The following is a 128,618-nucleotide window of genomic DNA, read 5'->3' on the forward strand; positions in this document are numbered from 1 at the left end:
TTGTATTCGTACTGTATATAACCATTACTAAGCTTCTGTGTTAAGTCCTTCTTACATTCTTAATAACTACTAGGTAGTTTCAAACTAGTGATTAAATGACATGATACATCAGGTTGCAACATTCATATTAAAGAAATGTATCCGTTAGTAATGACTTAAGTAATGTGTAAATACAATGCTAAGAAACATCTGTAGCTCATGTCAATGAGATGATGATCTGAATGTAAAATGTTCCACATTTTCCTGCTTTTTGCCATCCATGCAAATTGAAAAACATGAGATCTGGTATTTAAATTTGATTTCAGACTCGATCAGCTGCAGTGTGAAATCTCAATACTGTGGAAGTAGATCATTTTCAGCAGCATGAAATGTTATTAGGAGATACTTATAAAGGTGGACAGAAAACCTTTACCTTTAATTCCATGTTCCGTTCAAACTGCAAGCTCAAATGATACTAAACTGATGCCTGAACCATACTTCACGTGGCTGCATCACATCCGCTTAGGCTCAAAAGAAAAGTTTCCCTCAACTCGTCAGGAAACATGCTCATCCCTTGTGCACTCTTCCAACTTCCAACTGTATGGATATTTATTTTTCGGAAGGGGGGGGTGGTGTGAAGGGAAGCGGGAAGGGGCGGTGGTGGTGGAGGGATGAAGGAGTCTTGTCACATTACATGTACCTGCCTGTGCGCGTCTTCACTTGAGGCTGTCATCTCACCTGACAGGTCTATCAGTGTCCACGGCTGATCAGAACGCGTCCCTCAGCCTGACAGGCTGAACCAACAGCGCGCCAATCCAGACTGACAGCTCCTCAGGTAGCTGGTGGAGGGAAGGAGGAAGGGAGGGAGGAATCTGGGGATGAGAGGCAAGACAAAGGCCGCAGAGGAGTAAAAGAACACACACACACACACACACACACACACACACAACAAGAGGAGTACATTAAAGTCAGTAAACACCCCGAGATAATCCACCCAGCATGACTGATCTTAATGCTACTTTCCTGAATTTCATAAAGTCATAAGTGATTCTGAGATAACGCTTTGTAACTGAGCGATTGTTGTCAAACATTACCTTTAAAACCTCCATTAAAGCCCAGAATCCCCTTCCTGCCAAGGAAACACAGGGTGCCAGTTTGAGTATTTTTAAGCAAATTGAGTCTCATCTTTTACAACAATCAAGCTCATTGAACCAAGGCCAAACTGCTCGCTTAACGCATCGGAACCAAGAGCTGTATTCCAGAGAAAAAACACCTGCGGGATGTGCTTTGCTTAACCCATGAAAGGTTTAAATCAAGTGTCTATGATCACACCCAGGGGAAAATGGAGGAGGAAGCCCCCCCCCCTCACTCCCTTCGACAAAAAAACTGTCTTTATCTTGTCAAAAGCCATCGAAAACAAGCCCATCCAGAACGCCTCAACAACATGAAGACGAGACAAAACTGGAAAACCTACAAGCTCCAGAGCAAAGACTCATTTGATCAGCTTAGCTACGCTCTCCTGGCTTCCCATGTACGAGTAGTAATTAGCAATTAACAATCAGGGTTTAACTAGATCCAGTTATTATCTGTAAGCAAGAGGGGGGAGAAAAATATCTGCCGCTTTGACTTGGGAGTGCATTAGAATCCCCCTGCTACTCGAGTTTGATAAAAAAAAAAGAAGAGTGAGGGACCCAAGCAGTAATTCTCTCATTTTCACGACATCTCTGGGCCATTTTTTTTTTCAAATTCCCAGATCAAACAGGCTGTAACAAAAGGCCCCAAATCCCCCCTCCGCTCTCCTCCCTCTGCTCTCTCTTTCCAAAATTAGTTAAGCCTCTCAGCTCCATCATCCTCAACATGGCTCGCATCAACAACCCTACGCTGCATCGCAAATGCTGCATAGCCTCTGAAATCCACCCCTCCTCACACACACACTCCTCTTCTCCCTCCCTCCCTCCAAACATGCTGAAGATGAGGGGGGGGGGGGTTCCCATATGTCACTCTGAATTTGTACTTACAGACAAAACACAAAGTACCCCACAGTCACTAGAGTTTGTGATTTCACCCCCCCCCCCCATCCCTCCTCCTCCTCTTTCACTTGGCTAACTGTTGTCTTTTGTCTTTTCTGGGGGGAAAATGTTAAGTCAAAAGGCTGCTGTATAAAAAATGAAGATGAAAAAAAAAAGAATCAGGTGAGGCACATTGGGTGATTCGGACACGGTGACAGAAGAGGAAGAGTAAACAATCTTGAATAAGGCGGCTGTCTGCCTTTACCCCTCTCTGACATATTCAGGTCTTTTGGATGCTCCTTGTTTCCTTCTGATTACCTCATCCTTGCTACTGCCACAGCTGTTTACTGTCTTGGTTCACGATGATTCAGGATTTTCAATCATTTCTACACACTTTCTCCCTTTCTGTTATCATCTTTTTATACACACTCCCCACGTCCGTGCTGCACTCCTGCAACTTTGTCGGCCTTCCACATACTTTTCCATGATTCTAAAGTTTCCGGCGACTAGCCTGACTCTTGAGGTGAAGTGGGGTGAGTGATGCCAAGAGCTAACTCTGGGTTATTGCCCTGGAAGGTGCTCGTTGCTGAGCTTTAAGTGATCCTGTTTCACACACTTGTCAGTTCTCTGGGCTGGCAGGTCCTTGCTGCCTCCGAGCTAGCTGCTTATAGGGTTGTCACCAGAGCAGTTAATGTTAATCTAATGCTAATATTCATGTTTGCCAGCTGCCTTGAGCTAAGGACACCTGCCTCTGGAGCGGAGAGGCCTCTCTTAGCATCCATTGTTTACTCAATACCTTGTTAGCTTGGGTCAAGTGAGCTGTCCCACCACCAGCAAGGCTAGGGTGGAGATGAAATTCTTCTCACCTCAAGCCATACAGTGGAGTACAAAAATGGTTCAAACAAAGCTGAAACACCACTCAATCGCCCCATTCATCCTCCGAGGGAAAAGGACAATTGCATCTTCAATTATTCCTCAAATCGAGTCCCAGTCCAGTAAAGCGTGAACTCAGCTGGACCACAAAAAAACCCCCCACTCTCATCAATTTAATCATCCCCCGTCCACAGATTCCAAGCTAATTATTCCAGCCTTCAATTATTCCATCCGACTGCCGTTGAGATCTCTTAAAGACGGCTGGATTAGTGGATTTGGAGTATTAGCTTGGAGGGTTGGCAGACCTCTGCACTGTGATTCAGGGGGCTGAGAAGCACATCTTCAAAAGGTACCTTAAGCAGCACCTTCACAGGATCATTACACTGGATAAATCCATGTTAAGTTGCTTAAAAGCGTGTAAAGGTGAGCCATGTTTAGGCGCAGACACTTTTGAGGGAGGCAGCTTACTAAATGTGACTTAAGCATTGCAACAGTGACACAGTTTAAGCCACTTTGGAAGGAATTGTTTACAAGTTATTTAAAGGGCTTATGTCACCTTGGGTCAACATCAAGGACTGAGGAAAACTTCAGGAGTGTATACTTTTTTTTTTCCAGATTGACAATCTAAGATGGCAGACTTTACACATCACAATGTCATGGTCTGTATTCAAAGGACTGATTCAAGCTGCACCTTTTAAATATAATGATTCAATCACTGTTTTATTATTTCAACTAATGTAAACCCTCAATTCAAATGTGGTAGGCTTAGGTTCACACACAGGGCTGAAAATTCACCACTACTGAAAATCAATGGCTACCTTTTGAGTGCAAAGTCGTGATGCCTTGAGTTGACTGTCAAGTTAAACTATTCTTTGCTCATGCTCATAAAAGATGCTACCCCTCCTTTGAACTCCCTCCCTCTTAAACACCCCCCCAGATCTCCAAAATGAGAGCAGCTCGTCCCGCGGCTGACAACAGAGATGTTTTGAAAGCAGGTCGGAAAAGGTTAGAGCAAGAAACATGGAACGGGGCAGTGAAAAAGACAAAAAGAATCTTGCTTTTTTAATTATTTTATTAAGAGCCTTGATGCTATTAAATGCCCCAGATACATTCACCCTATAGTTCTCAATTAGACTTGACAGTTGCTGCATTACCAACAATAAATATAGCAAAGGGCTGTGCCTTAGGCCAGGAAGGACCCCTAACTATGACCCTCATATTTAATGATGAAAACAAGCAAGCACACACTGTCTCGCTCAAACACATGCATGTGCACATCCATGCATGGGCATGTGCGCACGCACACACACACACACACACACACACACACACACACACACACACACACACACACACACACATCCTCTCTGTGCTGTGGCTCCTTGTTACACAAGCACATTGGGGGCCTGTAACAAACAACAGCATCTCTAGGGTTTATAAATACATTACAGATATTAAAGGTGTACACATAAAAGTACACCGTTACACATTTGGAGGGCAGAGAGTCATTTTCAAATTTATGAGAAAAACAGCACAAAAATAATGATTGTGTGTTCTGCCAAAAATTGTTTCCCTTAAAAATGCAATTTATTTCACTCAGCTGCATTTTATTAAAAAAATATTGGTTGGTTGGTGGTAATATGTTGGTTGGTCAGTACACCACTTTGATTGCACTGAATGGATTGGCACAAATATTCAATGTCAATGAATTTGGTGGTCCCCTGACATTTGCTCTAGCACCACCAGCAGGTCGAATTTTTAATTTATCCACTGAAATATAAAATAACACCCTCTAGATACATTAACAAAAAACTTGGTACAGACATTCGTGGTCTCCAGACGATTGGTCCTAATGACTCTGGTGATCGCCTAACATCTAGATGAAATTAAAAAAAAAAAAACTTTATCTTTTAATCGGCAGACATTTTTAGCTTTGTGCGAAATGTAACGATGAGTATTGGGTGGATAACCATTTGGACATCTGGAACAAAAATTGATGTGAATAATGACGAATAATAATTAAATAAAAAAAAACTGCCAACAACAGTTGTTTACTACTCTTCCCCAATAAGTATAATAAGCAGCAGCCTCATAGAGCCACAAGCAAGGCTGTAGACTTATTGGAATTATCATAATTATGAGTTTCTAACTTGTAAAGTCGTAATTACGACTGGGAAACTCTTTTTTCTTAAAGCTCCAATATTTCCAATTTGGCACTTAATAATACAGAAGTGCCTGAAAACCATGCAAATATGGACGCCTCACACCAGCCAAAGACCGCCATTCAATGAAATCCAAATGTAATGGATATGGTATTATCTTGTCAATGCACACAGCATTTTAATTCTCACATAACCAACTCTGTAATCACACAAACGTCTTGATGTCGTGAATGCTTACAAGTTAAAATGGAAATCTTTCAAATCTTTGCCATCCATCTGATGATATCAATGATAATTTCCAAAACAACAAAACAGTGCATACCAAAGACAAAACAATGACTCACTGTCAGGGGAAACAGACTTCTTTACTGGATAGAAATTTTGACAAAACATATTCTTCAGTAACTTACGGTGCTGTCAACATGTCAGTAAAAGACTTCACAGGGCTTTAAACAGTCAAATGGAACATACAGACAATTAAAATCCAAAACTAGTTGTAGATCAAGAACATTGACAGTGGAGCCAAACATCACAATCATGTGAGCGACAAACGAACAGTAAACAAAGGTGTTTTGCATCGTCCCTACAGCTCTTTGTGATTTACAAGTAGTTAATAGTTTACATATTGTTTACATATCAAAAGATATCTGTTCATAGCACGGCAGCTCTGGATGGAGTGTTGTGAGCCCAACCCTCTGTGGTTTGACAGTTTGAAGCCAGGCATCATTGGCACAACACAATTAAACAATACTAGTTATTGTTAGGTGAGACAGACAGATTGTGCAGGTTGTTTCATGTCAAAATGTGGAGTTTCTCTTCAAAATAAAGGCCCTTTACTGTGAGCTGGCAACAAGCAAGAAACAATCATTTCAGCCTGATCCCACAAACTAAAATAAAAAGTCAATATACTAAGAGGCAACCATTTCAAGGTCAAACTATGCGGAATTCAGAGTCTGTGTGCAATAAGCACACTGTCATTCTCATTGTACTGTTATGGTACAGTGCATTTCATAAATGTACGTCTGTGCATACTCATATACAGGTATACAATGGCATGCACAAACATACACTCGCATACACACTCCTACAGGCAACTCTCCAGGCATGTCATTAAGCTAGAGAGTACTAGAGTTTCCCATTGGCAAAGGCTCCCTCTTGGAACTGAGGGATGAAGCTCTTGAAGTACGCCCTGGGTGAGAGACAGAGAGACGGTGGGGGGGGGGGGGGGGGCAGAGGGAGAAAGTGCAGATGAAAGGCAGAATGTGTTTACTTGTTACAATTACAACTGTACATGAGATATCTACTCTCCATGTGTTTACACTCTTGAGAGAAACACAAGAGAAATAACTCAACTGCAAGTAAAAAAAAAAACAGGATAAACCCCCCCCCCCCAAGCAGTCCACCAGATATTTAGCCACATCTTCAGGTGGTGCGTTCGGGTTTGTGTGTGTTTGTGCCAGGTTACACTTAAAGCAAATAGATTATAGAACATTTTTGGAAATATGCTTATTTGCTTCTCTTGAGTTAGATGAGAAGATTGATACCACTCTCATGTATGTTGCTTCAATATGTTGGTTAGCGTAGCTTAGCATTAGGACAGGAAGTACCAGCACTCCTAAAGCTCACTAATTTACACTTCAAATCTGTTGAATCCATACAAAAACTTGTGGTTTTATGGGGAATTGTGTGACTATTTCTTGGCCATGCCAGTGACTTCCTTAAATAGTGCGAGCCTCATGAAGCACCCAAATCAAACTTTTAAAATAGAAATACAAAAACGTATAAAATTTCCATTTATATGGAAATTCTTTGACATATTTAAATTTCTATATTTCAATTTAAATGTGAACATGATCCCAGCTGTGCAACTATGACAAATGTACTGCTCCAATCAACAATATCATGCTGGAGACAGTGTTTCACCTCCCAAAAAATAAATTGGAAGAAAAGACCGGCTGGACAAAATGATCACCTCTCCACACGGTAGGCAACAGCAATAACAACTCCTAAAAAGCAATCAAAGCCTTTCAGCTGTGTATATTATCTTACCTCTGTTGAAGTAGAATCATGCTATACATGAAACGATAAGTAATACATGTTTTTTGTTATTACTGCACATGAATAGATAGTTTGCTTGTTGGCTAGCCGTCTGATTGTCCTGTAAGTTGATCTCTATACAGTTAGCAAAAATAGGTAACCCAGGGGGCTAATTTCTCTGTTCGGACTCGGAGACAAGTGTTTTGAAAGGGTTGGTTTAGTTTCTTTGGAAAGCTTTAGGAGGTTCTTGCTGCTTTCCCAGCATCAGCACCGGCCCTGCCTGCCTGCCAGGGCCCAGACACAGACGACATGTCCAAGGAAGAGGACACGCCTGTACTCGAGGCCATTCGAGGCCTGTGCTCTGAGATAGTTTCCATCAAAGCGGACTTATGTACTACAATTGATGCCAGAATCGTCTTAGATGTTTTGGATGGAAATAGATTCACTCAGAGATTAGTTTTGCCCTGCAATCACCATGCTCAAACAAACGAGTGAAAGCAACAGTGGCCACTAATGTCTCTGATTTGATTACTACAATGGAGATGGCATATCTCACGCCTGAGAGACTGAACCGCTTTGAGACCGATTCATCCCCTCTCCCTTTATCTCCTGCGATTACAATGTTGGGGCACTTGACCGACTGAATCTTCTCTCCCAAAGGATAAAGGGTTTTGTTAGCCTAGCTATACGGCTGCCAAAAGATGCATGAGGATCCCTCTATTATTACTGGATTAATGAGGTAAATTCATGTACTCCTTTGGAGAAAATAACCTCTGCCATGAGAGGTAGCCCTCGGCTGTTCCATAGGACTTGGGATCCATGGATGACCTACATGGAATTTATTTAATTTATTAACTATTCTATATATTTATATAGGCCGTAGCCAGCACCTATAGATTTACTCTCATGAGTTCATACCAGTTTATGTTTACTGAAGGTGGAAAAAGATCTGTGAATATAAGGCCTGTGTGTAGTGAAGTCCAGACAGTATGGTCTGATTATATCATATATCTAAAGCAGATCATACATGACATCATGATAAATTACTTTGTTGGACTTGTCAGAAACAGTTTATTGGAGGTTACAGTCTTGAGAATAGTCCTTAAATGCAAACTTCCAAAACATTCTGAGGCTTTTACTTTTTGGGTAGATGTCCATTGTATTTCATTCCAACTTTCTTTGTACAAAATATTTTAAGTGGCTTTTAAGGTTTAAAGATCGATACAAATAAAACACTATCATTTTCAAAATGCATGGGGTCTAAGGAGGCAGGATCTACTCACTTGGCCCTCTTTGCCATCTCATTGCCATCCCACCGTGGGCTGTAGGGATACGACTTTTGCACCTGAGAATAGAGCTGACCGCTGTTGGTGAAGTGGTACACAGATTGGAAGGTGAGGGTGGGCTGGTCCCTGGGGAAGTACAGTGGGAGATCCACTACGAGGAGCAGAGGGACAGAGAGAGAGAAATGCATAGAGTAAGAAAGAGGAAAAAAAGGATCATTAGGTAACTGCATCAGATGTGATCCAGGCAAATCAGAAACAGTGTTTGTGTGTTTTTTGATTTTCCTACCGTGTACTAGGAAGCAAAAGTCCTTCCACATAAGTAGAAGAGTGAGTTTTGTGAATCCCACAGCATCATATTCCACCACACCCCTGCAATACACAAAATATTCATTTCTGCAAATTCTCACTAGGTCTTATTTTACACCTTCCGCACTTCCTTGTTAAAGGTCAAGGACAGGGACAAATGAGTGACCGCTGAACACATGTTGTGATCACTTCAGCGGGGGATATGGTCCTCTCTAGTTGACTCACATTCCAAAGTGGCTGAGGAAGGCAGCGATATACTCTCTCCTCTTGTGATAGCCTTGGATGACATACTGCACCTAGAGAGAACAAAGTGAAAGGTTAAGTACACACAGCGGAATCTGCAAAATCAAAACAGCATTTGAACCCAAGCAGTGACTTATGAAGAGAAATGTTTAATGTTTAACCCCCCCCCCTCCCCCCCACACACACACACTATAAATTAGTTGTATAACGTAAAGCTAAGTAGTTGCTTAAGGTAGTGATGTCCAAATCTAGATTATGGCACACCCAGAACTGAATTTGCAACATATATGAACATGTGCCAAAGGGTCACCAAGTTGACTGCTGTGGGGTCTGAATACAAGCAGCAAATGTTTATGCTGGCTACAGGACACATTATGCATTGCAGCATGTAAGTAGGTTACAGATTGCATTTTTGTATTACAAGCTATATCAAACAACACCTGAGGAAAAGCATATCATATGAGCATGTTTGACACTCACACCATACCAAACGAAAGATGTGAAATACAGCCACAAAAGGGTGAAAGTTGTGAGTGACGACAGTGGCTTTCTGATGAGATCTTACCACGGATGTGATTGGACCATTTATATTTTCTATAATAAATTATTGACAGAGTGAACTTATGACGAAAAATCAGGCTGGTTCCACATCAGCTCAATACCATTTCACTGTTATGGAAAAAAACTGAAACTATGACATGACAAAAATTATCACAAATTTAGGGGCTTTTAGAAAAAAGAATTGATTGTACATCGTACAAAGGGATAAATTATCATAGAAATGTGATAATTATTGAACACCTGGGTCACCCCCTTAAAAGAAAAGTAGCTAGTGCATGCCTAAAAAGTCAATGGATTCTTTTCAGTAACAAAAATTAAATCTCTAGAGGGATGTTAAAAGCCACCAAATACACAATCGCTAACTTGCCAACACTTTGTACTTCAATGGGTTACCCTAATTGCTGTGGATTTATACAATCACTTCATAAGGGACATGTAGTATATTGTTCTGGACTACACTGCCTTGTCTGTCTTGTATTAAGGTAATACTCTGCACTATAACAAAAGGTCTATTTTGCTACTCTCTATTGGCACTTGATGTTAAACCACAGAGATTCATAATGTAGTTCATAAAATCTTACATATTTGCGATCTGGTAGCAGCGACAGATTTTAAAAGAATTTTGACGTTACTTGATAAGTGACAGTAGAAAGTGACAGAAAACATGGGTACAGAAGGGAAGATGACATGTAAACATAATGATTACATGATTATAGGTCTTTGACCCCTGGCCTGGAAGAATACCCTTGCAGCAGCATGTAGTCATATTCTGTTTAATGAACACGAATATTGTGTTTATTGTTTTCAATCTCATTAACTGTGTTCCCATTTTTATCCCCCTCAGCAACTGCCCTGTCCACATGGTTTCAGGGTTTTTCTTGCCCTGAATTAGGTCCTTATAGGCAGAGCTATACTTCTATTTCCTCTCAGCCAGAGGAAATGCTGCCAGTGCTATACAAGCTGCTAGAGAGGCTTTTTGAGCAAACCTACCCAGAATGTAAACAATTAAGAGAGGTGAACTTTTTAATGGTTGCTTTCGCTTTAAAACCAGACAGCTCAGAGTACAAAAGAGGTATTACATGCAATCTTTGTACAGGCAAATTTAAATGTCACAGAAGTACAAAGTCTTTAGCTCACCACTTGACAGCCAAATAAGCTGGTGTTAAAAGCTCTACCATAGAGTCTGTCAAATGTAACTAGAAAGGACTGTTCAAGGTGCTGTTTTAATTTTAATATAATTTCTCCATTTCAGTCCAAACGTTTTTTACATGGCACCTTTACATGATGTTTTTTCTTGCTAAAATCCTGATAAAACATGGTAACATTTCAGTTCTGAGCTACATGCATGTTTAGCAACCTTGTGCATCATTGAGAATGTATAATAAAACAAAACAAAACAATGAATTACTCCACATTAATTTTCCAACACATGCACACAAGAACAGGTTCTCCTCTTGTGACCTGAGGAGTGTGACATGTCTTTAGCGTGTGTTGATAGGTGTAATTAAGGGTTATCTTTTAAGTTCAAAGAAAAGAAGCTCAGGGCTCGCTTCACTGTTGAGTATCCCGGGCAGGTGAGAAAGCCTGCAGTCAGCCAGCCAGCCATGAAGGTGACCTGTTCCATTCACCTAGCTGGTTATATATCACTGCACCTGGGCCAGATTACTGAACATCACAGGAAAAACCTGCAGCAGAATTCCCTCAGTCTTAAAATTAAACATTCACACTGTTTAATCAAAGGGACATGAACAAAATGCAGTGTGTGTGTGTGTGTGTGTGGGGCGGGGGGGGGCATCACTCTATCACAACATCGGGATTGGACAAAAAAAACATCAGAGTGGCCACTTTTCTTCAGAGAGGTAAGTGTAACTGTCAGGAAAAATTAGCAGAGGTGCTTTATCACACAGCAGTGCACATATTTAAAAAGTGAGGCGATTATTAAGATTGTCATCTACTAACTAAATAGATCAAAAGACAAGATGCGTCAGGATCTGTCTGACTCAACTCAGGAGATGACAGTGATCAATCAGGATGTACGTTTGCCTTGCAGTAATTAATCAGAGCAGCATGTCACAACCTTTTTTAAAAGTTTAAAACCGTAGAGAAAATGGCTCCATCAGTCACAATCAGGTAGCGATGTGTGCCGTTAAACCAGCAGGCTTATGTTAGTTTGAAGAATAATGAAGGACATGTTTTACCCAATAGACTACTGCATCAGGTTGAGTACGTTTAAGGTTATTTACCAGATATACTCGTTTTTTAATGTCAGGTAGGAAGGTTTGGAGTGCTTTCCGCGTCTGATAGCCAGTTTCCCGCGAGGAGGACCTTGTAATATAAAATCTATCTGGGTAAAAGTAGAGAATAATCTTTAAAATGTTACAAATATTTTTCAAAATGCAGTCAAACTGCCATAATCTGGACTAAGAACTAAGGACTTGGAGTAACTTTTGGAAAGAAGAACAGTTTCAGAGTTCACATATCTGCAAGAAAGGATAAACTGAGCCTCTGTTCCAGCAAGGCAAGAACAATGTGCTAATGTAATGTGATAAATGTGCTGTTATTGATTATTTTTCCCAGCCCTAAGCAGTCAAAAAAGCTAGAGACAGCATTGCCTTACCCACTGCTACTGCATGGTTGTGATTACTCATCAACCGTGTATGAATGACAGCATTTCGTGAAAGAGGAAAGTAGTAATCTATGATACACAGTCCTGTGTGACGGGTCTCATCTCTGCAAGCGCTCTTAAACACAGACACATAATGTGACTCAGCCTCCTGTTGAATTATGTTTACATGGGACAGTGGAGGCGGCAATTTAGCTTTTTCAAAAGCTGCAAGGCCACATACTCAATAAGCTGTTTATCTAGTTACACTGTGTGTGTGTGCCTGTTTCAAGGGAACTGTGGATCACTGAACTTTCCCACCCTTACTGAGAAAGGATTTCCCGCCCCCACTGTCACTGTGACTCGCAGCCAAGTCGTTTTTTATTGGCTGCCTGGAGGTTTGAGTGATGCAAGACAGGTGATCTTGCTCTGCAGGTATTCAAACCTGCCAGCACCCATGACTCCCTCACCCTTACATCCATTTCATTGTGTTTGTGCATGTCTCAGTGGGGAGGGTGATGCAATAATGCCGGAAGTGCTTCCTGCTGTGTGATTAAGAAATCTCTTCTCACTCTCTCTCTCTGTCACATACGCATTCACACCACCCCCCTGCTTTCACATTATAAAGACTGTCTGATCTGATATCTGACTACAAATTCATCACCTCATAAGATCCACAAAATCCAAATACTATAGGAAAATTGTATGGGTAAAAAAGAATAATTAGTAGAAGCTAATCACTTGGAAGAATTGGGATACAGAACACAGACCTTAGACCTTGCTGACTTATTGACGTTTATAAATAAAATGCAGTCTTCATTATATGTTATGTTATGTTACTTCATGTTAATGAAAGGAGTAAGCACACACAGTATACTTTCATTTAACCTCAGCCACACGCGTCACATGAATTGCAATTTGCACAGTATCTTCATATTCGTAAGAAACTACCGTCCACAGGTTAGAAATATCATGACTCATTGTTAACTTTGCTGTTCAGTGAAAAAGTCACAGTATAGATTAATCTGCCTGATAATCAATGTGTTGTGCTCTCTAATGATGTCGCCATTACTTTGGTTGTAGAGTTGAACTAAATGCTGGTCATGAAAGCGCACGTTAATACGTTTAATGTTAACAATGATCAGATATTACCCCCTTCGACAGATAGGTACCCTATGTGAAGTTATTCGGTCTCAAAAAACAAGTGTAAAGTTGGTTATGACACAGTTTTAGGAAAAAAAATCAATAATTTATTTCATTTTTGTACGATTTGCAAAGTTTGGATGTGAAACTCTATTTAGCATCACTTGCTACTTTATGATTATAAATCAACAAACTTGCTCAGTGATTTCTTGCATTGTAATCAGATGAAATACGTCATTTAAGAAAAATCTAAAATGTGACATTGTAAAAGTGGAATTTCAGCCAAGAAAACATTATGCAGAAAGTACCCAGCCCAGCTAGCGAGAAATCAGCAGCACATCGCAGGCATTCAATGATATCTAGCACTACCTGGATGGTCTGTTGACAGCAAGCTGCTCAGAATGCAAACAGGATTTTTTTCCAAAGTTGAAGTTTATTGTTGGAGCAGTGTCATTTAGTGATTTGCAGATGAAAAGATGTTAGGCTGTCTATTCAAACAGGACACAATTCTGTTGAAAAGTGTTTTAGAATATAACCTTTATTTCCAACTATGAAAAGGTTCTACAAGATCTTGTGGACAGATTTGTTGGCAAAAGCAGTTAAAACGTAAGATCCTTTACATACATTTACCACAACCTCAAATATGACAGATTTGCTGCTGTATAGTAATGTGTCCAACTGCCAGGCGATCACTACGATTGTTTTTGTTGACCGTATTTCTCCTCCTACTGTCTACTTAGCATAGCATGTGTGAAAATGAAATGAGAGTGCCAGCAATGACAACGAATATTGTTTGTTTTAGCTATAAATGTAATTGCTGTGATTGGATTGATCATTACATATCTGGATACAGACTGCTTTTTGACACCAGTTTTGAACTGGCCCCTTGTAAAAACACTAGTGCTCTAGTAGGAGAATATCAATGACCTAGAATACACACCTGAAAAATGGTAAAATCAGTTGAAGCAGACACTTGACACATTTAATTATACTGCATTCATAATTAATTACTCTCAGCGTCTCTCTCATAGGCTAATTTCCTACCTGACTATCACTATCATGTCAAAAAAGACTAACAACTAAGGATGATTTCATTGAAATTGATTGAAAGCAACTAACTCATTGTCTTGTGTGAGTTGATCACATACTGTATGTACATGAGGAAGTGGATTCTAATTTTTGGTTTAATTAATTTGGTCTAATTTTTTATGATGCAGATGCCAGGTGCTGCCATCACCCAGCACAATCATAGTCGCAATCACAGCTGAGGTATGTGGCAGTATACTTGTGTCGATACAATCCTAGCATCTGGAATAAGTGGGCGGAAATAATTCATGGTGTTAGAAGAACAAAATGACTGCACAGCCGGCCTGTTTTTCTTTACCATTCCTTGGCCACAGTCAATAAATTTCACAAACAATAACAGAAGTCAAATATCGCTTTGTGTCTTTTGCTTACACTTTCAGCTTCTGTCTTTCTCTTCTGATGAATCCACTTATTATTTCTATCTAGCTAACTCTGGCAAAGCTCAGGTTCTGCCACAAAAAGCAAGAGACAATGCTAACTGCTACTTCATGCTGTCCAAGTGCCAATTTTTCTTTTAGTCCCTTTATGCTTGACAAAAACAAATGACAAGTAGCATTTCGAGGTCCAAGAAAAAGGTACAAATATGACAGTTTTTTGAAGACGTTGATTAAGTTAACGGCCTAAACTATATGCACCAAGACGACTGCCACACTGTCACACAGGGGCGTAAAAGTCTGTTATAATAGTAGCAATCTTTTAAATTCACTCTAAATCACTGTCTAGTAGATATGTAGATACTGTTGAAACCCAGTCAAAACAGCTTGAGCTGATTGGATAACCAGCTGTCAAACTAGCTTAACTAACATTAGCCAGTGCACTCTTCAATAGCTGCTTTAATAGCTCAAATATCATAGAGACCATCACTTTCCAAAAAAATCCAGTTTGAACAAACACATATATCGTTTGTACACAATCCATGTACATGTACAGTAGCCTAATCAGAAACTATGTTGTGGAATTGATGTTGTTTTGCTCATTTGCAGTGCCTCACACGAGCAAGAAGAACCGGTTAGCGTGGTTCCAGACCTCTGAGTCACTGCCTGCCCACATCTACGATTTGTTCAGCAATTTTAAGTGAAACAAAGTGTCAATTCAGTTGAGTTATCAGGGCACGAACAGGTGACTTGAGATTTGTTGTGGTGGCAATGCTACTGTGAAACGCTTCCACACATTACGTCTCACTCTCAGATGGTTTCATGTCATGATAATCCATTCACAGCACGCATGTGAATGGGCATGAAATAAATCAGGCTGACAGAATTTTACGAATGTCTCTCACTGGAGAACAAGGCCTGTTGCAATTATACACTGAAAATATTTAATTTGACAAGCTCACTACAGACTATGTCATTTTCTTCCCATGTTCAAAGGATAGTGTGAATTTCAAATGAAGCTGCAACAACATACCATGATATAAAGCTAACAAACCAATGCTGTTTTACATGGTCCATGGCTCTGTTGTGTTGGCTGCAATGCTCTTTACACTGCTGTCAAGATTTTTGTTGCAGTACCATGTCACATGTGTCCTCTGACACAAAAACAGAATAATTCCTCAAGCTAAATTTTCAGTTATGTATTGTGAATGTTAAAATACTTGAAGTTAACAACAAAAACTGGCCAGCATGCAGCACTTAGTGCTGGTTACACTTTGCATATTGCAAGAAACCAACAGCCCTGAGAGAAATCAATGGGAGTGATGTGTGTCATAGGCAGCATATGTCTCGCACTGTACACTTAGAAATCTGTACTTGCTCTTTAAAATAGTGATGGTGACATTATGAGCAAGACTCCTCCTTCCTTGTGTCACATTGCCTTTATCTGCTATTGACTCTGCTTTTCAACATGCCTTTCCAAACACAGGCCTCCATGACTCTTTAAGGGAGGTGGAGGGAGCGGCCCTGACACTGTTAGACTTACAAGAAACATGGAGGTCAGTCAGGGACACAAGAGTTCCAGACACCCTGAGTATACTGGTCAGAGTCCAGGTGAAGAGGAAGAGATAGAGGGTGTCCATGTGCATTATGTGTATGTGTGTGTGGAGGGTTTGGGGGGGAAGGGCATTTCCCTTCAGGCAAATGGCATTACGTTGTGTCTACACTGCATATCTACCTGTCAACCTGCAGAGGCCAAGGAGCGCTCAGACAGCCTATGGAGGTTGGCCAGTACGCCCACGTTGGCCGATTCCAGACACACGTGCATGAATGCACATACACACATTAACACACACAGCTTGACAAAAGACATCCCTCAGTGGATGCATGCTTTGCTGCACCAAAGCTTACAAATATGCAATAAATGATTCACATACCTGTCACACACACACACACACACACACACACACACACACACACACACACACACAAAGAGTAAAGAATCTTGCTCTTATTTAAAATAGCAAGACATTTAGGGTTACAAATAATGTAAAATAATGCAGACTACAATACCAATAGAGACATTATTTGTTGTATGAGACATCCACATATACACAACACTAACCACATTGTGTAAAAGTAAAATGAATTGCACCAAACACTTTTACCTTGTTGGTGAGTAACTGGCACACTTGAGGGACATAGTCAATTAGGCATCCTCCACTGGGGAATGCTGGGATATGAAGTGCTGAGGAGCCTCCCAGAGCACTGATTGAAAAAAAGACAATAGTTAGCCTGTAAGTACACATATTTAGATTACACATAACAAAATGTTACTAACATGTTCTCTTTGCCACCACGACAATCTTCAGGACAATTCAAGACTTTGTGTGCCCACCTGCTTTTATGGAAATGTGTGTAAACTACTGAGCAAAAACAAATCCAACACTGAGCACATTAGTTGACTGCTATCTACTGAAGCTGAGGAATTAAAGAAATAAAGGAGTGACTCATGCTTGTGGCAACCTCCTCATTCTCCTTCACTCGTTCATTTATTCTTTTGACATCCTCCTGATTCAATCCTGCAGTACAGCTCCATTAGTTATTAATGCATGCTTGTTTAATCAGGAAATCTGCTACTGCAGCTCCCCAGTGACTAACCAACCGAAGTAGTCATTCCCTCATTCTCGATCTGGGGCAAAAAAAGAGGGAATACCCTGAGGACGGGTTAAAGGTCTTAGGGAACCACTTATTGGCTTTTAATGCTCATTTAAAGACACATAGAGGAGGATGTCTTCCGCTGCTTTCTATTTTTATTTCATTCTTCATTATAGCAGGACAGTCACAGGGCATTTAGAAATGCTGTTATGCCATTTTAAAAGTAATGCCGAAGTGGATGACTGCCGTTTACCAGGTTAAGCATGCATGATGCATATTAATAGCTTACATCACGTAACATTATGTCAAATGTCAAAGGTCACATATGTTGAGATGCAGCCCCCTGGGCTTGTTCTTTAGCTTATCAGAAAGTCTATGATGTGAAAATAGTACAAATATATCTAAAAGGTGAAACACAACAACAGTGAGTCACCAATCACATTCCATCAAATCATCTCACAGCTTTTTTGGACCAAGTCCAAGTCAAGTCTCAAATATTTAGAGGGCAAGTCCAAGTCAAGCCTCAAGTCTTTAGAAGGCAAGTCCAAGTCAGGTCTCAAGTCTTGAGAGGGCTAGTCCAAGTCAGGTCTCAAGTCAGAATCATTTTCACAACTGCAGGGAGGAAAACATGCTGGATATATGATGGTCTTCAGGAAACTATCAATTTAAACTACTAATTTATGTGTATAGACCTAATTTTAAAGGCTAAAAGGTATGCATTAGGTTATGGAGCTGTTGCCGCATCCTGGTTATGTTATTAATTATTCATGACAGTCTGGCAGAGCTCCAAAAGACACAACTACATGCAGTAGAGCATTTTTTTTAAATAATTATGGGTCACCAAGTCAAGTCTCCTCAGCTTGCCTTCAATTCTCAAGTCAAGTTGAGTATTCAGACATTCAAGTCTAAATTCAAGTTGTGTCTTACAGCAGACGAGTCCAAGTTGAGTTGCAAGTCCTAATTTTTGCGACTTGAATCCAACTTTTAAGTCTACGGCTCTGCATCATCCATTGAATTGCCCAATGTTGAAAATTCCAGAGAAAGGTTGTGGGAGTAATGAGGAGGAAGGTGGAGCACAGCACCATGTGCTCCACCTTACTGTCATAACCGAAAACCACAAATGATTATGGGAAAATTATGTCTTAACTGAGGTCAGGTAAAGGGCAACAGTGACTGGACTCATAGTCTTGACTGTATACACACTTGGCCTAGGAGGTGTATTCAGAAGAACTATGTAATGAAAGTGAGCAGCTGGTTTCTCATCAGCTGCTCATCTGTCACATACAGGAGATTTTTACTGAAAGTCTGAATTTACTCACATTAAATTGAAGATATGAATCACATCCTTCCACAAAGATTAAAATACTTTAACAGTTTTTACTCTGCATCACTGGTCTAGTCTTTTTAGTAAGTTTAGTCTTTTGATGCTCAACAGAATATTAATAAGATCTTATTCACAGAGAAGCCATGCAAACTGTCATGAAGCCATTTTCATTGTCAAAATCCTTTTTTCCAAAACTCCAAAGCCATCATTTACAGTAGGTTTTGTGCACATAATTAGCATTAGCCTGTGCATTTTGCTGTGCACCAACAAATGGTCGATTGAAAATGGCTTGCAGCAACGAGGAGAGAAGCCTTTGAAAATGAAAATCTAAATGATGCCCATCTATCCTCCCACAGATCTAAGAATAGCTCCATATCATTCAGATGGAAATGCGGACAGAGGCACAAAATAGATGTTGGTGTGTTCGTCACTCATTTGTGTCAACGGCAGGCGTGTGAACAAATGTGATGCATTTTGGATTTCAATGGTTTTGCCTCTGGAACACTCAATTGAATGGAGGCTGATTAGACACCGACCTCTTGCGCTAGTATCAAATAAAAGATCTTCCAACATCCGAAACTTGATTGTTTGAGAAGTTCTAAAACAGGGGTTCCCAATTGGTCTAGTCTTGGAGTCCAAATTCTCCCTTAGACATCAGGTCACAGTCCACAATAGACCAACTACTCTGCCTGTTAGTGGATTCAAACCCGGGACGTTATTGCTGTGAGGAGATCATGCTTTTATATCACAAAATGAAAACTAAAATACTTAAGTAGCCAACAACTGGTGCTTAAAGAAACATTGCAGCAAGAGAGTGCAATTAGGGCTTAATAAAAAAAACATTGAAGGCATTGCAATGGCAGTTACAACTATTTCCGACTAATTCAGGCTACTAAAACCATTGTTATCGCAGAACATGTGAACAGGCCTGATAAAAAACAATAGGGCAATAAAACAGCTACAGAGATGAAAAGCTAGGTTTCAACCCAGGCCAGTACTTCACTAATTCCAACTTTTTTTTCTTTTTTGTGTTCAGTTTAAGTAAAACAAGGTTAAATAAAATCTGTTTCACAGCTGTTAGCCTGTTGTGCAAGCAGCAAAGACTGAACAACAAGAGTCAAGGCAAGGCGAGCGTTACATGATCAACACAGCTGGCATCGATAGGCTACATGTATGGTGAAGTTGCATGTTGAAGCACCTCTACTCACTAGGAAACAGGAAATGCTACTTGAACATACATTTCCTAGTCTGGAAATGTTATTATATAATATACATATATATATATATATATATATATATATATATATATATATATATATATATATATTCTTTTTACAAACTTGACCCACCAGTTGGGAATCACTGTTCTAAAACATGAGTGAAAGTAGTTTTCAGCCTCCAACCTCCACCAGACCCAACAACCTCAATTGAAAAATGCTGACTGGGGAGTTTATTTCTTGAACATGAGCCATGTTTTACTGCGGGAGGCTGTATAAATTGCATTTGGGTGCAAAAACATCAAACATTCAAGAAGCAACACCTTATTTCAAGGTGAAGCTGAGGGGAAGAATTAGGCCGCAAGTTAACAAGTGCAAACCTGCACTGATTTTGACAACTAATGAACATACATGTGTGTATATATTAGATCGATACCCCAGTGATTAGGTAGTGCACTTCCATAAAGTTGGGGGAAAGAATGATCAAAATGAATGCAGCTGAGGACAAGATATCCTGACGTTTTTTTTGTCTCCCAGCCCAAGCAGAGATAACCCTGAACACACCATCTGGGTTATTTTGTAAGACTTGAAAAAGAAGACATTATATGAATGTTTCACAGGCTGAGCAGTACTGTGTAGTGACCTCTATGTGTAAAACCAGTGGAGTTCCCCTTTAACCAGACAGTGGGCTGAGAGAACACTGACCAAAGTGATATGCTGTCGGTGCTGATGTTAAAAAAGGTTGGAAAGTGACTCATGGACCTGTATGCACATATATATATATAAAAACAAATACATTTCCATATCTTATTTTTATATATCCGAGCTTCAAAGTAGTTGTTTCAAAAGGTAAAATGTTCCTGAAATGGTATCTTTATTAACATGTCAGTGTTATCAGGCTTCCAGTATGAGCTTTAAATGGAGCTTCCTGTGGGTGGGCTCAGAATCTAGACATAATGGTGTTTTACTTTCCAAGTGGCACCCTGAAGAGTCCCCGCTTCTGTCTCCACTGGTGACACCACTCTCAACACTACCCACACATACTGGAGTCATCATGCAGACATGCTGCCTAACACAACCCCTCTGAGCAATGCAACCTACTGTATGACATATTTACAGTAGACAGTGGAACATGCACGCATGTAAACAAACGCACGCGTGCACACACACACACACACACAAGCACGCACACACGTGCGCTGTACAGTGACAGGGGCTGCCTCTGACTTCATCAACCAGAGAGATTATCCTGTGTGACTCAGGTGGATGGTGACGAAGCTTAGTTTGTTTATTTGTGAGTGTGTGTGTGTGTGTGAGAGAGAGAGAGAGAGAGAGAGAGAGAGAGAGAGAGAGAGAGTGTATGACAGTGCAGTGACAGCGTGAGAGCAGATAAAGGCTCAATTGGAAAGGGGCAGACATGATTCATTACCAAAGTGAAAGATAAGGCCAAGAAGAACTGTTTGGAGATTCAAATGTAGTTTCAAAGCAGCAACATTTCCATTTTGATTGCCTTCTTCATTTCCTAAAGCCTGGAGGGTCCTCAAAGGCCCACATATGACTCTGCTTGTTGACTGTTTGGACTAAATAACATCCTATTCTTCCTCTGTGACTGGACAAGGCGTGCTTGGCCTATGGCAATAAATCAGTAACCTTTCTGTTATGAGGTGACTATTCTGGCATTAACAGTGCTGAATTATACTCAGATTCACAATTCATTATCCATTTGGATAAAACCAGATTAATAAGAGCCTCAGGCTGCAACCATTACACACTCTGACTAGTATATAAGGTTGGGCAAAGTTTTCTTATTGCCCACTGTCACCCCTTCGACTGGCGGTAGTTGATGTATTTGGTGGTGGGGGTGGGTGCTAATGGCCATGTATGCTCTACATAACCCTCTGCAGGTCGTGAATATACTACTACTATCACTGGATTACTAACCCTTTAACCAAATATACTTATTGATTTGGGTATTTGAAAAGCCACAATGGAGTGCTGCAGGTGAAGGGGTTTATGCAGTTTGAGACCCCGTGGAGCCACAGGACAGGCCATCAGTGTATTAAGCCTATTTTGCCACTTCTGCTACAACTACTGATGACTTAAAAATTGTGCTTTTAGAGGTTAATTCTTTTGCAGGACAGTTGACGTCTTGACTTCTGGTGAAGTAGAAATGTGGATGAAAACTGTGGAAGCCTGTAGTCCCTTGATAATTCCTTGTTCCAAAGCTGGAAGTATTAATGATGAGGGGCCGAACCTGAACTCGGTTGTGGGATAATAAATGGCGTCACATAACCATAGTCATGGATATTTACTTGTTATTGAGAAAAAGGTATGATGTCAAGCCACGTTTTTGGTGGTTTTCAGGGGGCTTACGGTGGCCTGTTTGACTGATGACTCCACCACGATTTTTTTCACGTCTGTCTGTCTGTCTTTGTCTCTCATACACTCTCAACACACAATCAAACACAGACACACAAATCTAATGATACTAATAAAACTGAGAGCAGAAAATGTGCGTTATGAAGTCTGTATGATCTAGTTTCTCTCCCGATGTATTTAATATTTGCAATGTGGCATTATGGTTTTAGGTAATGCTACATAAATATCATATATCATTATAAATATGTGTGTCTGCATTTAGACGTTTATGCATAAACACATTTATTATTAACACCCACTAAATTGCCAAATCCATTAGTAAAGGATCAATCATGTCATGTTTTGGTCTCTTTACAGCAGCTTTTTAATGAACAAAGCTGGTCAGATCTGATGTTTAGACTTCAGTGAAGATGTTTAGCATAAACGCATACTGTACACTTACCACTGGGGATTTAAGATGGCCTACATATTGCGGACAACCTACTTCCAATAACAAAACAACACAAAACAAAACTCACCTCAAGCAGACACATAATGCAGAAGTGTTCAAGGAGACAAGGAGGAGGAAAAAGTGGCTGAGTGCTCTGAGCTGCTGAGAGTGAGAGAAGTGTCTGCACTGACATCTAAGACTGTTGAGTGGGTTTGCCGGTTTAGTGGTGAATTTATTTTATCAGACTGACAATTTCTGACTGTGACAAGGCATTCACGAAACCTTGAGAAATATCTGATCGAAATGCAAAGATTTTCAAAGGCTATAAAACACCTCTACAGACCCTGGAGAAGGGACACACACAAACTGTACACCCACACAGGCACATGCACACACACACACACACACACACACACACACACACACACACACACATAGGCAGGCAGGCATGCACACACACACACACACACACACACACACACACACACACACACACACACACACACACACACACACACACACACAGGCACCTAAAGGCAAATGCAGATACACAAACATAAGTGTGCTGCAGCCTAAAACTGTCTCTCTGTGTTGATTTTTCTGGGCTCCTAAATCTGGTTTGGGGGCAGAGACGGTGCCCACTCGATTCTTTTATGCAATGCAGCAGGTTTTCTGGGGGAAGGAGAGATGTATCCAACTCATCTCATGGGCACAGTACAATCAGGTAAACGAGAAGTAAAAGCGAAAATGAAATGAGCGATGAGTGTGGTTACAAAATAGTCGGAGGAGACACAAAAGCAATCAGGTAAAAAAAAAGATTCTGCAGATGTGTGGTTGTTGTTGAAGATGGTTACCGAGCCAAATTAAAAGCTGAAATTCTCTGGAACTGATACAAGCTGCAATGAAACAATCTCATTACTCATTCAAATCGTTCACTATTACAGATAAAAACAGTATTGCCAATGACCATTTTATTGCTGCAGCACTACAACAACTAAATAATTAAAAAAAAAAAAAAAATGTAGAGATGTCCCAAGCTGACCCTCAGGATTGGAGCAGTTTGGGTTTCACTGCATATGAGAGTGTGTGAATGTGAAAAATGATTTGATTGCACCAGTGTTAATAAATGTTCATTCCTTAGAGCAACTTGATGGCAGGCCAAAATTAAACTTGGCTGTTGTGGATGAGGTAAAAGAAGAGTGTTTCTGTAGTCCCAACAACTCCAACAGAGTAAGACGTCTTCTCTCTACAAGATTGTTTCACGCCAATTTCAGGAGTCTTAAACTTTCCTTAACATCACACCAATAATTTAAGCTTATCAGCTTAATAGTTCTGAAACAGGGACTTCAGCATTTGGCTCAAGTCGCTTGTGAAAAACAAGGTATGTGGAGATACTCAATATTATAAGGACTCTGATCGGGATCAGGGCAGGAAACTTGATCGGCACATCCCTAAAAAAACCTAATGGTAGCACAATGGTAAAGCATTAATCAGTTATGATATAAATAGTCCAAAAGAAAATCAGAGCTGACAAAATTAGTCCACTGTCAGGAAAAAGCTATCTGCATCTATTTTGATAGTCGATTATTATGTCATTTTTAAAAGCAAAAATTCCAAATGTTCTATGGCTCCAGCCCCCAAATGTAAATACGTTCTTTGTGTTCTTTAAAGCATTTATAATCAATATTTTTATCTTAAAAATAGATCACATGACTACTTGTATGTGAGAGGGGTCACTAATAGTAACGAACCTGCAGAGAGTGATAACCTCACTGTGCAGTTCCTCTCTGCTTTATTAAGCTTTTTGGTGTCTTTCAGCTCATTGTTTTGGTTTCGTGAATGTTGGGCTTAACATTCAGGTGGATGCATACACAACTGCAAATGAATGCTAATGTTGCTCCATATCTGCTGCATGTGTAAATAAGCAACTGTTTCCCAATATGTTCGCCATATCAACCTAAAAGGTGATAATATGTCATTGTTGTGTTCACAGTTTGTTTCTGCTGCCACCCAGTTGGCCCCAAAAAATCAGTTATTACAGGTTTAAAGCCACCAATTATTATACAGCTTCCATGCACTGTAACATACAGCTCAGTGAAATTATGAAAAATTAAGTAAAAAACACACACACCCACTGAGTCACCCTACAACTGGCCTGTCCCATAAGCATTCTGTTTCCTGGGACACTAGAACCCCACATCTTTTGGTCTGATCATAGCACCACCTCTACTGCAACACTAGTTGTTACAAAAAAAAATAAAGAATTGGCTTGGCCCAGAGATGCCTCCAAAGCCAACATTTTTTTACATTCTCTAAATGTCTACATCTATTTAACACTTCACAGTTAGTTTAAATGAGCAGGGAGGGAAAATAACACGAGCTACACAGTGTAACACCATGCCTTTCACAGTATATTTTATTCTAGGCGGCCGTAAAACATTATATAACAAATGAACACTGAATCTGAAAAGCAGGTGAATCTGTAAGCCTACGGAATAACAGTGATTTGACTTCTCATAATCAATAATTTCCACAGAAAAAGAAGCAAATACGGTTGTACAGTCACATCAAAGAGAGGAGCCAATGCAAAAGTCTACGTACCCTGTACATTATTGGTAAAAATGTGGGTGTCTGTCAGGGTATTTCAACATCTTTTTTTTCCCATTGCTGCTCTGTAAGGCAGAAAACATTACAGTGATGGTCTGTTTGAAGACAGGGGAAGAAAAAGTAACAGAGAGAGTAAGAAAGAGAGAGGAAGAGGGAATAGAAATAGAGGTATAACACTGTAGCTCAGGGGGCTTACGAGTCTGCGTTCAGAGCTCTTAGATCCGAGCCCCTGCTGAAGGAGAGTAAAAGTGAGATATCAAACAACTCAGGAGTGATAAAAGAGAAGAGTAGAGAGGTGGAGGAAAGAGAAAAGCAGAGAGAGGGAAAAGCTCTCTTCTCCCGTGTGTTGCTTTTTTTCTTTTTCCTCGCTGCGTTTCAGTCGAGCGAGGGACGACCTTGCTGGGTAGAGCACAGCTCTTCTCTCTCTTTTAAGTCCCACTCACTCTCTCGGTTCCCTTTGAGGATCAGCCAGAGGGATCAGCAGAGGAGAGAGAGTGATAGAAAAATGGAGGAAGACGGAGAGAAAAGAGACAGGCGGCAGACATGTGGAAAACAGGAGAGAATAGAGGTGGGGGGGGGGGGGGGGGGGTTAAAAAGAGTTAAAAACTGGAAAAAGTGAATTTTAAAAAAGTGAGATATGGAAGGATTAGGGAGCAAGGCATGGAAGGAAGGAGGACAAACAACAGAATGATGGACAATTGATAAAATTACCTCATGACAGAAACACAGGTATTGAGAAATTGAAGACAGAAAGAACCCCGGGACATTTGAAAGTGATATGACAGCCTGCACCAACACTGAAATGCAGTGCTGCCAAAACCAAAGCTGAAATGATCTCTGTAGTTGTCCACAGATGCTACACTCACTGTTTCATAAAAACTGAACTGATTTAAACAATTTCCAAAGCTGTTTTGATGTAAAATTTACCATGCTATTATAAAACATTTGTGGTTTTGTGCAAATTAAAGTTTAGTTTAAAGTTTTAATATTTTCATGAAATTAAATCCAATTTTTGGTACTATTTATGGTCAGGATTTTTTCAGCAATAGTCAATCAATGTACTTACATTCAGCAATGTTTCTGTTATATACGTTTTGCAGCTGAAGCCATGAGACAATTGGGATAAAATAAGCAAGGTTTGGGTTTGGTTGACAATTTAGCTATACGATTCAGCATGTAATCTCCCTGTTATTAGCCTCACCATATACTGTTAGTATACTGTTATACTGTACACTCTCTTTACACTGTGTCAGAGCTATAATAAGCATTTTTTTAATCAGCAGATGATTTTTAACACAATGTCTACACAAGAGGCATAGCAAACAGCACTTTAGCAAAGCAGCAGCGGCAGCTTCCATCTGTGTCTACATAGGATGCGTTCAGGCACGGTATTAAGCGTACGTCACCTGCATTTTGGCAGTGCACAGACTACACAATCACAGTAGTTATGAGCAAAAAAACGAAGATAATAGACTTAAAGCCTAAAAATATGCTTCCAGTAGTGTTTACACACATATAGCGAGCGTGAAACGTAAGCCGTTGCGTGGCCTGTGTAGACAGCTGCACTGATTAAAATAGAAACTTTTTGTTTGGCTGCACTGTAAACAGATACACCAGCTACTCTTCTGTTGTATTCCTGTAGCTGCTCAACGAGCGTTTGCTGTAGTATAACTCTGCACTCGCTGTTACCATGGTAACCATGGGTGTCACCAAATCAACCAGAACACACACCAATCTTAAGGGTTACAATTTTAAGGAGGGAAGGGAAGGAGGGTTGGTTAAAAACTGGCAAAAGTGAATTAAAACAAACTACACACTGACAAGACAGCAGTATAGGGGATAAGGGAGTGAGGGAAGGAAGACCAGATGTATGGACAGATGGAGGATGAATGCACAGACAACAGAAAAATGGGAAAAAAATTATAGGATGATTGATTAAAAGCTGGCTTGACAGACAGATTGCAGACATAAAGAACCCCAGAACATTTTGACACTGAATAGATGTAGTTGATATGACAGCCTGCACCAACACTGAAATCCAGTGGTGCCAAAACCCAAAGCTGAGCCAATTTCAGAAGCTGTCCACAGCTGCTACATTCACTATTCCATTAAATTAGAGCTGATTTAAACAATTTCCAAAGCTGTTTTGATGTGAATTTCATTTTGGCATTATGTGATATATGTGAACATTTGTGGTCATTCGGGTTAACACAGAAGCTCCTGAATGTTGCTGTCTATCAAATGCTGGCTAGAAAAACAGAGAAATGTGCAGGAACGCTGCAACAAATGAGTTTTCCTCTTCACTGGAGCCAATGCAGAGACCATGGGCAGCTACACAAAACCAAAGACTAACAAGGGTCAGTAAGGACATGGGGGAAAGCTAACAGGGTAACAGATCTGCATGAACACACGTACAGCAAAAGGCTGGCGCGCACACATCTGCATGCTAAATTAAGTAGCATCCACAGTGAATACAATACAAATGTGCCCATGCACAAACTCGCACACACATGCAATTGTTTGTCTTCAAACAACAGTGGAGAAGACATACATTTTCGCCCTGGGTCATGAATTAACACACTCCCACACAGCTGACAAAAAGGTGCACAAAAGCATGTAGTGGAGCATATTCATACGCAGCCTTGATATGCATATGTGCAAATATCTCAAGACAAAGAGGCCAACATTAAGCAGGAGAAGAGGGGTGGTAAATGAGAGCTTGGCTCAATGTGGCACTGTTAAGCCTCTGCATTTTGAGATGTTTCTTGGAGGGTTTAGATGGGTTTGTTTTGCAGCCTCTCCTCCTTTATCTAACCCCCCGCCACTCTGCCAGCAACTACTCCTCTCCATCCCCTGCGCCGTTGCTTCCCCACTTCCTGCTCTCCACTCTACTGCCTTTAGCCTCCTTCTGTCTGTTCTCCTCACGCAACTGGCAGAGGAGGAAAGCCCCTAACACCACTGCAACAGCTTCAGTCTGGTCTGGAAACCATGGTAAGGTCAGTCTCCCTCACAAACACACACAGCTCCCATCACAAAACAAGCAGACATATGCAATGACCCCTGAGGCATTCTGCAAGTTCAACACCACAATGGCGCTCTTGACGAAAGCGTCTTCAACCAAGCAGGTTTTCCGTGCCGAAAGGTGTCTATCAACAGCACATTCCTTGCTAAAACACGGCCAATTAATATGATCAAGAATGCAGCAAAAACATTAATATCAAATTTAAACCTGAAGCTTTAATCTTTGTATTGAGTGCTTAATACTACAGTAAAACATGAATGAAGCATCAGGTTGGCAGAATTGTGTCTTGTAAAGCAGTTATAGCAGTCACTCTCACATTATTGCTTAGATATGCCCTTACACATGGATAGCAAGGAAAAAATGAGGATTACGCAGGACAAGCAGTAGGTAGGTGACCTTTGTTTTGTGAGGTGTAATTAGGGTATTTTGTTGCAGTTGCTGCATGCGGATAAGGTCCCATCACGGCTCATTTTTACATATTGGAGAGGAGGAGCGTCTCTGTGTGTGCACGTATCTGTTTTAGCGATTGTGCTGGAGAGAGTGAGAGATAACTGGATATACACAGTAAATAAGAGACAGAGATAATGTGCAAAAATGGGATGTAAATGGCAGGAGGAAAAAAAAGAAGGGAGGAAGGATTTGATTATTTGTAAAAAAGAAAAAACAACCAGAGAGAAGGACAAAACAGACGAGCTACAGATGAGAATGAAAAAGGAACACGGTGAGACAGAGTGAGAGAGGAGAAAAGAGAGAGAGTGAGAAAGAGTGGTGGTGGTGGTGGGGGGGAGCAGAGGTCTCTTAACCTGGTGCGACGGGGCGTGTGCTTGTAAATAAACATCAGCCTGAGATTATTCCGAGCACGAAAGCCCAGACCGTGGGGCCCTGAGGTCAGAGTGGGCCCATACCTGGCTTATCCACACACACACACACACACACACACACACACACACACACACACACACACACACACACACACACACACACACACACACACACTCTCTCTCTCTCTCTCTCTTATCTACATCCACACCTACAAAGACTTTGTGTGCACGCACCAGTATTTGAATAGGCTTTGCTCTCAACACAAACACATGAAAACAGACACACACAATTGGGATATGAATCCAAACACACACCAATCTGCACGCACAGACACACGCACAACCAAATGTAAACTGACAAATGCACACAAACACATACATACACACTAAATCTAGCAAGACAAAAAAAATGGATTTGAACAAAGAGAATACGCACAGTGCTGAAGTACCCACTCACACAGTGCCCACAGACTCACAGAAAACATTCCACACAAGCCTGCCTGTACACACAGTCACAAGCACACACACACCGTCTCTGTACTGTTAACACCCCAGATGTCTGCAGACATCCAGTCATCCCGAGCTCAGACGCTGTGTGTCATCCATCTCATTTTTTGTTCTTTCCTCATTGTTTTTGAGGAACCGACTGATGAGTCCAGACACTGGGATGTGGGATTATTCACAATGACATAATATGTCGCTAGATTCATAGCACACTCACACTAATCCGTCAACTACATCTTGCATCCTCAAAATCACAAGCGGAGCGAGTGGGCCCACATCACCTTTGGCTGACCGTCCCTGTGATTCGAGAGGGATCTTGTCTTTACCTGCAGACTTCATTCTCCCATAATACTGTAGGAATGTGTTTGATTTAAGGACAATTAATCCTGGATGGTTAATGCAACTTTTATACTAAATACATGCAGTGGCAAGACTCTGGTCTGTGACTTTTTCTGGTTGTATTTCACTACTACCAGTGCTACTGTAACTTCTTGTAGCATCATCACAAAGTAAAGGTTGTTTAGATGGAAATGGTGACACAACCTAAGGGTCCATAACATCAACCTCCCATTTATTGTTAATGGAGAGAAAAAGTTGATAATCTCAGTTTGCATGAGGATAAATCCAGTTGATTTACATTCATTATCTAACTTTGAGGTTCTTTGGGCCCAAATTGTTCTCTAATTTGCTGTCTTGCTATTTCATGGTGGTGGTGGTGTCACAGACTGCACACACAAATCACTCCATCAAAACATACATTTAACTGAATTAACTGATAAAGAAACAATACAAAAATGATATATTGATGTGCTTACTGTTCAATGCTGGGGGAAAGGTAGAGTTTTGGGAAGACTTGGGCAGCCTCTGCATCCTCAAAGCTCACTGAGAGAAGGGCCACGTCCTCTCCAGGGTCCAGCGCTGTGTCCTAAGGAAGACAAAGCCAGGTTGGTAATGTCATTCAGTAAAAACACTGTCCACAGGAAAAAAAACATTGAGATTAAGATGTGGGGGGCGGGCTTGAGGCTCTAGATTTGGTTCCAAATTTTCAGATAGTCACTTAACCATTAAAAAAATCTATATTGCAGAATTTTTTTATTTAGCTGTAGCAGTTGGAGAGTCTATCTAAGTTCTTGAAGATTAAGTTATTTATAACTTTTGTAATAATACATCCCAGGGATCACACACTTCTATGTGTGCACAACAAGTGTGCAAGGCCCAAAATATTGAAGGCGATGGAGAGGAGAAGAGGAAAGACACCAGAGGAAACATCTGTTTTGTTTCATGCCACATTAGCTTCTACAGCTGCACTATGAGGCTGAGCTGATGACTGGGAGCACCAATCAAATCATGTGTGAGATGGATGCAGAGGCCACCCGGAGCTGCTCGCTACGAACCTCGTCTGTCTCTCCGAGGTTCTAATTTCTCATTCTGTGATGTTTTTCCTAGAGCATGGCTACATCTCAGGCACTGTCATTAGTGCAATTCCACATCAAGTACAATTCTGGGCTCCCTCTCTCCCGACAGAGGCTCTGCAGTGTTAATCAAATGTCTTACAGATGGTTTGAGCTCATCCATTTGTTATAATCGCTGCCCGCCGTGGTGAGAGGAAATCTAACCACCACACATGATGGACAGAGGCACAGCGCAACCAGTTTGCAGCGAGGCAGCCTCAAATGTGATCAGGCTTATTAACTAATTACGCACGCTTCGGTCTGCTAATCGCAAAAACCAAACTGACCATTGGTTTGAGAAAAAAACATGGCTGAGTGGGTGGAAAAAGAAATTCCTTCACTGAACATTTTCTCAGTGGAAGTGGAGTGTAAGTCATTTTTCTGCATGTAATCTAATGATTTTGACCATTGCAGGAAACACCTCTTAAGGGTTTGGTCTTAAGTATGTAACATGCAATGCAAACATAAGGGTCATTAATGAGCAGCTCTTGAATCTACACTACATTTATATTGTATCACACGCAGATAACAGTCACCACAATGGCTGCAGCTCTGCCGACTATCATATAGTCTGCCTTGTCGTGGCAGATACATTAGGGGGTTAAGACATAAGGAGTAGAAGGGAGGCAATGAAAGACAGCGGGGTGTGTGGCATCCAAAAGTGTTGCCTGATGGAATCAGCTCACATCAATATAGTGTGCATCAGTAAACAAGAACTGCTCTCTGACTTACAGCAGAGCTTGCGGCTTCTGCCGCTGACGATATGGGACAGATAGGAACAGGCATGGAGATGCGGGGCTGGGGTGGGCGTGGGGTTTGAGAAAAGATTGTTTTGCTCCAGTTTGTAGCTGTCAAGTCCCGTTCTCATCTTTAAAAGGTGATTTAATGGATGCTTCCTTTGGACTGGGACAGAGTAAACAGACAGATGAGAACCAACAGGAAGGTGAGAGGGCCAGAAGAGGAACATGGGGCAGCTCTGTGCGGGCTGCAGCGGACCATCCCTCGATTTGCTCATACCACGGGCGCTGTTGAAGGGAGAGCCTTTTTGTGGAATGATTCAGACTCATCTCGTCGAAGCAGACAGCGAAGAGCTGTCACAAGTCATATTGCATCAGTGAAACAAACAAACAAAACTAAAGGCAGACCCTTTAACTTTTAGCTATTGCCATTCTAAATTAATGTACTGTGCAAGGGAGCTGAAGCTATGCAGATAAAAATAGTTTTTGGACTTGTTTAGTTAAGTATAACTACAACATCAAACTTTACAGGATTATTTGACAACCTCACGTTTATGTTAAACTGAGAAATAACACACATACATCGTCAGCCAAGTTTGATCACCAGTAATCTCTTCCAGTGTTTGAGCCTAAAATTAAATAATACTTCAAAAAGTTAGTTTGTGTTAGCATGCTAACATTTGCTAATTAGCACTAAACATAAAGCATAGCTGAGGCTGATGGAAATGTCGATTGTTTTTAAGTTATTTCATCATAAACCAAAATATTAATAATACAAAATGTGAGGAATTACAAAATATAATATCACAAATAATATTACAATTCATCCTGAGGGGGCAAAACATCCAATAGTTGTTTAGACATTTAATTCAAAGCCATAAATGTCAACCTTATTCTGTGGTCACCTTACCGTATAACCAAAACTCTTCCTCTGTGGACCATAAATGTCTGCAAAAAGTTTCACAGCAATGACATGTAATTACAATGGCAGAAATTTAAACAATGTCAGTCAGTAAGACGACTTCAACCAAACTGTGGGTGATAAAATAGTTCAGCATTTCTTGAAAATATTTTGTGGTCATCAGCATTACACTACTGTGTAGCCAATGCAAGGGATTAATACGCTTTTGTACATTGTTTGAGTGGATGCCAACTGGATTTAAGTCATTTGTGACCCTTAGGACTGTCTAATTGCTGCGATCAGACAAGGGAATGCAGCTGTCTGATTTTACTGAAGGAAAGATTAAAAAAGGTTTGTAGTTGTAAATAGTCAGTGTAAGGACCCAGATGAAATACATTTCTTTTAACCTTTTTTTAAAACCTTTTTAACAATCTTCATGAGCTCTAAAGCCCCATGACCTGTAGCTTAGTACTCAAACCAATGATCCCTGAGGAATAGAGAGAGAGTATAACTTGCTTTTGAAATACATTTTTAAATATTGTAGCTTTTTCATCGACTACAGAGAGTGATGGAACGTGGATCACATTTCATGCTGTCATTTTCTGGAGAACAAATGTTTCTTAAGTGGGATGTTTAAAGTAAATTAAAGTGTAGAGGGGCAATACAAATGATTTACTTGACAGCTGGTTTTGATTATGGAATACACACAGTGTGCCCCTGTGTGAGGGGGTGTCCTTACAGTGTGATCACAAAACTCTTGTGATTTTGTTCTCCCAGACTGCGAAACAAAGTTGCGAAAAGATAGCTTAATGAGAAGAAAAGTTGACCTTTTAACCTTCCCGCCTTGAAACCATTACTTAAATTGAAACAGAAGCGCTCTTCCCTCTGTAATGAAATAAAGGCCCCCAAATGGCCATTAATGTTTCTGTGCACACATACACACAGCTTAAGCCCTTTTAACTAAATACACTTGAGGGCAACTGCTGCTTGCTTATGTAAAGAGTTATTAGAAAAGAAATATATAAAAAAAAAAGCCTTTGCTCCACAGGCCACAGGCAGGGCCTTAATGAAGAGACTTCTTCATTGGTAAGTAATGAGCACTGAAATGGCCTGGGTCAGAGGACTGCAAGACAAGGAGGGCGTCCTGCAGGGGTGGTGGCTGGACGTTAAAACAGTATTTACTACATGGCCCTGGGGGATGTGACTCAACTGCTCAAGGACTGGATTTAAGAAAGCGAGTGAAAAGTGTGCACGCCTGTGTGTGCGTGGACATCAAGGTTAGAGGGTGCCTCCGAGTCAAACCCTTTCACGTGGCCACCACCCCGCGTCTTCCATCCGCCTTACTCTTTCAGACACATGGGTGCATGAACACAGACATACACACAAATGCACAGACACTCTTCCTTGTGTCCGTCCTTGTGTCTCCTGATGCCCCGGCCTCTGGCATCTCCTCTGTGTCGCATGTGACAGGTTGGAGATGTGACAGCTGTCCTTATGCCAGACCAAGTCTGGCCAAAGTCACAACACACACAAACACACTCATCTGCAAACGCTACACAGGGGCTCGACTGCAGGGCTAGTACGGAGGAGGTAAGGGCACTTGGTCCGCCTTCTTCGCCCAACTTTAAATGTCATGCCCAACGTAATGGGGGGGCTTGACTGACAGCAGGGTTGTTGTGCAAGGACATGTCCAGCTTCTAGGCGAGCAGCTTTGAGTGCCCCTGTACATATGCTGGACACAGTGCTGTTTGGCATCCTGAAAACTACAATAAGACAGGGGCTGCAATTCAGGTAGGACATTTTGAGGAACCAGGTTCTTCAGCTGGTGATCTAGGCTAACTTTGGGTGCTTTCACACCTACAATGTTTGGTTTTGCAAAAACAAATCCAGTTAATATGGTTCATTTAGACTGGTGTGAAATCTGTCCAAACAACAGTAATGAAAAGGAGGGTCTCGGTCAGCTTCCAAGTGGTGCGGTTTGTTTGTGGTGTGAAAGCAAATGGACCAACCACAAGAATTTTGACAGTACTGTAGATATTTGATTTCAGCAAGAATTCAAAAGCTAACCAACCAATGAATCCATGTGCTGATCGTGAACTGATCTGAAGCGATGCATATATTTGTGTAAATAATTTGGTAACTTTTTTTTCGTCCTATCTCTACCTATTTGACATTATTCAATACGTGTGGTTGATTTACAGTCTTAATACTATACCAATATTGCTTATAATTAGCTATTTCTTCGTGAGTTCTTTGTAACACCACAGAACATAAATATGCATGCGAGTGCGGTATGACATGCTACACCGTAATTTGAAATTGGTGCAAATGTAACTAACAATTAGCTTGATTAAGTTGGAGAAATTCTACCAACGAAGGAATATGTAGAACAGTGGAACATATCACGTTACATATTTCACCTAGGATTAGGTCTAGAATTAGCAAAAGACAGCATGCTGCTCTAAAAAAGACAAGGACACACAGCAACAAAACACCTAAAATATGGCCCAGCCAATATAGTCACATCATCTGCAGTACCAATCAAACTTGTGGCATAGTTTACAAGTGCTAGAATATGTGCCATCTACTGGTAAGAAAAGTAAGAGCCCCTGTAGTTTTGACACCTGTGCCATCTGCTGGCAATGTGTTACTACTGCAGTTCTTTTAAAACATTATTCATAGATGTGTGTGTGTTTGAGGTTCAATGAAAATTTTAAACTTGCAAACTGCAAGAGTTTTGTTCATTGGAGTATATGGGGAAAAAAACTGGGAAAAACTGGGAAGAGTAAAGAGTTTACGCTGATCTGACTGCAAGTCCTTTGTCCTGTAGGACTGTCTTCCTGGTTTCTACCTACGTAGCTTGACTATGTTCTGGCTTTGATGCTGAATGTTTAAACAGATATTGTAGACGTAGACATTTGCTGTCATAGTTGGTAAAATAGCTCGATCTGGAGAAGCGTATTTCTACAAACAAAACGGACAAGGACAGCGGAAGATGGTCAAGTACCTGAAAAAGCTCGATGTTATGCCCAGTTCATACATTTTTACAATGGGGAATACAAAATCACGAACACTTACTGCCACAAGCTGAATTGTATTTTTCATGTGAGTATTGGCCAAATGATGATGGCATTTTCAAATTATCCCTGGATGTCTGTTCTAGAAAATCTGATTTTACCTGGTTAAAACACTGATAATCATTATTTCAAAGAAAGAATATCTTACACTATAAGTACAATCATTTTTTCATGTGTTATATTGCAGAACTAAAGCGTTATAAATAAATCTGCACAATTTACACTGCATCTTTACTCAGAATTTTATTTAATTCACTTTCTGGAAATTGCAGTGCAGAAATGTATCTTCGATGTTCAATGTCAATAGCCTTAAGCAGAGTGGAAACAAAAAGCATTGACCAGTACATGTTCAAATAATACTTTGAGTCCTTCAACTGAATATAGTGAATGAATGTCTGACATACTGAGTTATGTGTTTGTGTCAGCCTTTTCATAGGTTTGACAGAGACTTACGCCATCACACCCTGAGGGTGAGAAGCACAGGGTCAAGGTGGCAGCTGCCAAAAATGTCTCATTGCATGACATGAAATGTTCTGATTGAGAAAGAGAGTTGAGGATATTGTTCCTAATGATGTGGTGCTGCTGCTGCTGCTGCTTGTGGGGAGGGGATGAGCAGAGATGTGGTGTACTCCAGGGGCCATGATGATCCCGCTCCCTCCACCTCAAAATACAGAACATGCAAGTGCAAGCACAAGTCACTGCAACCCAATTGGCACGCATGTCCAAGAGGACCCAACGTCCTCTTCTGAAATATCTGCCTTATCCCATTGTCTGTCCCGCTCTCCCATTCTCCAATTCTCCTTCCCAACAAGCTCTCAGCTCGTGCTGTAACTCAGGCTGATGTAAGACAGGCATGGTAGATGATTAACCAGGCAACTTTGTGTCACCACATAGTTGTACCCCATGGCAGGGCTTAATTTTGACATGAGGACAATAGGCAAGAGATTACAGAGCACACATGCTCCACCTGGAACCACGTTGGTAGAACAGGGCCCAAACACACCTAAACACTGCCCTGTTGCCACAGTCACAGAGGCTTTGTGTGTGGGGTGTGTTTGCAAACTGAAGAATAAGAATATACTCGTGCGAGTGCCGCTCTCTGTGGAGCATACAGGTCTTTTCGTACAACGGGTGTGGCATCAAATGGTAATCTATCCAGAATCAGCCAGAACGTTCCCAAGTTAATTGGTTAGTGAATGCAGCCGTACGGTCTGCAGGGTGAGTAAAATTTAAAACTATAATGTAATCTTCTTATTTCAGATTTTGGCTTTGGGCAATTTTGAGGCAGTTTTGAGTGGTGTCCAATAATAGTTTTCATTTAAATACAGTATTCATATGGAGTATATACAAAACAAAAAAATGTTGTTCACATTCCATTGCAGTGATTCTGTCTTAAGTACACGTACAGAATAATTTTGATTGGAAACAGGAATGTTCACAAGAGCATTCAAAGAAAACGTTAGCCACTGGGTTTCCAATCTTAAGCAGGCCTTTAAAATTTTACCGCAGTGAAAATAATGCTCCAAATCAACTGTTAGTAAAAGTAACAAGCAATGGTAAAGTTTTTCCAGTTTTGGTGTGATCTTTACCATCACCTTTTAATAAGTCACTCTAATCCAGTATAATTGAAATAAAAGAAGCTGTAACAACTGAAAACAAGTGCAGTGTGTTGTAAAAGACTTAACCAATGGTGTCTCCACCCTGAAAACCCCACGCACTTCCCATTCACTGCTTGAAAATTATATTAAATGAGACACCTATTACTGAGTCATAACCATTGGTAAAATATAGGTTAATACAACCAGCTGGGTCAACAGCACAGCCAATATGAATCATCTGAGGTGAGACAGAAAATGCATAAAATGTATGTAGACGCCTTACTGCAATGACGCTAATTACTCTATATGATTGAAAACAGTAAGGGGATCTAACACATTACTTTTTTTCCATTTCAGTGTTCTACTTCTCTTTTCAAATATTGTTCTTTCTCAGGAGCTGGGCTGCTAGCCAAAATGACCACTTTGTGACAATAGCTGGCAGATGACCAATAGAAGTGCCACTGAGACACTTCACCAAGCTGATCATTATTTCACTGAAACACGAGTCATATGTGTGACTGTGGCCAAGTGTTGCTGATAGTGTGTCACTGATAGCATGTCACAGCAATGATCTGGCCTTCCCTGCACTGTGTGTGATGCTAGGGCTTGAAGCCACAAGGGTGACTCAAGTATGTGTGCTTGCATGTGGATAACTGCATGCCTATGTGCTTAAAGAAATGAATGAATCCATGTAGTTTGTTCAAACTGATGACACAATACAGACTGGCCTGTAAGTCAAGTGCCATTCGACTACTAGACTAGACTTGTATAGTCTTTAGATCTCAAATTTCTAATTTACAAGAGCCTTAATTGCACAATGAACCCAGTAGAGTCTTTTCCCTTCTTATCTTATCTGACTTTGGAGACTCTATATAAAAATGTTAGCACTCACTGCAAACTTTAAGCCAAGGCTAGACTTTGAGCAGAGGGCTTTAACACACTGGTTTGGGTATTGTGGCATTTTCTGGGGGTGGTAATTGCAATTGCATTAATATTGCTTCAATGACATGTTGCAGGGTGTTTTTGTCCTACTGCACCGTTAATGAGACTATTCCGGTCGTTTGAACCACTGTAGCCCCTTACCCCTATTTGCGTCCAATGGGACGTTAGGCCTAAATAACCGTGAAATAATCATTTGGCTTGTGACAGAAATGACATTTTTCTCGAGGATTTGGCTCAGCTCTAAGGACAAGCCATCAAACATATAGGGCTACTACTGTATATTCTACATGCATTTCAACATGCACAGTCTGCCTATTGGTCAATGCAATGCGAGAAGAGAAGGACATTGCTCCTTTAGCTTGAGGCTTTGGAATTAGGGTTAGGGTTTGGTTAGCATTTTATCCAATCTGAATCAAGACCCCAGGAAGTGTGCCGGGCTTTGAAGCCAATTTGACAAAGTGGCCAAATCATGTAACTTCCGGATCCATCACATGGTGCACACTGGCCCAAAAAGACTTTTTCCCATAGACTTACATTGCGAAAGAGATGTCTGTAAATCAGCGGATATTGCTTTTTGAGGTACATCAACTTCCGAGTACAAACACTTAAATAACCCTTATTTAAATCATGAGTTGTAAAATTCACTAATAGCCAAATCCAGAGTTATTTTTCTAGGTAGGTAGGTAGGTAGTAGGGCTGCACGATGTTGAAGCTGTGCGGAAGGTCTAGGTAATTTTACACTCTGAAGTTGAACTTTTTCGGCTTCATGCGCCACTGTGCAATTTTCGTAGGAATGAACGGGGCCCTGCCTCCAACGCTGTATCCAGTTCTCTTTATACATCCATGATCTGAATCCTGTATTGAATCCGCTTATCGAATCTGAATCATTCGAAATCCCTTATTGAATCTATTTATGTTTAGGGTTCCGATTTTGAAAGTAACTAACTAAAACTCAAAAGACTCAGTTGAAGTCTGTTGGCTGAGAAGACAAAAACAGTTTTGAGACAGTCTTATTCATGTCTACAACATGCAGCTACAATCTGAAAATGAAATAGAACTTATTTAGCAATAGAAATAGAAATTTATCCTGAAACACAACATGTGGGTGAGCATTCCTTCGAGTCCTGATTGACTCTTTCTATGACTCCTTAAGTATCACTTTGTTGGTGCTGTGAGATCTCTAAAACTAGTACAGACAGAGAACACACAAACCTGACAGCAGCAATATTTTGCTTTGGCTAAAAATGCTGCTATCTGAACATTTTACAAATTGATCTTTGTGAATAAGAAAGAGCAAAGATAAAAGTTTCAACAACAGATTTGTTAGCATCAGAGCTTTGCGAATCCGTGTATTTTGCTAACCTGTCAGAACTCACCAGAATCTCTCGCACCGTTATAACCAAGTAATTTTTCACATTCACACATACAAATTTTCAATCGCATATGCAGAAAAAATATTGGACTGGGATGGATGGAAAATTGGATGTTTGATGTTGCACTTGATCTAACCCTAACCCTAACCCTTGAGAATACACTTGATCTGGTTGACTTGTTTTAAGATTCTGCTACTTTGAGACTATTAGCTAGGATGCCTTCATTAAAGCATTTGTACATTGCTTTGGAGAAATGAAAAGGAAGAAAGACAAAGGAACACTTGAGCAGAAAAGGTCTGATTCTTCTTTATTGTGGGGCTTTTTGAAGTCATTGGTAAGCCAAGGGTAAGCAAAGGCCAAGACTCACAAATGAGCACCGACAGGCAACATATAGGGACACAATTTCACCCTGAAGCCACCAATGTGTTAATAAAAAGCCTACAGAAGGCAGAATATGGCGCGCAGAAGGACAAGGAATTGAGAGTTTAATGAAAGCTGAATAACATCAGGGTTGAAGTGAAGAAAACAAACAAAGGATTAGGAGGAAGAACATTTGGAGGTGTTGCAGAAAAACAACATATAGACATGTGTATAAGTTGATATAGAGCGAGGGCGCGGAAAGTAGGCCAGATAGAAGTAATTCCATGGAGGCGTGGAGAATGTGGGGGGACGGAGGAAGAAGAGGAGGAGGGGGGGGGGTGTTCTCCTGAGACTGTAATGCTGGAAACCTCTGATGCTCAGCTGGGGGTACAAGCAGGTGGGTGGGAATCTTCGTTTGGAGACGCAGTGTGGGTGGTTATGGGGGGGGGGGGGGGGGGGGGGGGGGGAGTGATTGTGGATCACAGATTAGCTGAGGGAGACAGGAGGTGGGCATGACCTTTGGTATCAGGGAGTCATATTGGGGTCACTGGAGCATTAGGGAGTGGATTTGAGGTCCGTGCTCTCTAACCACTCCTCCTAAGGCTGTGATTTCTCTATAATTCCCCTACTCCACAGAGGATGCTGAGGTGCATCTCCTTAAATAATCTTTTGCCATTTACTTCCACACTTCAAAAGGAGGTGACGGAAGCTTCTAGTGTTACATGTCTTCTGAAGGGCAGGTGACATTTCATCATTTCCTGATATAAAAGATGAGTGCTTTATTTATATGTACTCATGGGGATGTAAAGATCAGTAACAGGGGATGGGCTTTTTTCAACAGGCAAGCAGAAATGAAATCACTTCTTAAATAAAGAGTATATAAAAACCTGTGTTGGTTTGAATTAAAGGGCAAAAATACTACACTGACTGCATATACAGTATGTTTCCAGCATATGTACATAAGACACTACAATAATTTATAAAGATAATCAAATAAAAACAAATGGCCTTAAGTGTCATCACCATTGAGATGAAACATACTGAGTAAATATGTTCCCTGATTGCATGTCTGCCATGACATCATGAGGCAAGAGATGACTCAGTGACAGTGAGGAATATGTTGTTTATCATGTGCAAACAATTATCAATTCACCAGCGTCAGAGGCATTCTGTGGCATTAGTCACTGCATATGGTCCCACACCTAGTTATGATATGATACAGCAAGACTTAATAGGCCAAATGTGTGTCATCATCGATGGGATGCGAGTGCGCTAAGGTGTCTCTGATGAATTCGCACCTCTGATGACTATTACTAGCTTAGTATGGCAGCGCTGTATAAAAGAACATTTAAATGGGGAATGGAAAAACATGGAGGTGAAAAGAAAAAGCAGGCGAACTGTCACAAAGCAGAGAGAACGTGAAAGAAATTAAAAGGTCAAGGAGCTCACGTTTTCTGTTGTTGCTAACCACCTCATCATGCGTCGAGGCTCTGGTGCCACTGTCATGTGTCACAACAAGGAATGATAGAGAATGCCTGATTCCTCCACCTCGGGGCATGACCTTTCTGACAGCCCGCCTGTCAATGTAGCACCAAGGTTGTTGCCGCAAGTGATGGGTCAGTGGATGGAAGTGCACTGACGGAGGTGAGGATGCAATTGGAAGCAATTGCCACCTGTATCCAAACAAATCACCGAACCCTCTGACCTTGTCACATTTACACTTGTGGTTTTACTACACGTCCTGAATGCAAAAACTTGTAGCGCATCAATGAAATTATAAAAATCAACATGACACAATGATTTATCTGAATAACAACTCAATTCAGAGGCCCTGCACATCTGCACAGGTGTCAGATATTCGTCATCTTAATTACACCTCTGCTCAGGCTGAAATTGAGAGGACAATATGTTCACCAATCACCAATCATCACCAATCATTCACTTCTATTGAAGCATACAGCACTGACAAATTCAATAATGTGTTTTTGGTGTGAGCTCTGGCCTGCTCAAGCACATTTGAAGGTCAAAGGTCACCTTTGATGGACCAATAACCCTTTGTCATGATGGACATTCTGACTTCATAGCAGAAAAAGCAGAGGCGTTTGAATGTGCATCCTTGTATGAGTGTGTGAGAACAAACAAAATGAAGACCCACTCATAAAAACATTGCTCAATAGTGCTAACAGTGGTCAACAATGCCACAGGGTACCTTTAAAGCTGGGGTCGGCAACTCTGGAGAAACTTGCAAGAGGAAGCTAGACTTTGAAAGTATCCAACTGAAAAAATCCCAGCCCCTCCCTTCAGGCCTCCCTACAGACACAGTAATACAACTGCCTGATTACTGCTGGAGGTCAAGCCCATGAGTGAGCGCTGGGGAGAGGAGCACACCGCGTCATTGTCATCGCTAACCATTTCCAACTACCTCATGTCTCGCTAGCTTTAGCAATACGTCTGCCTAGCCTCATGGAAGACTCTGGTCATGCGCAATGAGTGCGCACCGGTAGACAGGTAGGTAGTCAGGCAGGTAGGCCATACAGGCTGATTACAGGCCTGCGATGGCCACAGTTCTTTTCTCTTTTTTTGTATGAGCAGTTGATGTATTGATTGCTGTTAGGATGTAAAGAGAATTTCAGCAAATGCAACAAAAAATGCTTCTGAAAGAAATTGCCTACCCTAGCTTTAAGCAAGCATGCACAATACCTGGGCCCTGAATAATGGCACACCTAAATGGAATGCAGCCATTGTTAATGTAGTTATTAACACCTGTGTTTGAGAAGTCAAAATGCCTGAGGTGACCTGTACTTCAGGAAGTACTGCATATCTTTATTTCCATAACTGCATGGTGAACGAAAATAAGCAGCAGAGCAGTCACTCCAAAAACAGTGGCAACGGGAAACAATAAAGTTGCATGTAGAATTAAGTTTTATGAAAAGGTGTATAATTGGAATGTGGAATGCTATTGTTAGCCTGCTAGCCAAGCTAGGTACAACATCTCATGCTTGTAACCCTGCTGCATTATCTCTATGCCCTGAACAACACAGGAGAGTGAGGGAGATGCGTATCAAGCACAGCCTGCACATGCCAACACATCTTGTTTATATGGCATAAGTGATATGCTGTATTTTATTATTATGTGTCCTGTCCTGTTAGTTTAGTGTTCTAATTCATTGTGTATATGTTTTAAATGTGACCTACCAAGGGGGTGCAAATGTAAAATAGCTTTAAGTTAACTCCGCTTTAATACATGAAATGGCAACATTTATGTTTAATACTACACAAGGTCCTTCACAAATTCAAATAAATAGGTAAAAACAAATACATAACTCTTGGTTGGTTTGCCTTTAGATATTGCCACACCCCCTTCTCAGAAACTAAAAACAAGGTGAGCCAGCAGCAGGGTGCTACTGTAGTTTAACAGTAATAGTTATGTCATAACCCAAAGATCAAGTTCAAATATTTACATTTGGTTCTCTGGGTGTTTCAGGGTGTGGGCATCGCTAACCACAAATTGATATTTACAAGAACCTGGATAAAGTACTTTCTGGTTTGCATGTGCTTTCTACTTTTAGGATTTAGACGACGGTTACAGTATATTCAGCTGTCTACATGCTCAGTCATTTCTATTCCAGGCGATTTGCTTGAGTAATACTGTGCAGTAATCTATAATGACATCACACTATTTTTGTACACAATGCCAATCAGTTTGATTAATTAGTACAGTGAGGTTTACTGCATGCTATTACAGTAGCACAAGGTCAGGACTGCAAATCTCCTGCTCACTCCCATTCCCCATGGTTAAATAACTAATTTTTTTTAATCTTAATCAATTAATTAACATGATTAGTACACAAAATAAACACTTTCCAACAGAAAGGAGAGTTTGGGGAAGGAGGGGACAAAAAACACCATTTGAGGGCATTTCATTTTGTCTAATAATTGCAGTTTTGAAGGTCACAGATCGCTCTGGTACATCATAAATGTCAGTTGCAACTGGGATCTGCGTTTGGGTGGTGCAATTAAGTGGGGGTCCCGGTAACTTAACACACACACACACACACAACACACAACACACACAACACACACACACACACACACACACACACACACACACACACACACCTCACAGGGACAATAAAGCCAAGAATCCTGCAAGTCTTTGAGCATCACTCATTAATATATATCTTACTTTCCTAACTAATACATACTTTTTCAGTCATGTCTGCTGTTGCAGAGGAAGCAATTTCAATCAAATGCTTTCACTACAACTTTTCAGAGAGGCCTCAGAGTTCAGTCACATGCACTAATGATTAAAACATTACACTGTGTGCATCTGTGACATTTACCCCAAAACATTATTTGTTTACACGCTAGCACACAGGTGTTCTTTGATTCACTACTATGTCCTCTGTATGACTGTGCACTTTCTTCGTGACAGTCTGAAACGAGTGAGATGAAAGCACGTTACTATTAACAGGAGCAACTTCATCCAGACTCGCTTTGACTTTCTCATTGTGTTACATTTTCTCAGGAGGCTGAAAGCTGTGGAGCACCAGATGTTAAACCACCTGGCAGTAATCACAGCAGGGCTCTCAAATCCATAGAGCTTTGGAACAGGACAAATCCGATACAAAGTTCTGGACCTCCAACAAGGAGGCTCAATTACCTACAATTACAGACTTCAATCAATAAACCACTGGTACATTCAGTCTCAATGCTCTGCTTTCTAATTATGGCTAACACACACTTTAGATTGTGGGTACATCAAGGTGCAAACTTTTAGAAAATGCAGCAAATCAGCCAAGACCTACTTTGTAAGGACAAATTTTGTACTTGTATAAATCAATCAATGAGAAAATGTTACAAAAAGGAACGCTGGAATACATGTATGCATCATTTCCTGTGAATCCCTTGAGCGTGTGAAGGTAACAGAATCCTGTGCGGGAATGGCAGACTCCGTCACTGACAATAAGAGAATGAAAGAATGTAATTATACTGAATGGCCGAAAAAAATGGGGACAACAAAGTCGTAATCAAAAACAGGGTTTTATTCATCTTTAACAATGAATTCCCAGTGGATGGATAATGTATTTATCATTTTAGTTAATCTAAATATTAATATAAACAAACAGTACAGCCAATAATAGTAACAATGAGCATTTGATGGTGTGTTTTATTAACCTAAATCAGAGAGGCCCTTGGTCTTCTCACCCTGAAATCAAAGCAAGGACTGATCTAACGCTTCTGTTAACGACAATAACCCACAACCCACTGACCACTGTATCGTTCTCTTTTGCAACTGTATCCAACCTCTTGCAACACAGGCGTTTCAGTTTACTGTGTCAGCAAACTCAGGAATGGGGTGTGCATTTCCTGCCATCAGTTTGGACTCAATGAACAGATATTATCCATATTTGGTATCATTTGATAATATTGCTGACTGGAAACACGCCATTGAAGATAATCAATTAATGACACAATCAGCAATCACAATTTTGTTATAGTTCTAACATAAAGATACAAAAAGATTTTTTTTTAAACACAGTCTTCTCTCTCACTTCTTATTTCAGTTTTAGAGCTGTTACGCCTGACATTTAAATTCATCTTCAAGAGCATACCAAGCTATAATACATCCACCATTTAAAAGCCACATAATTGTTTATCTGCGTGGAAGCATTGGCTGGCCTTTTCAGATTTCAGTGGTACACTGCATTAGTGAAGCCCAAACTGGCAATTACTTGACGATGTCTTTTGGGCAACTTGCTTTCCTACTAAATGCCATGTCTCGGTGCTATAGAGATAGGCCATCACTCAGCAACAGGAGTTTCAAAATGAACACAAAATGAACGCATCTTGATATGCTTTGGTTGGCCCTGAATTTATTCAAAACACAGCTGAAGTTTGGCTTTGCATTTTCAGTGCTGGAAGTAACAAATGTAAATTTCAAATGAGATATTAAAACATACAGTATGCTCATGTCAAAGGGAGTCCTATGACATTGCAGATAGCATACTGTCTCTGGCAAATGTGGTCTTGGCTTCACACCCCATCTCGAGTATTTGCAATAAGAGGACAGCAACCCATGTTTAAATCTTCTCAAGCAATACTGACAGCTTTTATGGTAACATAACATAACATAACTTGTAAAAAGGGATTCATGTGGACATTTTCATATTACAATGAAAAATGTTCTACCCATTTCTATAAATCCTCAATTACTGCAATTAACATGTAAAAAATATCATATAAATATAAAAAAGGGGACAATTTTTTTTAGTAGCATCCCAAACAGCTATAGCAGAACACTAAACATTTGCAAAACCTTTGTGACACCTCTGGGAGTAAACTATTTTCTTTGTGTCAGTAGATAACTACCATAATGAGAAGAATCTGAGTCAGGTTTACACAAACAAGGATTTTGCTTTGGTATATTGGTGCATAACAATAAACATAGTAAGTAGAAAATAAAAAGAAAGATAAAACTAGTACTTTAAGTCACAAAGCATAAATACTATATATATATATATATATATATATATATATATATTATAAACAAATATTACCAAAAATTATAAAAACAATATGTACAATATGAGGTGTACAGTTTTGTGCAGGGATGTGGAAAATATTTACCAGGGAATGAGCAAAGGTATGAAGTTTAAAGAATATTTGCAATGTGCTAACAGGAGAACAGATTCAGCAGGAAAAAAACTACGTTTTTGCATAGCACCAGCAGAGACTGCAAAAAAAAAAAAAGGGATGAGACAGAGGAGGCAGAGCTGAGGCAAGGAGCAGAACACTCTGGGCATTATGGGAGTAACCTGCAATTATTTTATAGCTCTTAAGATTCCTGAGCTCTTAGTCAGTGTTTACCGTGCAAGGGCACGGCAAGGCCACAAATTACAACCACTTGCCTTGGCACCAAATGCTCAACAGTCACGCACAGGCCCAAGCTTTCTCTCAAAGCAGCAGACAGGCCGAGAATAGAAAGACAAAAAGGTAACGGATGGAAGGTGGCCATTAGGTCATTTTCTTTGTTTTTCCTTATGTCATGTCATCACCAGAATTGGTAACACTATAGTCTTTTTAGACTGCATAATCCAGTAACAGCTAATTCTATTCAATTCACCCAAGTGAGTGACAACAACTCTTTTAACCTGACATGAAGCCATGTGGTAAAAACCACAACCAGCAGGTCAAACCAGCAGAAGAATAAGGCAGTCAAAGTGCACAGTAGACACAAGTGCCACTGAATTCCCTGCTGTGGTCATGACACAGTAAATCACACAATGGACAGTATAGACAGCACGGCCAGCTGTAATGGCCGATTAGGACCATTTTAATCATAGCCTTAAAGGATCTTCAATGATGGATGCTGTTGTGTGTTCATGAATGTATGTGTGTGTGTATGTAGAGGCCACAGTGTTGTTTTCCAGGTCTGTGCAGAGAATTGTGAAATACTCATCATGTGACGCAGTGGGCTATCTTCAGCCACGACTTCTCCAAAAGCTCAACTGCCACGCAGAGGGGGACGTAAGCTGGACAGAAAAACCGCAACAACGAAAGCCTCATGAGCGGTTGAGAAAGGAGCAACAATTATGTGGCAACCGGAAAGGTAAGGTAACCACAGCTGCTGCAAACTGATGAGGTTTTTTTTGGCTTATCTCTTGGAAAGCTGTGGTAGCCAACAGAACATTTGGACAAACACACAAACAAGCACAGATACCGGCCTGGAATACCCAATAGGTGCTGCGTCGCCAGTGGTGATTCAGTGGTGTAGGCCGTCATATAAGTGGCTTTGTGTCACTCTTCAGCTCTCTTAATCTGGGTTTTGTTAGGAGGAGGTGTTGAGTTAAAGTGTTTTTAAAAGAGTAGTCAGGTGCTCAGATTGATAAGACTGGGAATCATGGTACTACATACGCTACTCTGAAGGATTTTACTTTACCTTTTTTTCTTGTGGTGGTGGTTTTTGATATGGGCACAATCTGTAGATGTCATATGCAAGTTCTGGTAACAAGTTATAGCAACTTCAGGTTAATGCAAAGGACTGTCAAAGTCAGAGAAGCATAATCGTTGAAAGTCTTGTATTGGGCCAACATATCACCTATCGGGGATTTTCTGTCTTTGCCTGGAGATTTGATTGAAAGCATTGATATTTGTTGTGAAAGAACAAACGTGAAAAACAGTGGCATTACCTGACATATCCCAATTTACCCTTAAATCAAATGAGTCAATGCCTCAAATGTACAAATATCCAAAAGATTTGTTTCCATCCATAGATGTATTAAAAGAACTGGATACTGTGTTCCAAGATGGGCTCATACTAGAGCTGAAACAATCAATCGATGCACCTATTAGATGATCAATAACACAAAAATGGATCAGCGAAAATGTTGATAAAAGATTAATTCTTTAAGTCATTTATTAAGCAAAGATGCAAAACATTCTCTTTTGGCGGTTGGACAAAAAAAACTATCTGAAGGCATCATCTTGGCCTTTGGGAAAAATGTACAGGCATCTTTAACAATTTTTAACATTTTTAAAACTAAATTAATTAATAATAATGGCTCAAATTGTGATCATACAAAAAAATCCTTTTTGTGTGTGTGATGCCGGTGATGTTTACTTTGTAATGGCTCTTTTTTGGACCCAATTCTGTGCCTGGGAGCTTGGTCAACTGCCTGGTACCTTAATGCTTGTCACCATAATTACCTTTATTCCTTTGGTACAGACATGTATTAACCAACGGAACCTATTGACAATACCTGTATATGTATTGGCTGTGTCTATGTCGCAATAGGCAAATGAAATTACTTCTATTCCTTAGTTTTTTTTAGCAAAACATTAACGCGTATGACTGAAGGCCATGTGCACACTGTCCTTCACAAAAACTGTAACCTAACTAATACAATAAATGAATTATTTTCAGTGCATATATTCAAATTTGGGTGCAATGTTATGAGATTCATAAATCTTAGAAGAAGAATATATTATTTTCAGTTTAATGACAAAAATCATTAGTCAGGTTTGCTGTAAACTGAATTAGAACTGGATGACAAATATTCATCAACATCATTGTTCAGCCACACACACTGCAGATTACTGCTCAAATAACGGCTCCATCATTTGCTGTGGATGAGTTCATTACTTGGCCCTGACTGACGGCTGTTAACGTTCTTGATGTATTTTAAGACCTCACTTTGAGACGCACAATATCAGCCAATGAAAATATACATAAGGGTGAAGAGTGGGATGATAAAATCAATTGATTTGAATAAACAACACCTACTTAATCAGCCCCATGAATTAATCAAAAGCTGACCTCATGCCATCAGTGATGCTTCAGATTTGATCCCGTTGTAACCCATTTAACAGTAAAACGGTAAGGAAACTCGTAAACAGGCTATAGGTCATGGGGATGTTTTTCTTTCTTTTAGTGGTGGTGTCAAAACTGGAATTATGCAGAGAGAAATTATTGTGTAAAGAGGAAGCAGCTTTGAGGTTAATCATTCAAATTACATTTTAAACTCAGTATTGTTGCAATTTAGCAATGTAGACAACATTGTTTCCATATCATTCATTGTTTCTATATCAAATTTAGGATTTCAGCACAGTTTTGGGATCTCAAGAGCCTGTCAGTCTGTGAGGCTAACGTTAGCTCCAGCAGCTACAGTGCAGAGCTATCTACAGTATCAGTCTGATATGAAACATTGTCAGACAAGGCCAGCAGTCATTATTACCACAAGTCACCAACTATGCAGCTGTTATTATTAAATACAATGATAATATTTGAATATTATTGATTGATGTCAACCAATCTATATAAATTAGGCAAGTTGACATTTCTCTGATTTATTGGTTTTAAAAAAGAATCCTCAACAATAAGCTACTGTATTAGTTTATCTGATTCTTATAAAAACTTGTTTTGATTAGCACACAAACACTGTTAAATTTGAACAAAATTATCCCAATTTAAATTGAAATCATAATATTGATCAGCAAAATTGCATGTTTTACTAAAATATTTTTTTGTGGTGATACTGTCACCACAACATTTTCCTCACATCCACTTGTTTGTACTGTTTAAGCATTTTAAAATGAAGCACTCCAATAAAAGTCCCAGGTGTAACCACGGTTGAATTATTATGCACAAGAAAAACAGTCAGCTTGTCGTCATGTGCCACGACACAATGGTGAGGACTCTTATGCTCTTATGAGATTGCGACGTGCTTGCCAACCCCAGCAATACCCTCAATCTGTCCTCAGCTGCTCCACTGTGCCCCTGGAGCAGAACAACGCTGCGCTCTCACCACTGAGATGGAAGGCAGTGCCATTGTTAAACACAGCCCCAAGGAGCGCCAGGAACATGTTTTAAGAGGATCATTAGGAGGAAATTTTCATGTTTTGTCCCCCCTCTGTGAAGTGTTTGCTGGAGCAGATCTGTAGCTCTATAAATAGTAGGAGCAGGAATTATTGTTAAAATGAGAGTAGTCAAGACCTACATGGCCTCCATTACTTTAAATGATATCTAATTATAATCAAAAGCTTACCTTGCAAAGACGACCCAAAATGGAAGTGACAGTATGTGGATGTTATATGTTCTTTTCCAATTTAACAATGATTTGTGTATTCAGTTTTTATTTTCAATTTCTCAAAAATCTAGCATTGTTTGGGAATGCAACATTTGCTCAAGGCTAATCCAAGAGTTGATATTTGGACGAAAGAATAAAAAACAAGACAGGAAATGAAAAGGAAGTACAGAAATAATCGAGTCAGTGACGCTGGCACCACGAATGAAAAGACAGAACGAGAGCCCAAGGCTCTGCTTCACCCTGACCCTCCCCTGTCAGTTGCTGCCTGTGGAGCTCCGAAGGTTAAAGTGTGTGTGTGTGTGTGTGTGTGTGTGTGTGTGGGGGGGGGGTGAGGATGCAGGACCAAAAATAATTAGAGTAAAAATAATTAGATGTAAGTGCTCTTGTTGAAGCATACACAGCTTGTACAGACAAAACAAGGATACAGAATGCCCAGGGCTCAATGCAACCCTCCCTCAGGTCAGTTTTGCATGAAGCAACATTGACCTGGGGGAGTGGGATACCCGTTGCTGGGCATTGCAGGTTCAAACATGGACAAATACAAATCTGGCCTTTAAGCAATAGTTGCACATTTTGGAAAATTTTGGGAAATATGCTTGTTTGCTTCCTGGCAGAGAGATGGATGAGAAGATCAATGTCCCTCTCATATATATTAAATATAAAGCTACAGCCAGCAGCCGGTTATCTTAGCATAGCACAAAGACTGGAAACAGGGAGAAACAGCTGGCCTAGCTCTGAAGGTGACGTTCAAAATCTGCCAACCATCATCTCTTAAGTTCATTCAAGTAACACGTTATATCTCGTATGTTTTATCTGTACAAAAACTGAAGCATAAAAAGAGGACTATTTCTTGGCTGGGAGCAGTACTGTAACTTCCTGTCTCCGCCGGATGCCTGGCAACTGCTCAGAGCTTTTTTATTTGTGCCACAGCATTATATTTAACAGACAGATATGAGACTGGTGCCAATCTTTCCATTTAGCTCCCTGACAGAAAGCAAATGAGTGCCGTTTCCCAAAATGTTGAACTATTCCTTTAACTGTGCTGAAAATGTGTGCAAACAAAGACGGGAAATGCTACAAACTAACCTGGAGCATCAGTGGCTGTAAACATATCGTACGTGGGATTTAAAAAGGATTTACACTGACAAGATCAATATTTTTTGTTTATTGTGATATCATTTATTTAGTTTGAATAGATGTTCTGTTTGCAGTTCAATTCTTGTTAATTTTTCTGGTTTTTAATATATTACATATATACATCTTTAATCTTTAAGCTTAACGGAAATGTTAGATCCTTATCAGAGTTTTATAAGAGTTGGGTCACCTGAAACATCCTATTGGATCAATGACAGCTGCTTGAGGCCCCCAACTACATACCAACCGCACACACACACACACACACACACACACACACACACACGCGCTGCAAACGCTTTGGAGCTGGTGACATGGGTCAGTGCTTGTGGGGAAAACAAAGCTCAAGTGAAGCGAGAGCAGAGGGCTCAGTCACGAACGTGGCGTCACTCCACGCTGATCAGTGTGGACATTTAGAGGCAAGCCGCCGCTGCACATATACGCACTCTACACAGGGAGGATGGACGGACAGACAGGCAGCCTAGTTGGATGCAAAAAGGAACATCTTTTAACGAAAAGGTCACAGCCATAATTGGAAACATAATGAGCTGTTCTCTGCGTTTGGGAGAACCCTGGAGTAGCATGAAACAAGATAAGAAACGTATGGTAGAATTAGCAGTGAAGTTTCATACCATAAAAGACATCTAGGCCTGAATATCAAATATGTTTCCCTGATCTCTAACAATCTTCCAGGATGTGTAACTAGACCATAAAAATGAGACACACCGCGCTGCAACCACCAGCCACATTAAATCACCTAACCGGTATGAACAAATATGCTATGCAGTGGGAGGTCAAAGGTCAATGCTAAATGAGAGGGTATATGAGTAAAAGCAACTTCAAACGGGTGACAACCCAGAGGTCAAGGTACGATCAAAGGATGAGACACTATAACAGTGCCCAAGAGGACCAAACGCCCTTTAAAGGGGAAGAAAGCTGCCAACATCCATCTGTGTGCATTTCACTATCTTCCCTTCATCTCGGCTCTCAGTGTCCTTCCCACTCTTTCATTTTGACTATGACGGGCTGCCCCCTTTAAAAAAAAAAAAAAAAATCAAATAATAAAAAAAAAACTTGCATTTCTCCCCCTCCCTGAGGCTGGGCAGTCCATGCAGGAAGGTAAACATGTCCACTATGGTGAGCTCAGACCGTGCGGATGCTTCGCTCCAGGTAACAGTCGTCCTCCACAGCTCTGCGCCCACCAGCAACATCTCGGCATTCACTAGCAGTGCAGAGTAGCCTATGTCTGAACAGATTTCCGCTTCAGTGCCAAACCCTCCCTCCTCAAGCAAGGACATCCACAGATTTGATGAGGAGGTTGATTCAAATCAGGGTCAACAGTCTGACCTCTACCTACAGTACCTGGCTGATGGCTTATATTCTGTCTGAAAATCATCAACCTTTTTGATTTTTGAAGACCTATCGAATAAGTTGTAACTCATTTTGAAGGCTTAGTGGGCATTCAGACAATAGAGCCCTGGGTTAAAATAATGCAAGGGGCTGCAATGGTGGGGGTGTGTTACTTCAACTACCACTGAGATGATGAAATATGGTCGAGGAAGTTCAGCTTAAGTAATAGGAGAGTCTGAAAGTTTATCAGACACCGATACCCTGGTGTGTTTTTCCTGAGTGGTTATAATACTATGAGACAGGACACGGTGACAATCCCTTTATCTTTTGTTATGTGACGAAAACGGTAGAAATAAACATTCATGTAATCTATCAAGAGCGTGCACTTTCATATATTTGATAGGCCAACACAGCACCTTGCCGGATTACATTACATTGCATTGTGGCAAAGGTTCAACTTTCTTGCTGGAAGTGTGTTTTTTTTTTTGCTCTGCGTCGGCACCTGCGCTGCATCAACCTTTAAAATGAATGATCATGATGCTATTGTCAGTCTGTATTGGTGTTCTTTTGCACAGCAGATGCAAATAAACAACAAAGTGAATCCGCTAATCAAAACTATACTAAAAATGGGCAGATTTAGTAAATCTGTAGAAAAAAATGGTGTCGTGCAAATGTGCGCTGCCGTTTTCATTGAATTTGCCGCCGCAATCTGCGTGTATTCAGTGCCGGATTTACTAAGGCAGCAGTTCATTACACAGTCGTGTCCTCGTATTTTTCACACAATCTTTTTGCATCTTGCACTCGCAATACTGAAGTGCAAACTGCGACTCATGGGCGATAAATACAGCCCATGTGTTTCAATGCATCAAATCTGCGCCTTTTTTCAGGCGCAAAAGCCAGTGAATCTGGCCCTGTGTGTCAGATATTTTCTTTTTTAAACTGTTCCATTATTGTCAGTGGCGTTCTTGGTTGGTTCCAATATTGACCCACAAGCCGAGGATAACCAGCCACATGCATCTAATCTATTAATGGAGCAACCATGTTCATGAATTCTTCAATTTAACAAATTTAGATCTTCAATTTAACAAACTTGTGGCTGCAACTTTACTTTACAGTGAATATATAGGGTATATATGTCTGCTCAGTCAGGAAGGCAGTGGGAGTGGATTAATTGCACTTCAACTGCTGTAGAACAGTATGGAATTACTTGCAGTGCAGAAATGTGCAATGTACAGAAAGACTTGACTCCAGACAGCATTTACACTGACAGAACTAATTGCATGACAACTGTCAAACTGAAAATTCAGGTCATCGGTTTGGCGTACACTACATTCGTGTTCTTAGAGTCCAGCCTATATGCTGCATAATCCCGTTCCTCTGTAAAGCGTAGGTGGACAAGGTGTGGGCTGATGTTCATTACTTTCCTCTCTGCGAGTCGATACTCTTCCTTAGTCTTCAAATGCTCCCGTGATGATACTATGTATACCCTAGCTGCCAAATACAGCATAATACCGTGAGAGTGTGTGTGTGTGTGTGTGTGTGTGTGAAGCAAAGAACATGATATGATTAGGGTGACAGGGATGTACATCCATATCCAAGATTTCGTCTCTAATAAAATCACTAAATATTACAGAGTTCTTCTTTGACAACATTGTGTCAATGCTGCTACCACCACCCACTGGTTAATGGGGTGTCAGTGTGTCTGCCTCGTTTTTGAAAGCCTTTGCACAGAAACCTCCAGCAAGTGACAGCATGCTTGTTTGAAAAAAAAATGTCACCAATAGAGCTCCCCTCAGGGCTGAGTCTAGAAACTTTCCTGCCTCAAGGAGGATAAAAAAAATGATATATATATATATATATATATATATACATTTTATCATGACCAGCAGTGTGGCTGTGAAATATGACTTCGACTTTGGATGAGTCCACTCCAAGCCTGCAGAGAGCGACGAGTCTCAATGCTCCAGGTCTGAGAGACACGGGGACAAAGGCTGATGGTGGTTGCTGTTTCCCTTATGTTTACCATCATTTCCCTTCACAAACAGAGGCCAGGCTGGAAAAGGCCAGAGAGCCAGGGCCTCCAGCGCGCAGGCAGTTGAAGACGGGGGGAGAAAAGAGAGCTAGAGATCAGGGAGAGAGTGAGAGTGGGGTAATGGCAATTGCTGATGAGAGAGCGAGAGAGAGAGAGAGAGTGTAGAGAGAGAGTGTTCGGGCTAAGCTGCCTCCAGACACCACGCGGCTCAGAGCAGATCGAGAGTGACGGCTTGCTGATTAGTCAACTCACAGCCCCCAAGACCGGAGTCTGCATACATGCACACACATGCACACACAAGCAGTTGCATTGCAGCTAATTTAAATAAACCCTGCTGTTATCATTGCACATATAAATCATATGGACACACATACATGTAAACAAAAGAACACATCATTATATCTAAAGGAAGCTCATGTCATGACAAAAATCTACTTTGAGACTAACAAGTCTGCAGTGCTGTCTTCAATGTGTGTGTACAATGTGAAGAAGGTGTGTACCTTGATAATGAGTCAAAATGTGTATGGGGTTTGGTGGTTAATTACCTTAAGGAGATAGACAGGGATGTTGCTAAAGTCCACAGGGAGTTTGAGAAGAAAACGCGCTGAAAACTCTCCCGTCTGGAGAAGAAACAGAGGTAAAGAACTTTTCAGTGTAACATACAGGTCGTATGGTAACAAAAACATGACTTTTGGTGTAACAAATGATCCATGTAAAACATATGAAACATACAAAACATACAGTCTGCAGACAATAGGGCTGGGTATCGTTTGAATAATTTCAATACCTGAGCCAATACAATACAGCAGCATACAAAACTGTATAATTATATATAAGAATTTGATTCTATTAAGTATTTTTTGATAATGGCATAGGAGTATAAGGGAAAGACAAACCATATCATATCATTCCATCTCATTTCAACCTCAAAAGTATTATGTTCTCAAGACTGACCAAGGTATAGGAAAAGCATGTGAACAGTGTTTCCAGTGTAACATTTTCCTATAGGGATTTTGTAATACCATCACATTGTAAATTGTAAGACATCACAAAAACAAAGTCATTAAACAGTTGCCCACCCAGCTGTTCTTGCGTCCAGCATAAATCTCCATGTTACGGCCATAGTTGGGATCCTCCAGCAGGCTATCATACTCAAAGAGCAGCCTGGAGCTTTCGCGCAGACGCTGGCACTGGTAGTGGTGGTACTGCTGGATGAGCTCCTTCACCAGCTGGAGCAAACATTCTGGGTTCCCAGCATCCCACTGGACCAAGTGCTGAGGTAGACACCAGAAAAGAAGCATAAGGATAGACATAAGACATGCCATCCATCTTTTCTTTTTTCAAAAGCAGCATGTTCGTATGAAAAATCAATACACCATTATTATAATTACAAAAAGCAAATGAACTGAGAGGATTAGCAGCCTTATTTGACATCTACTCCATTTTCTATTGGGGCAGATTTGGCAAGAAATCCTCTAAACTGAATTTAGGTGCAAAAAGAGATTTCAATATTGAATTTTTGTTTGGAACAAGATGTTAAATGTCATCTAATGGTGACATCCTGGTAAGATACACTAGTTTAGATACACATTCTTAATGTTGTGGATGACAACCAATTATCTTGACCATGCACTCATTTGTTTCCAGTGTTTTAGAAAAGATACACAGCACTCAAACATCCAGTCTGAATTCACTGGCATACATGTGGTTGGACGACAACCCGGCTGATCAATTTGAACAACCATTAAGATTCTGAATGACATTTTAGACGATATTAGGAAAACTTGAGATGTAATAAATAGTAGACCAATAGTGGCTAGAAAAGGTGCTATTATAGCTGCAGGGAAGACCATGGTAGAGGAAAGATTGGGCCTGGAAGAAATAAAGTGTCACAGTAATTGCCTAACCCTGACAAACAGTGCTTCTCATCACCAGATCAGAAGGAAAGGGTTGTGCTAAAGGATGTCCTGTTGCCACAGGGTGATTTAGATTGATTTGGAAAAGTACTGAGCCTGACCTCTTCTATCTGCAACTTTTCTGACCTCTGTTGCCATACTGATTGATAGGTATAGATGAGGTTTTGATAAGGGTGCCGTTTGTATCTTGGGCATATATATCACACTCACACAAATATTTCAGCCTATTATTTAGTGCATCTTGCATGTCTAAATGGTCCATTATACACACAGGCTTTCCCACCCTCCAATCTCAATTTCACCCATCACAAACAGCACTGACCCACTGATTGAGGCCAGAAACCAATATGCAAAATACAGGACAAAACTGCAATCATATGCAAGTACCTGTCACAAGTGAGTAAGCAGAACCCACCAAACATGACCCTCTACCAGGCTAATTCTACCAAACAGATGTTTTTCCTCTCTTAAGGGGAACCTGTCCATCGATGCGTGAGAACTAAAATGCTTATAATTAATTCAAACAACACAGTGCAAAAATAAATTGCCTCAAACATGTCAGGTCTAATAAAGACAAATGGCTGGCTGACCTCTTGAGAACGACTGCTGTGAGAGATTTATAATAGAGAAGTACAGCATGCAAGTCAAGACCAAAGCAAAAAATAAAAAAACAAACCAAACATATCTGGCTTTATGAGGTTACTGCAGTCTTTGGACTTTGAAATAACTGTGCTTGTTAATTTAGAGAGACTCATGCTGCCTCAAGAAAATGGCACTTCTAGTTTTCACACAATCACTACCTTTTCACACTGACAAGATTAGAGACACGTCATTTTGGAGAAAAGTAAGATTGAATGTACAAATGGGGAAACTTTTCCCCCCTTGATAGACTTAATATGAACAGGATGGAGATCATGACGACAATATTTGAGATGAAAAGTGGCTTACAGTAGTTTTGGGGCATTTGAGTCCTAAAAAGTGAAAGTGATTCCTTTCCCTACTCATTCTGAAAGTGAGATACTGCTGGCAGACTCAAACTGTGAGTAGACGAACAACAAACCTGATGACATAACTGCAATGCCAAAGTAAATATGTAACTACAGTTCATCACCATTTCTCCCTGCCTTGCTGTAGTACCAACTAAACCAATTAAATACAGGTCAACCTAAACGATGAGCAAATCGAGCCATTTTGGTGTGTACTGAGTGGGAGGGAGGATTAATAGGTGCTGGAAATACTGTAACCATTAATACCCTTACATTAAGGTGTCAAAAGCAGGATGTCTTTGACTTGCATTAGCTTGTCTTCCCTGACTGTCTGTCTTTTGGTCCGTCTGCGTGCCTGTCTGTCTGGCAGCCAATATCAGCTCAATGGAGAAAGCTTCCATTGTTTTATTGTGACCCACCCCCTTGCCATGGGAGAAGGGGGGGGGGTGGCAAGGCCAGGCTAAACAGAGACGGTGACCTCATCGTCCTGATCCACCAGTGGTTACCAGCAATGCCGGGATTCCCGAAACGAGGGGGCGATGCAAACAAGGATGGGCATTGTCCAAAAGAGGCAGTCAGCGCTCCGGGCAGGAGCAAGCTGAAACTGAGGAGAGACTGAGGAAGTGCTGTGTCAGGATTGTGACACAGAATATCAGTGATACTCAACTGAGGAGGAGGAGAGGCAGGGAGGAGAGTTCAGTGGTGGGAGAGGGGAAAGAAAAAAAAAGTAGGCCAAGGCCAATGAAAACACTTGAGACTTAGTTTTGGTTTCAGTAGTAGGTGATAATGACACTGTCAAGAAAACTCAACTTCTATAATAAAATGAGTGAAGTGAGTAGAGCTGCGGTACAAGTTTATTATTGTTTGAGTGATGAGATGTGTTTCCCCAAATAATGTTGTTCAGAAAAAGCACAAGCACAAGAAAGGTTCCCATATGTCAGGACAGGAGTGCAGGAGAAACACTCCCTCAGTAATTACAGTTAAGGTCTCCTCATGCTCAGTAGTTAACCTCAACTCCTCCTGTGGAGCTATTCACTGGCCAATGAAAAAGGATCTGAGCTTGTGCTGGGCGGCTCCCAGGTGAAGCAGGGCCTTCCTGGAAGAGAGCTAGGTTGACTTCTCCCAGAATAAGCAAAGGCTATCATGTACATTTCAAGAAGACTACAAGACTACAGCCATGCCAGCTGCTCTGTGAAAATGTAGCTAAATGCAACATTGGCATGCTCAAAATGACAATGTTAACAGGCTGATGTTTAGCAGGTATAATGTTTACCATGTTCACAACCTTCGTTTAGCGTGTTAGCATGATAACATTTGCTTACTTAGCACTAAGTACAGCTGAAGCTGATGGGAATGTCAATAGTTGGTCATAATCCAAAATATTAAATATAACTTAAAATTTTGATCTGATGAAGGGACAAAATGAAAAGTTGGGGGGATACCAAAGTCACTAGGATTGATCCTCTGGGGACTTAGAATAGGTGTACCAAATTCCATGGCAATCCATCAAATAGGTCTCAAGACATTTCACTAAAAAAATGCCAACCTCTTGGTGGCACTACAGGAAAAGTCAGAATCAGTAGGATTCAACCTTTGAGAACCATGAAATGATTTAAATTTCATGGAAATCCGTCCAATAGTTAAGATATTTCAGCCTAGACCACAGTGGTGGACCGACCGACAGACCCAGATCAACACTGCCATCCCTACAGTCATGCTGCTATTGTGGCTAAAAACTCAATTCCGGCCAATAACAGGACACTGCACTGGTTTGTCTTGTATTGTACTGAATGTTCTGACTTTGAGTTAACAAGGTAGTGCTTGAATGCTGCAGCAAAGCATTGGTCGAACATAGTGGGAGAGACAGTGAAAAGCACTGAGCCAAAAAGCAATGTCCATGTGTTGCAATGTGTGTGCGTTTGTGTGTAGACATGTGAGTCTGTACAGACTCTTCACTGAATTGATTTTATACGCTCTGCTGAAGGCTGTGTGTGCCAAAACAAATCTATGTGATTTTTCATGAATAGGATAAGCCCTGCGGAAAATGTACAGATTTGATACATAAAAAAACAAAAGATGCAATAGTTGCAATCAAGGCCGTTTGAGAGCGGAGATTCAACATTTGATGAAATGAACTGAAAAAAAAAAATCCATCTACATGCCCTCTAGATCATTCTGTATGAAAGGCACATCTTTCTTAGGGCTTTATCCACAGGGGGTAGATATCATAGCCCTCAACAATACTCCCTGGTTCAATCTAGACCTTATAATCCAATTATTGTGCAACAACACACTGGCTAAACCTGTGTCAAATGATTAAGCCTAAACTTGGCTTATGATAAAACCTGTCACCTCTAATAAATATACCACTGATACCTTCCTTTTTCGAAAAGAGCTCATATCTGTAAGGGAGGCAATTTATAATCGTATTACCTTAAGATATTAGGATTTGATTCAATATCAATGTTAAAAACTGCATATTAAAAATATATTGGATTAGCAATAGAATTTAGAATTTGGGGTATTCATGGAGCACTGTGTCCAAGCCAATGTTAAAAACACAGTCTCAATAACAAGGTGGGTAGACATAAATATTATAGAACACTATGCCTTTGAAAGGAAAATACTTGTTCTTTCTGCTTATTGATTCATTTACTCAAATTACACCTTTTCAGATTAGACAAACAGACTGGCAGAATGTGGTATATTTACTTATTAAAATATAAAATATTTAAAACATGAAAACAATAGTTTCTTCTTGAGGGAAAAATTGAGAAAATGAAGGAGAGTAGTTTGCAAAGAAACATGCAATGTGTAGTCAAATGAACGCACAATGGCAGGTACAATGTTTATCATGTTTTCCATGTTGGTTTAGCATGTTAGCATGCTAACATTTGCTAATTAGCACTAAACACAGAGTACAGCTGAGGCTGATGGGAATGTCAATAGTTTTACTGGTATGTGGTCATAAACCAAAATATTGGACAACTTCTTTTATCTGATGATGGTGCTAGATGAAAAGTCACTATGATTCATCCTGTGGGGACTTTATATCTACACACACACACACACACACACATTTCATCTCATAACAAAGTACTGGACAAATTAAAAGTTTGACCTGCTGGTGGCGCTAGAGGAAAAGACCACCACAGTCATTAGAATATATCCTTTTGGGGTCTTGAATATCTGGCAAAATTTCACTGCCATCCATCCAATAGTTGTCAAAATTTGATGCGAGAGGAAAAATCATCAATTCAGCAATTCTTCACCTGAGGACCTTGAATGTCTGTGCAACATTTCAGGGCAATACATATGTGTACAGATATTTCAGTTTGAACCAGTGTTCAGATGTTTTTCAAACAAACAGACTCACTGCCATCCCTAGAGTCACACCACTAGCATGGCTAAAAACAACCTGCCATGTAGTTTGAATGCACAGAAACTACTCTGTTTAAATGTGTGACTTAATGCATCAAACTAATTCATTTCAACATATGTCACTGAGCAGTGATTCTTCTAAGCTATAATTTTAGTGAGTATTGTAAATATGTTGAGGATAAGGGAAGAACTCAACAGAAACAGTGTTTTCCTTTAAGAACAAAATGTACACCTAAATTGGGCATCTTCACGCTGAATAGACCCAAGTTGACAGAATTATGTCTTCCTGTGCCATCCGTCTGTACCATCTTCGATCCAATATTTATCTTAGGCCAGTGAGAGAGGACTGGCATCTGAAAATGCAAGATAATTATATAGGCCAAGAGAAGATATTTGTTTTTACGTCTTAAATGTGATTTTTATAGATGCTGGCAACCTGATCCAATAAATCGCTGTAGACTTGAAAGTGTGAGGCATTAAAAAACTCCCAAGTATTAAATTAATCTCTGTTAGTCTCTAATTCAAGTGTGGGCTCACACCCTGTTTCGCCCCCGGAGAGTGCCAAGTCTAAGATCATGCTAAATTGCTCTTGTCATGTGTTTAAGACACTTGGCATTCTCAGCCCAGTGTTTTTTTCACTGTGATCTGTGCAGTTTGTGTCCAACACAGTCCAACTTGTTGACAGAAATAGCACTTTTCAGTCTACTTTTAATGTGGTTCAGTAACTGCTTTCGCCCAGTACCAATCCACTGTGAGGGCTGATACTATTGTCCCATCTTCGTCTTGGCACTTGCGTCTCTTGTTTTCTCCCATCCATCAGCTGGTGTTTAGGAATTGCCAAACCCCTTTGCACCAGCCATCTCTGGTAGCAATATAAACAATAGTCTGCCTACTAAAAGCATTCCCAGACCTATCAGTGAGCCCTGCCAATAATAAACTCTAATAAAAGCTGGAACGCATTATTCCCTAAAGCGGGAAGGAAGTGGGAGCAACAGTTGGTACACTATGCCCAGGTTGACATAATCTTGCTTCATGGGCCATCTGAGGTCCATTGTTGGAACAGCAACAGGGGACGAGCTGGAGCAGCAAATAGGAAGTGCTCACCAGTGCATGGCATTCAGGATTACCAGGGGGTAACGTGAGGTCCGGAATGTTTCCTTTTCCTTGACGGGAGAATGCTTAGATTGGCTTTACACTCCATTGTCTTTGTGGGAGTTGTCCTGATATCTAAATTACAAACAATGTCTCATTGTATGACACCATAACCTCTCGGAGAAATCTTAATTTTCTAAAAAGAGGAAAAATAAACAATTCTTACTGTTAATACATACAACATTTCATCTAAGAGAGCAGGACAAATTACTGGCCAATAAGCCTGACTGACATGAAAGCATTGAAGGATAAGGCTGGTGTTATTCTATATTTTTCTTATTATCAAGAGATGAAAAGACCAAAACCAACAATGCCTTCTCTCTATAATTACAACTCCCCTATCCTAATGGCACTCCTGGTTCCTACTACATAACATTCCTAATCCCTGATGTGTTTTTAATAGTTTTAGTACTTGGGATCAATTCATTGTTGATTTAGGTATTTTCATGGTATTTGCCATGGTGCTGTCTCATAGCAAGGGAGTAGCCAGCCGATTGGCAGTAGAGGAACGTAGTGAACAGGCTGGGCTGTACGTTTTGTGTGGACAATCACCACACTTGTGCTTTAAGACTTCTACATCCCAGGTTCTACATGACATCCAGTCAATACTCTTGAAATGCTGTGTGTTGCCCTTACTCTAAAAAGAAAACCTGCACTAAATTAAAGGGGGGAACACATCAGTAGTACACTGGTGAGTTGAAAACATTCAAAATTACCTATTTTACGAACCGAGACTAACATAAATTAGTTTAAGTATGGGCTTTTCAGACAATATGTCTGTACTTGGTGTTTCTTCTGCCCTGTAGAAGTATAACATGGGGTTTATCAAAAATTTAAAATCTAAGCTAATATTTAGTAAATAGTAGGGGTGTAACAGTACAGAAAATTGGTTTGGTATGTGCCTCGGTATTGGGGTCACAGTTTGGTATATTTTCGGTACAGTAGAAAATGTAGAAAATTATTTTTAGTGATTTATTCTGAGAAAATGTTCAGTTCCACTGTCAACAGTGGCTCATTGGCCATAATTCTTAGTGTAGCAGTTAAGTCAAAATGTCAGTAATGCTCCATCCTAAGACTCTGACCTGTTGATAATGGATAATGGATGAACTGCAGATTGTGCTCGTTTATACAGGACAGGCACAACAGACTGACTAACATGCTCACATAAAGACACATTGTAGCGGGGCTCAAGCACTGTGATCATATGCTTAAATTTTGTATGCAAATTTGGATATGCAACTGTACGCGGTCTCTATTTGGTATGATGTTGTTGTAAATACCCGACTTCAGTTGAACAATGTCAGCATAAAGTTTGACACTTATTGTTGCCCATTTTCGCTCTAACTAACCAGGAAAACCGTAATGCTTTCATATAGTGTATCTACATATCACAGGAGGATCCTCCCGCTCTGGTCTCTCATTTGTGTTTGCCATTTAGAGGCAGCAACACCACATGAGCTTGAATAACCTGGCTAACCAGGCTAAGCCGATTAGCAGGCTGCTAGATAGCTGATAGACAACAACTGGTGCGCTGCCATAATCTTCTGGGTAAAACTTGCGCTCTAGGATTTCTGTTCCGCGTGTGCAAGTAGTAGACATAAGTAGATTATTTTGACAGAAATTGTTTGGGTCACACGGCGCACCGAAATGAGGAAATCACATACCGGACAGAACATCCTGAACTGAATGGTTTGGGACAAATAAACATACCGTTACCCCCCCCCCCATGTAAATATGCATGCATATGCTAGAATGGCATAATTCTCAAAGTGAATCTAGGTTAAGAAAATAGAGGGGCAACTGGATTGTCATTAAAGGGCAACATGTATCCTTCCTATTCAAGCCTAGGTTAAGTTGAAAGATAAGTAGGTATATCAACATGCTGAACCAACCAGCAGAAGCTATTGCTTACCATTATTGAAAATTTGGTACTTTTTTTCTGTTCATACTAAACTTACAAGTGCTTAGTTACTTGACCCAAAGCAGCAAAATGTGGCTGCCCAGGTGGGGGTAACAGAGCCAAACAACAACAAATCCACACAGTACAACAGAGACCATTTCTGGAATTTCCAGTGTAACTAGACAGAGCCTGCCTCTGTGCCACACAACAAAGTACTGCAGGAAGGATAAGTGAAAACATGTTGCTGTTGTATCTAGAGAGGCCATCGAGGCTAACCCCAGGTCTTGGGCACATAGACACACAGAATGAGAAAGATGCAAAACACTGGGGAACTCCCAAAATGTTTAGTGCCTGCATGCATCACCCGACAAGTCTAGACCAGACAAATGATACATTACGCGCAAAGAAGGGGACAGAGGGGCAGACAAATAGTAGTATTAGGGAAGTAAAAAGAGAGGTGCAATTAGAGATAACTGTTCTCATGTGCTGCATACTTACTCCTATCTTACGGTAGAAGATTGAGTGTAATTCATGTTTTTTGGCCTATATGTTGACTACATATAACTCTATTGCAATGAAGTATCACAAGTAATAATGTACTGTAAAAGGATACGTAGTTCAGTTTGAGAACATGTCTATTAAATGACACCTTCAGTTTCTCTTTAAATATCTTGTATGTATTAAAATACAACAGGGCAGCTGATAACTAAGGGATAATGTAGCTGAAACATTCAAAAGACCATTCTGAGACTCATGGGTCTTGCATTCAGTCTGTCTCTAATTTCAGCGCGGTTTAACTGGAACTCTGGTGCCGTTCATCCAAACGTGTACCAGTCAGTGATCTAAGGTATGCATGATTTGTATTTACTGCACCAAAACAATTAAAACCACCTGTATAGTCATTTCATGGCTTCTCATATTGTTTGATTTGTACTATTGCAATACCTTTAACTCAATGCACATATGTAGATATATGTGTACACTAAGTCTCAAGAAATCATGGAAGGGAGCGGATGGCAGATGATTTACAGTTACAGAACACTGCGTCACAATCACAAAATGACCAACACCACCAATACAAAAACAAGAAAAATACACCATCATAGCAGGACATGCCAGACACTGAATTTAGAATGTTTTATGTCAAACACAAAAATCATTAAAACAGATTTATATTTTTTGGAAATGTCATGCAAATATTTGTTTAAAATGTTGAAGTCATCATTTACTGAATTAGGGAAGAAAAGAAAGAACCATGTTATGCAATAGTACATCTTCTACGTAGGGGATTTAGGTAGTATTGCTTGCAACTTTCCCTCCCTCCTTTGCTGCCTCTGTCTTTGTCATTTCCTCCTCTCTGGTCATTTTTCTGTTGTATTCCTGTCACTTTGGTGGACACGTCTTTCTAAACTCCTCTCCACTGGCGTCATGTCCCTCCACCCAGGAAAAGTTGAACGCAGCCTTGATCACTGTTAGCCTGTTGTACTGACTAGAATAGGGTGTGATAAACCACAGTGGAAACAGTCTGGAAATAGATCTTCTAAACAGCGAAACTTTATCAGATTTGATAAGAAATTGGTGATAAAAGTGGTTAACTTGTTTTATTTATTCCCCCAGATAGTTTGGTTAAGTAAAGCAATGTTTGATTATTTAAACAATGAGATGGAAACACCATATAAGAATCAAAGAATGAGAATACAACAAAATGTTTCACCCACATTAGCTGAAGGGAAAAATATCTGACAGCAATCAAAATAAATCAAGTTTTCTGTTTGTTTTATAAATAGCACTTGGGCAAAGACATCTGCCATTAGGACAGTAACGGCCGCTAAGGCATTTCATAGTTTCCCCTCACGGATAGACTTAGTGGATAAAATATTAGAAACACCTCTCTATATAACGCAACACAATTCAACAGCATTTCCAGCACCTCCAAAATGAACATACTGTACATTTGAAACACCTTTGTAAAACAACAACAAAAACCAAACATTTCAACCTTCATAAAAGGTATGATTTAAATCAACAGGATTAAGAGCTAGACCGACAAACCTGCCTGGCCGATATTAGCCGATATTAGCTTATTGCATATGTATTGGTATTGGTGTATATAGTATGTCGGCCGATAAGTAACAAGAAACCGCAGTACAGAAATGCCAAACTAGGTTTGAGGTCATTTTGAAATAGAAACACTGATTGGGTGTTTTTAGATGGAGAAGTTAATGATTCCAACATGTTTAGTTAGACCATTAACATAACATTAGACCAAATATCACACCACCAGACACCAAACTGCAGCATCTCTCAACCAAAGTGCGGGGAAATATCATTGAAAAGAAGGGTAATGACACCTTTTTGCTTCATGCAGCAAATGGGCAGGTGTATGGAGGTGAAAGTGCACGCACTCTCAAGCTCTCCGTTTTTATTCTTCACACTACTTTGTCGTTTTTTTGTGTGTAAAAATGACTGCAACGCCATGAATATCTTTTCTGAGAGACCCTTCAAAAGTGTGCACCATTACCCCATTTGAACGATTCATTGCACCCCCCCCCACGATCACAGGCTTTTTGCCGCACTTTCAAGTGTGGCCATTCGGAACAGGTATAAACACTTTTGCTTTTAGATAAGGTCGGACATCATTTTGTAAGAACTACTTCATTTAAGTTATGTCTCAGCCTTAATTGAAGGACTGTTGTCAACTGAGTTGTACATGTACACGTACTGTATACACACTACCCTGTACTAAGGTTAGACTAGGCCAGCCCAACAAGCCCTTTCAGTCACCCGCCACATTGATTTGGGTTTACATGAATTCCCATTGTAAATTCCCATGGTAAAATCAACATTGCACGTTCTGCAGGCCTACTATTTAAAACTTTAACTGCAGTCTCTACACGTTCACCACTATTAAGTAATCTCTGATAAGCCGCCTTTTAAGTACAGACTGGAGTCAATTAAACCTTTAGGTTAGAGAGCGATAAATGTGTCAGAGTGGTCAAGTGATGATTACGGCTAAGGGGTCAATTTAAGATTTATTTCCATGTTAAAAGGAACAATGGCTCGCCCCCTGCCCAAAATAAACCCATTAGACCCGCAGATGACTTTCCACAGCACTAACAAAATTAGATTCATGAGGCTAGTGCAAGACTTAACATGAGTGACCATTTAAAAAACAAGCCTTACAGTATGTGCATCAAAGCACTCTGAGGTGGGGAACAGCCCTGGTGGCCAATTAGCCACGATCTGGATGCCATTTAGCCTACATTTGCATTTGACAATGAACCCTTACACCCTAGCAACAATGCAACAGTGAACCTCAATAAATTTGTGGCAGACCTTGCTCATATTCCATGGCTCATGGAACTGTTCTGCTATAAAAGGTTTATTTGTGGGACATGTGGCCTCTCATCATCCAGCTGGAGAAATTTAAGTCTCTTTCATCCCTCATGCATTGTGGTTTAAATGTTGAAAGGACTTTTCTTAATAATCACTAAGGTTTGAGGATTTCTTCATTATTGTTGCTGTAGTAATTCATGTTGGCAGCATGCAGGCAGTTCAGCAGCGTTTGAGCCAGGATTTTTGGGAGGAGGTCAAATAGGCCCATTAGTACTTTTAGTAATATTGTTATTTATTTTTTGATGATAACATCATACTGATGAAAAACGGGGAGAAATTGATTATGTTGAGAGCTCTCAGTCTCAACTTTGGGTGCTGAGCTAATGCGAACATTGTAATCCCACAAGCTGACAAAATAAGCTGCTGCTCAGCCCTGAATCTCTGGAGTTGTTGATTAGGGTGATTAAAAAATGAAGATACTTAGTATAACTGGGGGACGCCACTATTGTTTATTATCTGCTAGCTGTTGGTGAGTATTCCATTGTTATCTAGCTACAATGTACATGGCTGGAAAATGACATGCTAATGCAGCTAACGCAAGATTGTTTACTAACAGATTCATCACTCCGTTAGTCTTTGTGAACGGCAAAAACAAGCCATCCTTGCTAACTTTTTATGCGTTGAATTGGCATTTCACACCCTAGAAAAGTCTTTAGCAGAGCGAGCAGACTGATATTGGCTTGAATTTCACCTTTACCATATAACAGACAACAGTTTCATTTTGTAGTTTGGCTAACTCACAAAATAAGTGTTGATACGGCTTATAAAACCTGAATATCCAAACCTGCTAAGAGCTGTGATTATACCGTTGATTTTATGCTGGACAACTGGGCTCAGGAAGGTCATGGTGACAGGATATTTTATGATTTAAGGGGAACAATGTCGCAGATGCATGCTCTGGCTCAAACTCTGCTTTAGTGGGAGTCTAATTTGCTGAAAGTGAAACTTTTTTTGAAGATCAAGATTTCCTACATGGATCAACTGCACCATGCAGGTTTACAGTGGATGTATCATGCATGTGCATGTTTTAGTTCTGGCCATGTTCTTTCTTTTGCAACAGCAATACATTTCTCTGTCTAAACAGAAACATGGATAACTAACATACTCAAGGCCTGGTGAGAGCAGGGAAAAACACAAGGCCAAACAGAGAAGCTAATGATACCCTTGGCTGGCTGTAAACAAGAGCAATGTGTTGCTGAGACATCAAGAATTCAACCAGCCACTGACAGAGGACCTAAAATTAGCCTAATGTTTACCCCCACTGGATATGAAAGGCTAGAAACATATTGCTTTTGGGGGCCATAAGTGAATTGCACTTCTCATGGATTTTATGTATTAAGAAGTCATTTCATTAGCAGTAGCACACAATAATATTTTTGTCGTTAATCAGCAGAATCATTTTGTTTAAATAAAAAGGGTTCTTTAACTATATGTTGTAAAAGTCACCAAATATTTCCTGCAGACACATGGTCCATTTGTTTTAAGATAATTCTTTCTAAATTAACAATGCCAGTGTTGATGGTAAAAAAAAAATTCCCAGGGTGTATGGGGAGGTGGGGGGTTAAGGAATTGCTGGGAATTCAGCATTTTAAAGAGTTAGAGGGGGTTGTACTTACTGAAAGTGCACAGGAAAAAGGAGTGAGTAGGAGAGGGGGATGTCAGGCAGAGAGACAGACGAAGGAGGATTATGAAAGCTTGAACAGCAAAACACAGCAAGAATATAAGTGAGAAAATAAACAAGCAATGGGCTGCCAAGTACTGGCTCAGCAGAGGTACTTCCCCTTATGTGCACAGCTGGATTTGTGAGACGGTGAGCAATACTCCCCTCTCTTCTCCCAGACTCTGACACAAGCAGGGGAATTTAGCTTCTCCATGCTAGGCGGCTTCAAAAATAGCACTGGATAACTGCATGGTAGCACCTTAACAACAACAACAACAACAACAACAACAACAACAACAACAACAACAACAAGGAAGTACTCAATAGAGTGCAGATTTCCTTCAAGGCCTAATAATCCCCCTAGTCAACACTGTACTGAGTCAATGACAGCCAAGAGACATTCATTTCCTAGTCAGCATTGTACAAGGTAATTTATTTGATTAATTTAGAACTAACCGGACAGAACATTTTTGTTAGAACAAACTGAACACTTGGCACTACACGAAAGGTCCACCCCAGTACACCCAGGAATTGTGTACATATTGAACGATTCTGCCCCCAATGGTTTATGTTCAATGTCAACACTCAGTACCAACACAGGAAGTAGGGAGCCCTATATGTGATGAGGCGGTGTGGAGGTCGGGGTGGTGGATAGGCATGTACCACATCCGACTTTCATGCAGGAGAGAGTTCAAGTTCATCACAGACTTACAATTAACCTGTTTATTAACCCTAACTACAATCTTTCCTAAACTTAACCAATTGCCTTAGTTATTTAAGCCTAATCATATTTATCTATAACCAAGATCTTTCCCTAACCATAACCATACTGTAGTTGCCATTTGCAGATGTTGCAGAAAGTGTGAATTTTAAAAACATTGGCATTGGCAATGGGGTTTTGCGGAATTGTCCCAATACTGAAGCTCTTGCCTAGGTCTGAAAGGTCAGGCAGCAGCAAAAGTTAACATTTTTAAAACACTGAACCAAGCAGCTGGCCATTGGCTGAAGGCTACCGCTTGTGCTACGATTTAAGATGGCAGAATTAAATGTGACCATACAATAATAAATCATGATTATATAGACACCAAGCAGAAAACCCTTGCTGAGCTGAATACTATCCTTCAGTTTCAGTTACAAGGTTTGTTACAAAAACAAAGTTTGAGCCTGTGTAGTGATCTAACTGCTGTAAACAACTGTAACCTGTAGGTCTTTGAAAAAGTCATTTCACCTAGCCTAATCAGAACAGATCAGTGAGAAGCCAATAAGTTAGCTTAGCTCTCATAGACTCCGCCAAGAATCCTGTGTGAGCAAAGTCCCAAAAGCCTTGTTTTTCTGCAATAAAGTGAATACGGATTTACGATAAAAAAACAAGAGTTTAAAAAAAGAAAAAAACATTGAGTATGTGTCTCTTTCTTTTAATCTTTCAAGCAGACATACAAAAGAGTTTTCTCACTAGCATTTCAGCTTCAGAGACAGATTTCCATGTCTGGGAGAAAGAAAGGTACATTTTGTCTTAAAATGGAGAGTAAAGTCTTGAGAGGAACCTGAGTGACTGACCAGGAAGGGCATAAAAAATGAAATGTGAGGTTTCGCACGTATTTTATTCCTTTGACATTACTTTTTGGCCTAAAAAGCGTTAAGTGTAATAGAACCTATTTCTGGAAGGTTACCAGAAATATTTACTGAGTATACCTCTGAAAAACACTGCAGGATGAGACCATTAAAATAATTGTTTAAGACCAAAAATGAGGTGTGAATAAAACATGCATGTTGCAGATTATCTGGATCTTAAGGTCATGTTGTTACCACTTTTTCTAGTGCAACAGCTTGTATTAATATAGAAACATTAAAACCACACCCCATCTCTCAATACTTTTATTTTACCATTTCCCAACAAGTTTTAGATGTTAAGGTTCAAAAGTTATAATTATACAAACTAAGATGCAACGAATTCCATGAATTTCCCATCCAGGTAAATATCCTGGAAGCTTAGCATTACCATGAACCTCATAATCTGTTTAATCAACTGGTGTTAAAGCCAATCATCTGAGTACTGGGCAATCTATACTGTCTTTATTTCAGAGTAGGTTAACATACATGTACAGCCCCTTTATTCTGTTTAGACTAACTTGCTAGTGAATCATGGCTTCACAGAGAAGATCAGATTTGCAGATAACCAGTGAGTCAAAACATAGCGGCATAATGAAATCCATCTGCCAGTTATTGCAACATTTCCAGCTATCTAACACAGCACACCCATGGTGGCTGCAGAGCGTTAGTTTGCTTTTACAAAGGGTGTATGTGGCACTGCTTCAACTCAATCTGGCTACTGGGATCAGTGAAGCTGTGATCGGCAATTTGATGCATCTGTCTGATATTTGGGACCACATAGTAGAGCAATGCAGTATGGCAAATGATTTTCTTTAACAAGTGGGGACAGAACAAAAAATCATGTGGTAAGTGTGTTTTCTTGTGCAACAGGGTAATAAAATAAAGCATATATTCACTGTCAAATAAACATTTTACATGCCATAAATTAGCACTTTACAGTCTCCCAGAAAAACTTTGCAATTAATGATTCTCACATGACTGCAGATACTCACTGGTAGTTCTGAGGGTTCAGGGAGAAACTCTGCATCTTCTCCAAAAATAAAATCTGGTGGCAATTCTGGATACTGTGCATTGAATATGATGTCCCCTGGAAAGAAAGAAGGACAACTGATGACTCAGCACGCTAATCTGGACAACATGAATTCCAAAAGTTGACTTGCTTGCGTGACATTGTGAGCTGTAAAATGACCACAACTTATCAAGGGATCAACCGAACTTTCATCTCATAAAAGCACTCAACAAAAAAAAAAACTCAATCATAACAAGTCATTTTGTGCATAACTGAGCCCTAAAAAATAAAAGAAAATAATTTTCTGTGAGGGGAACTTAACATTAGTGCGGCAATCTGCCTTATTCTGTCTAGTTTGAAGATATCATTTTTAAACATTGCTGAAACAAGGGAAACTGCAGTGGGAACAATTTGACATTATCTTAACCTAGTCCGTCTTGAATCTGAATCTGACATGCAATGGTTTGTTATGGCAGCCGTTTGTGTTTTTTAAACAACCGCATGATATGCAGCTGTTGAGCTCTGGGGTCTTTTAATTTAAGTACCTACAGTAATGAGCAAACTTGACATTTACCACTCGAATCCTGCCAAGCAGGTCTGTCTTGTAAAGTATTTTTAATACATCACTTATAAACCAATGCTAAAATAAAGTTTGTTTGTTCAAAACTTGAAAGGAGTGAAACAAAAATATCATAATGCATTTGGACAAAATAAAACTACAGACTGGAAATGGCCCTCGCTGAGGCAAGGACAAGACATCATGACATGATCACATAACACATTGCTTGGGCTGGTTCACAATGTTCCGATATTATGTTACACAATTCAATTTGTGTGCTGCAAGACTGTTCTGTTCTGCTTTTCTGTCATTCCAGCGTCGGCAAGAACAGACAAACTTACACATGTGGAAGTATTTTTCCAGCAGAGTCAAACAAGGAGAGAGGATGTGCTATAAATCTGTTACAAACCCCTGGAAGTCTGTCAGAGATGTACTGGCGTGAGTCCAGGGGGAAATGGAGGTATTGGAAGTGCAATCTTTACAGGTTGTAACATAGGCTTTAATGTGTTGCTTTGTTCATACAGCCTGTGACAGCAAGGAAGAAGCCTCACTCAAAAGTGTAGTGTAGTTACTGCAACACATGTCTTCTCAGAGTCAGAGGTCATAAGGGCGTAATATGAACAACAACAAAGGCCACAAATTGGTTGTTTCGCAGTACCAGCCAAGGTGGTGAAGTGGAAGGGGGCTGGGCTTGCATTAATATTGCTTAGTTCTGTGCCATGCTTTTGCACGCTATCAGTAGGCGGGTCCACAGACAGGCAGACACCAACCTGCGGCCCTGCATCCTTGATTAAACAACCATTCTTCCTCAGGCCACAGCACAGGAAGGTACAGCAACTAGTGCAACAGCTGCAGAGATGTCGCGTGCCATGCCAGAGTGCAAATGGCCTGTTTTTTTGTGGGTGGGGGGGTAGTGGGGTGACTCTTTAATTCAAGACCTCTTCCTAAACTATGACAGTTATATAGTACACTGTACTTTATTTCAACATTAGGGTAAAGATAACGTAGATTACATGGCGCTATCATAATATAAAAAACCCACAGACAGGTCTTAAGTCTAATCCTGCTATTGTCCAGATGGTAACAACCACTTTTACATGTTACCATGGAACTGCACAACTGTGTTGCATATTCTTATCTTCAACCTTATGTCTACTTATTCCTCGAGTCTAGCCACAACATCCTGACACAGTTCACAACCATATCTGCCTGGGCAGATTTTTTTGCATTTTTGCTAAATAAGCAACTTCCCCTAACTAGACATAGGTTTTTTCCCCAAGCAGGGCCACATTTGCACCAAACTTTATAGACAGCCGACTGAAACTTCACACACATACTCTTGATGAATTTAGTATGTCATAATGTTCCCAAACTTGCACCCCATCAACTGCAGCTTATAGGCATATTTTTATTTACATTTATTATTTAGACCTGCACATTAAGAGGCTACTACTTTTTTTTCTTTTTGAAATCCTCTGAAGTGAGTAGGCATCCGTTCAAAGAACTTCTCAGTAACTCATCAGCCATAAAAACGTGTTTCACCAATCTAACTGACAGATTGCATCACCTACTGTATCTTTGAAGCGGGTAGAAATATGGGTCGCAGACCCTGTCTGGAGCTTTTGACAAATGAGAATATGTGAAATTATGGGTGGATTTACGTAGGTAATTGTGTATTTTTACAAGCTTTGATAGAAAACATTATTTTGGACTCTTCTGCTGAATCAGTTCAACACATTTATTTCATGAAGCTTCCTTTAAGTTTCGAGGTTTTAGAACCCGAGCACAGTCAACTCAATCAACTCACAAATACACTTCCTTTGCAATGCCCTCAACATATAACTTGATTCAAACCAATGCCCACACAAAGTTGAGAGATGATAGCATCTTTTCAGGACGTGTGTAAAGACCCAGGCCTGACATGGGTCCCGTGAGTCACCATAATTCCAGTAACAGTAGAAATCATTCTAAACCATGATTATAATAACTTAAAAACACTTAGTGATGTTGCCCATTGGGCACTTTAGACGGCATGCTTATAATGGAGAGGTCTCTGATGTGGGGACTTGATTCAGAAGTGAGAGACCCTTCCAGTAAGAAAGTGGCACAAACTACAGCATGTTTACTGGTATCATTTCACTGATTAAGCATCACCATAACCAGAAAAATATTCATCTTGTTTTTTGTACTCCAGGAATTCCTGTGGGTGCTTTTAGTCTTACTGGGTGCTTAGTGACTGCTATTACAAAACACTGCTATGGTACCGTTTGCTCAAGTGATACATATATATTTACATGGTATTTTCAATGACAACCCTCTTCTTGTCAGAATATTTCCACTGTCGTCATTTAGCCTCTGTGCATAGTGCTGGTTGCTGATTCCACACATCCACTGGTGTTTGACTTCTGACTTCAGCTGGTGTTGACCTGAAACCACCTCTTACCTTCAAACCGGCCTACTGCGAGACAGAAGTGGATCTCTCGAAACTAAAATAAAAATTAATTCAGCACTGACGTTTCTTTTTTTCAAAGCGCAGGCTTATTGCTCTCAACAGTGAATCAATTAATCTGAGCACAGTGGGTACCCTGCAAATTGAAATGTTGTCAACACTTACATTTCAGAGAACAAAGAACAAATAAATGGAATCAAAATGGATAAAATTGTACAATCAGTATGATTAAACTTTTGACTGTTCCTCAGTTTGTGTTCGCTGTTAATTCATCTAAGCATTTATTGATACATACAAATAGTCAAGCCTGATTTTAAGACTGAAGGATTTTAGCTGACCCCTAGTTCTATCCCTACTACTACTTAGTGACTTAATAAGGCAAAGCAATGTCTGCCAACAGTTTCTCTCCCAGAATTATTTTGTCAAAAGCCAACGATAACAACAGCTCACCAAAGCTTTTGCAAAAAATATCAGTGGCTATTTATTTAACCAACCTCAGAAACTGGTCTGATTTGAAAATGGCAAAGAGGAAAGTGACTCATTTACTTACATTTCAGGGTTTCTCCAGCATAGGGGATGTGAAGTTTGAAGCGATCGCAGCAGGGACCAGGGGTCAGAGACGTGCATCTGAACATGGGGGGTTAAGGAGTATTTTAAAAATGTTAGGTCTAAAGTGTAATATAAATTATAATTCAGTTATGTATGGACTGTTGGAGGAGACGATGCCTCCTAAACATAAAGAACTGCATCAACTCATCATCAGCATCGTATGCAATAAACTATGGACTTCCAGGTGTATCATGATTAAAAATCTGTTTTCGACAGTAACTCAGTCATCAAACAAACTCTTACTGACCTCCAGAGGAGGAGAACCCTGGACAAAAAACACAATCCTGCCATGGAACATCCTGGACATTGACAGAAAGAACTGGAACACCTCTTCATAATTTGTATTGTATGTCTTGGCAATATTTTACTGTATGTTATATGTGTTTTATGTCTGTGGCTGTTTTACTGTGTATTTGCTTTGTTAAAAATTTAATAAAGATTTCTTAAAAAGGAAAACAAAAGACATCATTAATCTAATAGTCTGAGAACACGTAACAGTATGCAACAGCAAGGTTTACGATTAATACACACTACTGCTGTTGAGTCCCACCTCTAATGCTGCATTCACTTGATACCTAAATCAACCCAAACTTGATTATATGTTCAACTTCTCCAAATCCGTCAACTGTCATGACTGACGTTATAAAATGTATTTTTTCTCATTCACTTAACCTGCATGCATCTGGTGAGGATTACATTAGTGTTTAAACATGAAATCATCAATTAATAAATAAAGATGTATTGCTGAGGCATTTGGTAGTTACAGTGAGATATGTCAGAAATTTTAAATGTCAGAATTCAGGAAATTCGAGAAATGCTCCTGTACAAAAAAAAACAATGAATGGCAAATGAAGGATGGTGTTTACAAGTAGGAAGCTTCCCTCAAGACATGTAATGTGACCTGATTCACATTACATATTAAAATGATAATTTAAGATACCTGGTATCTCTATTTTCAGTTGAATAAGACTGAAGTTAGTTTTGCCATTAGAGCCATCATGTGAGTGAATTCTCCACCTTTAGCACCCAGCAGTGTTAAAAAAATGTAAGCAACGCATGGAGTGCCTCATTTTTCACTGGGATTGTCTAAATTCCCCACAAACAACAACATATGACCTCAGAATAATTTGACAGATGCTACTATCGCATACAATTTTTAAACATCTGTAAAAATATGACAGGCAAATTCTGAATATTGATAAGTTAAAGATATCTAAATAATCATTAACTGACTAGTGGAAATGTGTTGAGATGAAGCGCTACTACAAGATCATCCAAACTGTTGTTTAATTTGCAGTAGTTAATAGTCAGTCCAACAAATCTCCCCTCTCCTTAACAACTATTTTCTTCAGCTTTATGCAGTTTCCTTACATATCAGTTTACCATTAATAGCAGCAACCATTATCAAAACCAAACTTGATCACCTGCAATCAATTTATATAGCATATTTCATCACAAAGACCAATATCTGTTGGAAAGTCTCATTATGTCTTCCACAACAGCTGTAACAGGAACAAATAGTAACAAAGCTGTCATTACAGATATCTTTTATGCGTGATGGGTCAAATGACAATATATGTAATGTTGTATATATTAGAAAATATCTATTTCTTGAATTAAAACGTCAAAGGTACAACATAATGTGTATAAAAAACTATGAGGAGCATTTTGGTGAGATGATTTAAGGTAAAATCCCATCACTGATCTTAAAATGATGTTGCATGCAGTGCTACAGGGAAGCTTGAGCTAAAACATTCTGAATTTGGTACAACCATACCAAACTGAGGGGGAAACATTTTGAAAATTGGAAAATATAACCAATGGCCATGACATCTAATCTAAAGTATTATCCAGGAGACTCCCATGCTGGTCAGGTTACCATTGACACAAAGCGTTCAAATGCTAATTTGGGTGGTTGTGGCTCAGGAGGTAGAGCAGGTTGTCTGCTGATCACAGGGATGGGGTTTCGATCCCCACCTCATCCTGTCCACATGTCTTACTGAAACCCAAATTGCTCTGACTGGTGAAATTCTAATTATGACTCATTTTGAATGTGAAGATAAATATATAACTATTTAGCTCATGCGAAAATAATTTCAGGTTTACGAGGTTTGCCCTATGACTTGAATGCAGCCTTACTGCAGCGCAAGAGAGACTGGGTGTACTCTGTGTTTCCCATATGGAACTCACGGTCCAAAACTACTCCTCACCCAGTTTTGAGGTCTGTGACACGGAGACAGTTTGTGGAGTCCAGTCCCACACGGCCGTTCCGTACTACGCTGCACAGCAAGGGTCGCAACTCAGGTGAGATCCGATGCAGTGCAACCTCAGGGGACATGTTGTTCATTTTATCCACTCTGAGGAGTCTGTGGAGGCACAACAACACTTTACCGAAATGCTTTACCTTAATTTGATCAAAGCAGTATTTAGAACAAAGTAAAAGCACGTATTGGCACAGACGATTCACGGACGGACGTGAGCAACATCACGTAGGTGACACGGTCATTTTTAGCTGTCATTTCCTGGTGTCATGGAAAATTTTGTATGCAAGTCAGAATCAGTTTACCAATTTATGATTTTAGCTTTCTGGCGCAAGTTCTTGAGAAAATATATTTTAACGAGCAGAATACGCAGGCTGACTAACTATGTTTATCCACCTCAATATTCCTGGAAGTTGCATGATTTAACAGCCATGGAAGGGCGAAGAGGTGTCAAAGGGATACAAATGTAGCTTTGACAAAGCTTGCCCCCTCTCCCTCGCTATAAACTGCCATGTTAACTGGTCATATTGCATGGGAAACATAATATAGTACTAAGTTGATGTCCAACACCTTGGTTAGCGATAACTGCTACAGTCAGTGGTACGCCACATTTTCTGTCAGGATGTACTGTAAATACTCTCGGTAAGCTTGGTATCACTAGCCATTGTTAGCTTACCACAGAATGGAGGGTCAAATTGCCACAATTTGAACGATTAGCTTACTCGAAAAATAACCTGTTCATTATTGTCCATTTAAATACAACATGCGGTGTGAGTTAGAGTACCTGAAAGAGGCGGAGGTCAGATAATTTAAGCGTTAACGCCAATGTTTACTTCATGCTCTTAAAATTTCCGGTACATGTTGTTTGGGTCCTTTTGATAGCACCACACTTAGCAGCCTCTAATAGTGCCTGTTGACACAATGACTGTTTTCACTGCCAGAGCCAAATTACTCAGTTATATATTACTTATAAAGCACGTTTCGTTTGACATTATTGTACCTAAACAATTTTAAGCGACACTGAATGCTTGTGCACTTATTTTTTTGACAATAATGGGTCTGGCAATAACTATAATGTTAGGCAGCTGTCATTATGCACTTTGACCGTCGCTTGTCTGAAGTGGGTGTTGATATTGTTACTCTGCAAGAACAAACTTGAATGCAAGGTAATTATTGTGTCGCATTTCTCAACATCAGTTTGTCTCAACACACTTTACTGCACTTTAGCGTTCGTCTAATCAATCTGGGTCATGTGTCCTTTGAGTTTTTGGCGATTTATTCCACAATGCCCCTATATTTCCACAGTTGGAAAGATTGTTTGGCTGCCCACGTAGTTGCTTTAAAAAGTTAGCTTAATATTTCCATTTTATGACATTGTGGCGTTTATCTGACAGCTATAGATACTTAACTTATTTGCACAATAAGGATTTATATACAAAGTACTGTACAGTAAGCCAATACTACATGGTGTATTTTTTAAACTCCACATCATTACTTTATGCAGTATAAAGACTAGTTATTAACATAGCATTGTATGTGTATAATTATGCTTATATACACATATGCAAATAGAAAAGTCTATATAACATGTAAATTCAATGCATGACTTTTCCCCTTAAACTTGTATTAGTATTGTTACATTTCCCTTCCATGTATTTATACAGAAATGTTTATTTATTTAATGAGAAGAAATCTTATTGCACTCACATCACATTGAATTTTAAGTATATATGACTCCCTGACTCCTTCAAAATGACCATGAATACATGGCCAACCATCTTACAGACTTGAGTAGTGGATGGCTGTTTGCCATTTATTTTCCTGTATTTATTGTAGCCCATCAAAAAACAACATGTCACAGACTGAAAAACATTCAAGGTGTCATGTGAAGTGACACCTGCAAGTGTCTTTGTACAAATAGAACAAATCTAACTTGGAAAATTGAAATGAAAGATGAGTACAAAGGCATAGAAATGTGCAGCAAGACCAGTGGTGTTTCTACATGAGAGCAATGAGGCTGATTCACAACTGGGAAATTCCACCATCATGAATATTCAGAGTAACTAAGAATAATTAAGTACCCATTAGAAACATCAACAGGAAAATATGTTTAGTGGGTTATCATTCAACCATTACTGGTGTAATGCATTCAATGACACAAGGTGTTGTCTTATTAGTTCAAGATTCAAGATTTTAAGTGTTCTTAAATGGTCAGAGAAATATGACACTGCAAATATAAAAAAGAGCCTTTTACAAACTTAGTGTGTGTGTTTCGGGGGTGAGGGTGGAATGAGAGTAAAATAAGTATTTTTTTGTGATTATAGTCATCATCTAAACTTCTGCAAAGCATTTTTTAAACTTAAATGGTCATATCATTGTAATAATAATCATTATCCAGTTAAGTCTCGACTGCCCTACCAGACATAGGCAAAATATGTAATCTTACAAGTTTTTCAAAATGGGTCCAACAATGTTTTCTTTTGGGTTTCGCTCATGGCTCTAAATCGTTAAATCCACTTTTTTTTTGGCCTTTGCACTAAATTGTTTCAACGTATGACTGCAGTCTTTCACGAGCATGCTTTGTTCAAGTCCCAAAAATGTGTGTGTCAACTCTCAAATAATCTCTTAATTCATTCTTTATGCACATATACTGTTTTGCCTGAGGCTGAGTGGAACCTTTTGTTAAGCTATAGTTTACGAGTAATGGTTAAGCACCTTTTACATGAAGCTTTTCTACAAACACTTCATTCAGGTAGATCAGCATCTGTATGATAATTCAGCATCAAATTCAACAAGAGAGGGAGAATTTTAAGAGGGTTCCTTGCTGTTTCAAGTGGTCGGACAATGCGGATCTCGTAATATTCTCCTGCAGTGGAGATGCGGAGGGTTCGAGGCTACCTTTTCAAGCCTGCCGAGGGAAGACAATATACTGCAAGATGTGGGAGAGAGAATTGAGCCATACTGCAGCCAGCGGCCAGGCTTTCCAAGTCTTCCACTGCCTAGGCAGAGATTTGAAGAGATTAACACACTAGCATTAGCTCTGATACAAGCCGAGGATTGAATTAATTATAGACTTTGCTGGGTTGCGGCGCATTCACGTGGTATAGCATTGAAACCCCCCTCCCTTCCCCTACACCCCCAATAATATTGGAACCTGTCCAACTCAGCCAGCAATGAATGCTCTATTTTTACCTTCTTCCTTGTTTCAGTCAAGCTCATGCTAATGTGGGAGATAAATAATATCAAGTGATTTTTGTTTGGAGGCCGATGGGAAACTAGTTTACATATTTTGCCTGACATGCCCCCAAGGAGTCGCTATGCTTTAGATTTTGTCCTTGTTTGTGAATAGGTTTTACTGGAAAGGCTGGACGAATGTTGAGATATTCAAGAATCTCCTCAACACATAATTCAAATGAAGAATCTTCAGGACAATTCATGTCCACAAGTGAGTGTTGTTATTATGGAAATAACGCAAATGTGTGTCTTAATCAGATCATGACTGAAGAGGCTTTTGATGTGATGGTGGTTGGCTCCTGTATGACTGACTTGGTGAGGTGAGTACATTTATTTCACTTTGTCTACTAAATCTCTACTAGCTAGTGAAACAAGTTGTACTCTGTGTGCTTCCTGAAATTACCATAAATCAACCTTTTATTTTATGAGAAGGCTAAGTACAAAACCTCTAGCTAAATCTGGGCACAGGAAACTCCACTGCTTCCTCAGGTGGCCCAACAGGAAGCTGCACATTGGGCAAATTTTCATGACCATATTAGGACATGTATTTAAAAAATGTAAAGCAGTTTCTCAACTTTTGGGTCCAGACCCACTTGGCTTTGCTTAATACGTACATATATATTTTAGAAAATATATACGTTTTTAATGTTTTAGAAATACATTAAATAGGTTTGAAATGTGTATACAAAAATCTCTAAAAAACTATTCATCTGCCTTTTAACCCAGTTATTCCCAACCAGGGGTACCAAGATAAATATGGGGCCACAAAAAGAATAAAATGTTTTACAAAACTTCCTGACTGTAATTTATGCTTTTCTTGTGAAATACTGGACATGTTCACCTCTTTGGGCCTAACTAGGCACAGCCGGCCTGTCAAGCTGTGGATTTTTCCACATGCTGGAGCGGCGTGCATGTAGCTGTAGTAACAGTGTTAGTTACTTACTCACACACCGTCATTACAATTACAGCTGCATTAGTTTGTGTGGTTCACAACTAGCATACAGAATACACTGTAGTATTTCCCTATTGTGTGGAAGTTGGTCCTGCCGCTATCAGAGTTTAGGGTAACATTAGCATCTCCGTCTCTTTTTATTGTATAAAACAACGCTGCAACGTTACCAGAGACAGAGTTACGTTTGCCAAACAATATCATACATTCAGCCAAGTGCATATTTAAGACCCCCTTTTACAAGATTCTTGTAGTCAGCGGGAAAGTTGTCTGGAGACAGCGATTTCAGCCAACCCATGAAGCTAATGTTATATTAATTAACTAGCTAGCTACAGTTGTCATTTCAGACATCAAAATTGACAGTTGTGGCTAGACATGAGAATCCTCTTTTTGCAATCAAATCAAATCAAATCAAGAAAATTACTACGAATTCTGAGTGGTAAATCTACCACCGTTATCATTGTAAACTGCATTATCTTGCACAAGAACGGAAAGCTTGACAGGCGTAGCAACAGCAGCTTAGGGGCTGAAGCTTAGGAAATGGTCAATTGTCTCCGCGTAGAACATGTTTCCCTTTATTATTATTAACCACCACCGTTTTCCTTCAGGGATTTTATTTTGACATGCAAGCTTGTGGAAAATATGGCATAACGGATGATGGGTGTTTTCCATCACGGCTTGAAATGGACTGCACAGTCCTGTCTACACAAGAATAGAGGAAGTGGTCTAAACTTAGATAATGCCGCTGCCTTCTCAATACTTGTCCTAAAAGCCCAAAATATTGTAGGGAACATATCTGGTCTAAGAGGGTTTGGTCCAACAGCTTTTTGGCCATTAGGCAATAATAGTGAGAAGACTTCAGGTTAAATAGGGAGGCATTTGTCCATCTTTCTACTACACTTTATAACATTTCTGACAGAAGATCATTCTTTACATTTTATAAGCACACCAGCAGGTTGCTATTGCTACTAGTGATCTAGTCATTGACGTCGGTGATGCAGGTGTGACTATCCCATGGTAAATCCGACTCAGGTTTCACACTCAAAGTGTGCAGATGATCTGGTGTAATTACTGCTTACTAAAATGTCAGTGTTGCATCATCGTCATACGTGGTGAGATCTGTTGAGCCAAGTAGGATCCATTCCCACAAACGTTTAGTCATCAACTCCAGCACAATGGGTTAGTTGAAAACAATTTGTCACCCTCATTTACCATAACCTTTTGTGAGGAATGACACAATCTCAAAAGATACATAAAGTAAACACAGCATAATGTCATGTTCATGGGCACCAGCCAACTAAATGTCTTGTCCTGTCAGCACGAAGAAGCGTGTTGTTTCAGATAGAGCAACAGTTTTGTCGTGAAGCTTGTATTGTACTTTTATGTGAAACCGGGAATAATAACTGTCACCTGGCTACCAGCAAATGGAGATCTGAATAAACAACCACAATCTGTGCTGGTGGGAGAAAAGTTTCATGGCACTCTAGGGAGTGCACTCTCCAATTCAAGTCACAGCTTAGTTGTCACTCACAAGTCCCCACTCATCAAAAACATATGCCCTTTTTTTGGGGAAAGTATTTATTTTGTCGCTCATTAGGAATTCAACCCGTGACTTTTTGCTTTGAAGGGCAGGAGTTGTCAATTAAGACCCTAATAAGCTAACGGGAAATGGCCTGTTTTTGGAAAGCGTGTGTGTGTGTGGGGCTGGGGCTTTTTGGATGGAGGTCAGAATGCGGCTAGGGGAGGGTAGTTGGAATACATTCGCAGCCCTTCAAAGTGATATGCATGGCTTTGAAGTTAGAAATCCAGTTGTCTTGAACAGCCAGTGTTTGGGTGGCAGTACAATTAACTGACAGCGGAGGCACACACACACTCTCTCACACTCTGACTCTCTCTGCTTCTGTCTTGCCATACAAACACACAAGCGTTACACAGATCTCTGTGGTGCTTTGTCATAAATGTATCAGTCAGGCTGAGAAGCATACTATGCTCCTTTTTAGTAGAAGGTTATGTTTAATTGTCTACTACATGCAGTGCACAAAGAGGAAGAGCAGAGCCTCTCAGGCTGTTAACCCATTGTCAAAGCCATACAGTGCCCCCTACTGCCACAGCTCACTGAGTGGAGACACTTCTCACCTGCTCAGTCAAACCTGACTTTCCCAAATTATAGAGCAGAACCAGAATGTGCCACAGGATTGTTTCTATGAAAGCCAACTAGTGTTTTAGTGTTTTTACAGTGAATCACATATTTAGGCTCCAGCTGTGTGTGTGTGTGTGTGTGTGTGTGTGTGTGTGTGTGTGTGTGCGTGTATAACGTTGACAGAAAATTAATCTGCAACAATTTTGACTCTCCAGCTTGTCAAATGTGAATATTTTCTGATGAAGCAAAGATATTGTCAGATATTGTGGTGGACATTTTTCACAATTTTCTGATTTCCAAATGATTCACCGATTCATCATGGAAATAATGAATTACAATTGTTACTGTAGCTGTAGTTTATAAGGTTTAAACGATTACTAACTGTAATAACTCTACAGGTAAGTGCAAAGCTTTGGATTTCTATCCTTTATATAAGCTTTCAGACTATGTGTTGGTGCAGTGGTTTCCAACCTTTTGACTCCTTAAAATGAAGCAATGACTATTTGCAACTTCATACACTGCGCATGTCAGTGATTTTTGAGTATTTCTGATGATTCTCCCTTCTCAGATTGTTTCATTTGAACATATTCTGAAGGCCTGAACAGAGAAAACTATACAGTATTTCATTACAAATCAAAGATAAGAGAAAAGTAAAAAAATATGAATAAATTTGTGAGCAAGTTTTTCTTCTTTCTTGTCCTAATTAATCATCTTGTGGTCTCTCAGATTCTTGAAACTGCCAGTTTGGGAAGCCCCCAACCCTTCCTAGGCCAGGTTTCAAAAAGCTACTCACAAAGTATTAACTTGTTATTTTTGAAATATTCTCCATTGTTCTTGTTTTTATACGATAAGCTGTGTCAGAGATCTGTCTGGCAAGCTTTTATGTAAATGTGAAAAAAACATGAAACAAAGCTGTGATGTTTCCATAAGCGCCCGCCAATTCAGACACTGAATAGGTTGATAAGTGGCTTATTATATCCACTGATATAAGCCGTTTCTGGCCACCGAGTGAATAATAGCAACATGCATGTGGCTCCAACAAATGGTCTGACCACACAAAAATAAACGCCCACGTCCTACTCCGACACTGCACCTCTTGTTAGCAAAGCAGCTCGCCGTGTCCATGTAAGGTATGCTCTCTTTGCTCAACCTGTTCTTTGTTAGGTCCCTTCACCTTGTCCTGATTCAGCGAAAGAGACCTTCGTGGACAAGGAAAATTATACAAGATGAGAACAAAAATGTCTCCTCTCAGTGATGCAGGCTTGATGTAGGCTTGACAGGCTTCTTGTCTGAGGCACAATATGAGCTGAGGGTTATCATGATGAAATTAAAATGGCTTCTATGTTTAGTACAAACCATGTAGTACCCATACAGTCATTTTATGCAATTTTGATTATTACAAGACAAAGCTTAAGCTCACTCTGTGTATCTTACTTTGCATGTGGTAAGTTCTCTTTGGAGGTTGTTTTGAACTGGAAAGACGAGCTCTAGTTCAAACTTTGGAAAACAGCATTTCAATTTGTTTTTGTCCAAGTCTACTTCCCCCTGTTGCTCACCAACAGCTGAGGAATGACTTTAATAGAGACGGAGGAGAGGGAAATGAGAGCCAGCCTCAAAGCAAACACTTCACGTCACTGAACACCTGCTTTGGCCTTTTGGTTCCATGGGAGAAAACGCACTGAGATTGCACTTTAGCACATAAGTGCCCTGTTTGTTTGGTGCACTCACCACAGACAACAATAGCCAAGTGTCTCTCTGGGCATGAGGAGGCGTGGGTGGGTTTATTTAAGAATTTGGAAATCTGTTTATCTTACCTGTCAGTTATCCGGCTTCAGGTGGCTGTCGGCCAAATGTTATGTTGACCGTGTTTTTATAATTCACAAAGGTTGTGCTCATTGTTTATCACCATTTTATGAATATCTCAATAAATGCCGTGAGCACTTAAATGTTAAGATCAAATATGACACACAACAAATCAGTTTCCTGGGCATTTGTATCAAACAGGAAGGCAGAACATTAGTTAGTGACCTGTTTATGAAGGACACAGATAAATGCTTCTTACATGATAATCCTTTTAGCCTCTACACCTGACAAAAAGCCTTCCTATCAGACAGTTTACTAGCATCATGCCCCACACTAAAGAGAGAGCTAAAGAAGACAAGCAAAGGAGCTTGAATAAACTACCAGATGACGTAGAACTAGATTCCAACAAATGGGCTATCACAGTGAATGGATACAGACACCAGGAGAGAGCTTTAGCCAAACAAGAGGTTTGTCACTGAGGACAATCCTTCTAACAGAAAATGGCCCTAAGTGCTACCTGAAATATTCAGTATTACTATAAGTAATTTGTTTAAAAAAATCATAATCATCAGATTTTTGAAATACGCTTGGTTGCTGTCATGTTGAGAGTTACATGAGAGGATGTATAACAGATAATCCACATGTGTACTCTGAGTATCGAGCTAGAGCCATAATTATCTTGTTTTAACTTGGCATAGTTTTTGCATTTCTATTTGTTAAAGCATTCAACAAACAAGATGTATGTGATAATTGCTGAGATTTAGAGGTGTTAGTTGGTAATATTTTTTTACTTTGTAGAGAGCCAGGCTAGCTGTTTCCCTCTGTTTTCAGTCTTTATGCTAAGCTCAGCTAACTGTCTCCTGGCGCTAGCTTCATATTTAGCATGGCGGTGTCCAAAGGTAACAAAATCTGCCTCTAAAGGTCACTGATTAACACAGTATATCTCATTTGTTTAATCTCTACAAAAACCTACAAGTGGTTAAGTGCCAAACAATTTCTTGTCCGGTCTTTCTGGTTTTGCTATCACTGCGAGCCTGGCAACCTCAAGGTGACGGATTCAGCAAACAAGATATAACGTGTGTTTTTTTTTACTTTTGGACAGAGCCAGGCTAGCTGTTTCACCCTGTGCTAAGCTAAGCTAAGCTAACCAGCTACTGGCAGTAGTAGTTTTTTAGATCAATCTCTGTCAGGGATGTATTTTGTAATATCTTTGCTATTTTTTGTTTTTTAGATATGTGCATTATCTTCTATTTATTAAGCATTGTTGCTGTCTTAGTGATGGTTTCTGCCCGAGGTGTTTACCTAGTGTTTACTGTTTTTCAGCACACCTGTTATGGCCTATCACCTTATTGATATATAGTAATCAACAAAACATAACCTCTTGATATTTAAATAAATGTGTCGAGTGGAGTCAGTGTGCACGCGCAACTTTTTTCACTAAGGTGACAGGCGGGAAACATTTACTAAGACAGCTGCACCAAGTGTGCGCATGTATATTTACATGTGTTTGTCCTTTGTTCCATTTGCTTCTCACCACATTTCAGCCTCACTGACCTTACATCCTGTTATAGCTTTGGGCATTTTAGTGTTTTCACACGCCGGTGCAAAAACAGCAGCATTTATAACAACCTCCAGTGTTTGCCACCGGCGTGTCACTTACTGGAAATCCTGGGATTGAGTGAACTTACTGTAATAGCACACCTGCCACAAACACACACACACACACACACACACACACACATACACACACACACACACACACACACACACACACACACACACACTGTATAAAAAAGAACAACAACAGGGTGAAAAACAAGTTTATGACAACATTTCGGAGTCTGCAAACCCTTTGGCCCCCGGGCAACACTGGCCCAGGGCCAGACCACAGCATCCTGACGTACAGTGTGAAGCTGTCTGTTGTCTCTCCCCCGTGTTACTCACTACCCACTCTGGCTCTGTGATTGGTGGAATCAGTGAACAGACAGCTCCTCCTGAAGGCACCCACCTGTGGCATGTCAACCTTGAGGCGAGGGGCGGGATGTTACCCAACCCTGATGAGTCAGGCATTACTTGTGCGGCCAGTGTCAAGTTGAGACATCTATGGGTTTTGCTGGTTGCATCATCAGCACATTTGGAGACACTTGCATGGGCATATCTGACTTAATGTTTTGGTAAAATATGCTTGCTTTTTAGAATAATGAAGCAATTGTGAACTCCATATTTTGTCTGTGTTTTTATTTTTGCTGTTGTGTTTAATTATGGAAAACAGAAAATGGGGAAAAAGACTCAAGGAAAAAGGTTTCCATTGCCATTCATTCCAGCAAGTTTGCATTTTATTGACCTTTCTGTGAAAGACCTTCACAAGACCAAAAGATAGCATCCTCAGCAGACTCTGCAGAAACCTTGTTTGTGTGTTTTCCAGTGATAAATAAATAGCTTAAACGGAAAGATTTGGCCTTGAAGGGTTATATTCACATTTTGATATCTCTCTTTACTCCTGGGTATCTCTGTAGAACACTCAGTGCCAAATAAAACATTTTTCAAAGTTTGATGGAAACTTTAATCTGCAGCGTGAAGAGACTGTTGAGATGAAAAAACGCGACTTGAAATTCCAAGCAAAGCATTCCTTTAAGGAGATGAAGCTTAATTTTTTATTTCCCAATTCCTGGAAGGATCTTTTGAATGTGAAGGTGTTCTCCTTACAATTGTTCTCATTACCTGTCTTTTCCCTCAGCCAGGCACCAAGGCTACCTAAAGCTGGGGAAACCATCCATGGTCACAAGTTCTTCATTGGCTTCGGAGGGAAAGGGGCCAACCAGTGCATGCAGGCTGCAAGACTGGGGGCCAAAACCGCCATGGTCTGCAAGGTATGACACAGGAACCAAGTTTGCAGCCATACACTGCTGCTGTGCTGTAGAGTTTGAGTTACAGTGTGTGCTAGGTTGGAGCCTAACATGAATGTGTGTATGTCAGTAAAAAGGAAGTTATTTTGCTTGCCCAACCTTTGGGTCATCCACATTTTACTCAGTGCAAATAATCAACCATCAGCTACCATAGTCCACCAACTAGTTAACAACTCCCAAAAACCTTATAGCTTCGTTCACACTTCAGTCATTTCACCACATCAACTCTCCGTGCCTCATTTTGTCTTGATCAATACCATACTGCATGCATACGCCCACCCACGCTTGCACGCCTTCAAACAAGCCTATTCCCATACCATACAACCCTGAGTCTCCAATCAGTAAGCTCAGTGTGGCCTTTCAACCTGAGCACTAAAGCACCAAAGCCCCACCTCTGTCAGAACAAAGAGGCCCGATCGATAACAACCCAGTGCGGGAGGAGCTCTCCGGGCATGGGGAGAACCCAAAAATAGACACCCGGGCTTGTCAAAAACATGCAAGACGGAAGGCCGCTCTTCAAAGAGAATGGGGCCAAGCAGCCAATACCAGCCCAACCCACTATCACAACCAGCTAGAAGTGCCCGCGATTTGGCACGTTTTTTGGAAAGCGTGGGTTCGAAGTAGGCGCCTCGGGGCAAGGTGGGGACCCCTTCCACAACCCAAAGTAGCTACAGATGTGGACGTCCCTGTGCGGATCAGGGGAAGAGGGGAAGGAGGGAAAGAAAACGAAAGCGAGGTGGGCATGAAGAGGCGTGAAGGCGGGGTTATCGTGTCTTGAAGGCTTGGCGCAGCTGGTCGTGTGTTCGCGCGTGTGTGCGTCTGTTGACTTTGTGTGTTCGTTTTTACACATTTTTCGGCGGCGGCACGATGCCAGTATGCTGGCAGGGCACACGAAAATCCAACCCAACTGAGGTTTGAGTATACCACTTTTCAAAAGTTGCCGCTAACCAAGTCTGACCCCGCTTGATACTCTCTTTGTTGTTATCGTTTTGCCTTCAATCTTTTCTAGGTTGGTAAAGACTTCTTTGGAGACAATTACATCCAGAATTTCAAGGACAATGGTGTACACACAGGTAAGACAGTGGGGCTTTTTGCATTATATGCCAAATTGGTTGCCATTTCCATGTTGCATGGCAAAAAAGTTCACATTCAGAGCAATGTTTTTTTAGTCTGTATTTTGTCAATTCTTTTTAGCTACTTAAGGCTTTTGGATATACTGGAAAGTTTCTCTGTTGTTATGGCCAATGATTTGTTAAGAATGAAGTTGGTTTTTCCAAAGTTGCGCTCAGTGCACATACCGTATCAGGCTTCAGATGTTTGTGGCCTGCCGCTTCCTAGCCAGAAAGCAGTGACCTGAGCAAAACTGCCCTTCAAGCAATTAGTAGTGGTTGCTATGGTGACATTTTGTTTTCCAGAGGTGTGTTTGATGAAAGTTGGTCTCAGTTTTTTAGCTACACTGTCAAAAATGTTTCTTTTTGCTGGGAAGTCAAATGATAGATGCTTTCAGACTCCGATTTGCACCTTTTGTCTTGTCTTTCTGTCTCAGACTTTGTCGTGCAGACCTCTGAAGCAGCCACAGGGGCTGCTTCCATCATTGTCAACGATGCAGGTAAACGCTTTTGCCGCTAGTCCGTATCACCCTGCTGAGACCCTAAAAGCCCTTTGAGTTGTTGAAATGGTCTTGTGCATGCACAACCAAGAGTGCATGTGTGCTGTTGGCGCACTCTTTCTCACTGCTACACACACACGCATTCGCCCCACGCATTCAGTACCGCCATTGACTCACCACTGCTCAAGTGACCGTAATCACCGGATATACACACACACAGTCACATACAAATGCTTAAGTGCACCAAACCATGCTGAGTATCCACAGGTTCCAATCTACTACAATCCATGGCTTTCCACATGGAAAGCAATTTCTGTCATATAGCAAATACAGTCTGGTAAAACTCCATACAGAGGCTGTTGTATCTTCACACATCTCTTTTGGTGTCCACGGGCAGGTGAGAATGCCATTGTGATCGTAGCCGGTGCCAACATGCTGCTGGGCAGTGAGGAGCTGCAGAAAGCTCTTCCAGCCATCAGTCATGCAAAAGTGCTGGTGTGCCAATTAGAGATCAGCCCACAGACGTCCTTGCAGGCACTACGCATGGCTCAGGAGCACAAAGGTCAGTGATCTATATGTGATGGTGCGTCAGCAGCACATGTGCAGCTTCATCTGAAGTCAGAGAGAAAATAATCTATTTTTAGAAAGTATAGAAGAAAAGAAGTTTGAAACAGTATTATAATTATAATGTAATACAGAACAGGGGGGTACATTTGCCTTCCATTAACTGTGCTTTACTTACTTTGGTCTTTCAAGGCTCAATCAGTCCTTTTTTTGACCATAGAAGTTATTTATTCACACATATAATAGTTTAGATAAAAGGTAATTCTCAGCTGATCATGACTGCCTCTTCTTCTTCTGCTCAGCATCATAAAATATTGTTTTATGTTAATTTGTGTGTTGAAAGATCTGCCAAACAATTCACACATCCCATGTTGGCATGATAGGGCTTGAAAAAGTTTGCTCTTAAGTGAGAATGAGGGCAGTGGTCAGTGTGGACTCATGGTGTTACAATGGATCCGAGTACAGACAGACAGACAGAGGAAGTCCAAAAAAAGTATCAATGTCCATAGAAACTTCTCAAAGCACTTCTGCAATATAATCCACTTCTCTGCTGGCCATCTGTGTGCTCAGTATGTTCCAAACCCTCTTATTTCTGCCAAAATATGACTATATGCACTGCTTCTGTCGGAATCCTCGTGCACGTCCCTGTTGAGTCCGCTTCCCTTTGGCCAGGTGAGCTGACCTGTCCGAGCTCACTCATTGGCTAGTTGAACACTGCACATTCTACACACACGACAGACCATACATGGCTGAGAAGAGGTTTTTATACAAGAAGTAGTGGCCTGCAGGGTAGCCAATTGGTAAACTACCGTAGGAATTCAGACAACAAATTAGACAGAGGTGACTTTGTCAGGCCAGCCAATCAACAAGCTACGATTCATGTTAATATCAGCAAACTACTGGAAACTATTCTGGCTGCTGTGAATTCAAACAGGCCTCAGCCTACATTTTCGGTGAAGGAATAAACTACAGATTGTTTACAGGCACTTTTCAGAGTTTCATTGTCAAAAAATACATTTTAGGTACTTTAAATGCAGTTCCAGGCAGCATTAAATCTTTAAAAACACATGACAAATGAAAAGTTCAATTTATAAGCAATAGTACACATCCCTGCTCAATTCAATACACAGGTTGCTGCTACAGCCTTGGTCTTGTTATGACTAGTATAGCTTTTCCAGTTGCTGCCATGGCACCCTAAGCTGACAAAGTAAGCAGGATTTGAACTCCTGTTGTGAGTTCTTTTTTTCATTTACTACTACTTTCTATTACTTCATCACTTTATCTCTTGTGACAATGCCATTTTTGAGATGGCAAAATGCAGTAAAGGACGAGAAGATTGGTCTTAATCAGCCATGTGACTTTTCGGTTTGTATTCCACATTTACACTTTCCTACACTCTTTAGAGAGAGGCTTCCCGCTGACTCATATCGCTTTATGAAGTTAAGTGTGAAAAGTAGACAAATATTTTCACGAGTGTTTGTTGTGTCCCTGCTGCTCACTTTCTACATCAACCACCATGTCTGCATACACGTTACTAAAAGCCAACAGGATCCTTGTAGTCCTGCATAAACAAAACCTGTTGTAGACCGACACCCTCCCAGTGTCCCTTCGTCCCTCCACCTTTTTGGTGATAACCAGGTTACTGAGCTCATCATCTTTAAAAGCATCCTATTATTAGCCGGCCTCCGCGTCATTTGAGACGTCTGGGGAGCCTCTCGCCCCTGTCATCAGGGCCTGTCGTCGGTAATCGCTCGCTGCAGGCTGCCAGAACGAAAGAGTCGCAGCCATAACCGTGTTGCAGATGGGATACCCAGATGGCCTTGCCGAGCGCCACCCTCTTTCCCCGAACCCCCACCCCCCCCCCCACCCCCCATCACAGCATCAAACGTACCACGGGATTAGGCTCGGCATGTTGCGCCAGGAGAGAGGCACGGCGAGCAAAGACGCTTGGCAAAGATGCCACCTCGATGCTGCCGCACCAGAGCATTGCGTAAACGGAGCTCTCTGGAGAGAATGGGTGTTAATGAGTTCGGTGGCGAGGATTTAATGACGCGGGGGTGAAGCGCCGCTCAAATTACGCAAATGTCACCATCGAGCCACACGTACTGTGGATGCCACCTCTCAGAAACACTTGTCAAGATAACCTATCAAGAAGAGTTTCTTCTCCTTGCATGTAGTCAATGGAGAGGGGAAACATATGCATGTACGTAATTTATTGCCATCTAGCATTTAATATTGAGAAGTTAATGGAATTAAATTAATTCTAAGAACTGAGGAAATGCTTGTGTGTAGTTTCACTCTTTCTTTCTTCTTCCGTCTTCAGCCCGTCTTCCTCCCCCTCTTCCTTGTCTGTGCAAGAAGCCGCTTTTATATTTCTCATCAGATGCAATTAGAGCCTCTTAAAGCCCTTTCACATACTCACTGATGACTCATTTCTTTTGTGTGTGTGTGTGTGTGTGTGTGTGTGTGTGTGTGTGTGCATGTAAGTGTGTGTGAGTGATCTCTGTCTTCCCTCTGTTTTCTCTCTGCCCTTGTTTTCCATCCACCTTTCCTTCTAAATCAACCACAGCAACAAACCGCTGTATTTTTGTACTTTCTGAACTGTTCTGGCTGCTCTTGTAGCACATGTGCGACCACACTTTGAACCTCCATGCAAAAAAAAAAAAAAAGTCCAGAGTCATGACACACACGCACACACACTCTCTTGCCAGACGTGACTCAGTATGCACACATCCCAGTATTACCACATCTGTCCCAGCAGCTGTGTGTGTGTGTGTGTGTGTGGTTTCACTAACACCTGGAGTGCAAAACAAAGCAACCTGAGGCTGACACGTCAGTTAACGTGGCGTCCACAGTAGCAGCTCCTTGCATCAGAGGCGGCAGATTCCTTCATGCATCAGTGTATTTGGTGATTTCACACAAGCTGCTCTCTAGTGCATATTGATAAGCTCCCCTCCTCAGCAGCAGCCTTATTGCATATACACTTCATGAGCACCGGGCCTATGCATTTGACATCAACACTGAAGGAACACTCTTGACGCAAACACTGTGGTCACGCCACAGATGGCAGATAAGAGAGCAGATAGTGGGAGACAACATTGTGCTTCCTACCAGTTCTGTCAGTGGCTACAAATAATAATATGATTATTGACGATAGTGTGCAGTGTGATAGAGAGCAGCATGAGTAAGCCTTTTACATGATTCAGTGATACTTTATTTGTCCTGTTTACAGGGCATACAGTATGTAGTTCGTACTTTGAGCTTACATAATAAGCACGGGGTTGACGTGCGTCCCATTGTTGCGCTTGATTTGCATCACGTGTTCGATATGCATGTGAGCTTCTGAAGAACATTGGAAAAATGTGACGAGGAAGAGAAGGAAAAACAAAGGGGGATGGCAGGGAAATGCGATTCTTTTTTTTATAGTGTAGACAAATGGTTTTTATATGGATGCATTCATTGAGATTGAAGGTTGTTTATTGTCAGTCTACAGTGCGGTTGTGCAAAGGAGAACAACATGGTCGCAGAAAAGAAACGTTCTTCAGGCACTCTGAGGCAGACCGAGGAGAAAACCTAGATTAAAAGGAGGTAAATTGAACTAAATTGAAACGTGTTGAAACCCAAGTTTCCAAATAAATTTCAACTATATACACAAGCTGAGCAAATCATCTCTCTTCTCCCCTCCCTTGTACTTTTTATTCCTGGAGAAGAGCAGATGAGACAGTAAGCAGTCATATTTAACTCTACTAAAAAAGGATCAGTCGTCCACCTCTCTTTAAACTGTCTGTCCATCGGGTCAGCGTTTCTGAAGAGAAATGTTGGTGTCAGGTGCGCTGCTGTGGATGTTGCACAGTTGGGAGCAGCTTGCCAAATGTTGTGAAATAAAGAACACATATTTTATGCTCTATTTGTGGAGCCTTGCTGGAAATTTAAAGGATGACTCAAATGAAACACTGGGGAAAAATCAAAATGGGATAAAGAAAAACTGAATTTGCAGGCCAGATGTAATAATGCATTCTAAATATGTCCTAAAGAGATTATCTTGCAGGCCGGATATGGGCCCCTGAACTCATAGTTTGAGACTCCTGCTGTTTTAGTCAGATGTATTAATTGTTTAGATTTCCAGGTGGTTTTGACCTCACAGGGTCTTTGTTATTATATTTGACTACTTGTAGACAATCAAAAGGACAAACTGACAGTTATACAGTAACAGTGATCTAAAATATTATTACAAAATCAAGGTAATAAAACAAAAGCCATACAAATCATAGCACACAGTCTGGTCGTGTTTATAAAAAGAGGTAATAATGTATTTATTTTTTATTTGTGTATTTCAGATATACACTTGCATCACATTTGAAAATTCAATAGGTTTCCCTCAGCAAGAAATGATCACCAGCTCTGTGTCAGAGTAAATAAAGGCATTTAATATACATTTTCTCCTTTGCTCTGCCTAAGAGTGCCTGAAGAACATTAACCTCTCTGTAACCAGTCTTTCATCTTAACGAGCACCCTACAGGATGAGGCTGGCGTTATTCAGTGTTTTTCTTACTGTCAACAAATCACATGAGAAGACCAAAACCAACAAAGAATTGATCTAACTAACAAGTGCCACAGAGCTCCATTGTTTCTCCAAAAACTATAAACACATCAGTGAGCCGCACTGTTGCACTGGGTGACATGTTCATTCATTACCACAAACTCACACACTGTAGTGCTGGAAATACTCACTCGGGCACCAAATGTGTACGGCTGAAAGCAGTCCCCAACAAATGCACTCTGCTAAAAACTACTGTGCCTAGCTGTTTAAGGCGATTACTGAGGCTTCATTTAAAGAAGAAAATGAAACTATATATTTGAGGTTGACAAAACACTCTCACCTCAAGGTCCATTGAGTAGCTGATCTGGAGTGTCTTCTCAATCGCCAGGGAACTGGCTTACTTACAACTTACTTGACACTGTGACCCAAAGCGGCTCATACAGGTGTGAGTGTTGGTAGTCTCAGGGGTAGTGGAACCTTTATGCTGACATGAAAAGTGTCATTGTGTACTTAGTGGGCAACACAGGAACCTGGGTCTCACTTTTTTTGTTCATAACGTTTCATCATCCTTAAGTGGCGAGGATAGTGATACAAGAATAAGAAGAGTTCAGAACAGAAAAGATATAGACCTGAAAAGTAGGCTAAGGGGGGAAGACGGAGATCCTTCCTTTCATGCAAAACCGAGGCATCACATTTCAGAGATCTCGCACTTGCCTTGGAAACAGAAAGTGATGGAAGCTGAGGTGCAATTCAGTTGACAGACAGCGAGAGAGAGAGAGAGAGAGAGAGAGAGAGAGAGAGAGAGAAGAAGAGTCCGAAAGAGCCCAGTGTCACTTTTTTTGTGACATGGCTGTGGCTCGTGTGGGTCTTACATACAGTACAGTATGTGTGTGTGTGTGTGTGTGTGTGTGTGTGTGTGTGTGTGTGTTGAAAAAGAAGAGAGAGAGACATTATTTCCACTTTTACTCGCGAGCAGCCCAGCATCCACCTCAAAGCGCCAGGTGGCCAAAGCCCTGCACAAACCCACGCAGCTGCTCTCTTCTGTGCCCACGCAAACATACACACACACACACACACACACACACACAGCAACTAGGCACACACTTTTGCGCAACAGACTTTGATGTCACCAACGCTGAACATATATTTCCCTCACAAACACACACATGCACACACACTTGCACGAGGCTTTATTTTGTACACAGAGATATCAGAATTAATCGCTTCGTCAAGCTGGGCTTATCCTCACACATACACAGAAATCATGGTATTAGATGCATTAATGCTCTCTGCTCATGAATATGCACAAGACAGTGATGTGCAATACGTACAGAGGATTAGTTCTGACAAACACTCTTGCTCTCTCCCTCTCTTTGCGCTCCTCGACACACACAGAAAGGGTCACAACTCATCTCACCCACACACTGACACACATATATAGGGTTATAAACCTCATGTTGAATCTTTTCCACGTACACAATCCTGGAACGGCAGGGGTTACAGCGTGCCACAAACAGCTACAGGATGTGAGGCCGTTTCCACCAGCGTTTTTTTTTTTTTTCTTTTTCTCCAGTGTTCTTTTTTCCGGGTAATGCTAATTTAATCGTTTAAAAGGTGTCTTTTTATAGAAGCTTATCCACTTGAGCTTTGCCTGCGAGAGCAATCCCCAGTGGTAGCCCACTAGCCTTTGTTCCCATTGAAAGTTTAATTAAGGTAATGCCAGACTTTGACAGTGAAGCATAGCAAATGGAAAAGAAACATCACACAATTGTAAAACGTGTCAGCGAGGGAAACTGTCAAAATTGTATCTTTTTAACTTTTTAACTATAACTGGGTGTATTATTCAGAATTAATGATTTCATGTTATCCTGAGTTGACCTGTAGATTATGATATTTGACTCTGTGGTCAATGAGATGGATCACTGCTTGGTTTCTTGTTACAGTAAAGACAATATTCAACCCAGCGCCAGCCATTCCTGACTTGGATGGAGGTTTCTACAGAGCCTCTGATGTGTTTTGCTGTAATGAGTCTGAGGTGATGAATCACACACACACACACACACACACACACACACACACAGCTCACAGTATTGATCACAGAAGCATTTATGCTTCCTCACACAATAACACATGCATACACTCACTTTAACAAGGGAAAGCACACAGCAAACTTGTGGGTGCTGAATTGACCAGCTGTTCTCGCACTGCACATATGCAGTGTGCAGTGATATCGGTGTCAGATTTACCATAAAAAAATCGTAGTAATCTTTGAAAAAATGGCTTCTCAATTCCACGCACAGGTAGATACAAGCAGGTTTTGTATTTTTAAAGCTGAATGTCCTAGGCAAAAAGTCAGCAGATGACAATAGCCAGGCATTCTAACTTTTGCCACTTGTGATAGAAAGTCCAAACCCACTGTTTAATCCACTCCTTACACTTTTGCTCTTGTGTTTTTGGTCTTGAAAAGGCTAGAAAAAAGACTTGACTAGTCCAATCCACACTTAGTAACATTCAAGGACTTGTTGTGCTGCCCTGAGTCAGGTACAGGTAGAAATATTTCTTCTCATCTTCTGTGTGGAAGGAAAAGATCAGAGGTTTGAGATGTTATGAGCGCCCACACACACACACACACACACACACACACACACACCTTTCCGCAGTGATTCAACTGTACCTCCTGGGTCATGACCCCCACCGGCACATCAATAACCCCACTGTAGCCTTTAGCCATACATGTAAACCCTCTGGTATGAAGAGGGAAATAAGTATCTCTCCACCCTTTTACGGTAAAAACTAGTGTCATGGCACCCTGTGTCTTGACTGTCAGCTGATGACAGATGAGCGACGGGAGGGCAGGGATAGATGGGAATCGTAGTAAAAACAACAAGGCAGATGTGCACTTTGGCTGAGTCAGCCGCCCCCTCGGGGATGTGAGTTTGCCTGGGAGCCTCTATTTGATGTGGTGATGCAGGGCGGAGAGAAGCTGTAGCCAGGTGTGGGGACATGAAAGGGAGAGTTGACGAAAGCGCAACATGTCTTCTCTTTTTTTTCGAAGAGTGTCAGGTCATGGAGGTAGTCATGTTATATATTATGCAGTATGCAGGAGTGGAAAGAACACTAAAAAAATCCCACTCTGAGTCAAAATAAAAATATTCTTTTAAATCTTGCAGTAAGTTGCAATCACTAAATGTTTTTATATTTTTTAAGAAGTAATTTTTGCTTTAAACATGGTTTAAATTGAAATATATATAATTTTTCAGTTTTGCATAAAAACTGCTTTTACTTGGTCTAAATCTTATTCTTGTAGATGAGGAGCTTTATTTTATATTGGTATATCTTTTTTTTTTTATTACTGTATATATAGCCGTATTTGAAATCTGATTATATGCTGTGTTATTGGATGTTTTGTTGTTGCAATTCTCTCTGGAACTCTTAAGCTGAGTTTTCTTCTGCAGTAAAGCTTTTTATGTGCACGGCTGTGTGCCTTTGAATCTTTTTAAATCTACTAATGTTTTAATGGAATTTCACAGTGTTTGCACTGATGATTCAGCCAGGAGAGTGTCCTGTAAATGTTTTAACTGCAGTCCATGTAACATGAGAAAAAGGATATTATCCTTTCCACTTTCTTATTCAACCAATGTGTGATGGCATGCTAATAAAGGCCTGACAAGATGTATAATTAGTAAATAAAACAAAGTAAAAGGCCTTAGTCAAGACATACTCATTTACAGGAGTATAATTCAGTAAGAAGACATAGTTTATGTGATAAAACACTGTATAAAGCAAAAGTGAAAAACTCCCTTTCAAAAATATAAACATACAAAATTACTGTAATGACAGCACATTATTTCCACCCGTTGGCGATATGCCTAAACATATACATTCTTGCAAATACACCCACCATGTCAACAGCTTTATACTGCATATGCTTTAAAAAATAGGTGCTCACTTGTGTGATAAGCAAACACACACACACAGACAGCAAGAGAGACATAATTCAACTTTCTCATATTCTTGTACACAGAGGGAGGTAGATTGATTCCCTGCCCTGGTGTGAAGCTGATGACTAACAAAACGGCTCTTTTTCTCTCCTGGCATCTGACAACACCGGGGTGGCTGCAGGCTCTAAAAGCACTAATACACTCTGCGGTTTATTTTTGAACTGTCCAAGGTCATTGTTCACTCTGACAGATCACAAAAAGCAGGGGGGGGGGATCGGATTCTCGGACCCCTATTCAACGCTAGTGTGAGCCGTGCCTTGACCCTCCCCCATGTGGGGTTATAGCTGGCACACGTTCTGTACAGGTGTGTGTGTGTGTGTGTTTGTGTGTGGTCTCACTGTACCATGCTCAGACTGAGGGGGGGGGGGCTTAAGGATGACAAAGTGCTGGCACTCTTTGATCCTCAGCCCACATACTACACTGAAGTGCTTTATAGTGAGGGAAATTATCTTTGATGTCCACCTGAGGACCTCACGTGCCAAAATGGATCCACATTTCTGTCATCCGCAGATCTGAAAGGTATCTCACACACACTTTCACAGAAGCATGGTAAAGAAAAAAGACATACGTTGTGATTTCCATACTGCCAGTATTTTTAGAGCAGAGGGATTTTAGTCCTGTAACTGCTGCAGCAAATTAAAGAGGAAGTCCACCAAAATGGATTTTGTTTAGTTTCTATTTGTCACATTAGTTGCACAAAATAAGTAACACAAGTAATTTATTATTTGATTTATAGCAAGTAATTTCTTTCTTATGTGAAAGTATAATCTCTTTTTTAGTAAAATAGTGCAATACAGTGATAAAATATTTATGCTATAGACTAAACAGAGAAGTGAGTGACAAGAAAACATTCAATAGATGCTCTATCATATATTGAGTGTGTGTTTGTGTGTGTGTATGTCGGGCTATGGCTATCAGTCTGTATGTGGAGGTTTGTAAGTGTTGAGACGGGAGAGAGTTAGAGAGAAAACACAAGTGACTAGATAGGAAAAATAATACATTTCAGTATTTCACTTTTCTTTGGCTATTTTCACAACAGAGTCTCAATTTAACTTAACTCAAAATGATATACTCCTAATTTTGCACTCAAAATTCCACATAGCACACAAAAGAAAACTGAACCTGAATCAATTTGGGCAACACCTCACACAGTGAGTTTATTAGAGCATCACAACATTATATATGTTTATCTGAATTTTAAGAATTGTTTCATTTTATAATGAAATTGTCATTATCAAATAGTTATGTCAAACAGCAACCTATTCTGCAGTGGCCATTTCCTGAAGATTATACAAATAGTAATAAGAAAAAATGCTATTCATGCAAAAGTCAGTATTTAAAATTAGGTTGACTTGAGTGAGTCTAGAGACTGACTTTACACTGCAATAAATCCAACATTCATACAGACAAAATTATAATTGTCAACTGTTTCTGTTCCGTATCGACCACAAAGTTTGTTTCTATTCAAGACACCAAACCTTAAATATTTCAGTCACTTGTAAGTTTACTGTAATCATCTAAAATACACTACAGATAAGCTGAAAAACATATAACATTTAACCACAATTCACACTACTCTAGCAGACACATTGTACATTGTAACACTTTGACACTAATTAAAAGGAAAGAAATTGCATTTCCTTGTACCTTTTTTTTTCTCCACTATTTGAAATGGCAGTGGTGGTAAAGTAATTAGCAATTATATTGTAATGCTGCTCACCAGGGAAAATGAAGAGAAAGCTTTGCAGACACATGTTGCAGAGTAATAAGCACTGAAACTCGTGCTAATATGAGTTGTCGAAGGGAATCATTTAGCAAGTCAGTTTAGTACATTAGAACTTAATTAAATACAGTACTGAAAAAATCTCAGTCAGTCAATACAAATTGGCATGAATAGTAAAAATATTTCAAATACAAAAATTTGGTAAATTTTGATACAGTATGCAATAGTGCAATTCATCTTACAAGGATTGGTGTCATACATTTCTCTCAGTTCTGCTTGCAAATTAAGTTGCCATGCAATTGCCTTTAAACACCAGAGAATAGTATTTATCACAGGTGCCATTTACTCTGGAGAGAACTGCTGTGGTTCTGAGAGTTTCCTTGAACTTCCTCAAACATCAGCTGTGGAGTCCTGCTTTGTCACTGTTTAGTCATTGTGGAGCCAGATGAACCAGGGTAGTCAGAGGATCTACTCTTTGAAAATGTTTGGCCCGCAGACTGCTGACGGATCCAGCAAATCCCTAACAGACTGAATGTGTTTTATGAGTCTGTCTGACCACGGTCAGTGTGTAATTAAGAGCTGACTCATGCCAGAACTGTTAATACGAAACAGTAAACTATAGCAAGTAAGCAAAACACTTTATTATTAGGGATCCTTGGACATTTTCAACGGTTTGTGATGTACTTAATTGAGTTCATTAGGGAGACAAAACAAGCTTTTAGTTTTCATTTTTAAAGAAGGCACAAACTCAAGGCATTGCTTTGATTTCTTGCATGTTACACACAGCCCTTGGTACTGGGGTTTTGCCTTGGGGAATTTCCATAGTGCAGTTCCTTATTTATCCTCCCTGTATCCCACACTCACGCTGGTTTTGCCCTATCTTTAATTTTAATTCCTAACCTCTGATTAACTTGGCTCCCTGACATAGAAAAGAAAAAAAAAGACTGGTTTGGAAGAACATCATGTAAGAAATAGTGTCCCATTATCATCGTGTGCTAAATGAGATGAAGAGTGTGTTAAATATATGTGATTATACAGTACTATATGTCTGCAGTGTGTTACTTCTGCTCCTCTGTTACTGTTTCTATGTACAGGCTGAGCTTCTGACTGGTTCCTCAGTAGCTGATGTGGAGCAAGCACGTCGGGCCGGCCAGGAGCTGCTGAAGCGAGGCTGTGGGTCAGTCATCATCACTTTGGGAGCCCAAGGCTGTGTGGTGCTCAAGGCAAAGGAGTCTACATCAAAACATGTTCCCACCATTGCCGTCACAGCAGTGGACACTACGGTAAGCATGACACATATACTGTATAGTCAAAACATATTGCAAGGCTCTAGAGATGGCAGTGTCGGTCGGTCCACCACGGTCCAGACTGTAATATTTCAACAACTATCAGATGGATTGCTTTTAAAATACAGTCGTTCTTGGTTCCCAGGTCCTACTGACTTTTCTCCTAGAGTTTGACATTTGTGTTTTTTTACTGAAATGTCTCGACAACTATTAGATGGATTGACATGAAATTTGGTGCACACGTTCATGTTCTCCTCAGGATGAATGGTAGTCACTTTGGTGATCATCTAGCTTTTTTCTTCTAGGGCCATCATCAGGTACATGTTTTAATTTGTCGATCAATTAGTCAATTGACAGAAAATGAATGTGCAACTATTTTGATAATCTCTTAATTAGTTAAAGTAATTTTTCAAGCAAAAATACCATACAGTCCCTTGTATTAGCTTGTCAATTTTGAGGATTTGCTGTGACTTCTTTCTTATGTGATAGCATTAGCTTATCTATAAAATGTCAGAAAATAGAGAAAATGTCCCTCACAACCTCCCATAGCCCAAGGTGCTTGTTTTCAAAGCTCAAAGATGTTTCCTTTGACCATGATATCAGCAAATGGTCACACATTCAGAAGCGTCAACCAGAGAATGTTTTGCATGTTTAGCCAAATATACATACATCCTTCGAGTGATAATAATTTTAACAATTTTTTTCACGTAACTTTGACTATTTTCCACATGTATTTTTCATTTCAATAATACATAATGAGAAGAAGGTGATGGCACTCACTGTATTAGTTGAAAGGAAAAATGTTTTCAATGGAAAATTATGTAAACCAGCCCACTCTTGACTGTAATATATGCACTGGAAGGAATTTCTTTGAAAAATTGTTCTTTACAGCAGATTCTTTTTCACAGAAATATCTTGAGATTCCACATTACTGTTCCATAACAAAGCACTGTCACACATAACGTTTTATCTGCCCATTCATTACAGTCAAATTAAGTCCTGATAGGTAGCTACAGATCTGTCTGTCGCTCAAGTGGAACGGTGTAAGATCATCGGGGATGTGGTGACCACCGGCTGTTTCCCCTCCCTGATGCTAATCTTTCAAAGAGGCTAGTGTCGCTTGACTCATTTCACACCGGCCTCTGTGGCTTGTTTTCGTCACAGGCATCGCGTCAAGATGTAAGAGTTTCCTGTCTTTGGCGGTTTTGCAGGGCCTGTGTTCTATAGACCAAATACGTCATCACACAGAGGTGTTAATCACCTGTTTGTGCTTGCCAGGTTTGATTAAAGCCTTTTAATTGTTTGTGTAATGGATTATTTTACTGAGAAGTTCCCCTAGGGACTTTTATTGTGCTATAATTTCCAAATGCTGTTCATCCTGCAGCATAGTAAAAACTGGAGTAAAACAATTGCAAGAATGCAGTCTTAGTTTTACATGAACCCCACAACGGATATTGTGAAAGAGAGGAAAAACCAAAGAAGAAAGGCAAAAAAGTGTGTGTGTGTGTGTGTGTGTGTGTGTGTGTGTGTGTGTGTTTTCAAACACACTCCAAAGGAACTGCGACTGAACTAAACAGCAGCGTCTACTTGTTATCCCAGGTCACTTGGGCATTTCAAGGACAAAGGGCTCCCTTTCTTGGACAGTGTGTGACCTCCTCGTTGCCCCACCCCCACCCCCCTCCCCCTGCAGTTTTGAAGCAGTCACAAAATACCTCACCTTATTCACCGTCTACAATCTCCCCGCTTCCCAATAACACCCAGGAGAACTTCCCCACCACCCCTATCCTCCCCCGTCCTCTCCCATGACTCACCTCTTGGGTCTGCATCAGTCAGCAGAAAGCTGTGGTCGGGCCTGCTCCATGCTGCCCCCCCCCCTGCACACACGCTCTCTCACCCCACCCCTTCTGTTCTTTGATGGGCCCATAAATTCTGGTATGTTTAACTCTTTTGGACATCATAATCCCTCTTCCAGTAAGGCCCTTTTTTTTTTTTTTTACTGGAGAAGGGGAAAAAAACAACAGGTTGTTATCAAGATCATTATTCACTTCTCTGAGTCTGTTCTGGTAACCCAGGCCTCTTTAGTTATGATTACCACTTCTGTTATTACTGCTTTGATTATGTGTGTTGTTTTTCTGGAAGTAATGACAGAAATGTTTCTAAAAGATTGCCTCCAAGTTAGTCAGCACCAGGATTTTTCTTGCTGTGACTCTCCAGTTTTAGCAGTATCAGGCTGTGAATTGAGGCCGTGTTCTAGCCTGCAATTCTTCGATATCAACACAGTGAGTCACTTGCGGTTTCTCACTATTTTAGTTAGGCTACTGTTCAGTCGGGCATGACCCGCTACTAATCAGAACAAACACAAATCCACCTTTTGCCATTCTTATTTGGATGGATTTCGTCACTTTGCTTTGACGGAATATTTCTCGTTGATTGAGCTAAGTCATTTAGCTTTCTCCTGAGTGTAACTGTTTCATCATCTGCTCCTCTTGCAACTGTCTGAATAACACATTTTACACGGCACAACCAATTATGGCTGAGTCAGGGTCGTGAATCTGGATGAATAACAAAGCAAATCCACTCATCTACTGTGGGTTTCCCCCATCCCTCCCCCTTCATCCATTTGTCTCCCTTTTGTCTTAAATTGAGCACAGGCTTCCTTCACTGAAATCAGAGCCTCGGCTGTTTTGTGTGGACAGTGAGATTAGGCTATAGCACACAAGCACACACACACACACACACACAGTGCCTTTTAGCCCCAGCAAGACTTGGGTGGCCTTGGTTTCCACTGCTCCGGGAGGTCCACTGTGTAGGGCGAAAGGTAGACAGTGCTGTCTAAACCAGACATTACAGCTGTACGGTGGGTCGGCGACGGTCAAATTATTCCCAGTCTTCTTCTATGACTGAAGACATGTGAGGACCAATTGCTTGATTCCTTGCTGGAAGCCAGAGGTAAGGGAATACCTCCTGAGCATTGCATTCCTCAACCCTGCAAACTGTGGGTCAGCATGATACAATGAGAAAACTGCCACATCACCATGTTTTAATGGACTGCACATGCTACAGCAGCTGCTGTTAAGCAACCTAGATGCTAGGCCAGTCGTCTGCCGGTGCAGTCATGTCAGTCAGTGTTAAACACAAAAGGGTGAAAGAGGACTAAGACAAAGCACTGGGGATGGATCAAAGATGTGAGAGCCCTAATTGGTCCAATTAAAAGTGTTTTTGATCTGCTAATCTTCCTCCCTCGTTACTTCAGACGAGTCCTCCCCGGCTGTTTGCAAGTCTTACTGGAAGCTTCTGGACGTGGAAGCCACTGTGAGTCATCGCTGCCCCTCAGTTGGTCTTTGCCCTCCCCGGGGTGCCTTTCATTGACAAAGGCTGTAGGCTTCAGGAGTTAACGGCACATAGCTCCATCTGTCATTACAGGACGGGAGTCAAGATGGCAGGAGGCCTCTGGGTGAGAAATACAGTCACAGGTTCTGGAGGCTCGAAAGGTTCAGTGGGCGCAGCAGACTCTGTAACATAACACAAAGATATGCAGTGCAGAGCCCTTTCCGAAATCTGCATTTTCTGTAGGTTCTGGTTTTGTTTTTTTTAGTCTGTCTTTGGTGCTTAGCGCTCATTGCTGTGGTGTTTCTGCATTGCACTTTGCAAAGATCACTTGTCAATCAAAGCGTGTGGGCGCTACTGTTGTCTTTGTCCTTGGATTTTCTGTTGATGGACTTCTGAGTTTCTGTATGCGCTCCTTTGTGTGTCTGTACAGCCATGGCGGTTATTGCCGCTTGTGTTAACTATTCAGTTTTATTCTAAACATACACCACTCATGCTGCTGTCAGAAGCATTTAAAAAAAAAAAGGTCACTTCCCTGGAGTTTTGTCAGTGAAAGCATACCAGATACAAAAGTGTTTATAACAGCAAATGGAATGCTTTCAATGGCTATAGGATTGTCACTGTTATATTATATTATCGACCCAAGATGACTCATTCTAACGTAATTATATTTTAATCTGTCCTAAATCAGAACAAAATACGCTTTTGATAGATTGAATGAAACTGAACCAATACTATAAAAGTTCCAGGGAGATTTTTGGAAGTAGTTTAGTTCACACAAAGCAAAAAAGTACACTAGCTCTCTGATGGCATGCTTTTATTGCAGTGTCACCCTACAAACACATCAAACTGTGGAGAACTTCCACACCATACTCTGTAATTTGGTAAGCTTCTCAGAGACACATCTGCCATCCTAATTTCTAACTTCAGTCTGAGTACCAGAGGAGAACAGGCAGAGGAACGGCACAGAGGTCAAGACATGGCGGACGGAGCCGACCAGTAAGAGCATCAAGGCTCATCCGCGGCGAGCACTTGTGTCACTTGATTGACGGGCCTTCAGATCTAACCTTCACCAAACTGTGTCGAGGGCAACGGTGGCGGGGCTGAAGGGGGTAGCGCCTGTCAGCCTCATTGAGCTTCATTCACTAGATCCAGTAGCGTCACATGCCAGTCTCAGGGAATGAGACGTTGTTAGTTGAACAGAGAAGGGTTCAATGGTGGCTCATTCAGTGAAGCGACCTAAAAATTAGATTGGATCAGTGAGTTAGTACTTATTTAGGTGGATTGGCTTACAAGAAAATGACATAGGAAGTCATATGAAAGTGAGTTTTGTTTGCAAATTGTATGTCTATTTCAACAGTCCCTACTATAATCAGTATTTCTAGATTTTTATATTACAATGGATCAAATAATTGTGAATTAGCACCTAACTCTGCGGTTCCCCTCAGCTCTACGGAGCGTTTTAGCGTCTCTTAACTCATTAGCCGTGTTTCTATTCAATTGTCAAGCGAATTTTAAGCGAACTTTTGAAATGTTGCAAAAAGAAATCCTCAGGAATTTGTTTCTATTGGGCACATTTTCATTGTTGCTTCATGCTAGCTATATGATTCATGCTGTCTGGAGACGAAGACAAACTGATGCGGAACGATTCAGCAGAAGCTGATGAGTCATGTGAGTTAAATGTTCGCTATGTCAGAATTTATTTAGCAAAGGCGTTTCCATATCCCATTTAGCGCATCAACTCTTTTCGACAAAGGTGGAAACTTGGCGTTTTTTGCCATTTCCATACAGCTTTTCTGATGCGATAGTTTATGGAATATATGGAAACACGGCTATTGTTTTGGTTTACAGCCTGCAACTTTACTGTTTAAGTTCAGTCCAACTGGTATCGTAAGCATTGTTTCCAGAAAAAGCTCCCAGCACCAAACAGCTGACACAGTTCACAACTTCAGGAGTCAGTGGAGACCAAAACAGAGCTAAAAGGAGGGTGAATACATTTAGAATGTGGCCAAAAGACAGCACCAAATGAATGCTAATGTGTCTTTGTATCATCTGTATGTGTATATATTCAGCCTTGCTAACAAGCTCACCGGCTTAAAAGATGATAATATGTCAGGGTGTTCAGATTAGGCATTACAGGTTTAACACATACTGTACGCTAAAAGAAAGCTAATTTTGGGGTATGAATAATAAACAATCATTTTTAATTCAATAGTTCAAATTTGTAGTAGGAAATACTAATTCATGTGCACAAGTTACAAAACAATTTACCCGCAATACCTGCTGGGCGGTAATATTATATATATTATATATATAAGTAATATATAGCTGGACAGAAATATAATGTATTAAGTACATTATGGAAGCAAACACAGGTTATAATAATTTTGTACCACTGAATTTATAGCATTGAAACATTTGACTTTGAAAGCCATCTATCTGAATTTATGCGATTATGCCCCTCTTTAAGATTTCCAGAGGGTAATGTCACTTTTTACAACTTGAAGGTATTTTATCAGGCCATGAATTCAGATAGAAAATTCCAGCGTCCATTAGTCTTGGATTATATGACAAAATGTAACTTAATAGGACAAAGGTGTAATCAATTCCATTCAAGCAAAATCGATTATCCAGGGTAGCTCACATGTTCCAAGTAAAAAAATGTCATTTAAATTTTGGCACGACTTTTTTAAGCAACTTGAATTTTTAGATTTAAAAAAACACCAATTGAATCAATGTGAATATAGTTTTTTGAATATTGGACACTTGAATATTCTATATCAGCGTTTATGAACCTTGAGAAAATGTACTAAAATTCAGTGAGGTCATTTAAATAGCTTGTCACCCTCAAGAAATTTAATTTGTATGAAATTCAAATGTTGTCTAAATGTAAATACTTTAGTCAATTCTGAGCTTAACTGTTAATATTTTATTCTATTTTTAAGATGAGATTTGTCAAATTTTAAACGTCAGCACAAAAATATTGACTATTAGCAAGTTTAGCCCTTAATACTAGTATTAGCTTTCAGAAAGCCGTTTCAGCCCCACCCTATTGTAGTCTGACTAGACAAAGGTGGTTTCTTTGCAGGGATTGGGTCACAGATTAGTTGAGCAGGTGATTCAAAATGTTAAAGAAAAACGAAGAGGCATGTGCAAAATGAGAGACTATAAAGGCCGAAGTGTTTCATCGGTTCCCAAGCATCAGCTCCCATTTAAGAGTGATATCATGGCTTCAACCGCAAAGTGTGAACTGGGAGGCAGGCCAGAGCCAAACCAGTGGGACTACGTCACCAAAGCCTTATTTCCAAATGCTGGCTGTATTGTAGCCCAGCCCAGCTACCAGACAGGAGACATAAACACACCATGGCTTTAAACATGGAAATCCACCAGGCCTGTGAAATGTTTCAGCTCTGATCTCACTCTTTCCAGCATCTCTCCAGTCCAGGAGTCACACCCGTGGCATGCACCGGGGTGGGGGTGCAATAATGGTCTTTCAAATGTCAAATCAGAGCGCAGTTTTCACATCAGTTTTTTTCTTCCAACATTGCTTGTATCTATCATCTGGTTCATCACAGAATGCTGTAGGTGCTTGTGACAAAATCCAAGCTGTCTGGGCTGTGCCCTCCAGCTGCACCATCTGCCATGGACCCTGTTTGGCCCTCTGTGTTTCTAGTCCTCTGTCGATCACAGGGCATGGCTCTTTCTGCCCAGCCGGGTCATCATGGTTAGGGTTTTTGTTTTTTGACCCACTGAATCATCCCAAGACAACCGACAACCTTCCCCCCTGACAAAAGGGTTACTTTGAGGTTGGAGGGTGAGGGGTGTTGGGGGGGGGGGGGGGGGTACAGAGGTGCTCAGAAGAGAGAGAGTGCAATGAACTCTTTTGAGAGCCACAGTGATGAGTAATGGAGCAGGCTTGTGAGAACCAGCATCGGGGGGCCATTTGTGGTTAGACATGAGCGTGTCGCCACATACCAGTGTGCCTTTTCCCATCAGCGAGCCCCCCCCACCACCCCTCAGCGTTTTGTTCCAGCCAATCCCCTCCAGGGCGTAAACGGCACATTCCATCTCTATCAATAGATGAGGAAAATGGATGATTTATCAGTTCAAAGATAGCCAAAACCAGAGCTGCTGGCAGTTATGGTGAAGCCACTGTCAAGTGATTAAAGCAGCCTTGTGCTGTTTAGTTGACTTTGAAAAGCAATTAGTAAACTCAGCTGGGGTTTGTTTTCAGTTGTTAATTAGAAAGTTTCAGAAAATGAAATACAAATAATGGTCAATTTGTTCATTAGCAACAATTTTGGGGATTATACGGTATTATTTCATGGGGGTTTTTTTTTTCAAATCCATTTGAACAGATAATAATGCACTTCATTCAAGACTTTTGGGCTTTCCTTGTAGTTCAATGAAAAATATTCTGCTTTCCTAATTATTACAGGATAACCATGTAACAATCATTCCACATTTAAAATGTGGAATGAGCTTGTGACATCTAATTCATCATCAGAATCAGAAAGACTTTATTGATACCCGGGGGGAAATTCTACAGTACTGGTGCTCCCATTCAAGATTAGAAAGCAGCATAAATTTAGAAATAAAAGTATGTACAAAATATAAAAATAAGAAATAGAAAATACAAATATACACATTTACAATAGTTAAGTGAAAAATAAAAGTTAAAAATATATACAGCAGCAATGTATATGTATGTCAATATATATTGACATCATTTAAGAATAGGTAATATTGAGGTTGTAATATCATTCTGGTGGCATTATAGCAAGGTCTATGTGACTATGATTAACGCCCCCAATACAGATGTTTCTCTGAAAGCGCAGTCTGAGACACACTTTCACACAAGGTAACAAGTCAGTAATTCATTTAAAAGTAGCTGCAACTCCAGGCAGCAACACAAGACTTGGAAAAACTGCTGACAAATGCCATAGCACCCCCTACTGTTGACAGTTTATTGGATTGAAAAGTGAGCCATTCCCTCCTTTCAGATTTACCTAGCGTTCCTATACTCCTCAAAATTCAGTGTGAAACATTAAAGATGAATTATATCACTTTTACTTTTGTCTTATTGCTCCTCACATCCACTCCATGCAGGCTACCCATATTTCATGATCCTGCTGAGTGGCCCACACGGCTGTGGACTCGCACAGTGGAACGGTTTGAACCACAGACGAAATTTAATAAAGTGCTGTTGTAATATTGTTTCTTCCCAGGGTGCTGGAGACAGCTTTATTGGAGCACTGGCATTTTACATGGCTCATTATCCCATAATGCCCCTGGAGGAGATGGTCCACAGAGCCAATCAGGTGGCAGGAGTGAGTGTGCAGGCTGTCGGCACGCAGACGTCTTACCCCTTCAGAGAGGACCTACCGGCTGAACTGTTCTGAGAGCAGCAAATGAGCAAGTAGACACCAGGGTAAATGAACCAAGTCTGGAGTGGTTTTATGGAATGGTTGATTGGTTCTGCTTTAGAGAAATCCGAAAATGAACAATATTATGAAACTGAAGATTTTACATGATGTAACCAGTGTTGCTTTAATATAAAGCTGAACACTTCAATTTGACTGCCAATGTAACAGTTATATGAATAGTGCCTCTGTGATACCAAACCAACTGACCACACAGTATTTGTTTTTTTGTAAAACACATTTAATCTCAATAGTTTTAAACTGTTTAATAATTGACAAGCATCTTAATACTTAGCTTGTACAGCACATAATTGACTTAATTTATTTAATTACTCCAAACAGATCATATCTCACAAATGGTTTAATGATAATTCCAGTATTTTTACATATTTGGGGGTCTAAATAACTAATAGGTACAAAAAGGTTTGGAATTGTTATTGTCTGACAACGTTATGGGAGGGATCCCTACAGGCTTTTATTTGCAGCCCGTTACACTCTGCCGGCTGAGGCGATCTACTGGACCAATTCCAACATTTTTGTAGCTATTAGTCATTTAGATATGCGTTTAAAAAAAAAAAAAAAAAGAGGGCCCAGGTTTAAAAATACCGGAACTTTTAAATATAAAGTTGTACAACAATCAATGTGACTGTATAGGACTGCTGAATAGAACCATCACATGTTATTCATGACTTAAGAGCTTTAGATCAAGACAGCTGTGGTTGCACCAACAAATAACATCACTTTTTACAAGTAGTGGTTTCTTGTCTAAAATGGTGGCAAGCAAGACTTTCTTGAAGCTCGGTCTGGGTTTGCGTCATGCTGAACTGGTACAGTGGAGAAAGTAGACGCCTTTTGACAGATCCAAGAAGAAATCCTCTGAAAACATGTCAGCCGGCCAAACAGATGTTAACTGATGTAATCCATCACAATAAAAGCAGTCTGTTGAAACCCAGCAGGTTTATGTTGTCCATATATTTTGGTGCATTAAATCGATTTGATCTTCCTCTTCTCAAAGAATAGGACGTGCTTGTTCACTGCAAAGACAGAAAATATATTTAAATATAAGTCATGGGGTCTGGATGAAATAAAAAAAGAACTTTTTATATAAACGATGCAACATATTACATATTAAGGAGAACGGGTGGCACACAAGCTTGAGCTTGCAGCTGATATGATTCAGGAACTGAACTGTCCTGGTCCCTTTTTGGAAAACTAATTTACTGAAATTGTTGTCAACAATTTTCTTATTTCTAAAAAGCAGTTCCCAATGTTCATGTCAAGCAGCCGGTAATAGTTTTAACACTGGGATCATTATATTTACATTCTTAAGCAAAGGGCATTTCTGATGAGACATTGACATTGTTATCATAATACATTACAGTGCAGTGCATCACGACATTTGAACTGGAATCCTATGAAGTTAGAACAAATACATATACAGACACTTCTGTACTGTAACATGCCGGTTAAAACACCATTATAACCTGCTTTTACCGGATTGTACTAGTCATGGTAGTGACTTTGACATTTGTGGTTAATTTAAAGTTCTTAGATAAATCAACAGTTTAGTAAATAATGCTTTTAAATGGCCCTACAGCCTGAATGCAGACATTATCAATGTCATGGAGGTTTTTGTCCCAGCGACTGATTCATTCTAAATTACCTGGACTGGAACAGCCACCTGCTACAACGCAGATGCAGGAGACATGCAGGTCATGTTGCCATGCTGAAAGTCCAAGAGGGAGTCTGAATGGCTTGTGCTACGACATTCTTCTTGTTCTAACCTGGTACAGCTATTTTTGTCCTTTTATTTTTCCCCCGGTACAGAATAATGCTTAATAGAGGGTTTTTGTGTGCATGCTAACTTTACAGAGCATACACAGCTGGTCAGCCATATCTTACCAAATGGATCATGTTTGCGCAGTACCAGTTTGTCTCTGAGACGGTTCCTCTTGGTGTTGAAGAAGTAGCCTGTCCCTGCAGCGCTCACCATCTGCACCAGGATGGTCCTAATTGAAAATAACATTAACAAACTTTACAGTGACCGCATGTCTGCCTGTACAGGGCATTTGCAATTTTTTTGCTAGAACTATACTGGGATATCACCAATGACATCTTTTGTATTTTTGGCTTCCACTTACTTGGATTTCGCTTTTGCCACTGAGCAATGGAAAAGAGGAGAGGATATGAATCATAATCAGGCAGATTAACACGCTTGATGATTAGAAAACTTGTCAAATAATGTGTATGAACGTATTTAACGTTACGTAAACAGGCTAACCCAGCCAACCGCTAAATGCACAACAATAAAAGCTAAGCGTGACAACATTTGAACACACAAAAAATACTGATAGTTAAAACACAAGTACTTAGGTTACGTTAGAAGTTAAGTTACAGACAATGTCACGTTAGGGTATGAGCAGAGCATAGAGTATAGCATAGCTAAGTTGGAGCTAGCAAAAGGATTGGTTAATTTAGCTACGTTTACCACAGCCCTGTATATACATGTTCCCGACTCGTTGAATGACTAAATACAATGATTAAAATACTTACAATTTACAGTGGTAAGAAACATTTTGTACACTTTAAACAACTATCCGAAGACAGTATCAAACCATAACAATGTTAGCCGGAGTAAGAAGTCACATTGAGAGGTCTGGTACGTCCGGTTTAAAGCACTTCCGGGTTCCCTTAAAGGTGTAGTGTGCGCAGGAGTCACAAATCAAAACCTACTTTAATCATCCCAAACCTTTTCAGAGCAGTTATATATCCAGCAACACATAAAAATAGCCAGGTTGAAATTAAGGAATAGATTATACACATTATGTGTGACAATGACCCTGATCCTCGTGGATAAAGGCCTATCTACCAGGCAGGTTAAATTCCAAAGTGGTTGGATTGATTATTTTTTTAATATCCTCTGAAAGTACAAAATGGATGGTTGCCACACATGACCAACATAGATATTCATTAACCAGATATTATTTAACAGCATGATAATGGCATGAGAAAGCTGTTGTTACACAATTGTCAAGGAAGACAAAAATGCAAGAATAGAGCAAAAAAAAAAAGATTTAAAACACTACACAATACACATGAGCAGAGTTAAACACACTACATGATCAGGCTGTAGAGTAAGGATTTACACAAAAAAGCAAACAGGGAAATGATCTTACTGAAATAGGAAAGTGAACCAGGTATAGCCTATGTAATTCCCATAAGGAAGATTGTTAGATATGGTAATGATGGGATGTTAGTGAGCAGTAATTCTGGATTCTGGATCTATCAGGGAATCCATTATCGTGTTGTCAAGTTTGTCTGTGTGCTAATATATACATTGAGACAGTTTTAACCAGGAATTTTAAAGTACAATAGGTTAAGATGGATAGAACTAGAGGGTAGCAGTTGTGGATAAATGTGGTTAAGAAACAGCCCTGTTTTTTCCTTTTATGTGTTCTTTGCCTGTTTTCCAATTTCCTGCCTGCTGCACCAAACAAGCCTTTTTCCACAAAATGCATTCCTCACTTATTTGTACAGTAAATTCAGATATTCTCACGTGTGACTCAGAAATTGGCTGTTTTTAAGAGTAGGTGGACTTCAGCTTTGTGCACATATATGTCATTAGGGATACAGTAGGCATATGGATCAGCGAAGAGATGGAACTGTCACATCCAGAAGTACAAGGGAGGGTCTCAGTGGAATGCACTGTGTCCTTCAATTCAGGTGAAATAGTTATGAAACCATGGAAATTTAATTTTCCCATAGCATGAAGACACCAGGATAATTGCATGTTAAAATGCAGTTAAACAGACAAAGCTTCTCTTGGATGTGAGATGGGCTTGTGTACCTTTGTAAGACAGAAAAAGCAAGCTTTTTGGGGAGCAAACAGATATTTTTTCTCTGGGAATGAGTTCACCAACCCTTAAAACCAAGATCAGTACCTGTAAGATGAATATTGAATTAGTTACGTGACAGAGCATCATATTCAGCAACATCTTTGTGTTTATCCATGACAACCTCCTTCTCAGAAAGGCCAGCACAAGATCTTGTTGCTCATTCTCAGCTTAAACTGTCCTCACTACAAAATAGTGCAAAATCTTCAAAAATATGGATGTACATTTCAGCATAGTTGCAGTAGATTTTAGGTGAATTCAATAAATTCTTAATTTGTACGTTAATCTGAATATCTCAAAAGAACCAGTGTATAGGCCGCTTGAGACACTGAAGTGAGAGATGAAGAGAGAGAAAATAGCTTAAATTCACACCCTTTTTGACTTTTAGTAAAATAGTGAATGTTTGCCTGCCTATTGCTCATGGTCCTTGTGAATGACTTTGCAGGTTTTGTGTGTTTCAACATTAAAGGGACTTAAGGTCTGGGTTGACAGCATACAGAAGACCACTGAGATGACAGCCAGTTGTACCTGTTGAATAGTCTGCTGTGTCTGAACAAATCTAATCTGCCTCTATTGGGCAAAGGGGCACTGAGTTCTTCCAGTACAGTGCATGTTTCCTGTTCTTTTGCAGTAAGACACTGGCAGTTGCCATGAGAGCAAATGAGCATCTGTTCAGAATTTCTGACCAAGATGGGATTGTCAAGTTCAGTTGCGGTGGATGTGGTCATGCAATAATTTCCCTTTTGATATCCAACAGAATGTCTCAAAGCGGGCTTTGTCAGTTCCAACCAATGTCTGTCCACAACTGTTAGTCTCTTCTTTCTACTGTCTACTTTCGTACCGTTATATCTCACTCCATGTACTGAAGCTATTTATGTTGTACAATTTTTATACAGTTGACTTAGCTCCAGTACATTCCACTTCAGCTTAATTAATTTAGATTGAGTCCCATGAATAAACAAAATAATTGAAGCCATTATGGAAAAAGATTACAATGTTACTCGTTGTTGCTGGTCATCATGTCTGTGGCCTCAGGGAAGCAACTCCGATTTCATGAATGGGCTCTAAAGGAAAAGATACACGCTGGAATGTCCCAAAACCTTAGTGAAAGCCCTTTTCCCCCTAAAAGTACTGCAGATGAATGGGTTAGATACCAATTATGTCACCATGGAAGTCCCCTTAAATTCTCAGAAAGTAGTAACTTAATAGCCTTCTGTGTGGGGGCAGACAAACACTGGTATTTGAGAATTTAGCCTGCCCCAAACTGAAACTATTTTGTCATTTTGTATGACTACGTAGGAATGGCAGCGGTTTCCATAAAAGGGCATGTCCCGAAAAAATAAGAAGAGTAAGAATAAGAATGATGTTACTGATAACTGGTTTCACTCTCATGACGTGTTACCTCGCTGTGTACAATGTAGCCAGTCATACACTTTGATGCTACATCAATGAGTTAACAACTTTCAGTAGCAAGCTCACAGCATCCAATTAATTTTACTTTGAGCTTGTCATCATGATAACAGGACAAATCCTCAATATTTCTGTATTATTCTGACATTTATATCAGTGCTGTGGGTGTTTAATCAAATATAAAGTCAACAGCAAAGAGATGCCTAAGAAACAGTTACTGGGAACGTTTCTGGCACACTGACATCATAATGATTTCATACCTTCTGTATCATTTGTTAAAGAACAGTGGTGGAACAGGTATTCAGATCCTTTACATAATTTAGTAAAAGTACCAATACCACAGTGTAAAGATACTCTACTACAAGTAAAAGTCTTGCAGCAATGTTTTAAAAGCATGTAAGTAGTATTATCAGCAAAATAACTGATAACGAAACAACCTCTGTCAGTGTCACATTACATTATATATTATGTAATTGGATTATTATTACTGAGGCATGAACAAATAAGCTACATTTTAATATTGTATCTGGCTGCAGTGGAGCTAATTGCACCTATTTTATACACTGTTAGTGGTTTTATTTACTGTAATAATGCATTGTAATTTATATGCTATATATTAATTATATTTATTACATTTTATATTAATGTGAAAGGAACTAGTAACTACAGCTGAAATAAATGAATGAAAATTAGTAAAAGTTTCCCTTTTAGTGAAGGAGACGTATAAAGTAGCATAAAATGAACATAAGAAAGTATATAACAGAATTGTACTGAAGTACAATACTTAGTTGCTTTCCGTCCCTTTCATAATCCTAAAACTATTTTTAGTTTGTCACTATACTAAAAAGGTACAACATTTTTCATTGTGTCTCAGGGCCATAGCCAGGATTTTAGAATTACTGAGGTCATGAGTGCAAATTCCCCCCGTAGAACCTTACCCACCAAACTCTGTACACATTTCTGAAGAAAAAATCACAAGAGGTATTACTTGATTCATTCCTCTTACAGTTTCATTATACTTGCTGTACATTATTTTTTATCTCACTACTGTACATGACGGTGTGTATTAGAGCCTTCTCTACACAGCCAGATCATTCTGGTGGAGAATAACTGCATGGCTTTTAGTGTCACACAGCCCTGTAGATGTTTTATTGAGGGATTCCTGCAAAGAGAATTACGTGATTACTATATTGCTACAGTACTTTAATGATAAGAGAACCTTTATAAAAACAGGGGGTGGCATGTCTCTGAAATCACCGAGGGCCCTTCAACTATCTCTCGAGCATCCGGTGTATTTTGGTCTGTATGTCGTCACTCAGAAACAACAATGGCTGAGACGAGTGGAGTGAGAATAATGGCTTATTTTCCTTCACAGCCTCTCTTCATTAAAAGGATCCAGTGTGTATGCCACACTGAGGTCCCACTAGTGCATGGATTAAATGAAAATGAAAAGTAGTAAGTGAACATGCACTAATGAGCCTAAATGGAGCTGTATTGGTAAACCCAGTGAGGGAAAGCCATGCATTAAAGCGGAAATGAGCATGAATGTTATTGGACGGGCCGAGGAGCGCTGTAACCAGGCAGGGAGCAGCTGTCAGGATGTGAGTGGAGGAGCTTGCGTCACTGAGGGATAATTCTGAGAAAGAGGCTGAGACCACCAGCTTCAGCTCTTCTCCTCCTCCTCTTCCTCCACCACCACCCCGCCCACTCAGCACTCTCCACAGCCACTCCGGACGTTAACTACTCTTTTCCTTCTCCCACTTCATCGCACTTATACTCTTCGCTCTCTATCTCACATGGTCTTTCTTTTTCATTAACCTATTATTTCCCAGCTTCTGTATCACTTAGACACCCATTTCTATTTTAGAAACTTGAGCTCCGGTTGTAATCTAAAGCGGCTTACAATAAGTGCAGGTATGGTTCAGTGTCTTGTGAGTTTATTATCAAGGAAATAAATGAAGGAGTACAAATCAAATTTGAGTGGTAATTCATTTACAAGAGCTCGCTAGGACAGAACTGTGAGCTTAATAGATGTTTTGAAGTATAATCCTGTAAGTCTCCACCTTCAAAATAAGTCATGATTACTTCCCATCACTGTCTACCTGCTTCACATTTTTCTACTTTAAGGCTTTAAATGTAAAAAAGAAAAAAAACAAAAACAAAAACATACTTGTTTTACGCATACCAGTCTGTTACTGCACACTTTTTGATATGTACACTGATTATAGGATAAAAAGAAAACACATCAATGAGCCACATCGTTGGATCAGTCCCACATAAACTGCCCTGGTGCTGAGTATTAATCCACAGCTTAAAATAGTCCCCAACAAATGCAGTATTTACACCTAAAAACTACAGTGCCCAGCTCTTTTAGGAAATTACTAAGCCTTCTCTAAACATGAAACTACATATCTGTGACCCGTTTTCAAACATGTAAGTCTTTAGTGGGAACGACTGGGCTTGTGGCTGAGAGTAGCGACATTTAATACGTTTCCATTTTAACCCTCACATTTTTTGCTTGTTTAGTCAATCACTCACTTGCTTACTCGCTCCCCCAAACACTTACCCACATGCTCATTTGCTCTGACCGTCTCACGTGCTCACTCATATATTTATATACACAATATATATTTATATTGTTGATGTAGTGTCTAATTTAAATCAAGTATAATTGAATTAACAACCAAAGCACTTGCTGATGAAGTGCATGTTTCCTGATGTGAATTTCCACTGGCTGATTGTTATTAACATTTTTAAGCAGCATGTGCTCCACAGCACACTTGCAGGTACACACACACACACACACACACACACACTCACACACACACACACACACACACACACACACACACACACAAAGATACAGTCCCCCTCCACCAAACAAGCCTCAAATCGCATATTATTAGCTGTCACAACAATGGTTTGCTGTTCTTTTGACCTACCAACCCGATCGCAGTAGGTGACGCGATGACTCACACACACACAGAGTCAGAGGCACCAAACACCACACACTGGTTCACAACGCCCCAGCTTGCGTCAGCACGATGCCCTATTAGCTATTATATAAAAGGAGAGAATACATAACAAAAGGTGTGTTTTTATCCCTTCACCTCTCCACATCCGTATCTTTGCCATCTATAGCAAATTATTTGTAGTTTATTTCTTTTCAGAGTATGTGGTGGAGGGAGGGTGTGACCTTTAAAGCAAGGGAGGAATACCCTGCCAACATCAGAGTGCACATAATGGAGATCTGAGGGATTCTTTTATGATATGAAACAAACAAAATACAGCAAAAAAATTATCTGAACATTACTACAAGACCCTCACAGTACAATCTTCATTACATCCCACAATATGAAAGTGCTTAACAACAAGATCAACCTTCAGCCTGTAGTATGAAATATGCAAAGTTTTTTTCTTATGTGGCAATAGAGGACAGGGGTTCACCCACTGGGGAACACATGGGGATCTGCTCATTAGACTTTGATTTGTCTTGTCTTTAAGTGGAGAGGGGCCCAACAGTGGTGCTGGAGGGGATTATGAATATACTGCAAATTTAATGGAAATTAGGTCATTAGTTTCCATGATACAGCACCTTGTCATGTACTTAAAGGGGCACTTTACCGGTTTTACACGTGCAGCTCATGTTACTGGTCACAAGGAGTTCTGCTCAGCCTGTGAAAACAGTTGAATAATGTCTTCTGTGGCTCTGGAGGGAGCTTTTCAAAGTCTGAAAAAATAAAGCTGGTGATGTCAGCTTGGGCTTGAGGCGAGAGAAAGAAAGAAGGAAAACAATGTGGAGGTGTGGGGTTTAAAAGAAATAGGCATTCAGGAGGAAGCAGGGGCAAAGACACTACTGAGTGGCATTACGGGAAATGCGTTTTTGGATCTTCAGCCATACTAGAGACAAGAAGTCAGCATATCTTGGCCTCTGCTGTTTTTCGACCAATTTGGTTATTCTTTTTTTAATCTGTCTCTTGTGGATGAAATAAGTTTTAATAACTGCAAATCCCGTCATTAGTGGAGATTGCATCCTGTTATTTTTTGCCAGCAGGTATCTGCCCCAGACAGCTCCCACATCCCTGGTGGTCCCAGGATCAGCACCTTGGACAGCTGCCGTGACACACCTTTGTGCAGAATGTTGTTATTGATTAAAGCTTTAAGTTCAGCTCAGCCTTGTTGTGTCTCAGAAGCCTTAAAAAAGATAAAGTCACATTAACTCGATCCCCTGCTGGAAAATGAAATCACAGAGAAAAAAAAACTCGGATTTGTCAGGGGACATCTATTACTCTACTCAAGCTGCAGGCTGGTTCTCATGGATTTGGATTGTGGTATTTGGAACCATGGACACTCATGAAAGTCCTATAATAATCTACACTAGCCACGGTTACATAACTTGTCATGAACCAAAGAGTCCATGACAAGTTAACAGTGCCAGAGAAGAATTTTTCTAAATAATTAGAATTATCCTCAGACGACAAAAAATATCAACTACAAATTTCATGGCAACCTGGTCATAGTTTTTATGATATTTCACTCCAGACCAAAGTTCCAATTGACCGAAATTTCCTTAAAGGAGTCTTTAGACATTTTGGGAAATAATGTTAGATGAGAAGATTGTTTCCACTCTCTTACATGTACAGTAAATATGACTCTACAGCAGCCAGCTATCTTAGATTAGTACAAAGACAGGAAACGGGGAAACCTGTTGTTACCTTTGGACAGGGCCACGTTAGCTGTTCCCTGTCTTCACGCCAAGCTAAGCTAACCAGTTGCTGGCTGCAGCTTCATATACAGTACAAACTGGTGTTGGGTTTTCAAGATTGTATACTTTGATGGATTTATTGTTTCTATATTTTGTGTTACAGAATTGGTATTTTTGTTAGAGGGAAAAGGCTACAGTTAAATATAATTACACATTTAATGCTCAAGATCTTAATCAGTTAATTTAGCAGCTCTCATAACGCTGAAATCAAGCTAAAGTGTGGTGTTCTGCACCTCTGACAAGTTGTAGGTGGTTGATTTTGTGGACTTTTAGAATGTTTCATTATGCTTTTACACCCACATCTTTACTTACCTTCCAGCACTGAACCAAAAGACATTCTCACTTTCCCACAAAACCGCTGGGTACTGTCAGCATGTCCTCGCATTCTGTATCTAATTCATTATCAGTGAGGCTGTTCCAGAAAATGCTGCTTGATCACATCACACACTGGTCCCCGCTCTCTCTGGAGCTTTTGAAGCAACTTGTCTCTGTCTGTATATCTTAATCCAGCTGTCCAATATCATTGGGAATTGTCTCTCAGGGTGGATTTTTGCTTTCAGCGTGACCCAGATTTGACTGTTCGTGTTCAGCTTGCAATGAGAAGATCTAATCTCTTGTTTACATGGCGCTACAAATCTAATTTCTGTTTTGTTCTTGTGTAAATCCAGCAAACAGCATTTGCATTTGAACGTGCTGTGTTACCAGTACTCTGTGCCATTTATAAAATGGTTTTATTATCATCATCGTTTGCAAACAGAATCTTATGTAATGCTTGTTTAAAGTCGTAGGTAGGAGCTGGTGCAGGCAAAAACAATAATAGCAGAATGGTCTGAATTGTCTTTCCACTTGCGTAAATGGGAATGATTGTGTCAGTTGTGATGTCACGCACTGATGTGCATCAGGTCGCTATGGTTACATCAATCTTTCCACACAGGCAACAGGTCTGTAAGGGTGAGCTTATGGACTGAAAAGTTGGATCCAATAAAAAAATTAAAAACTTAAAAATAAAAAAGTTCCCGATGCTTGTTAAAATCATTATTTGTGTGAAATAAGCCCCACACTGAAGTATTGCCAGTGTTCTCTCTAAAAAGGTTAGAATCCTATTAAAGCACCATATCTTTTCAGAATAATGCATAAACCTTTTAACCTTTTCCAAAGTGTGGGACAAAATTTCCTTTTTCACACCAAAAGTGTCAGTTCCTGTTCCTCTATATTCAGCTCAGTCCTATATATAGGCCTGCTTGATGAGTCTACGGTAGCGTGCTACTTTACATAGTCATACTGATGACCACAGCGTTGTCAGGAGTAATGTTATAAAACAGGCAGTCAGTGTGTCCTCCTCCCATCTGTTCTCTCTCCTCTGTCTCTATTTCTCTGTGTTCCATGACGCAAACCCTGAGTGGGAGTGGACAAACCTTCTGCTCCCTGAGAGGACTGAGTGGGCCGCCGCCATCCGCTGTGCGCGCACCAGAGATGGAGGCAGGGATGTTGGTATATGGTCGAGGAGAGTGAGGGGAGAGACAGGGAAGACATTTGAACATCAGTGAGTGGAAGGTGAAGGTGACAGTTGTTGATGCAGACAAGTAAATAATGGGAATGAACGGGGAACAGGGAAGGAGAGAGTGAATGATAGAACAGATTGTAGGACAGGTTTATTGGAGGGAGGAAGACGTGGATGAGTGAGAAAATGCAGAGAGAAGGGGTGGGGAGGAGGAGGAGATGAGAGGCTAATAATGGGGAGACAAGGATAGAAGAGCGGAAGCAGGCGGACGACACAAAGGACTGGTCATATGGAAAAATAGAATGATAGGCCTTGAATGACATCTTGCTGGGAAATGATTCAAATGATTTTCAAATGAACTGATCGAAAATTAAATTGGTGCCACTGGCTGGGTCCCAGTCAATGGGATTATTTATATGCTCATCGTAACACAATGCAAATGTTGCCAGTACTCAAAACAGTGCAATTCAGTCATTTACATGATTAGTTGAAATAAAATCGTAGCATCTTTTCTCTCATTCAGCATTTTTCATTTCATACGATGTTATATTTTGCTTGAAACTTTCTAAGTCATTCCACTTAATATTTATATCATGTTATATTATATTGTGTATTATGGTTTTGTATTAACTGTACACTGAGCAGTGAGCTTACAGGCTAGCTTAGCTCAGTTGCTAGCTACGGTAGCATATCCGTTTTGGTCAAATTTAAAATACCCCATCTCCGAAGTTAAGAGCTTATTAAAATGTGATGGCTAGCCTAGCATTAATCATTTTTCATACACTTTCATCAGCTCAAACAAAAAAAGTAACAATTACATTATAATTTGGATCTGCTACAGTGGGTTGAGCTTTTTTCACTGAAAACAGCTGCTTGCTTTCTTATTATGAAAATATTGATTACAGCAGCTTTAACTATTTCATTACTGAGTAATGAATTGATTGGCCTTTATTGACCTCTATGGGTGAGCACTACAAATGGTATCAACACTCTCTGTGATCTGTTCCTACACATTGTAACTTTAGCACCCCACTCCCACCTTTACACTGGCTTGCAATTGATCCCAGCAAGCTAGAACAGGAATACAAAATAACTGGAGGCTAATATGATGCAAAATGCTACAAATAAAACAACTTTGTCATTTGCTTTTGTAACTTTAGAAAGAGTCTTGTGACAATGGTCACTTGGTCATAGCACCACATGCCAGTGGTTTGTTCCCAAACAGTGTACAGAGTGGGAGACTTGACAGATGAGTGAAGACATAAAGATATAAATATAAGTGATATAATATTTTATATGTGCAATGCAATGCATGTCATTTTGTGCCAAGATGCAGTACACATAAGTATCACTTATCACACCACATTATGTGTGGTTTGTTATAAAATGTTGCTTTCTTAATATGATTATTATCCAATCAACAGTTGCATTTCTTATGCTAATTTAAATATGTCCAATGTAGTCATGAAACAGTGGCCCTCATAGTGACCTCTGTCTATTTTCTGATCCCTCCCTATCCTCCTCCCTTCTGCTGCTAGTAACTCAACCCCCCCTCATGATCCATCGGTGGCTATTTTACAATTTGGCTAAATCCAGCTCTGAGGTAACAAGTGACACCTTCTGTTTCCATGCTTCCGGTCGCTAGGCAACCTCAGCAATTATGCCACTGCCAACTGAGGGAAGAGAGGAAGTAGCACCCCGAGGCCCCCTGCCTCCAATAGTCTTGGCCACGGCCGGTCAGGCTTCATCTTTCGTCTATGTGCAGTGCTTCCATACCAAGCCAGTGACGAGGGCCGCTGTGGCGTGCTGTGTTTCCTACTGCTCTCATTAAATCAGCTCTCTTTCCAGTGTTATACAGACACAGTTGTCTGGTAAGGATGCCTATGAGGAACTCACTGGTTGCACCAAAATGCTCTGCTGCCCTCTGTTGTTCTCTACAGATAGATATTCAAAAATTATTCTGATAATAATTTTCAGAGTGCTTTCCACAAGGCAGCAAATTAAAATCCACAATCATAAAATCAAATGGAGAGGTTACAAAAGGCATTAGCTGGATCACACTCAAATAGGTGAAATGAATTCCAGTAATTTAAGGGGAAAAAAAGAAATAAAGAGAGTAGAGTTTAAATGTAATAGATGATACTGACTAGGTTTATTTCCTAACTGCAAAGGCTCTGTTCCCTCTAGTTGTAAGCTGGCATTCTGGAGGAAAAGACCTTTGCCCGAGGATCTCAAGCTATATGTACAGGCTCATGAGGGACTAAAAGGTCATAAATATAGCAAGAAGCAGGGCCACAAAGAGCCTAAAAGGTGATCACTAACATTTTAAGATCAATCCATACATAAACACAATGGGAGCCAGTGTAAGAAGACTAAAAAAGGTGTTCAGGTGAGAAGCCTGGCATCTATATATTGTGCCATTGGATTGTGCCCCTGTATGTATAGAAAATCTGCCCATGATTATTATAAACTTATTTAGGAATCTTCTATACTCTTCTGTTATGGTGCTATATGAATAAAACTGAATTGAATTCTTTGCTTTAAACCCTTAAGTGGTGTGCTGTGCAGCCAATCTCTGTACAAACCCGCAGAGCTTAGTCTTATATTCTGTGATCCCAAAGTTTCCAAAGATATCAAATATGTCTGAATGTGGCTGAATTTTGGGGAAAATGTTTCCATTTTATGGAATACTACTGTCACAAGAAGACATGAAGGCTTGGGTTGTTTTATTTCACAGCATGAAGCATCAATGAGCTGGAACAAGCTGAAACAGAATATAAATGGTGCTGTCAGCAGTGGTGAAAAAAGTATTCAGACTCTCAAGTAAAAGTAGTAATACCACAATATAAAGATACTCTGTTATAAGCAAAATGCAAAATGACACCTTAACAGAGTATTTATTATCATATATGTTCTATTATTGATAGTGGTTCCAGAAGTATTAACAGTAAAATGTACGAAGTAAGTATGAAAAGTAGAATTATATTATTGGAATGTTGTTATTTATGCATTAGCCTGTCAGCAGTGTTTTAATATTGTAGCTGGTCAAGAGGGAGCTGATTTTTTTTTAGATATATATAACTTTATGTACTGTTTGGTAGTTTAAGCCATCATATTTTATAAACTGATCATGAGTTTTTATGTAAAATCTTAATCTGCACACTTTCTCCCAACTACAACTGTCTGATCAATTTAAATTGAGTAAAAGGAAAAATATTTCCCCGTGAAATGTAATGGAGTAGAAATATAAAGTTGAAATGAAATAGTCAGAGTACAAGCATCTGAAAGTTAAATGCTTGAGTAAATGTACGAAGTTTCATTCTAAAACAGCAACGTTAAAGATTCTCCCTGCTAATTGCTTCTTGCCTTGATCTTTTTAATATGTTTCTATTAATAAATTCAATGTATTTTTTGTCTTTAATTGTTATTATTTGTTTTTTGTGATTTTCCAAAGTTTTCACAAATCTACAGTACAAAAGAATCTTCTTTCTAATGTGTTTCCAATAAAGACACTGTACACTACAGTTTACATCCAGTTGACAAAACAAGGCTTCTACCAGCAATCAAAAATCAATTGCACTCTTTCAGGTCATCATGACCTGGTGGTGAATACACACACACAGTGATCCACTGTGTTGACGTAGTCAAACAGCAATTGCACGTTGATCAGACTTATGAAACTGACTGCAGGACATAAATCAAGGTTGTGTTCCCAGAGAGAGATGGTGTATTTTCCATTCAGAGTTTCACCACACTTTGTTCCGCAAGACTGACCATGACTGGAATAATAACTCAAATAGAAACATGCTTCAGAGGAAAAATGTGCTTTTAAAGGCCAGCATTGTGTGGCCTAACAACTTATGGAAAAGGTTGCACATGTATATTTAAATTCCCGCCTCCGGAGGGAGATTTTTAACAAGGTGTCGCTAAAGGTAGGCATTCACTTCTTGAGTTCAAACATAAAGGATTGCACATTAAAATGTTATTGTTCAGATAATACTTTGCTGTATTAAAACTGGAAAAATACATTTTGTTGTTCTCCAGTGGTGTCATGTGTTAAAGATAACATGGTTCAGGGCACAAGACCAACGGGTGGCCAAAGAAGCATTTTTTGGCAACAGTGTCTGGATCAGCTGTTTAAACTGCAACTTAGCTCATTTCTCCTTTTTTTCCTCTATAGTCATCAAAGATCTCCAGTCATCCAGTGTCTAAAACCATTACTTCATAGCTTCATATGACACCTTCATGCTTTTTTGTCATCCCTGCAACCCACAGTATAACATACAGGGATATTTCTCTCTTTTTCTATCGTTATCTATCACATATGGGAGTCTGTTTTGGGTCAACACACATGGTGTTGCTTCTTACTGTAATACACCTATGACAACATATGCTGTGGTTTAATGTATTATTCACAAGTTAAAAAATAAAACCACCAACACCTCAAAAGAACACTGCAATGCATTTCTTGTTTGAAATGTCATTGTGTCTCTACCTGTCAAATATATCAAGGCATTTGTATGCATTTCCTGTTTAGTTTAACTGCATATTGACGTATACTGTGCTGCTTTCTCCAGATGTAAGTTATTTAATGCAAGTGGCATGTCTCTCTGGATAAAGATGTTGGTCTGTTGCTTGGTCGGTCAGTCCACCACTTTGATCCTGACTGAAATAGCAACTATGAGAACTAGTCTATGACATCAATGGTCCCCAGAGGATGAATCCAACTACGTTTGGCGATCCCCTGACTAGCGCCACCACTTGGTTGACATTTAGGTGTTTCAGTGAAATGTCTCAACAGTTATCACATGGATCGCTATGGAAGTTGGTGAAGATATCCATGGTGCAAAATGAGGCACATACATGGTTCCCAGGCGATGTCATTCATCTAGTATTTAATCTAGCAACATCATCAGGTAGAATTTTTTATTTAGATTTTTGATATGACCAAATACCTACAGATCGAATGACATTCCCATCAGCCTCAGCTGCACTTTGTGTGTAGTGCTAATTTATAAATGTAACATAAAGAAGCACAACATGTTAAAATAAGATGGTGAACATGGTGAACATTATACCTGCTAAACATCAAAGTACGAAAAAAGAGCAGCTAGCACGGCCATAGACTCTTACCCTTGTTCAAATAGGTTGTTTAGTTTAACTGTTTACAGTGTATACATATACAGTATATTTACAGAACTAAAACAGGTTTGGTGGAAATTGTAGCTCTGACTCAGACCAAATCATTATATTTGATTTCTACACAAGTCGGAATATCATGTGACTTAAGGCCTAAAGTTGACAACCACTAGTTTTTAGGGTATTGTTGCACATAAAATGTAAAATTAGATAGCTTAAAAGTTGAATACAAATTCAACAAATTCGGAGAATCTTATTGGTATACAATACAGCACAAGTTTGTCCAACAAAACTCTACATTCTATGCCACACAGTTCGATTTAAAGTTGTATTACTGAATATGTATTGCCAT

The 128,618-nt window shown here is 40.2% G+C and overlaps 3 protein-coding genes across 5 annotated transcripts; 1 reads left to right on the forward strand and 2 right to left on the reverse strand.

Moving 5' to 3' along the window:
- Window positions 1-5,369: 5,369 nt before the first annotated feature.
- babam2 (BRISC and BRCA1 A complex member 2) lies at window positions 5,370-78,905 on the reverse strand. The gene is made up of 12 exons (XM_070920267.1): window positions 78,838-78,905; window positions 78,003-78,158; window positions 75,734-75,810; window positions 72,159-72,253; window positions 56,244-56,438; window positions 55,710-55,784; window positions 30,436-30,545; window positions 16,827-16,926; window positions 8,878-8,948; window positions 8,633-8,715; window positions 8,344-8,497; window positions 5,370-6,212 (listed from the first exon to the last, which is right to left on the reverse strand). Exons 2-12 carry the CDS (start codon window positions 78,137-78,139, stop codon window positions 6,149-6,151), a joined length of 1,161 nt encoding a protein of 386 aa, XP_070776368.1. The 5' UTR covers window positions 78,140-78,158; window positions 78,838-78,905; the 3' UTR covers window positions 5,370-6,148.
- rbks (ribokinase) lies at window positions 78,270-120,933 on the forward strand. 3 transcript variants are annotated; one of them, XM_070920270.1, is made up of 10 exons: window positions 79,188-79,219; window positions 81,546-81,607; window positions 88,917-89,049; window positions 90,095-90,158; window positions 90,632-90,694; window positions 91,092-91,256; window positions 97,742-97,833; window positions 102,617-102,805; window positions 111,364-111,566; window positions 120,913-120,933. In XM_070920270.1, the coding sequence occupies exons 2-9, from the start codon at window positions 81,549-81,551 to the stop codon at window positions 111,535-111,537; spliced, it is 939 nt and encodes a 312-aa protein (XP_070776371.1). In that variant the 5' UTR covers window positions 79,188-79,219; window positions 81,546-81,548; the 3' UTR covers window positions 111,538-111,566; window positions 120,913-120,933. The 3 variants fall into 3 exon arrangements, with proteins under 3 accessions (XP_070776370.1, XP_070776371.1, XP_070776369.1); XM_070920269.1 differs by lacking the exons at window positions 79,188-79,219; window positions 120,913-120,933 and adding an exon at window positions 78,270-78,281 and having other exon boundaries at window positions 111,364-112,510; XM_070920268.1 differs by lacking the exon at window positions 120,913-120,933 and having other exon boundaries at window positions 111,364-112,510.
- On the reverse strand, window positions 112,128-114,219 carry mrpl33 (mitochondrial ribosomal protein L33). The gene is made up of 4 exons (XM_070920271.1): window positions 114,112-114,219; window positions 113,700-113,718; window positions 113,461-113,567; window positions 112,128-112,592 (listed from the first exon to the last, which is right to left on the reverse strand). Exons 1-4 carry the CDS (start codon window positions 114,131-114,133, stop codon window positions 112,543-112,545), a joined length of 198 nt encoding a protein of 65 aa, XP_070776372.1. The 5' UTR covers window positions 114,134-114,219; the 3' UTR covers window positions 112,128-112,542.
- Window positions 120,934-128,618: the final 7,685 nt, after the last annotated feature.

This window comes from Enoplosus armatus, chromosome 15 (genome assembly GCF_043641665.1).
Source record: "Enoplosus armatus isolate fEnoArm2 chromosome 15, fEnoArm2.hap1, whole genome shotgun sequence".
NCBI classification, from domain to species: domain Eukaryota; kingdom Metazoa; phylum Chordata; class Actinopteri; order Centrarchiformes; family Enoplosidae; genus Enoplosus; species Enoplosus armatus.

Excerpts from the sequence above, each read along its gene's own strand:
- babam2 (XM_070920267.1), bottom strand. The coding sequence starts at position 78,139 with ATGAACAACATGTCCCCTGAGGTTGCACTGCATCGGATCTCACCTGAG. Across the intron at positions 55,785-56,243 it reads CTGGACGCAAGAACAGCTGG|ACGGGAGAGTTTTCAGCGCG; the intron begins GTGGGCAACTGT and ends TTTCTTCTCCAG. Across the intron at positions 8,716-8,877 it reads TTCCTCAGCCACTTTGGAAT|GGGTGTGGTGGAATATGATG; the intron begins GTGAGTCAACTA and ends TGTGTATTGCAG.
- rbks (XM_070920269.1), top strand. The coding sequence starts at position 81,549 with ATGACTGAAGAGGCTTTTGATGTGATGGTGGTTGGCTCCTGTATGACT. Across the intron at positions 91,257-97,741 it reads CATGGCTCAGGAGCACAAAG|TAAAGACAATATTCAACCCA; the intron begins GTCAGTGATCTA and ends TTCTTGTTACAG. Across the intron at positions 97,834-102,616 it reads TTTGCTGTAATGAGTCTGAG|GCTGAGCTTCTGACTGGTTC; the intron begins GTGATGAATCAC and ends TTCTATGTACAG.
- mrpl33 (XM_070920271.1), bottom strand. The coding sequence starts at position 114,133 with ATGTTTCTTACCACTGTAAATT. Across the intron at positions 112,593-113,460 it reads GCGCAAACATGATCCATTTG|TGAACAAGCACGTCCTATTC; the intron begins GTAAGATATGGC and ends CTGTCTTTGCAG.